This window comes from Ixodes scapularis, unplaced genomic scaffold (assembly GCF_016920785.2).
Source record: "Ixodes scapularis isolate PalLabHiFi unplaced genomic scaffold, ASM1692078v2 PGA_scaffold5__190_contigs__length_132052651, whole genome shotgun sequence".
NCBI classification, from domain to species: domain Eukaryota; kingdom Metazoa; phylum Arthropoda; class Arachnida; order Ixodida; family Ixodidae; genus Ixodes; species Ixodes scapularis.
This window is the reverse complement of record NW_024609880.1, coordinates 72,188,410-72,330,695: the sequence shown is the minus strand read 5'-3', so window position 1 is coordinate 72,330,695 and position 142,286 is coordinate 72,188,410. Positions and strand designations below refer to the sequence as shown.

At 45.9% G+C, this 142,286-nt stretch overlaps 7 protein-coding genes, 2 long non-coding RNA genes and 4 other non-coding genes across 14 annotated transcripts in view; 8 read left to right on the top strand and 5 right to left on the bottom strand.

Annotated features, from left to right (window-relative positions):
• The window catches only part of LOC115324635 (chitinase-3-like protein 1), a 24,598-nt gene extending 1,048 nt beyond the window's left edge, over window positions 1-23,550 (bottom strand). The window contains exons 1-7 of one of the 2 annotated variants that reach the window (XM_029985250.4): window positions 23,293-23,550; window positions 20,365-20,424; window positions 20,098-20,292; window positions 11,552-11,787; window positions 8,869-8,972; window positions 7,705-7,819; window positions 4,948-5,133 (exon numbers count right to left, since the gene is read on the bottom strand). In XM_029985250.4, coding sequence (XP_029841110.3) covers window positions 4,948-5,133; window positions 7,705-7,819; window positions 8,869-8,972; window positions 11,552-11,787; window positions 20,098-20,292; window positions 20,365-20,419 — 891 coding nt within the window. In that variant the 5' untranslated portion in view covers window positions 20,420-20,424; window positions 23,293-23,550. Of the gene's footprint in view, window positions 1-4,947; window positions 5,134-7,704; window positions 7,820-8,868; window positions 8,973-11,551; window positions 11,788-20,097; window positions 20,425-23,292 lie in introns of both variants that reach the window. The other variant, XM_042293945.1, reaches the window with a different exon arrangement.
• Window positions 23,551-37,049: 13,499 nt separating this feature from the next.
• LOC120838637 (4 kDa defensin) lies at window positions 37,050-41,152 on the bottom strand. The gene is made up of 3 exons (XM_040208644.3): window positions 41,080-41,152; window positions 40,901-40,960; window positions 37,050-37,171 (listed from the first exon to the last, which is right to left on the bottom strand). Exons 1-3 carry the CDS (start codon window positions 41,120-41,122, stop codon window positions 37,050-37,052), a joined length of 225 nt encoding a protein of 74 aa, XP_040064578.2. The 5' UTR covers window positions 41,123-41,152.
• A 13,923-nt stretch (window positions 41,153-55,075) lies between these two features.
• Window positions 55,076-57,407, top strand: LOC120837543 (4 kDa defensin-like). Its single transcript, XM_040206983.3, has 3 exons — window positions 55,076-55,118; window positions 55,203-55,262; window positions 57,214-57,407. Exons 1-3 carry the CDS (start codon window positions 55,076-55,078, stop codon window positions 57,333-57,335), a joined length of 225 nt encoding a protein of 74 aa, XP_040062917.2. The 3' UTR covers window positions 57,336-57,407.
• Window positions 57,408-60,209: 2,802 nt separating this feature from the next.
• Trnag-ucc lies at window positions 60,210-60,281 on the top strand. The gene has a single exon. It is a non-coding gene; the product is annotated as a tRNA-Gly (tRNA).
• A 1,922-nt stretch (window positions 60,282-62,203) lies between these two features.
• On the top strand, window positions 62,204-62,275 carry Trnag-ucc. Its single transcript has one exon. It is a non-coding gene; the product is annotated as a tRNA-Gly (tRNA).
• A 15,453-nt stretch (window positions 62,276-77,728) lies between these two features.
• LOC121838008 lies at window positions 77,729-80,777 on the bottom strand. The gene is made up of 3 exons (XR_006078391.1): window positions 80,401-80,777; window positions 79,281-79,481; window positions 77,729-78,763 (listed from the first exon to the last, which is right to left on the bottom strand). It is a non-coding gene; the product is annotated as an uncharacterized LOC121838008 (long non-coding RNA).
• Window positions 80,778-87,235: 6,458 nt separating this feature from the next.
• LOC120847498 lies at window positions 87,236-88,271 on the top strand (the record flags this gene model as incomplete). The annotated part of the gene is made up of 1 exon (XM_040219293.1): window positions 87,236-88,271. A coding segment is annotated over one exon (885 nt), but the record flags the coding sequence as incomplete, so codon positions are not given.
• Window positions 88,272-88,299: 28 nt separating this feature from the next.
• Window positions 88,300-88,371, top strand: Trnag-gcc. Its single transcript has one exon. It is a non-coding gene; the product is annotated as a tRNA-Gly (tRNA).
• Window positions 88,372-100,247: 11,876 nt separating this feature from the next.
• LOC120847497 lies at window positions 100,248-101,988 on the top strand. The gene is made up of 2 exons (XR_005717386.2): window positions 100,248-100,372; window positions 101,644-101,988. It is a non-coding gene; the product is annotated as an uncharacterized LOC120847497 (long non-coding RNA).
• Window positions 101,989-104,450: 2,462 nt separating this feature from the next.
• Window positions 104,451-105,480, bottom strand: LOC120847496. The gene is made up of 3 exons (XM_040219292.3): window positions 104,911-105,480; window positions 104,741-104,847; window positions 104,451-104,617 (listed from the first exon to the last, which is right to left on the bottom strand). The coding sequence occupies exons 1-2, from the start codon at window positions 105,354-105,356 to the stop codon at window positions 104,748-104,750; spliced, it is 546 nt and encodes a 181-aa protein (XP_040075226.1). The 5' UTR covers window positions 105,357-105,480; the 3' UTR covers window positions 104,451-104,617; window positions 104,741-104,747.
• A 3,462-nt stretch (window positions 105,481-108,942) lies between these two features.
• On the top strand, window positions 108,943-109,665 carry LOC121837940 (zinc finger BED domain-containing protein 4-like; the record flags this gene model as incomplete). The annotated part of the gene is made up of 1 exon (XM_042293845.1): window positions 108,943-109,665. A coding segment is annotated over exon 1 (723 nt), but the record flags the coding sequence as incomplete, so codon positions are not given.
• Window positions 109,666-111,587: 1,922 nt separating this feature from the next.
• LOC121838169 lies at window positions 111,588-115,892 on the top strand. Its single transcript, XM_042294249.1, has 5 exons — window positions 111,588-111,631; window positions 112,579-112,714; window positions 113,140-113,200; window positions 113,265-113,430; window positions 115,772-115,892. The coding sequence occupies exons 1-5, from the start codon at window positions 111,588-111,590 to the stop codon at window positions 115,890-115,892; spliced, it is 528 nt and encodes a 175-aa protein (XP_042150183.1).
• An 18,495-nt stretch (window positions 115,893-134,387) lies between these two features.
• Trnag-ucc lies at window positions 134,388-134,459 on the bottom strand. The gene has a single exon. It is a non-coding gene; the product is annotated as a tRNA-Gly (tRNA).
• Between the last annotated feature and the right edge of the window lie 7,827 nt (window positions 134,460-142,286).

The following is a 142,286-nucleotide window of genomic DNA, read 5'->3' as shown; positions in this document are numbered from 1 at the left end:
GTTGAAGATGCGGTGTCATGTTATTTTTGCTAATATATTGTTGCACTAATAGGGCAGCATGTACTGGGGCATTGTGGTGATGGAACCACCACTCCTACATTTCCTCAAATCTGGGTGTTTCTGCCATACCGAGTTACGCAGGCGTCAAAAAATTCCCAGGTAAAACACCTGAGTAACAGTTTCACCAGAAGGAACAAACTTGGAGTGAACAATACCCGAATGTTTCAATGTTTTCGTCAGTTGACGACGTGGAGGGTGCCCCTGAACGAGGTTGGACGTCGATCAATAATTTACAAACCTTGAACCGAGAAACCACTCGTAGACCTGAGATTTCTTAATCTTCCTTGTAAGCTGTCTCAAGTATTACAAAAGTTTCCTCCGCCGTTTTTCATAAAATAAAACAATATCACGGCCGCACGCTGTTTCATCAATCATACATTTTAAAAAAAGGAATGATTTTAAAGCGTTTGGAACAAAAATCACAACGTGTCGCTAGAACTTTAGTAGACAACGCCGGTAGGAAAATTGATTCGGAAGGCAAATTACTAATTACAAATGCAGCGCTAAACTTAGCGGAAAACTTTCTTCGCTAAATTTAGCGAAAAAAGTTCTCAGCTAAATTTAGCGGAAAAAGTTCGGCGCTAAATTTAAAGGGCAATTTATTCTGCTATATTTAGTGGGAAATTTGGCGAAACTCTCCCGCTAAATGGGAGGGGTCATGGAGAGGAGGAGGGAAGGGTATGGAGGAAGGGCATACCCTCACTCCGTATCCTCTCCTCCTCCCCCTCAAGAGCTGCGCTCTAATTCGGAATTACAGAGGACTGTCAACGTCTTTCACCTTTTAGGCCATTCTTAGCATCGGCGTTGTTCTTGGAGTTTCAGAACTATAAATTTCTGACGTTCTTTCACGACGATATGTGCGACAGTTTCTAAAAAACGGAGTATTGCAAAAAGCTCAGCCCCCGTACTGTGTTATGGCATCAGCATAAACAAACATGGCGGCGCCCATGGAAGAGAGAGACACTGGTCTTATGGCTAAATATTTTCTTTCATTGCCAGTGGGTAGGAGACTTTGGTCAAGCAACATTTTGACGTAGAACTACGTCTTCCTCTGCGCTTGGAAGGGGGTGCAAAGTTGCGAGTCGAGATCACGAAAACTTGGTCACAGAAGTGACGTCACTTCCGTGGCTTCAGGTAACGTTGGGTCCCGCAACGTTAATTTTTCCTCTAAATTTATCAGGGAAACTAAATTTGTAAGTGAGTTCGGTCAAGCAGCATTTTGACGTAGAGCAACATGTGTCTACGCGCTTTGAAGGGGGTGCGAAATTGCGCTTCGATATCACGAAAACTTGGCCACGCAAGTGAAGTCACTTCCGTACCGTCAAGTAACGTCGGGTCACGCGACGTCAATTTTTTTTTCTAAATTTAGCGGGAAACTAAATTTGTAGGTAAATTTGGTCAAGCAACATTTTGACGTAGAGCTACATCTTTCTCCGCGCTTGGAAAGGGCTGCAAAGTTGCGCTTCGATAGTACGAAACTTGGTCAAAGAAGTAACGCAACTTTCGTGCCGCCAGCTGGTAACGTTGGATCACGTGACGTCAATTTTCCCTCTAAATTTAGCAGGGAAACAAAATTTGTAGGTGAATTTGGTCAAAGTACATTTGGACGTATAGCTACATCTTTCTCCGCGCTTGGAAGGGGCTGCAAAGTTGCGCTTCGATAGTACGAAACTTGGTCACAGAAGTAACGCCACTTTCGTGCCGCCAGGTAACGTTGGGTCACGTGACGTTAATTTTTCCTCTAAATTTAGCAGGGAAACAAAATTTGTAGGTGAATTTAAGTACATTTGGACGTATAGCTACATCTTTCTCCGCGCTTGGAAAGGGCTGCAAAGCTGCGCTTCGATAGTACGAAACTTGGTCACAGAAGTAACTCCACTTTCGTGCCGTCAGGTAACGTTGGGTCACGTGACGTCAATTTTCTCTCTAAATTTAGCAGGGAAGCAAAATTTGTAGGTGAATTTGGTTAAAGTACATTTGGACGTATAGCTACATCTTTCTCCGCGCTTGGAAAGGGCTGCAAAGTTGCGCTTCGATAATACAAAACTTTGTCACAGAAGTAACGTCACTTTCGTGCCGTCAGGTAAAGTTGGGTCACGTGACGTCAATTTTCTCTCTAAATGTAGCGGGAAAACTAATCTTTAGGTGGATTCGGTGAAGCAACATTTTGACGTAGAACTACGTCTTTCTCCGCGCTTGGAAGGAGGTGGAAAGTTGCGCTTCGATATAAAAAAAGTCTTGGTCACGCAAGTGACGTCTCTTCCGTGCCGTCAGGTAACGTTGAGTCACATGACGTCAATTTTCTCTCTAAATTTAGCAGGGAAGCAAAATTTGTAGGTGAATTTGGTCAAAGTACATTTGGACGTAGAGCTACATCTTTCTCCGCGCTTGGAAGGGGCTGCAAAGTTGCGCTTCGATAGTACGAAACTTGGTCACAGAACTAACGTCACTTTCGTGCCGTCAGGTAAAGTTGGGTCACGTGACGTCAATTTTCCCTCTAAATTTAGCGGGAAAACTAAATCTTTAGGTGAATTCGGTGAAGCAACATTTTGACGTAGAACTACGTCTTTCTCCGCGCTTGGAAGAAGGTGGAAAGTTGCGCTTCGATATAAAAAAAAAAAAAGTCTTGGTCACGCAAGTGACGTCTCTTCCGTGCCGTCAGGTAACGTTGGGTCACGTGACGTCAATTTTCTCTCTAAATTTAGCAGGGAAGCAAAATTTGTAGGTGAATTCGGTCAAAGTGCATTTGGACGTATAGCTACATCTTTCTCCGCACTTAAAAGGGGCTGCAAAGTTGCGCTTCGATAGTACGAAACTTGGTCACAGAAGTAACGTCACTCTCGTGCCGTCAGGTAACGTTGGGTCACGTGACGTCAATTTTTCCTCTAAATTTAGCGGGGAGAACAAAATCTTTAGGTGAATTCGGTGAAGCAACATTTTGACGTAGAACTACGTCTTTCTCCGCGCTTGGAAGGAGGTGGAAAGTTGCGCTTCGATATAAAAAAAAAGTCTTGGTCACGCAAGTGACGTCTCTTCCGTGCCGTCAGGTAACGTCGGGTCACGTGACGTCAATTTTTCCTCTAAATTTAGCAGGGAAACTAAATTTGTAGGTGAATTTGGTCAAGCAACATTATGAGGTAGAGCTACATCTTTCTCCACGGAACTTGGTCACGGAAGTGACGTCACTTTCGTGCCGTCAGGTAATGTTGGGTCACGTGACATCAATTTTCCTTCTAAATATAGCGGGAAAACTAAATTTGTAGGTGAACTTGGTCAAGCAACATTTTGACGTAGAAGTTAGAACTACGTCTTTCTCCACGCTTGGAAGGTGGTGCAAAGTTGCACTTCGATATCAAAAAACCTGGTCACGCAAGGGACGTTTCTTCCGAGCCGTCAGGTAACGTTGGGTCACGTGACGTCAATTTTTCCTCTAAATTTAGCAGGGAAACTAAATTTGTAGGTGAATTTGGTCAAGCAATATTTTGACGTAGAACTTCGTCTGTCTCCGCGCTTGGAAGGTGGTGCAAAGTTGCGCTTCGATATTACGAAACTTGGTCACGGAAGTGACATCACTTTCGTGCCGTCAGGTAACGTTGGGTCACGTGACGTCAATTTTTCCTCTAAATTTAGCAGGGAAACTAAATTTGTAGGTGAATTTGGTCAAGCCACATTTTGACGTAGAGCAACATCTGTCTCCGCGCTTGGAAGGGGGTGCAAAGTTGCGCTTCGATATTACGAAACTTGGTCACGGAAGTGACATCACTTTCGTGCCGTCAGGTAACGCTGGGTCACGTGACGTCAATTTTTCCTCTAAATTTAGCAGGGAAACTAAATTTGTAGGTGAATTTGGTCAAGCAACATTTTGACGTAGAGCAACATCTGTCTCCGCGCTTGGAAGGGGGTGCAAAGTTGCACTTCGATATTACGAAACTTAGTCACGGAAGTGACATCACTTTCGTGCCGTCAGGTAACGTTGGGTCACGTGACGTCAATTTTTCCTTTAAATTTAGCAGGGAAACTAAATTTGTAGGTGAATTTGGTCAAGCAATATTTTGACGTAGAACTTCGTCCGTCTTCGCGCTTGGAAGGTGGTGCAAAGTTGCGCTTCGAAATCACAAAACTTGGTCACAGAAGTGACGTCACTTCCGTGCCGTCAGGTATACGTCGGGTCTTGTGACACCAATTCCCTCGCCACATTTTGCGGGGAAACTGAATTAGTGTATATATCACGTGGCGTCAGGTCACGTGACATTAAATTTTCCGATAAACTTTTGCGCGGAAAACAAATTGGTGTATATGGGTCAAGTGGCGTCAGGTTACGCGATATTAATATTCCAGTCAAATTTATCAGGAAAACGTGACTGTAGGTCGCGTGACGTCGGGTCACGTGACTTTGCCTCTATCCGAGCCATGGCCATTCACCTCTTGCGCACCCGCCATCGTCATGAGGCACGAGTTCGAGTTCATACCTCCAGCTGCCACAAACAACAGATATGGGATGAGTGGACAAGGCACGGCCTCTCTTATATCACCCCCCCCCCCCCCCCCATCGCACTTTTTGTGCCACTCACACGTAGTTTTACGGGACTTCATGCAGCATACTACGACTAGAAACCGAACAATCTGCTTTTTTTAAGTTTAAGGTTTATGTTTTTGCTGCTTGAGGACTGGATACCGACAACGTAAGAAACTCAGGGCGGGGCGAACCCCGAGCACCTTAGATTTGCTCCGCAGCCGGTCTATAGCGGTATTAGCTGACAAGGACGGCGAAGTACAAATCACGAAGCAAAGAAACATGGACTACATAAGCTCCGCCGTGCCTTTCTTCAGCTCTCCAAGACCATAGCCACTTTAAATCCGTGACATAAACAGAGCGCTCGAACTCGCCTCGTTGTAGCCCAAGGCCCCAGGAGTCTGTGTATACGGTCCCGGCTTTCCGGGCTGTCTGGAGGAGGACCCGAAGTCCGTGTCCTGCGGGTCCTCGAGGGTCCAGGAACGAGCGAGGGTCGTGATACCCAGGACGAGCTTCGTGGAATCCGCACCCAGGTCCAGGAGCGTCTTTACGCTCTCTGCCTGCATCGAAGTCGTTCTTTTAGTTCTCACGGCATGTACATTATACAAAGAACAATCCGCAAACATGGTCCGAGACATGGACATGGCCCTCTCACCTTGGTCTTACAAGGACTGTCTGCAAACGTGTTCGAAAATACGTGTAAAGCAAACATGCTTAGAATATGCTCGAGGTGTGTCCGTAGATATGTCTGTCATCATGTCCGTAGCGAAAACAGTGTCTATTGTACGACGCATGAGCAGTGGTACCGCGGGTTTCAGAGCTCGTGTCATAAGAGCAATCGTAACGTCATAGAAACGAGCGTGACCGTACGGAAGAATATGAGAAGGATTCTCAAGATTCGGATTACGCCTGTCTCCGTCTTCGACTCTAAAGCCGGGGTCCCGCCACTTGTGAACAGATATGTACGCGTCACGTCAAAAGATAAAAGTAACTAAATACCGTCACCGATTCTCATAAGGAACGCGTTACCTGACCTAAATGCAAGGAGTTACTTTTCTCGTTACTTTGACGATCCAATACACAACTGCTTTTGTTTTATGCTTTATTATTTTTGTTTTCTTTTTAAGGAGTCGGTGTACTTAGGCAGTAGCTGCCTCGAGAAGTTTTCTTCAGTTATGTTTCTTCGCTTCATTGAGAATACATCTCCGGCGACGCTGAAGAGTCGTCCTACCGACGCGCTCGAAGGAACGGCAGTGCTGTGCTTCAGGTAGAGCTGGTGAATCTGGAATTCTTCTCTCTCTTTTGTTCTCTCTGCTTCTAAAATTCTACGTTGACAATGTGTTTTGTGCCTTCCCGCGTTGGCAACCTCCAGGTTTACGTTCGGTCTGTACACGATTCTAGAAAGGTCAACCAACGGACCTTTGTCTGTTCGCTGGGTGAAGGACATTCCCAGGTGTAGAGTTCGAGTGATCTCTTCAGCGATAAACATTGATTTACTGTCATTGTGTTTAATAGTTATTTTTAGCTTTGCACATCTGCCTTTGTAGCGATCGACGCATACTTAGGTTGGAATTAAAACGAGGCTGTCTTAACGGTGTTGTACTCGTTACTCATCAAAGATAAGAAAATACAGTTACTCGTTACTTGGCCTTACAAGTAATTAAGTACGTTACTCGTTCCTTTTCTAAAAAAAAGTAACTAAATATGTTACTTGTTACCGATAAAAGTAACGAAGTAGACGTAACTCGTTACTAGTAACGCGTTACGTACATATCTGCCTATACATCATACAAAGGACAGTTTGGATACAGATTCGAACACAAGTCACCACGAGATTCGTGCTTCGAATGCAGCATGGCAACGAGATTCAAGGAGAAACTTGGCATGCGGCATTAGAGGCACGGATATCGCGGTGACCGATGTTTGCAGATTGTTTTTTGTATTATGCATAAACAACGTGACCCCGGCCTGAGAAAAGGGCTGTGCGAGTTCACTTTCCTGCACAACACAACACACCGAATCTCGGTGAACACTTCCAGGATCCCTGCAAATGACGAAGCCCGGAAGACGATTAGACCAGAAAGTGCAATGCGCGCATGGGGCAACTAAAGCGCTGGATAGCGCTTTAGGGACAACGAGCCTGACGTTTCGGTTGAACGCTTGCTTCTGCGCCCATCGTTGTTTTTAGGTTTAACCGTATTCTGAGTTTCCTCGTTCATTGGGACCCTTCTATTTTTAGCCATGATTGGCTACCTCCGTGTCTCATTGTAAGGTAAAATTACAAACATCTTTTAGAGTGTGTACAGCGAGCAAGTTCGTCTACTCCTTGCGTACCTCGTACGTTTGTTTACCCCTCAAATGCACCCACACGCCTTTGTTTCTCCCCGACCTCAACGCTGGACGGCGCGCGCTTGGCTGACTTGTCATCGCGCATTCCCTGTGTGTTCTTCATGTTGCCCTTTGATTGGTATTTTCTTCCTTGCGTTTGTATGCGCCAAAGACACTTTTTAGAACACTTTCTCGCCGTATACCCCATTTCAATATTTACAAGCCCTCAGCGCAGTGTTCGATCTCCTCAGCCCACCACGCGCATGTTCGTCGCCTCGGAATTCGAGCAAATCACAGGCACGAGCACTGAAAATGGAACCTGCCAGGATCCTTTTTTTTTTTCTGTGGCTGGCCCCGCGCATCTAATCATCGTTCCACGACCAATTAGGTTGCAGGATCAGCCGGAAAGGACGTCGAAGGACAAATCACAAAACAAAAGCAAAAGTGTGAACATAATATTTAGCCAGGCCCTGTGTCTCTAAGCTGTCTCAGTGGCTAGAGTGGAGAGGATACTATATCTACGTCCGCAAATTATTGACCCAACTCAACCGTGTGTCGTTATCGGGTTGTTGTCCGAGGTATAAACTCTGCTCGCAGGCTTAGCATTTTCTAAAGCCTGAAGAAAGTAAGTCTCTCAGCGAAGCGTCGACTGCCGCTCAGGCTTCCAAGAGGTTCCTATCTGGAGAGCAACGAAGCATTTTGTCATTGGTATCGCTATCTAACGGGGTCAGTTAATTCAGCTATGCTCTGGCTTTAACCGATGTTCAGTGACAGCTGTCAGAGAGATATAGCCCTTCACTTACCACGCTGGGTGTCTTGTAGTCGTCAGAAACGCCGTAGAGGGGCGCCACCGGACCTGTCTTTCCCGACCAAGGACCCCAGTAGTCGAAGGTAGTGGCTGTCATGAAATCAACGTACCTAGATGACAGAAAAAAAGTATACGTATTAATAGGACATCCGGTGTGCTTCAAAAAAGGATGAAACAATATTGGGTTAGAATATTACTAGCTCTCTATTGCTTAGTGGGGTACAAGATGACGAACACTTTGGCATAAGAAGCCTGCAACTGGATGTTCGCTGTGAAATTGTAAAAATAAAAACGGACATTTTTATTTTCTGAAAAGGTTTTTGCTCGTTCCACACTCCGATGGGCGCGTCACAGCCAAATGTTATTCTATCACTGCCTCACTAATAAGATTGTGCATAACTAGTATTGCATGTTTCGTTGCGTCGAATACACCAAGTAGATTTCCTAGGTTGTTGTCGCTCTTGGATGATGAATACAGTTTTAATGCGAAAGCATTAACTGTCCCATGAAAAGCCTAGCCCCGCTCTCGATGGAGCGCAGTGAAGGAAAAATTTGATGGATTTCGGCTTCGGTCTCATTGGCTGGCCCGCGTCATAGCTTCAAGGAACGAGGCTCTCATTGGCCACTGCGCGTCAGTTTCAACGACCGTCCCCTCATGGCGCTGCCTGTTAGCGCCGCCAGCGCGTCGGTAACACGAAGCGCCTGGCCGCCGAGCGAGGCAGCGGCTCCACGCCCGAGGTAACCGCGGCGAGGAGAGCGCACTCAGCCTTCCACGCAAGTACACCGCAGACGTACTAAGGGATCGGGAGAACAACATGCGTGCTTTCGCATTCACCACTCATAAGAAGTGTTTAAATGTACTTCGAGCCTTTCTAAACTTCTAGTGCTTCACTGCATTGCAGTTGTTTTTATGTTGTCGAGTCTCAAAATTTTGATATATTGTATAAAATAACTTTTTCCCTTTTCTCAAATGCCAGAGCTTTTTTTTTTTTTTTTTTTTTTTTGCTTGTTTTCATTTTGCGCATTTTTTGTAATCGTGTACGGCGCTCATAAATTTACGAAGCTTAGGCGCTTCACAAACGTTAATTTGATTTTGCATTGTAATGCATGCTATTAGTTTTCAAAGCGAGAGCTGACAGGTTCTGTTTTCTGTCCTTACTTTGAGATTTCGGCCAAGTTGTAGCCATCTGTCATGACTGCTTTAATAACGCTGAGCTGCGCTCCCAACGATAGGTCGGCTTTGTCAAAGGCTTCCTTCATTTCCTGCACAGAAACAAAGAGGGAAAAAAAATCGTTGAGCCATGCTGAACATTTTAAAGAAAACACACACAAAAAGTCCAAATGAAACATAAAGGAAAGAAGCAATTTGAAATCTTCATGAAATTCAGCTTGCCCTCCTTTAGTGCGCTTTGAATCGTATGGTGGTCAGCGAACTCTACTGAAGCTTTTTTTTTTTTTTTCCGGCTTCTATTTTAGTACGGGAGACAGTTTTTAGAAGCTTTTTTATAATAGACTGATGTCACTAGCCAGTTTGGTTAATCCACCGCTGCCGCAATGCATCGAGGGAACTTTAGTCCTTCTGCACGTGCGACAACCTCGCAGGAGCTCTGCGCATGAAAGAAAATAAAAAAAAAAAAAAAAAAAAAAAAACCTCTGCGGATGAGAGCACTAGACATCACTAACCGTCTCGGGCACTGCTGGTTGTCACCTGTGAGCTAAAGTTAAAGCGGCGTCAGGCATGCGCACAACGCTCGGTGAGATCGGTGAATTGTAGTCAATAGGAACTTTTGGCACACCGTTAGCGTGTTCGGCGTACCGCACTGCCGGAGCCTTTGAAGCGCGCTTTTAAACGCGCGCCCCGGGATATATCGTGACCGTGCACCCCATGGGGTGCGCGCTTAAAAGCATGCTTCAAAGCACAGGTCGTACGGTACGCGGAACAAGATGACGGTTTGCTTAAAGTCCCCATTGTCAGGGTGAGAACAGCATGGCGCGTCTGTTTAAAATTAACGCCCCGGCCTTCAGCACGCGCACGTTGCCTTCCGTCGTGCTTTGGCTGCGCGTGCACGCTCGAAGCTCACAAGATGCCGAAGCGTTGTGGAAGGTGAGAAGCTCGTGCTGCAGGCGGGTCAACACAAAAAGAGCCCTAAAACGTCCTACACGGGTCTTTATCCGCTTCTCCTCGTTTCTCTTCTTTCCAATTCCTCTTACTCTACCCAGGTTGGGCTGTATATTCAACTGTCGCGCCCCCAGCGCCCAGATTGAGAACTACGCCGATGGGGACAGCAATAGCGTAGTAGATGATTTGCTTGTGTTTCGAAGTAGCGCTCGACCCACGTAGCGAACGTTGGGTCAGCGTTTGGTTGTAGCCCGTGTTTAATCAGTGTAGACAAAAGTTCCTATTGACTCAATACATGAGCGCACGTTGCGCTCATGTATTTTTTACCCCATCTTTCTCGACTGTGGGCGGAGAAAACAACTGGGCGCGAGCAGCGCCGAATTTTCGCCCTATGCACAATCAATCAAAAAAAAGTAAAGAAAAGTACCTTGTGTTGGGTTAACACAAAAATCCGGGGAAAACAAGCTGGACATAGCGCCCTCCATAGTTCTATCTTCTTGACAACATAACTATCGCTAAATTATTCGAGCATCAAGGAGAACACTGGGAAAATGCCATGCGGCACTCTCTCGCCTTCCTTGTGTAAAAAGATTCGAGGTAAATTCGCCAAAAGGAGGCACTGAGGAACGCGCGTGCAACATGCCATTTGTTTTAAGCGCTGTTTATACTCCGACGTTGAGCGCAGTGAACGCAGCGTAGCGCAGAACGCGCGCCCTTCATTGGCCGGTGGCGAGGAACTCGATTTCTGCGACCAATCAGTATCTGTGTTCGCTGCGCTACGCCGCGCCAGTCGACGTTACGTTGGAGTATAAACGTACCTTTAGGCTTTTGCTTCGGAACAGTTATTGCTGCACACGCCAGGGTCGACGTGCAGCGCGTGGAACTACACCCACAGCATGCTCCTTGCGGCTTGGGTAATTTGGAAACTGACTATGCGGAGAGAAACTTAGGGAGAGGAGGAGATGGAAGCGCGCAGCCAACACCACAGCGTCGAGCTCTGATTGGATCGAGTAGTGAGTAGACGGAAAGGCTAGCTGCCCTTGTCTTTACCCACTGTACGAACGCGTTCGGCCTGGAGACACTGCGCGAGGAGCAGACGGCACGCTCGCTCCGATTGGAGCGAGACAGTGGTATAGAAAAAAAGGCATCTAGCCTTTGCGTCTGCCCAATATCCTTCCAACCAGAGCCCGGCGCTCCAACTTCCCCGGGCATTCTTTATCTCCTCCTCTTCCTTAATTCCCCCGCGTACACTTCGTTTCACATTAGGGACTTTTAGCAAACCGTTCCCATGTTCTGCGTACCGCACTATCGAAGCCTTCGAAGCATGCTTTTAAGCGTGCACCCGGGTGATACCGTGACCGCGGGACGCCCGCCTAAAAGGCCCCGGCAGAGCGATACACGGAACAGGGTAACGGTTTGCTAAAAGTCCCTACTCTGACCGCAGTTAACGCTATGATCCGACGAAGCAAGCACACCAATAACTCACACAAAAAAAAAACGCGCAGGATCACGCTGCACTCACTGTGCGTGCTAGGTTCAGGCGGTGAAAGTAAACGCCAAAGGAAGACGAACACCATGACGATACACTCTTGGAGATGCTCGATCGATTCCATCGGATCGTAGCCTTGGTTGCGGTCAAACTTCATGTGAAACAAAGTACAGCATTATTTTTTTTATTTTTTTTTTTTGGCGAGCAGTTGGTTTGTCGTGAAAAATCACCGACCTTGAGCAGCTGCACGAAGTTTTCCTTGTCTTGTGCACCGGGGTCGTTCCAGGAGAGGACCAGACCGTTCAGCTTGTGCGACTTGCAGAACTTGAGCGCGCTTTTCACGAACGTCTTCCGCTCGTCCTCGAAGCCCGCTGCTGTGCTGAACGCAAACCCATGCTTTTGAATTACGGCAGCGAGTACCTTGAGGCCTTCCTTCTTCTTGACTAGATTGGCAAACTGCTTGAGGTTACCTGCGTTGGAGGTATGAAAGCACATAGTCTCCAGTAAAGCTCTTTTCCAGTAAAGCGCTTTTCCACTTATTTTGAGTGTTTCTGCGAAACACTCAAAATAAGGTCATCATGTCCATGTCCTATTTCTGGTACTCGTCGCGGCTACATATCTAAAGGCTCAGGACCCAGTTTTTGTGATCTCTTATGACAATAGAAAGTACTGGCACGCTGACGACATCTATAACGTGGCACTGGAATTGCATTTCCCTATAGCGAAGGTTTTTGCGGTACTTACTAGATTAGACGTACAACTATCTTTTAGAAAAGGTCGTTACAACATCGTCAAACGGTTTTTAAACCGAAAAATGGGGCAGGCGAAAGCGAGGACGGAGTCACAGTAAGAACATGAAATTTCTTGTGCGCGCTGCAGGGGGAGTATGGCCGTTAGGGTACAGAAATGAGCCAAATACAAAACTTACATTTATTTACCCAATAAAAAGTTTACACGCTTAATTTATTTTACAGCTAGTGGAGGTGTTACCGTCTAATCGTGTAATTCTGCTCGCTCCTTATAGAATCGGACACGTTCCGCCGTGGTCAAAGGGGCGAGGATAAGGATTGGGATCCCTCTGTCATGCCTGCCCGGGTCTCTTCGCGCCATTTTTGGACCCTACGTGCAACCGTAAAATTTCTTCAACAAATTACATGGTTGTAAGCCTTGTAACTCCTGATGAGCACCGGTTTGAGTTCCCTGGATTATATGGATCTCACTCTGCCTACTATGGCAGAGTGAGACCCCTCAAAAGCGACCATTCCCGCTCGGATGGACAAGCGTGCTACCGAACTACGCCTCTGTGAACGCCGCGTGTGAAGCTAAATTTAGCTCCGATTGCGTCATGCGTGGCCCAGCAACGGCGCCATCTGCGCACGACACATGCGTGCTTGAGTAAGGCAAATTTGGGGGTTTTGCGTGCCAAACCAACGACGGGCATTTGGCACGCCCCAGCGGAGGACTGAGGATTAATTTGAACCATCTGGGGATCTTTTGACGTAGAACCGAAAGCTCGGTTACACGGCGTCTTCTCCGCATTAAGCCTCCGTCAGATTGCGGGCACCTCGGCCGGGATTCGAACCCGCCACGTGGGGATCCGTAGGCCGGCGCTCTCGCCTCGGAGCCTCCGAGGCGGCTGCGTGGTTGCGTAATCACAACGATTCCAAAGGCGCGCGGGTAGTACGGCCACAAAGATATAAGCGACATTGGTGGTACATGTTTCCGTTAGATATGGTTTTAGCAAGCGACCCCCTCCTGACCAATATAAAAGACGCTTCACGTCAATAAAAAGTAAAAGAAATAAGGATGTTCGATAAGATAGGGAATTCACGCAAAATGCAGGTGTTCCCCGCTTATCCGACAGATGGCGCCAGTGTGTTCTCTCGTCTAAAGTCCCTCTATGTTTTTAAAAAATATCCAGGGACGTTACTCTCGTCCAGAGCCGTATATTGGGAGAGTTTGACCAGTTTATGATCTCTCCGCCGTAACGCCCCCCTCCTGAGTGAGCCAATCAGCCCGCGGAGCAGAGTGAGAGGCGTGAGGGCATGCGCGTGAACTCGCGGCTGCTCCCAGCTGTGCGGGAAGGCCACCATTTTCATTCGTTCGTCCGTTGGAATGCATAGAATCGACTTCCAAATTTCGCTTTTTTTTTCCCCCTTTTATTTCGCTGGCTCTGGCAAGAGAATGGTATAATGTTATTCCTTGGTGGGTTAAAAAGCTAATAAATGAACTTTTATTCAGGCGAAAAAGAAGTCGGCCTGTAGCAGACGCCTCGTAGACTCAACAGTGTTCTGCGCCAAACGCGTGTTGCGTCAAAATGTCGGTCGTTTCCTCTTTGCTTCCTCCTTCCTCTGTCGCTCCTTCGGCGCTCTCCCCTTTCCTTCACTTTTCTCATCTCCAGGGCCTTCGTCACCACGCCTAGAGGTTTTAACGCTTAGAGGTTTTAAGGCTTAAGGTCGTAAGCAGTCGTAAGTGTGAAGGCCCGTTCACACTCTTGCAACCGAGTACGACCGAGAGAGACCAGACCGGTTTTTAAGCTTCTTGCGACCTCTTAGGACCGGATGCGCTACAGCGGAGCTGGTCTTAAGAGATCGCAAGAGGCTTAAAAGCCGGTCGGGTCTCTCTCGGTCGTACTCGGTTGCAAGAGTGTGAACAGACCTTGAGAACCATCCTTTAAACATAACTAGGGTTCTATGTTTTCGGTAAATACTGATAAAACCCAAAAATTTACCCCCCTCCCACTGGTTTTATCAGGCGAGGGAAAAAGAAACCGAATTAGAGTTTCCATTTAGTAAGAACAAAAGTTGCACGGGCCGTAATTCTCATACACAGCATCTTTATTATAGTCTTAGGCCGGAGTACAGCTCCCCACTGAACTGACTGCGAGGCTGCTCCTTTGTCCAGTGGCCACAACCCTTATCTCGTTCCTTTCTCTTTATTGGTACCGCGGCTTTTTCTAAGTATTCGGCTCGCACGTATGTTCCCTGAGGGTTAGGAAACCGGTTGCCTGTCTGTGATATTCTGAAACGAAATCTCCAATAAACACCACTATTTGTTAGAAATGAAAATAAAATATATACCAAAAGCACCGACTTTCTGAGAAAAAAAAAGTAAAACCCGAAAAACAACAACGACCCCAATGTCGATGATATACAAGCCCCCCGAACACGAACCCGAAACGTAACCTTTTAACCAACGTAACCCTATTCATTTTGCAATCCCTGACGTCCACCGTAGCTGGCTTTTTTTTATCCGGAGAGAGTTTTGTTTTTTCTTGACCACCCTATTTTTAGCAATTTTGGAAAATCTTTTGCTGAAACACCCGGTATTATACATGTAATCAATGCAACGAGCAATGCGAGTGTGTCGTTGCTTTAATGAACACACAGTTTCAGCAGAAAAAAAAACAAAAGACTGTTCTTTTTCACACAATCGGCGCATGATACCGTCTTCCTTGGCAAAACACACTTAAAGAAGTCAAGAAAACTAATTACTGGGGTTTTGAGTAAAGGACTTTCAAGAGTATGTTATTTGGTTACACTCGGGGACAACTTTCTGGGCAGTGCGGTCAAAGGTGCCAGAGAGCACCTTGAGCGTCGTAAGGGCTATTCACGCGTTCTCCTCCTGTCTTCAAAAAAGACGAAGAAAGGGGCTGGTCTACTAACTTTGTAATGGACCTTTTCCGAGGAGCGTTCTGCGCACGTGCGAGCGCCCGATGCCAAGCGGTGGAAGTCGGCACGTTAATCGAGAAAATTCGGAAAGAGGCTGTGGATCAGCGAGTAGAACACGTGATTGCACGCATACATATAATTGTGTTACACAAAAAAAGAAAGTGGACGGAAAGAAAAACACGACGTTTAGGTGGACGCCACGGATGTCCCCGCGTTGGGCACGCGCCGCAGCTCAGAGAGTAAAGAAACTGGTAGCGTAGCTCCCATAATCAATCGGGTCACGTCCTCGATTTTTAGTTCGTGCAGCCACCGCCTGGTGCCGTCGGTATTTGGAAAAGGTCAATTGGAACCTACCACTGACCTTATCTCACGTTTTTAAACTTAGTGCTGGCAGTTCACTTCGAGCGACATGGGAGTGCACCAACAAATCTGGTTAAAAAATTTGAAACCGAATTCTGCTGCGCCCTTCCGAGATCTTACGGTGCAGAGGATGCGTATACATTGTTAATAGAGTGTTTTAGTAGATCGTTCAGTCACTCCCGCTGTGCTATCCGCTAGCCGCTACGACCTCCGCTATAGACCGACACGCGGAGCGGCTCTGTTTACCAACACCTCCGGACGGCCGCGCAGGCGCGGTAGCTATGTGGGCAAAAGCGACCCGGTTCTCTGTGATTTCGCCATTGCGTTGTGTGGCGTGCGCTCGCTGTTGACGTTGTAGGGACGCTTCTAGCTTTATTTGTGAGTCGTGTTTCCTGGCAACGTGTGTCGTATGCTATGCCCGACTATTTGAGCTCGCTACCCGAGACTGAACGGCGGCGGTATCGAAAGAAACTGTGCGTGGACGGCGTTGCCTACGAGGATCCGTACGCCGTAAACAAGGCCTGCTGGACTTCCGACGTGAAGTTGCTGCCACCGAAGTCGACGGTGCACGTCGTCGTTTATTTAGTTCTTTCGCCCGGTAGTTCACGGCCGACACGGAGCAGGCGTACAAGTCTCTCGAGGCCTACGATTACTTCGAGTCGGTTTCCGCACTGCCGGCGGAATCAGCAGACTGTGGGTCTGCAGAAGTGTATTTATTAATTTAATAAATACACACAGCGTCTTCCAGTCAAGGTATGCTATTTTTCCTACTCTCACGACCACAAGGCATGACAACCAGTAACGCTTTGTCCGTTCTGCAGTCTTGGCGGTAACACGTTACAAGTAACGGCGTTTCCAGGAACGTGTTACTTTTTTCAGTAACGTAGTAACCTACTCGTTACTTTTTCGACACAGTAACGAGTAACGTACTTACGTTACTATTTCAAGTAACGTAGTTACGTTACTCGTTACTACAATTACTCTTCAATTGTTTCCGTGTTTTAGGTGTCAACCCATGTCTTTCTTTGTGTTTTCCCTCGTGAGTATTTAGGTGAAACCGTAAAAAGATATAAAGTAATTTTGTCCAGTTTCTGCATGAACATAATGTTTCTTGATATATGAGCTTATGCATACCTGTATCCTCAAAATCGTAAGACGTGTTACATCATAATTTAAAAGGTAACGCAGAAGTAACGTGCGTTACTTTTTATCGGTGGCGATAACGCGTTCCTTTTATTTTTAGGCAACGTAGCTTAGTAACGCGTACCTTTGATTTGCAAGTAACGAGTAACGTATTTCGTTACTTTTTTTCGGTAACGCCTACAACACTGCCGTTCTGTCGCCGATCCCCTTCTGCTGGGTAGCACGGCGTAGCGAGCCCCCGACGAGCGCTTGGCCGGTGCTTTGTGCGCGAACACCGTGGGAACAAAATCCGGGTGGTCTCGATCAGACCACGGTTTTCCTGCACATAAGCAAGCCTCGGGACAGAGATTGAAATAGAAGCCGCACTTGCTCCAAGAAAGTGCTTGCCGCACAAACGGTCGTTCGCGCGAGGCGACCATAATTTTCGATCCACGGATATTATCCACCTTCTATGCCTTTCAGAGTCTGTTGGGAGCTTGTAGAAGCTCACTCCGCTACTTTTCTTGTACTTTTCAGTGAGATTAACGGCCACACAGCTTCGCGGCATGCTGAAATGCTATGACGCCCATGCGAAACGTGCGCCCTTTTGCCCACACCCCCCGGCTCCGGCGCGATCGCAGCGCCGCCGCAGCGCCGTGACGTCAAGCCCGTGTGTCGGTCTATATGTAGCGTAGCGAAACTACCATTTTAAGTTTTAGTATACGTTCGCAACCCGCTACGGATTACAACGTTACGAGAGCTAACGCAACGCCACTAGCGGCTCTTTCGGACATTAGGGCTCGCGTAAAACAGATTTGAAAAGCAATCCTTCGCAATTGTTTTTATTAACGTCGTTATCTTAAAGGGACCATGAAATGACCTTTTTACTTTTTCCAGATAACTTTTACATTAAACCGTCAATGTTCACTGAATGCCGAACAGGCATCCGTTTTCGTCTCGGTTTATTAACTTTTACACAAAAAATTATTGAAATATCGACTTTTTCATTCTCTCCAACTGACCGCAAAAGAAGCCGTGACGTAGACCGTTTCCGGAACCGGAAGTTCTCTCGGCAGTAGGAGAATGGGAGTGTTAGCGGCAACGAGTTGGGGTGCGCCGGTAGGTTTTACTGCGCTGATGTCACCGACGTATTTCCTGAATCGGCGCCTCTCATCGCCGCATCGCAGCTGAGCGAAATTCAATGAGATATGTTGCGCTACAGCGACAGCATGGGACTAGTCCCATACGCCGGTATGCCTGTTGGGAAGTGCAGCGAGTCTTGTCACCACCCCGTCATTGTTGGCAGAAGGGCCGGCCCGTGTCAGTCGTTTGCAAAGCGACGTAGACGGCGTTTTTCGCGGCCTCGGAGATGCAGGAGCGAGCCGACGTTAAAAAAGATACGTTTGAACTACGAGTGTCAGCAAGAGCCACGTAAATACCTGTTTACACTCGGAGCGGACGCGCGCGCTTGATGGAAGTCTTGTATTCGCGCTGTTGGTAAGCGCTTCGGGACCGTTCTTTTACGATTGCAACTCGATACTGACGCGACACTCCGCAAAGAAAGGTTGGACCGGGGTCGACAGTGACGTGCAGTCTGTCAGAATAAAAATGGCATACCAATAACAAAGTGTACATACCGTGTTACGAAGGCAATCCATACGGCGTTTATTTCAGCTCTATATCACACAAAACAAGAAGATAGAATCGACGAGAGTCCCTTTTCGACGAGTGTTCGTCAACACTGCCTCGGAAAACAAGGGGAAGAGATTGACCTCCTCACCTCTTAATCTAGAATTGAGGTCAGTGATCAAACTATAATACGGGAAGGGTCCACAAGGGTCGCGCGGGCATATTCCATTTAGCACGCTAGCCGGTCGTAGGCAGACGGTCTTGCGACGAAGCAAAGCAGCGCCGAGTCGGAATGCCTGCTAGGCCTATACGCTTCGTCGGAGTCGGTGAATCCAGCGTTCTTGTTCGTCGTGGTCTGTTTTAAGTACTGTTTTCTTGCTGCTTGAAGTCGGCACGCGCGGGAAGAACACGTAGAAAAATAAACGTTCAGTCAGTCAGAGTTTTGAGAGGAAGGAAAACAAAGAAAATAAATGTTCGTCGGTCGCCGTCACCCAAGTAACTGGCGGCCCTGCCCTACTGCGCACGCGCAGTAGTTGCTTTGTTTACCACACGATAGATGGCACTTGGCTCTCAGCATTATCAAATTTGGCAATTTTCGCCACACATCTCTAATTATGCTACAAAATGTGGATCTGAATATTATTTAACAAAACTTTTAGGAAACATTCGCCGGCTATTTATTGTTTACGATCGCGGTGCTGGTGAGGTAGGCTCTTACCCAATAGGCGATGTGGATTCGGCTGACGTGCACCGATTCTGCGTATGCATCGTAGTGAACAGGCGAAGGAAGGAAGGTGCAAAAGAGTCCAGTTTTCTTTTAAAAGTTCTATAGCAAATAATTTTTTTGGGCTCCCTATTTTTGTGTTTTTGTGTTTCTTTTCACACCTTTTACGACGTGCGGTGGATGAAACTCGATTTTAAAATCATTTCATGGTCCCTTTAATAAAATATTGTTTTTTTTTTTTGAATAACGTGCTAATCGTTGCTTCTTTTGTAAGTAGGTGACTATTATGCTTAACTGTCGGCCAAGCTGTCCAAGCCAATCCGATATGAGTCAAGTGCCAAAGCCACCGAGAAAAATCTTCAAAAATAAAGGACAACCACTGTGGCTCATCTGTTGCGTCGTTCACCGAAAATGAAGCGCCACAGAGATCCCTCATATCCGCCTGCTCGCTCCGCTTCCTTAGTCGGTTTTGTCTTCACGACAAAGCGGCCGAGCAGGGGGCTGCACCTTTCGCTCACAACACCAAAAACTGCGAAGCTTTTTTTTTTTTTTTTCTCCTTTCCGTGGCCGCGTTTAGTATGTCCGCCATGAATCGCTACCTGTTGCAGTCGCGGAACGGCTTTGTCGCGGGTACTTCTCGCAGCAGCAAGGTATAATCCACCCCTTAGAACCACGATCGCGAAACGCACAGACCGAGTAGACGCGGCGTGGCGGCCATCTTGAACAGCGTCCCTCGCTGGGTCTCCCTCATCTCACCAAGACTCGTTCTCGCGAGAGCCACGCTAGTACGCCGCGCTACGCCCCTCGCTATTTTCGCCCGCTAGCGCGCCTCCGCTAGCCTCCGCAGCTCCGCAATGTTTCCGCTAGCAGCGCGCATGCGCAGTAGCGTCGTCGCTCTAGCGTATAGCGTAGCGGGAGAGCCAAAACGATCTACTAAAACTCTCTAATGTTTACTTGTCTTCCATTGTAGAGCTTATAAATGACACAGCAGCATTTGATTCGAACCCCGGTGAACTCTCAAACAGGATTCTGTTGTATCTCTGGGTCACGTAATGGGTTCCGACACCGCGCGGATTTACAAGAAAGCCGACAAACGCGCCTTACCATTTCCATGTTGAAAACAGCGCGAATAACACACGGACAATGAGGAGAGAACACACAGGACGAGGCGCTGTCCTGTGTGTTCTCGCCTCCTTGTCCGTCTGTTATTCGCGCTGTTTTTCAATATGGATTCATACCAACTAGCAAAACTTTCGATGCTAGGTAAGTTTTACCATTTCCCCCGTTGACAGCGAGATCGTTCCAAGGGTCGGCAACGACAACTTTGGACCCGTCAATGATGGCTGTGTTGTAGACCATGTGCGTGCACGGCGCAATGTCCAGTTGCTGCGGCGTGCTCTTGCCGTGGCCCTTCCGGTAGAAGGACCAGCTGTTCCAGTAGCAGATGACCTTCTTGTTCTCGGAGGTTTCTGTCAGAAGTACAAGTGCAGGTGTTGTAAGTGGTGGCGCGAACTCTGCATGCCTTACTGCTCTCAACTTACCGGAGAGTGCCACGCAGCAGTGGGTCATCAAGGCTAAAAGCGTCAGCCACTTCATCTTATCTGAAAATCATGAGTAGAGGTTTCATCAAAATGTTTCGATTACCAAGTACACAGATCTTAGGGGAAACAAGAAATGGTATTTTTAAAAGCAGCGACGCAGGAATTCTACAGGGCTAGGTTTACTCTTTGTGAAACTAGTCTCGCGCAAGCATGGTCTTGCCTTACAACCTGCATTGCAGCAATGAAGTGTTTTCAGTATACTGAAGAGTTCGCTGCCATGATTGTTGGTGCAAGAGAGCGGCGGGATTGTATCCAGCTTCCTCGGAGTGCACATCGCCTGTCGTCGTCCCTATGGCTCATGGTTGCACGGAACACCTTTCTTGAGACGTGTTCCTTTAGCGCTAAACGAAGGAAGGCAACTGCTGTGTTTTTTCATCGATGGAACTGTAACAAGGACTCATTACATTTTCTAGTGAATGGCAAATGAGAAGACGCTTTTGGCCGCAATGACAGCGTGTAGTAGAATAAACCAGAATACGACATAATTTACAGGCGAAATGTTCATCACGCGTATTCTTTGTCGTGTCTTAAACCAATGGGTTGTTATAGTGTCATGGGAACTTAACAAGTACAGTTTGTTTCGGACTAAAGTTCGCACCCGGTGCATGTCCCCACACCGTGCATTGTCCGCATCCGGTGCTGAGTGGACACACAAATCTCGGAGCTCACTTAGACAAATGTCTGCTTTCTTAGCCCACAAAGAAGCTCGTATCGTACATAATTACTGACATACTCCGTTATTCACAAAATTCTTCACGTCTTGTCATAATGAACGATCTTGGCAAACGAACTTCCTGTTTAGTTCGTACCTGTAGTTAGTCCGCACCGCGTAAAATTTCTACTTTCAAACATCTAAAACCAGCGGACCAGAGTGCGCAAAATACGGTAGTGCGCTTTCTATGTGGGCGTTATCACTTGGTATAATGCCCGTGCACGGCCGTTATCTGAACCCTCGGCGTATTTGTGCGTAGCGCGGGGAGGATACCTATAATAATAATGATAATAATAATAATAATAATAATAATAATAAACCGCATTTCCACGCATAGTCTGAACCACAAGACAAGGATACATAAAATAACTGACAACACGAAACAAAGTCTAAACTTTTCAATGTTAAGATTGGTCTCACGGTTTAGACTCTGATGTCTCCTAATCAGTTTGCCTGCATAATTTTTCCTCTTGCAATAATAACATATCTGACAAAGCACGTGACAATTTATTGCTGTTTGAGCATGCAACGAGTTTGCGTTTAATCAATGCGCCGTTCCTTATTTTTTTCACCGTTTCATTAAGGGTTTAGTTCAATAGTAGAAAAGCGTATCACTGTACGATCATTTGATGTGGTGAAAGTAACAACGTAGAGGGTGTCCTCAAGCGGCGATTACTTTCTACATAGCCGAATTGTCGAATGCTTAATTTATATCGAACACAATAACATGATTACAAATATAGAATTATCAGGGTTGAAACGAGCTCTCGAGCAAATGGGCAACACAAACACGTACTACACGTTCAAAACCCTCTGTGTTTGTGTTGTTTCTTAAAGAATCACGGACAAGGACTTCGGGACATTGTGTTTTTCTCGTGGAAAATAACGATTTTGAGTTTCATAATGATCTTTTCATTTATGTGCTTGCTATATGATTCCGGGCTATTAGAATCATCGGAATCATTACGATTCTCAGTGATTGTGGGCAGAAATGCAAGATATTGCATAAGTTGCCCGCAAGACCCAATAAATATATATATATATATAGAGAGAGAGAAAGAGAGAGAGAGTTTTTTTTTTTTTTTTTATTCTTACACATTTGTTTAAAAAAAATCGTGAAATTTAGACTAATGCGGTTTGTGCAGCTGGGTTATACGGCCAGGCGGACATTATGTGGGTGGCTAATCTTTGCGATAAGTCGGCTAATTAATTATAATTTGTTAACTAACTTTTTAGTTAGCGGAAGTAGACATATGGTCTTAATTAGCAACTTGTAGAGCATCATCGAAAACCACTAAATCAACCATTTTTAGAATGATATAACGCCGGGGAAGCATTTTATAGCGCTCTGTAAAAACGCTCCATTTGGACGCGTTTCTAGATTTCGGTTTCTTATCGGAGCGCATCACCGCGCCCGCGGTCCTGCTCCCCAGTGGCTGAGACGCGCAACACACGTGCGCCCTACTTCCCTCCATTCTACGCGGGAGGCGAGGAGGTGGCTTCGCGCCGCGACCACCGGGAAGCAGGATCGCGGGCGCGTAGATGCGCTCCGATAAGAAACCAAAATCTAGAAACGCGTCCAAATGGAGCGTTTTTACAGAAGGCTGTAAAATGCTTCCCCGGCGTTAAATCATTCCAAAAATGGTGGATTTAGTGGTTTTCGATGATGCTCTACAAGTTTCTAATTAAGACCATATGTCTATTTCAGCTAATTAAAAATTAAGTAACGAATTTTAATTAATTAGCCGACTTATCGCAAAGGTTAGCCACCCACATAATATCCGCCTGGCCGTATAGCCCACCTGCACGAACCGCACTACTGTAGCTTTCACGTTTTTTTTTTAACAATTGTGTAAGAATAAAAAAAACACCATACATATATATATATATATATATGATGGGCAAAGGAATAAAACGCATGCATTCCTGAGGTTAAAATTAACACAAATTAATGAAGTATTATTACCGTAATTAGCCTTCAGGGGAATGTAAAGACTCTCTCTAATCAATTTTGAAGATGTTTTGCTTCGGTGCGAATGTTTCCGAATCCCCTCAGGAATGCCCGTTATCTTATACTCTTCATTACAGTTAAATCGTATGAATCCGCTAATTCCAAGTCTTCTGAATTGCTCCAACGCGTGCTCCCCTTGGCTTACCTGACGGTGGGATCCGAAAGGGTGAACGAAAGTGTTTCGCTCCGAGTGCGAGAACGCGCTATATATGGAGGCTTTGCTTAAATGTGTCTCGAGGTCAGGCTATATTTTTCATTATCAGGAAAGTGCTGATAGGCCAGCTAACACGGTACCTCAACAATGCAGCAGAACATTTAGTGTGGGAAAGCTCGAGGACTTCTGGGAAGGTCGTGGGCGTTCGTATGAACATAGCAGATGGAGAAGTCCGGATATCTCGAACTTACTGGGTTGGCCGAAGGCCACGTGGTATTGACCCTGTAATGGCCATCTTATCAATCGGAACCTCTATGCGGCCGAGGGTGAAGCTGAACGGCAACCACCGTGCAACCAACGTGCACAAGGGAGCAAGTCGGGCGGAGGTTGAGTCGTCCTTTGGAAACCCTCAAGTGGCGTAAATGCTGGACAAGGAAGTTGAGATAAGCTGTTTGCTCGGACTTAGTTTATCGGCGTCAGTATCGATAAGTGTGTCACACCACGAAGCAAGATATAACCATAGAAATAAGATAAAAAAATAGAGACAAGCGCGTGAAACTTCAACACTGTGGAAACCCGGGACCGAGTTTTGCATGATCTTGTAATATACGGGCATATATAGCAACTGTGATATATCGGTTTTTATTAAGGTTTAAACCTTTCAACAGCATATCTTGGCGTTTTGTTTGTGTTCACCATCTACCGCGACGTCTAACTCCGAGCGTGGCCAGAAGCAATAGGTTGTGCAAGTTCGTCTGCCCCTTGCTCATCTCCTGCGATTGTGTACCCTTCCGATGCGCCCACGTGCTTTTGTTTGCCCCCGACGTCAACCACTGACTGCGCTCGCTTGGTTGCCTCGTCACTGTGCGTTCAATGCGAGTTCTCCAAGTTGTCTTCTGATTGGCGTACTCCTATATGCGTTCGGATGCGCCGAAGACGCGTTTTGGAACACTCGCTCGCCGTATTGGCAAAACGACACGCAAACGTATAGACTGAAATGCAATGTCACGACCCATTAGTGAGTCTTAGTATTGCGTTTACGAGCAAACGCAACCGCTGTGCGTTTGCGTTAGCATTGCGTTCTCCAGGCTGCGCATGAGCGAAACAGCGATGCGCCCATCCAAGGCCGCAGTTTGGGCTCCGCGCATGGGCAGTGTGGAACGCGCAACGCTAACGCAAACGCACAGGGCTTGCGTTCGCTCGTATACGTAATACTAAAACTCACTATTCTTCGAGCTTGACTGTATCAATTGGCAGTAGGGAGTTTTAGAATAGCGCACGCTAAAGCTTTCCGTACGCAAAGAATTGCGTCATCGCCACTGCGCTCGCGCCGAACGCTAACCACGTGCCTACGCAAAGGGTCTTCGCGCTCCTCCAAGGAGAATTCATGATGAGAAGTTGGCTACAACAAAGACGAGCACAATTAAAAAATGGTGGCTCCCAGGACCATGGCTGTGGCTGCCTGGCGGCGGCATCCTCGTTACTGCTATACTTAATACGGAACGACACTGCACTCGGTTTGGCAACGATCACCGGCAACTTGATGCCGGTGATCGTTGCGAGACCTGTCTTGCCGAGGCGACAAGACCTATCTTGCCGAAGCGACGAAAGCGAACACGAGCGGTCGACCTCTCGCGTCGCGTTCTCATGTTTAAACAAATTTAAAATGATACTCTAGACCAGGGGTGGCCAAACCGCGGCTCGCGAGCCGCATGCGGCTCTTTGCTAGTCCAAGTGCGGCTCGCGGATCCCTCGTGAGGGGACCCCCCCCCCCTTCTTCGCCCCTTTCCGCGTCTTCCCAGGAAAAAAAAACAAAGAAAGGATTTCAGAATAAAGCATACTGCAGCTTGCAGTTTGACAGCCTTGTGTTCCCATACGTACAACCGTACAGCCTTGTGCTCCCATACGTACAGTCAGACTCTGAAAAAAATTAAGTTCCCTCCCCCCCCCCCCCCCCCCCCCCCCCGCGGCTCTTAGAAGTTTCGTGGTTTTGCTTGCGGCTCTTAAGCCAGGTCAGGCTGGCCACCCCTGCTCTAGACCAAAAAAAAAAAAAAAAAAAAAAAAAACTTGCTTTTACTCAAGTTACAGCATTTTGTATGTGAAATACAAATTGACTGTATCTTGGCGGCGTTGCAAGTGCGAAACGCTTAGGCTTTTGCGTCACGGCGGAAAAGCGCTACTCTAAAACTCTCTTAGCGTAGCGTGGGCTAACGAAAGCGCTAAATGTAGCGCTGGCGCGCGCTAAAATAGCGTACACTATTCTACAGCTCCCTATAGTAACACACAAAATGAAACACAGGAAGCGCTTTCTGGCCCAGTTTGATTCACTCCGTTGGATCGCAGCCCTGGGTAACACTCAGACTTAAATTATAAGAAAGTATAGAAGTAGGCGCACAAACAACAACGACCCTGTTCATCAACACGACATAGCCGGTAAATCGGATCTTCGGCGATCCCAGCCATTTTTAGCCAAACAGCAATTTCACCAAAATGTCACGATGAGTCGGTGTTGCTCTGAGTGAAACAAGGTTGATATTATGAAGATTCCTGCATGCGGGCAGTGTTGCTTGCTCGACTAGTGAGTCGATGCCTTTATCGTCCGGTGCATTCGCCTTAGTTGGCACATTCGAAAATGAAATTTGTAGCCCGCCGTCAAGATAGGTCATAATAGGGTGCCCTATGTCATAGCTGCTGTGAAATCTGTAACCGCCGTCAAACTAAGCCAGCTATTTTACTTTATGTATTCGAGAGAGAGAGAGAGGCAGGTATCTTCAACTCTGTTCTATTTAATGGTAAACTAGAAAGAGAAAAAAAAAGAAGACAAAGGAGTTTGTTACTAACCGAAACAAACACAGTGCCCTGGGTTTAGTTATTTCGTTGTAAACCAGAGCTTATCAGAGGTCTCAAACTATGATTATCTAGGGCTATTAATAACCAAACTTTTAAGACGGAATGAACATTTTGACTATGCTACATTTAAACTATCTGGAAATGGTTTTATATAAAAAAAAATGAAACTTCAAAATATTTTACTTTGGAGACCAGGTTAGTAGCTTTTGAAATTATTATGCTGCCAATTTAGGAACGTAGGAACATTATTTCCGACCTTTAACGAATCAAACACCACAAAGTGAAACAAATAAAAATAAAGGGGCTAGGTTTCCATTTAACACGGATGAGTGGACGTTACTGATGTAGCCCATAGACCTAACTTTTATTACTGGCGGAAAACAAATTGTGTACGCAGGCTAATCTTTCTGCAGAAAATTATTCATGACCATTATATAATTAATCTTGGTAATTAGATAAGGTTTTTTCACGGCTACTTTGTAAGAAAACGGCATCTAGATTCCTCATAGCAATACATAAAGTGGTTTAAATATTTTCCCCACAAGTGGTACAGAGCGAAATGGGCCTGCTCGTGATACCGTATCTTACATAAACTGTTTCTGTATTTATTATTTCCCCTCTACGCTGGTCGGATAATGTCTTCGGCTTTTCTGACTATGCTATCGTGCTATGTAAATGTGTTACCTTACTGTTGTGTACCCACCTGCCAGAATCCTCTTCTGAGGTTGGCACCAATCTTAAATAAATTAATACAGATATCGAAGTACCTTAAACAACACTATATTTTGGCTAAAGGATTTATTATTCAGACGACTAAAAATTAAAGAAATTACAGAAATTACGGAAAACCGAGGCCTATGAAATACACTTTTGACGAAAAGTTTACATTGCTACGTGCAGCGCCGATTTTTTTCGTCCATTTTAGATCGAGCCTGGTGACTTGGGTCACCCTATATTTGTACCAAAGGAATGAAACAAAGCAAATCAACTAGCTGTCTCAGCAAGTGCGTTTTAGTTCAATGAAATTGGGAACCGAAAACCTATCGGCGACTAAATCATGATTTTATTCACCTTGATTGTTTCTGTCCTGATGGTTGGATTAGCTAAAAAAGAAAAAAAGTTCTGGAAACTGGTTGAGTTAGCAAGAATCATTAGTTCCGCTTAGTTCAACGGAATAAAATAACGACAGTCAAGCAGTAGACAAAAACGCCGTTCGAGGAATTGACTGTTCTTTCATATTTCAAGATCACATTGTTTTATTCACAAATCTAAAATCGTAGCATGCATCTGCTAAGACATGAATTCTTGCGAAGCGGCGGTAAGAAGGGAAGCTCTTTTCCACCACTTGCAGAAATGTCGTCTTTGTCCGACGCAAGGATGGCGACGCCACCGAGATTCATTGTTTTTGCAAACGCAGCCTAGAAAAAAAAACACATAAAAAACAAGGTAAGCATTTTTTTTCCTTAAGGAATCGAAGTTAAACCAAAAATGTAACGTTTTACGCACCTTTGCTCTTACGCTTTCAGCGCTTTCAGCGCTTTAATATAGCTAACTCAGCTCCCCTGGTCAACGGCGTGCGCTGCCTGAACGTCATTGTTGTAGTTAAAAGAGCACAAACACCCCCGAACTTTTTTTTTTAATTTTTGCCAGGCTATTTATTATGGTGTCGGAATATTACCCAATTAATATTTTGCTACTCACGTATTTTTTTAATAAAGCCGAAAAACGCAACTGCTCGAAACTGAAACCGAAACCCTCGCACTGCACGGAGAAGTGGAGAGGAGAGAGTGATTGGCGGAAGTGACGTGGCTACACCCGATTGTGGTATTGTTTTTTATGTTTTTTTTTTGTTTTTGTTTTTTTCGCGCGCAGCAGACGAAGTGCGTTGTGGGATCCGTTCGCCGTCCGATTCCTCTGCAGTTATGTTTGTTCCGCTCGCTGTTCTGTTCTTCAAGATGAGTTGTTTTGTACATTCAAATGTTAGCAATTAGTATTGAGTGCCCGTGGTGGGAATTCCCCTCATCGGCTCCGAAAAGAATACTCCCAAGATGTTGCGTGAAGAGCTGCATCGCATGTCCTGGATCTGAAAGGGGCATTGTGCGGCAGAGTGCACAAGTTTCCGAAAGATCAACGGGTCGGGATCAATGCCTTGCTGCAATTCCTGTAGAACAGTTACAGGAACCTCGGAACCCCCGAAAGCGGACGCTACCCGATTCATATGCTCCTTGCATTTTCTGGAAAGTGACTACATTGAGTTCGCAGGTGTCAAAAATGGAATCCCATACCATTTAGTTCAGCGACGTATCGTCCACACCAACCGTTTTTTTTTTTTTCGGTGATAATTGTAAAAAAAGAAATGTGAACATCGCAAATTCTTTGACAGACAAAAAACAACAACAAAAAAATGGTACGCCCACACAGTGATCGAATTCGTGCCCGCTGCGTGTGAAGCGGAAGTCTTTCCACTTAGCTACTGAAGAAACTCTCATTCGTAGTAATGCAGCCGGTCGACTGTATGTCGGAAAGTTTGCTGTCGATTTTCCTGCAGTACATGCGCTCCCGGCTTGAAGTAGGCCAGCACCACGCATTGGTCACATTCGCACCTAGTAAAAAAAACGTACGCGTGCTAATTCAACTCGAAGTACGCACTTCGTGCTTGACGTTTCAGCAAGCGATGTCTTCAGCCACGAGAGGGGACGCCGGATCGGCGACGTCTTCGTGCAATCGGCTTGCTGGTCGGGCATGTGGTACAGGATCAATATCGATTTTTTTGATCGGTCCAAAATTTCTCTTTCGAAGGAAGACAGAATTTGCCGGTACGGTGAACGACAGTTCTGAAGTAGAGGTTCCACGCCCGTCGTCCGCTGCCATCCGCTAGTCCCACGAAACGCGAAACGACGCCATGTTGAGAATTATGCAGTGAACGCACAGAATGCTTCCGGTTGTCTGTGCTACCTTTTTTCTTTTTTTTCAACCAACGTATTTGCAGCTTTTTGGAAGCCACTAAAAATGGGTTTCATATATTTTTCTATTTTTAATTATGACTGTGTGCCTTCAATGACCCACGACTTTGATTAAATTTGGTGGTCGTGTCTGAACCTTAGGAAACGGAACGTGACCACGGAAAAGAGAATGAGCGCGACTCAAACCGGCCAGTTCTCGGTCGGCGGTTTTCGGGCGGAAAGAAACCGAATTTCGAGCCGCAAATTCTGTTCTGGGTAGTTGGGCTCTCATATGTCACGTACAACTCAAAACTTCGGCGAGCATAAATACCCTGTCAGTGTCCATTTAAGTGTTCACTTGTCCGCTTTCAAAGATTCGCAGAGCTGCAGAGTTTTGAGAGAAAGCTAAGCACCGGTACCCCTTGGAGCGGATAAGTCGTGTTTACGGAGAATGCTGGCAAAATTGACACTTATTTCCCAGACTGCTTCGCGTAGGTGTTTTTAAAGCGGAGCTCTTTAGGCGCCCGTTTCCGGCGTGAGCGGTGTCGCCGTCGGCGTAACCACGCGTTGCATGATGGGGCGTTTCCCATAATGGCGTCACACGTGACGCCACCGCGCGTTGCAGTATGGGTAAATATCCCCGTTAAATTTATCGTAAAAAAATTCCTCGCTAAATTTAATGGGAAATTTTCCTCACTAAATTTAGCGGAAAAATTTCCTCGCTAAGTTTAGTGGAATCTGTCCCGCTATATGTAGCGCGAAAAATTCCCCCTAAATTTAGCGAAAAAAATTCCCCGCTAAATTTAGCGAGAAAAATTCATCGCTAACTTTAGCGCTAAAAATTCTTCACTAAATTTAGCAGGAAATTTAGCGAAAATTTTTCGTTAAATTGGAGAGGAGCAGGAGATGAGGAGGGGTGGGGAGGTAACGGATGGGGAGAAGGGCATGACCTACTCTCCGGGCCTTTCCCTCCTCCTCCTCAAGAGCTGCGCTCTAATTCGGCGTTACAGGAAATTGTACACGACCTCTATTTTTTTTTTCTTTGCTGCTGATACTTTGCATGATTTTCTGGCATGCTCCATTTTTAACTAGTTTTGACTATATCCTCTTTTGAATAAGGTTATTATTTGGGTACGTTGAATACTTTTCTAGCACCATGCAAATTTTTGCTTGCTACTTTCCCCCGTACGGTCGCGGTGGTCCGACTTAGATTTTGGTACTGTAATCCAGTAGCACACGTGTGCGCAATCTGGGAGCTGCTGCGTCAATGATTAGGGTCCGTCATGGCTTGGGCATGCACTCCGTAAGCATGTATTTGGAGACGAGGGCAGCTGCGTCAGCTTTCGACGTGAACTCGGCTCAGCTCGTACGAAAAACGAACGCTGCGTCACCGTTCGGCAAACACTCGGATCCAATCACACACTCGGTGCCCAAGAAATGGCGACCGCCAGTGTTGCTCGACTGAATTAAAAAAAAAAAGGTATATTATTCCTTCTGTTGCGGATGTTGGAGGAAAATTCTTGAAAAAGCAACATCGTTCTAGCAATGTTCCTTTTTCCGCCTCTTCTTCACCGAGTCAGGGCAAATAAGGTGCTGACTGTCGGAGTTGTAAAAATCCAAAAGTTCACATCGTTGTGTTCCCTGAGAACTCGATCTCTAGGCACCTTTAAAAACCCCGTGTCTTAAACACCGTTCGAAAACTCGCCTGGTTGTAGCACAAGGCGCTTGGCGTCTGCGTGTATGGTCCCGCCTGTCCGACATGTGCGACGAGCTTCCTCGCGTCGCACGCGTCCAGCGAGCGAGGATAGCGGTGATAGCTTTCAGCGCACTGAGAGCCGCAATCCCATCGGTGTATAGCCACACACCCTCACTCCTAGGCTCACTTCCAGGCGGCGCAGCCTGTACCGTGAGCCACGTGCTCCTCTGTTCGCATTTCATTTTTTCCCGATAGTACATACGATTAAAGGTGTGAATTGTTAGAGGTAGAATATATAAACTATTTTTTCAGACGTCCACGTAACTTTTCAAAGCGTCGAAAAAAAAAATAGGCTGTGGATTTTATATGATGATTTTTTAAGTGTTTTAATATCTGCTTCCACGGATTTCTCTTTTAACCTGACCGCTTTGCATATCTAAATTGCTCACGCATACCGTGAAGCAAACATGTCGTTCAACAGTTGAATTTGAAGGATTCGATTAGCTTACCGTGAAATAGAACTTGAAGTTAGCAGTATCCGTGCTTTGTATGTACGCTCATTTCCGCGAACGATCTTCACAACCCAGCCCGCGCATATTAGTCAATTCAGAAAGATAGCAAAGGAAGCGCCATACGCATAAACGCTGAAAATAGCACCGGCCAGAAACCCGTTTCTGGGTTTGTCTATGCATCGTGTGTCAAGCTACTTCTTGAATGTCTTGCCACGCTTCATACAAAGCACGAATATCCCAGTAAGTTGCTGTCCTATCACGTCGTTAAGTTCCCGTAACGTAGTCGATTGTTGTCAAGCGGCACTGTGTGACAAGCTTACAGGGTAGCGATCGGTTATAGACACGATATTGCGGCTTCGAAACGTGTTTTCGCGTAACTATCGCCCGCTCTAAAAAGGCACGTTTTAGGGCAAGGAGCGCGGACTTGCTCACGGTTATCGCACTTGCTCTCTTGTCAACGTAGCCGCCAGTTCTATCTCTCATGTAGAAGTCGTGCCAAGAATTCCGAGGGTTTGCTGCTTCTTTTAATTTCTTTATCACGGCTGTTGTAACGCAAAAGAGTAGGAAGTCACTTTAGTCCGCTACTGCGTTCTTTTACTACCTGTTATCCGAACTGCTACTTTTGTTCTTTTCTCAGCCGGTTCCACGTTCTCACAATATGTTATCTTGAGCGTTGCAAAGTATACACGCTGCAGACGGTTTAGGTGCCCTGTAAGCATGGGGCGGGGCTTAGCGGGCAGCGACCTCTATCTTCTGTACCTAACTTTGCGTCTAACGGCGTAAATATTGCTGGAAAAAAAAAAGTTTTTTCGTTGTAAAAGTTTTTAAATACACGTTTGTTTGTCTAGACCGTTTCGAAAAAACTATTTTTTCATAGGAGTATTTTTTTAAGTGTAAGCCTGAGTGTACCAAAGGAATTCAGATTATCCAGGGGCTTTATTGGTTCTTCAGTATTTTAATAGCACCTCAAGAATTTTTAAATTATCAATTAATATGTTTTCATGTAATAATTGTTTTCCGCTGAGAACCATATATATATATATATATATATACGGCATGATGATTGCATCTGTTTACTCATGAGTAAATACAAGACCTATTTAAAGTCTTTTACGTTCATATTTGTGTCTCTTTGTCTTCACAATCGCTCCTAGATTTACATTCTGTGGCGTGCATCTCTTAGCAAATCTTTAAGTTTCAATTTTTCGTGTTTTTTGTGTGTTTTGCCTAATTATGGCTTGTTTTGTATCTTTTATTTCACTTTGGTGTTGCTTATTTTAAAATATAAGCATAAAGATTTTCAACTGTACACTTACTCGTTTATGCAATATTTCCACGTATATTGGCTTAGTGAGGCTGGTAGTTGTTGAAGTAAATAAATGCATACCATGGTATCATTCCGAGTATCATTCAGTGGTCAAATGAAAACATTAGAAAAATATTGACCGAAAAGTCAGATCTAGATTAAGCGAATAAATTTGGACACCTACTTGCTAGGAAGGCGAGCGGGAGTCAGTAAACATGCAGCATAATTGAGTGAAGTGAACTACAACAATAAAACGATATTGTACCGTGCTGTTCGTTTGTTGAACATTTATTGCAATAACTGCGAACACAATAAGATGGCTGCGGCTGTGTCTCCTTGAGAAGGACGTTCCCGTAAATGAACTCAAGCCGCTGCAAAGCAGTAGAGCTCCACGTTTTATTTATATCCTGAACGGTGGGTGCCACAGAAGTTTTCTAGTGCTTGCTGCGCGTTCATGTCTGCCCGAAGAGCCTTGTAACTCCGCGCCGTCCGATACTCCTGCAGGGGCTGTGTCAGGCTGCTTGGTTGAAGAGACAGCCAGAGCCACGTCGTGGAACAAAATCAAGAACCAATCAGTACAAATCTTGCACTCCAAAACAAACCTAGTTGTGTACTGTCTCCACCCTAAATACCAATTACTGGTGTCTTTCTGGCTAGTTTCATCGACCTCTGGTATCTCTTTGATTATTTCCGCATGCTGAAATTTCAAGCGCAGTGCTACCACTGAGCGGGGCATTTCAGCATGTTCAATGCCACAGCGCAGATCGTTTTCTAGGTCTAAACATAATTTCAACCTCGTCATTCGATCAATTCTCACGCCGAACGTCGATATACTTACCAGTGAGGGTCAACCGATGGCAGCAATTGACTCCCCACTGCGGAAAACTGTACACACTTTTTTTCTAGAGTACTTAATTATAAGAACTGTCAACGCAGTTGCTCTATGCGGAAGCTAGGAAAGATCGACAAACCATCATTTTTTTTAATAAAGAATTATACACACTAGCCATATAGCACACGAAATAAGAGAATATGCTTCATATGTTGTTCCCAGAATGTGTGCCCACGTGTTATATATCCTCCGTAGTCACATTAGAAAAGATTGATGCTTGAGATATTAAGATTTGCAAAAATTGCGAAACCAGATATCACATTGTGGCATAAAGCCTACCGCAGGTTCGTGTACATTATACTAATATTTGTAATATTGTCCATGAACTCAAACCTGAGCTACTTGACTTCCGTCCTCTGTCCGGCGGAACTCATGAAAGCGCCTGTAAAAGTTAGAAAAATATAGGACGTTAGTTCACGGTTGAGGGAAAAAAACAGCGGCAATTGGTGCATTAATTTTATATTAAAATCTGAAGCGGGGGGGGGGGGGGGGGGGGTAGGAACGATATTTACGTACATTGTTCCAAACCACAGCTGTCTGTCTACTTTTTTTATTTAGTTCTAGTCCGGTTGTATTATTGGAGACCTTAGTTTTGTAGCATTTCTAAGTCCAAATGCAGCTTTTTAGCTCAAAGTAATTAACCTTATTCTCCATTACGCTAGGATTCACTGATTTCTACTCGTGATGAAACGCATTAACTTGCTCCTTCTAGGCGACTGATGCCGCTAAAAAGGCCGCCAGGTCCGAGACTCAATCTTAGAACCTTCCCGAGTCGACCGTCAAGATCATTTGACATAAATAAAACAATTACTCACCAGCAACGAGGAGGGCGACCAACGCAGCAGCAACGACCCTCATTATTTCAGGATCGATGATGCTGTGCGCTACTCGAATTATTTTCTGCATCACTGACATAAGTAATGATAATTGTTAAAATTGCTTCATTTATAACAAGGAAATCACACTTAGAAATGAGTTTCATGAACTACTTGGTGCATAATTTAAAAAAAATGCGAAATATTATATTTTCTCTATTTTGAACTTATTCCGTTTATCAACACAAATTACGCTTTCAAGGCAGCAGTATTATTGAAAGTTTATTTATGTTTACTTTTAATAAAGCGAGCAAATAATCTTTATTTTTATTGGACGTTGTTTGATTTGTTCTAAAAAAAACACAACAAGAATGGAGATTGAAAAAGGATATGAGAAATCAGTGAAAAATCGCGCAACTATCAGTTAGCACTCCCACACCACTCACCTTTGATGTGCTGCGAGCAAATGATGCCGTCGTGTCTAACCGACGATCGAGGTTCTTATATAACCACTGTCGAAAGAAAGCAACAAGGAAGAGACATCTGGATACCGTTAGGGTTTTCCCCTCTCGAATTAGTTGTGCAATACCGTTGCAAACCCCGAACTAGCAACCTCTGTCGCTACTTCGCCCTTCATTTTTGTTTTGTGAATATTTTACGAGGAGAGTATCGCATGCCTGCTCTGGAAAAAGTGCCCTGAATCTTTCTGGGCGCATGCGGAAAGTCCTGGGAAGTCGTATTGCCAAGTCTTGACTTAACATTTTGATCCACGTTTCAAAAATTGTGTTTTGAGGGCTCAGTTACGTTAGCCTACAATCTACAAAGTGGTTTTTCACGTGCATTCCCGCAAAACGTGCGTTGTTGGTTCATCAAAGCGATTTCATAAAATTCGTCAAGCGAGTGAAAAGGCCCTAAATATGAGGTTCGCATTGAAAATAGGAAACGTTTGGGTATAGTTATAACATGGGCGAGCCTGATGTTCATTTTGCGAAGGTTGCAGTGGCTAGGCCTCTTTTTTATGTACGGAAGATTTTTTTTAACGACCACAGTTCAAGTTTTTAAGTAAACATTTTTCGTATACACTGGCATGATAATGTTTATTAACGACCTCCAGCTTTATGAAGGCGGAGACGCCATTCTATATATACCAGCGCCATTTCCCGGCACTTTTTTTTGTACACTTCAAACGGTAAACACAAAAACAAAAAAAGATTGTCGAAGCACGGTGCTAAACGCCAAAATCAGTGAGGGAAGGACCTTGAGCCAAAAATGGCATGGCGTAAATGCCGAGGGTTCGTCGCCAGTGGCCATTGCAGAGCTGTAGGTTGTAAGAGCACCTTGTCAACCTCGCCGTGGCGCCGGCGGCCACGACAGACCAAGAGAGGCGCGCGTGTTCACGTGTAAGACGCGCCCTTAACCAAAACAAAACACACACACACACATACAGAAATAGCGATGCGTCATCGAAATTCAAGAGAAGCAAGAGCGGCACGAATGAGAATGGTGGTACTTGGGTAGCTGGGAGGTATCCAGTGCTTTAAAACTTGTTGTAAGCGAATGTCATCTCCCGAAATATATGTATATATATATATATATTTGCTTTTAGAAGTGATCGCTAAATTTGCTACAATGAGATGTGATCCGTGTCATGAAACTCTAATCTTGTATGCCTATCTACGCCTTCTTCAACTTACATGGGGCAGTGGTTTAGCGTAATGTCATGTATACATGAAAGGGGCGAGTGTTACTTGTAACTGAGCCCGGGAGCTCATGAGGAACCGTCAAACTGCGCATAAAGATACCACACCACTAACCATAAAACGAATGGGACGCAGCACTAAGCTGCGTCCCATTCCTTCATTTGTTTGAACTTAAAATCCTTTAGATCTTACTTTATCACTGACATTTATTTTGAAACCTTTGAAATTAAGTGAATATAAAGATGCAAATGTCTTAATATATTCTTTGAAAAAAAAAAAAAAGAACCGTTTAGCTGAACTGCACATAAACATATAAACAATAGTGTGGACATTTAAAGTGTTCAAAATGTTACGAACGTTGAATATGTACACTCCGTCTTTTTATTGTGATTAATACGCGCCTATATCTAATCCTTGTTTTCCGCTGAGAACTGTATCTGGTGCGATGCTCTCATTCTGTTATATTTAAACGGCCTACTTAAACTTTTTTTTAATGATCGTACTTTTGTTTGTTGTCTTCATTCTTGTTTTTTTATTTATTGTTGTCTGTTTTGTTTACGATTGATATGTCTTGCTTCGGACAGACGAGCGGCGTATTAATTCTGCCCAAACCCCTTGTACATAAATTCCCAGTTGGTCGATCTGTTCTCGATCCTAACCGTTCATTGCGCCAGAAACGCCCGTGTTGGGTTTTCTTTTCACCCCTACGGGGGCCGGTGTATTTTATGGAGGGCTCATTTATGACGCCGCATCTACATGGAAAAAAGGAAAGCATAATTACCAGTGAAAATGTAATAGCTTTGCGTTCAATCACCTACAACACTGAAGACAGATTGTGAAACTACGTAAGTAGTTTATTGAACGGCCATCGCAAGGGCTGTAAACACGCGGTTACAGAAGTAGATATGTTTCCGAGAGAACAACATCCCCGCAAATAAGCTCGCAGGCTACCGAAAAGCGCCATAGCTCCGTGTCTAACCTATCAATGTCGAATGCCTCCTCACATTTGGGGTGGGAGAGTAGCGTCGTTTTTTTCTAGCGCCTGTAGCACGTACAGGTCTGCTTGAGAAATCCCGCGCAGTAACCTCCGCGTCTTCCGATGCTTCGGCAGTGCCTGTGACACGCTCCTTGGTTAAAGGGGCAGCCAAAACCACGTCCTGAAAAAACACGTTTATATCGAATTAGCGCAAATATTACATTTTAGAAAGCCCGTGCACGTATACGGTACAAGAAACTTAAAACACAAATCATTCACATCAGTTTAATCAATTTTGCCAATATAAAAAAAATACGATTGGTGTCGCGCCGCAATTGCCATAAAGCAAAGTGCAGAATATATCCTAAAATTATTTCAATTGTGATGGAGATTATACCAGATTTTTAGGATTAATAAATCAAACATTTCCCGCTAAAATCATACATTTCCCACTATATAGTGCACCAGAGAGAAGACCACTGTGGCTGTTTTTGGTCACTGGAAATAAATACTTATTTTTATTATTTTAAGATATTCCCTCATTTTTTTAATTAATTGTTTATTTATTATTTGATGTTTTTTATGTGCATTTGTGTTGCATTTACATTATATGATAATCAAGCAAAAATGATGTCTATCAGGATGAACACAAGCAAAACAAAGTGCTCTTCTGAGCAAAAAAAAAAAAGCATCGAGCTTGATCTCCACCTTCCACTTCGTTCGTGAGCTACGTAACGTCCAAATGACACAAATATTCGGAGAAATAAGTAAGAAACAAAAACTAGAAAAGTAATGTCATATTGCAATCAAGTCAAAACTCGAACCAAATCAAATACCGTATTTTTTTATTTTTTTCTTAAGTAACTAAACAAATCTACCTGTTTTCGTTATAGTGTGACGGGGATTGCTGTAATGCGAAGTTGTTAATAAAACTGTACTTTACACTTACAGTAATTCCTTTTTCCGCATTGCTATCTGTCATCCAAAGAATGACCGATCAATGTGCCATGTTAAAGATAAATCTAGTGGCGCAGAATCACTAATTTTAACTACAATCCCGTACGAAAATGTCAGATGGGAGCGGTCCCAGTTGGGGTCCGCGGAGTTCTGAACTTCTGGACAGTTCCGATCAGCGCGATTCTGGGCGTAACCAGTCGAATCCAGTGAGACGCAACGCACTGGAATCGCACGGTGATCGGTGAATCTGATCCGCTCCCCTTGTTCCAGTAGGGTCTGCTCCCAGCCAGCGGCTCCCAGCTCGCAGCCAGCGGGCGCGCAAACTGTGGGCGCGCATATGCGTGACTGGAGGAGGGGAGGGAGGGGGGGATGGCGGCATAGGATGGCGGAGAACTTTCGCCACTTTCGCGGTCTCTCGCGTGTCACGTGTTAGGGACAGGCGCCTCCGCTGCATCCCCTACGCGGGCGCTGCGAGCGGGCGTTCTCCGCGCGCGCGCCCGGCTTTGTCTCCCAGTCAGCTTAGTTTTGTTCTTCGCGCTCGTTGCACGGTCGCTCGGCGCTCGACCGGCGTCGACGTTCGTGCGGGCGCACGGATACTGACGCGCCCATCGTTGCCCTGGATGGATACCTACTGACCTCGGCTTTGCATCTTTATTCAGTGTAAAGCTGCCGACCCATTGCACTTTGGCTCGGCATCTGGATGCGCTTGGCGCTGGTGTGCTTGGTGACAATACTTGGACAACTCGGATACCGCTTGCCCGCCGGAACTTCCCGATGCACTCCATCACTGGATACTGTGCTTGTGCGTGCTGTGTGTGTGTGTTCCGTGCACCGTGTTTGGCGACGACGGCGACGACGCGCGCCTTGCATTCATTGTCTGTTGCAGTCAGCGGCAGCGCTTCGACAGTTTCGGTTCTCCGCTCCCGTCGGACTGCCGGCCGGCGGCGACGTTCGCGCTGGGGGCGCACGGATACTGACGCGCCCATCGTTGCCCTGGATGGATACCCACTGACCAGAGCCACTGACCTCGGCTTTGAATCTTTATATAGTATGAAGCTGCCGACCCATTGCAGTTTGGCTCGGCATCTGGTTGCGCTGGTGTGCTTGGTGACAATACTTGGGCAACTCGGATACCGCTTGCCCGCCGGAACTTCCCGACGCACTCAACACTGGATACTGTGCTTGTGCGTGCTGTGTGTGTGTGTTCCGTGCACTGTTTAATGACGACGCGACGACGCCTGGACGACCGTGTGCGCCGCCATAATTACCGCTGCGCTCACCACTGGACTCTACAAAAGTCTTCCGTGCGATGCCCTTAACCGTTACAAGCGAGAGATCGTCGCGATTTCAGACCCAGTCCGCCTGAGTCTGAAATCACGACGTTCTCTCGGTTGTAACGGCTAAGGGCATAACGCGAAATTCTTTTGTAGATTCCAGTGGTGAGCGCAGCGGGAATTCCGGCGGTGCAACGGTCCTGGGTTTAAAATTGGGACTGGAACTGCGCGGTTCCAGGCTGGATACAAGCTGGTGCCCCAATTTTGGGTCTAGGCGGTACCGGCATTTTTCATTCCGGCCTGAATCTGACATTTTCGTACGGGATGTTTTAAATCAAATAAATATCGTATAAATAAAATAAACCTGATTTTTAAAAAAATATATATATATATAATTTTCTTGGCTACGCTTTTCTTTTTCTTTTTGTTTTTGCTACCCTGGATTAAAGATTTAATGACAAAATCTTTTATCTTTTTTGCATGTTCGCCTATTGCTGCACGATGCTCCCTCGCGATTCTGAGAGGCTACCGACCTGAAGCAACAGCACCAAGAGTAATCAAAGCCTGAATACGAGAATTTCGACGTCATCACGGTGAGATCGAGCGAAGACTGAGATTGGACACGAGTGCTCCGTCAGTGCTCGGCTGGGACTCGTGACCAATCAACGCGCTGAAGTACGCTCTTCATAATGCTCGGGTCCAATTGCCGAATTTGCGCCATCCGGCTGTGATGACGTTCCATGGAGTCGCATGAGCTCTTTTTAGTTCACTTACGAAGATGCGACCAATCCAGAAGTGCCGCTCAGGTAACAGTTTATAAATACTTGAGATATATGTAATTATATGTTGTGCATCGGTATTAAAAAAAGAAGTACACGTGTGCCACTACAAAACTAGATTCACAATTCAGCGTATTCACAGAATGTCTACCATATAGACGCCGCCTGTTTTCTTTGTTTGATCTTGTTATGGTGCGCTATACTTGTGATCTAATAACTGACTCAGTTCAAAGATATTCGCCGATGAAGAAAGGCCGAAAACTTTTTTTTTTTTCCTTTGAAGTGTTTCCGTCACTGTTGTTGGCTCCGTGAGTAGCTCTGAACGTTTGGTATTCGGACTTTCATGGGCTCGTGCGCGCACGCTTTGAAGATGAGCCTTTAAGTTTCTTAATGTGGCTGTGGCAAATTGGATGGCTACCATTTGATTTTGGTATGAAAAGAAACATAAATCATTCCGACAATCGATTTCTGCGTGCGGCCAGCTTTGTCTACTGGGATGTGAAAGGCGTTTCGAGCAATCACAGTAGCTCTCTACGTGGTAGCTTTCCACGCATGCTAAAAGCGGCATAGCACACGGTCGGAACATTCGCAAAATATTGAGACCAGCGCATGCGCAAAGCCCATCGATTCGGTATTTTTGTTTCGGTAATAAGCGCCCAGAAGAGATCTTTGAGGTTACAATGAAGCATAGCACACTACATAGGAAGGATGTTGCTACCGGCTAGATTGTCTAATTTATGGCGCGTGTTGTTTCACTCTTAGTTGAAAATTCTGGAGCTTAGTTGGATTAAAATGCTTGTAACAACTTCACAAAATAAACTAACATCCCCTTCTGGCCTAAAAATTACTGTACTTTTTTTTTTTTTAATGATACGAAATAATTGGGGTAGTGTAACTCACGAACTCGAACGTGAGCCACTTGGTTTTCTTCCTCCTGTCCGCTGGAAGTCTTTAACGCTCCTGAAGAAGTTGAGAACATGCGGGACATTAGTTCATAAGTTCATAACTCAGAGCTCAAAAAGCAGCTTCCGAGTTCACAGTTTGAGAATATAATGAAAAATTGCCAAAAATTTACTCACCAACAACAAGAAGGACGATCAAGGTAACAGCAACGACCCTCATGATTTCAAGGCTGATAAAACGGTGTTATACTTGACCTGGTGTTCTGCATCATCAACAAAAATATTGAGGACTGTTAAAATTACTTTAATTATAACACAAAAATAACTCTTAAAAATGTGCTTAATTAAACTGCTTGCTGTACAATAAAGAAAACAATATATATATATATAATTTTAAACTTGGTTTGTGTAATAATTAGGAGCAATAAGCTTACAATGCAGTAGTGTAAACTAAAGCTATTTCATCGGTTCTTTTTTTTTTCAACGATCAAGTAAGCTTTTTTTTCCCCCTTCGATGAATTAGGGCTGCTTACAAAAGTTTTTAGTTACAGTTCATGTTAACCCACAACACTACTCTTACATGTTTTTAGGTTTGTTTCACAAACAACAGGAATGGGTATCAATAAAAAAATATAGAAAGCAGTGAGAAGCGGTGCCACCATCCGTTAACAACCCCACTCACCTTCGTTGAGCTGTACGCAAAGGTGACCGTGGTGTCTAACCGGAGTCCAAAGCTCTTATATGCTTGCAGTCCAAACAAACCAACGAGGAAGAAGTCCTGTTTACAGCTAGGGTTTTTCCCTTCACAATGCCCGGACTTGCCGGTCATTGCAGTGCCCGAAGCAGTCATCTCCGTCTTTACCTCCGCCCGTAAGTTTTGTTTTACACATGTTTTACGGCGAGCGCAACGGAAATCCGGTGTTGGAGGCGTGTCATGAAATTTTCTGGGCGTACGCGGAAGATGTACCTGGTGTCATCTATTTCAGAGCTTTTATTCGATGTTTTGATCCGTGTTTAAGGATCCTGTTTTGGGTGTTTTCTTAAATGGATCATAAACAATCTAAAATGTTGCCTTACCTGTACTTTTTTTTTTTCTAAAGGATGTCCGGGCCCACCCCTGCGATTCTATAAAATATGACCAGCAAGCGATGAGCCCCCTGAAAAAGGGTTTAGTTTGAAATGAGAGAAAAAAAATAAACCTGTGACGATGAAATGAGAATGACCCTGACGTCAGTTTTAGGGCAATCGTAATGTCTGGGCATTTTTACCGGAATCATGTGGTCGCTTTCTTTTAAGACTAGAGTTGTATACTTCTCGTGAAACATTTTTGTTTTGTATAGATGCACAAGATCGCAATAGAAAGGAGCCTCCAGCTTTGCCAGGTTTAAAGGCGAGTTTTACGAGTTTTTTTTTTCCTAAATTGTTTGTTAATCGTATCAGTTCAATTTACCACATGACCTACATACACCACTTGTATAACAACCCCCAGTTGCAGGGGATATTAACTGTCTTAACTCAATATTTATATCATTTAAGTTGTTTTTGACTAATTTGTATTCTCACTGTGAATCATTACCTGGGCATCCGATTTTTAAGGGCACACACAGACAATAAAAATGTAAATGATTGCATGAATTAATAAATGAATCACCTCACGTTTGTAAGAGACCGAAAGCCAGTAGTTTGACTTCGACATTTCTTCATCTCACATTTTCAACTTATTGTTTCACATCAAAAATCTAAACCGAATTTTCTAGATCCCAACCATTTTACGTTCCAAAACCGTCACTTCTTTTGGAAGCTCACAAACTCGTGGGGCTGCAGTTGGGAAATGTTTTGTCTTGCATATTATATTGCCGCGTGCATGATCGAGAAGATACGGTTTTCCAGTTCATCTAGAAGATTCGCGTACACACTTACCTCGAGCATAAACGATAAGGAGGCCAGAATGACCTTTTCTAGTCATTGTCAACCTAGCTCTTTCTCGAACATTCTAAGTAGTCGAATATTTGAGATAACAAGCATAGTAGATAAAGAGCCGAGCGCACAATTGCCGATTCATTTACTGCTTCTCTCTCGCAAAAGCCAGCTGCTACGCCGACGCACCGTATCTGGTTGCTACTGCCGTAGCCGCTCGTTCGTTGCTGCTTTCTCGACGTGTGTTCTGCTTTTTAGTTTCTGGCACAAGTTCGCCCCCCCCCCCCCTTGGCCTTATATCTTTAGTTTATTCCGTTTTCTTCTGCGTCGTCGTCTATCATTCGTGACGATAGCAACGGTGAAGCGGACTAAACGCACAATATTAGTTTCTGTTAACGATTTCGGCTTTGCCAGGTAGCAAGCAACTTATAAGTTGTAACGTAGTACTTTCGTTTTTTCGCTTGAGAAATAAAGAGATTTCTTATCTGTTGGGGTGTTATTTTCCAGCAATTGGTGTGCGTGTGAGTATCAGTTTTAAAACATAATTTTAGGCTTTCAATAACAAAGTTAATTTAGAGCGGCCTTTTGGACAAATAAAAGTATATTTTTTATAGGCACATTATTCGCACCGATTGCCACTAGCATAGATGTTGACTAAATGAAGAAAAGGTAAAACAAATATCCAGTGGTAATTTTTATTAAAAACTTATTTTTTTCAGTTCTAACAATGCAATATGTATACGTAGCGTTCTTTGCTTTCATGTGAAAGGAACGGGTTCCAGGTACTTTTCCTTAAACTCCGTTTCGTACAACACTGCAAGAGCTTTATAGGGCCATCTTAACAACGACCTTGTTTACTTCCATTTAGACCGATTTCAATTACCACGTTTTGCTTTCGGTACGCTTCGAGAACGCGCTGTAGAAAACTTTCCGCCATTTGCCCCGTTTGTTTCCACATAAGCGATTCCTCATTAAAGCCGTTTTTCAGGCGCTGACACGACGCAGGAGCTTTGCGAGTCAGTGGCCCCGTCGAAGACAGAACCAAAAACGTACTTTCTGAGATGTTAGGGTTTCGCATAAACCCATGTATACCCGATTTTTCGTCCTTTGGAGTCCCCCCTGCGGCATCTGCTGGGGCCATTTGTGCCGCTGACGAGCCGACTTCTTAACCGCCGGCAACTATTACCTTCAAATAGAGACCAACAAGTAAAACATCGAGTACCAACCAATGCTCCCTATTTATGTCGCCAACCACTCCAGCTGGCGCAGTCGATCACAAAGCTAAAAAAGCTCCGGCGAGGCGGAAAATTTTGCCTCCTCGAAAATAAAATGATAGGACGAAAGCCTTCCGACATTGATCTCACAAGATTTCGATGAGGAAGAATAGCGCGAGACTTTTCGTGGAAACAAGTAATCGCCAGATTTTTTGATTTTTTTAATTTAGAAGTTGACTTTATTATTTTTTATTAGTGTAGCCTGAAAAGTGTTCTTTTGTGGCATTAATCAATGAGATAAACTTTGGCCTCCGCCCTTTGAAATGAGGAAAAAGTACCCATGTCGCATTGGCGCTAACAGTGTCCCGAGGTGTACGTAATGCGAAACCGCCGAATATTACGTGCTAACTACCGACAGAATATTATTTTAGTTTCCTCCCCACTGGAGAGGGACGCAATTTGAGCCCTCTTCGGGTTTTTCTTTTAGTCCCGCTCCCAGCTTCTCTGTTATTTTCTCTGCCGATTGCATCGTCTCGGAAGTGACTTTGAGCGTTGTGAAGCGGGCAAAGTGTAGACGGCCTTAGGCGAACGCAATACGACTGCGTTTGTATTCATTTATATTGTTGCTCGATAAAAAGGCAGCAGTTTACACTTTGTAACCAAAACTAGGCATTGCACGTCTGAGATTGTAGGCTTTTCTGTGGCGATCATGCTGCCTAAGCGAACGCACACCGAAGTCACCTCCCAGCAGAACTACGGGGGCATTATATATGATGCTTTGTATTAATACAGCTATAGTCTCTACCGGTCTAAGACACGCAAGGCGTGCCCTGAGCACCATATCGTCACTCCTGAGCTCATATATTCTCGAAGGCCGAACCTCGAAACCAGAAGCGAGCAAGCCACGATCTGCGTTCCTTCAACTGTCTCACTAAAGAAGTGGCCGTTTGGCAAAGCGAGCAACTTTGCCTTCCTATAGCCCGCGACACAAGCGTCACTGACGTCTCAAGAAAGGCGGGCCGTCGCGTATATTGTGTGTTCCCGATCCTCGCTTCTTCATTGGTTCTTCGGTCCTCTTATCGGCCACTACCGCATTCGCGCATTGGAGCCGGTGCGATCATAAGAGAGATTTAGGGAACCGTTTTTGCCCATCCGATAAAGTATACGATGGGCCTTTCGGTATACCGACTCCGCATGTGCTTCCGCAGAAGACTCGCATATTCCTTGCTCGTACCGGAGGCCCCATCGTATACCGTATCTTCGTCGTGCAATAAAGACATTATTATTATCATTATTATCGGATGTGCAAAAACGGTTCCCTAGAGCTCTTTTATGAGGTCAGGACTCGTCGCGCCACGTGTTTCTTAACAATAAATATACTTTTGTACAGGAATGAATGAGTGGAGGGATGGATACGGCTGAACCATTCTAATCGGGCGGCGGCTTACGCCATCATACCTAGGCTTGTAAGTTTTCACGCTTAACTCATTTCCAGTAAAATGACGATACAAAGATAGGCCGGCTAGAAGTTTCCGCTTCAAAGTGAAAACAACAGGTAGCTTATGTTGTGATGTTCTCCGAATGTCAAGGAGCACGGTTGTCCCCGGATTCACTCTGCTTCTTTCGGCTAGTCAGGGTCGTATTCGTTCGAATGTTGAGATTCGTTATTCCTTTGGCCGTTTTCCTCTATTGTAGCTCGCTTGGAAAGACTCTTTCGTACCCTTTCAATAAAACTCGTTTTTTTTTCCCCTCTTCCTCTCTGCTCGCCTAGAATACGAAAGTCAAGGACAAAGATCAGGACGTTTTGCTGCCTACTCGCGCAAAAGTACATTGCGTGTTTTTGTTGTTGGTTTTGTTTTGTTGTTTTGATGAATCGCAAATCATTCTTGAGTATTTCCTCCTTTTTTTTATTTACAAGCTACATTTCTCGGTAATTATTACGGTTTCTTGGAACTCCTTGTGAACTAGGTGCACACACAAGCCCTGGTCTTCGTTTCAAGCCTTTGACTTGAGTGAATAGTTAATCTTAAGGAATTTTGCCACAGCTCTATTTCTCGAGGCTTACTTTAGAAGTATTTTGCTTTTGTGAATATTTGTTCTTTCGGAAAATAGTGCACACCAATAAACCGTAAAGTCTTTTAAAACCTAAAAAAAAAAAGAAGAATATTCGAGTGATCAAGTTGTTATAACTAACTGTTGGAGAGTGTACAATATCACGATTTATTCTTATGTCAACTAAATTTGTATAGGTACACAATAAAAATAAGAATCCAGACATATTCCTTTTTCACTGCAATTCACCTGCACATCCTCTGCACGTAATCATACACGCAGGCATCTATTCTGTACAAGGAAACCTTTACCTATGAAGCAACTCGGACTTGAAACTTTGTTCCAGAAGGGACCAGGGTATCGGAACAAAACGAAAACCAAAAACGAAAAACGAAAAAAACGATATTTTTTGGCGGAACGGAAACGTAATCGAAACGTTATTTATTATTTTGTTCCAGAGTGAAACCGAAAAATTTTCTTATCGGTTTTCGGTTCAAGGGAAAATATCAGGTATTTCAGTAATTCGTTTCACGCAGCGAAGAGACTGCCGTTGGTTTGTACCATAATTAAAGAGAAAACAAGCATCGCCCCCGCGTCTAAACTCCGGGCGAACAAGCATAGCAAAAACAAAGACAAAAACTACTACGAGAAACAAAAAACATGACGCAAGGCACCATTGCTTCCCACCAATGAGAGCCCGGTGGCGCGACGCCTTCACACGCTCGCAATGCTCTCCTTGGCTCTTGCGCCCTCTCCCTCCATGCTTTCTCCGGACGACACAGACAGACAACAGATCACGGCAAGCGCGGGAAGTTTGTGACCCGGCGTTGTAGAAGTCCATCTTTTGTTTTTCTACAGATACGGCAGTCTGAGACTCTGTTGCAAAATGTACTTCTTCATCCCTATGGGCCTTCAGGGCCTTCTCGGCGCTGAAATTTATTTTATCGGACCAGAGGTCCTGCCTTTCACCGAGCACACTTGGTGACGTGCTGCTTCTGAGATCATGCTCGGTGCCTTGATCATGATCTCATTCTCAAGGTAATGAACATGATCTCAGAAGCAATGTCGTTTCCGCAGATTCCTCTAGAGCACCTGAATTATCTATTTTTGTGTAAAAATAAACGTTACGTTCCTTTTAATTTTTGCTGCGATTTTTTTTTTTTTTTTATAGAAAGAAACCGTTACGAACCGTTACGGAGCATTATTTTTTCGTTCCGGAGAGGAAACCGAACGGAACTTTTTTGTATGGAACGAAAATGAAAACGGAACGAAAAACATTTCGTTCCAACACCCTGGAAGGGACAATAATAGGCCATTATCGATACAATTTAATCCAGGTATAATAGTACAGGTATAATGTAAAAATTAAATAGCGCAAAGGTTAGACAAAGGACAAAGGACAGAACATGTAGACAGGACAAGCGCTAACTCACAACTGGCGTTTTAATAGAAAAGAAGAGAAGGAAGCAGCATAGGATTCAGCGGGAACAGTGAGCGGGAACTTCTAGTCTTCTCAACTTCTTCTTTCTTTAAGCTACAGCCTTTTCTTAATTTCAGTATATTTCCAGGAATTAATTTAGTTACGCAGCTCCCCTTTCTCTCATTTTCTTCTATTTTCTGTTATTCATTCTTGTATATACCTTTCACTTTTTCCTTTTATTATATATCTTTTTTCTTCCTTTTTCGGCGTATTTCTATGCTGCTTCCTTCTCTTCTTTTCTATTAAAACGCCAGTTGTGAGTTAGCGCTTGTCCTGTCTACATGTTCTGTCCTTTGTCCTTTGTCTAACCTTTGCGCTATTTAATTTTTACATCATGCATATCCAACTAGCCCACCTCAATATCTTAGTACAGGTATAGTCTCGGAGCTAGAGTCGCAACAACCAAAACAAATCCCAATGCAGATCGGAATTTATTTATTTTTTGTCGAAATGGCACGTCGTTCGGAATGCGCTTTAGTGAAGGACGTCGCCCTCACCTTAATATGCAAAGAACTCCAGGTATCGAGGCTATTGCTTCGATCTCAAGTAATTCAGACATCTTATCTGTAAAACTTGACGCTGTGTGATACCTCAACGCTCAACACAAAAACAGGCAACGATATATGAAGTCATATAGAAAAAAAAATGTATTACTAGTAGGCTGGACTTCACCGCTTGGCAATGCCAGAACGTCTCCGGCTTCTGTTTCCCGGAACGGCGCAACAGCAGTGACGGACTCGCTCTTTGGGAAACTCGGGAGGAGTATTGGATTTGTTTCGTAATGGCTTCGGTTTACCCGGGGTTCCTATATAACTCGTCGTGTCGGACATTTCTCCACATTCACCTTGGGAAAAAAATCCGCCTTACACGTAAGTTTGCTTAGCTGCCCGTACTCCCAAGAGGGCACATAGACATTGTAGGGTGATGCGATTTTTGTTTCTGATATTAGGTTGACATCCATCTGATAATTTTAACAAATGTCACGCTTTAATCTATGCTGTTGGCGATTTTCACCGCGTGTTTTTTAGCATTCTCTGTCGGTTTCTCTTTTAGACCGCCAGGCGCCGACGCGCTCGAGAAGGCTGGAGTGCGAACCTGGCGCCACAGCTTTCTGTTCTAGCCCCTATACTCGTTTTCACCTCAAGAACAGTAGTAAAAAAAGGTCCAGCTCTTCGCGCAGTATTACTCATTTCGCCCTTCATGTAGATAATTAAGATATATGTAGGTATATTTTAGATTAGATATATGCTACCTTAGCAAGACGTACACTTTTCAAACGCCAAAAGCATTGCTTCTTCCTCTGACAACCAAATCGTGTGAGAACTACTTCGCGTGGCGTATGAACACTGCGCAAAACTGCCTTTTTTTTTCTTGAGGTGGAAACGCGTAAAGATGTCGTCGGTTCCGCTGGAGTCGCCAACAGTCGCCAACGGGATGAGAAGGACAGGAAAGAGTTTCAGACGTTGCGCATCTAGCGCGATCTTCCTAGCTTCGTTAACACCCTGACGTTTCGTGAGGTTCGAGCGTGCACGAACACCTAGCTAAAGAACAACGGAAGGCGACGAGTACGAACTGGAGCCGGGGGAGCACGAAAGACACGCCGTCGCCGTTCTAGCTCTGCCAGTAACTATAAAAGCGTGTACATTTTTAACCGGCTCGTCTTATTCGAGTCGGTTCAGAAACACGACACGGAAAGCTTAGAAATCGGAAAAAGGAGGAAAACCTGCACGTTTACTGACCTCTCGGTTGTGGTAGGAAAATAAAACAAAAAGCTCTTATCGTGTGTTTGGAAATAATTTCGTTAAAAACAAATGCATTACTCTTGTCTTCTTTTTTTTTTTTTTTTTTTTTTTGTAGCTGGGTGATTTTAGATAAGATCGACCAAAGGATGGCTAGTCGACATTTTCAAATCAACTGATGTTTTTATATGTTATTGTCTAGTGTCTGGTATGAACGAATCCAAACTTAGTTTTGACTAGAAAAAATACTTGGGGACAGGAAAAATCGTAAGGCATGAGGTGGTGGACAGTTGCATTAACGCGCACTCATGGAGGGGGCCCGTTTGAGAGTGAACAACTAAAGCGATAAGATTAGGAGAACTCTAATACGTTTTAGGCGCAAACTATGGGTATAGCTTGCTTGTAATATAAAGTAATCATATTTATTTAAAATTTATTTATTTTTCTAAAAATTGACAAACATGCCTGCTCGAACGACAAATGGCAAACTTTGGAGGTCTGTATCTCATGAAATAATTTAATCATTATGATATAATTTGCAGATATTATTCTACTAATATATAGCTAATATTTAAAAAATAACTAAGGTATCTGTGTGATACAATAGTTAGGATATATTTAGTCAAACATGGAAAAAAAATCAAACAAAGAAAAATTCCGATGCGAATAAAAAAAAAACACCACCCTCGATTTTTTTTAAATTTAGGTAACCTGTTATACTCTATTTCGGCATTCATTTCCATTAAAACATGTTGCATCATTTTATTGACAAAGAAGATACAACTCCCCAAAGTAGGGTCCTTTTTCAAAGCCTACACTTAGCAGTGTTTTATACAAGAACTGACTCTGAGTTCTAGTTTCATGAAACCAACACACATCTTTTATATATTTTTATTCAGATGAGGCCAATGATAACTAAAGAAATCGTTCACATACTTAAATTAAGGAGAAACTACTGTGTACAAAGAGGTATCATATTACGGACTAGTGATCCGAGAAAAGATCATGCAGCCATCGGCCACTAGGAACTTCGTTTACTTTATTCTCCTGCGACACTATATGCTATTCCCTCTTCCGCTCTACCTTCATCTCTCTCTCTCTCTCATATATATCCCTGATATATATCCAGAACAAAAACATGTTCAAGCACTCCCTTTCTGCGTGGTAGTGTTCTGTGGCTAGCAAAAATCATTTCCTCGCTAAGCTCACGATTATGGCAAAATAGTTGCCGGAAACCGCAGACGACACTCGTCGCTAGTTCTGGCAAAACGGCCGATACAATTTTTTTTTCGCATTTCCCCGCTCGCTGTCAAGGACAAGGGGGTTCGCTTCAACCAGCAAAACATGGCCGCCGACGCCTGTTTACTGAGCAGTCATGCCTGTCGCCATCTCACTCGCTGGCGTCACGGGCGATAATATCAGGCACAAAGGGGCACACCAACCGGCAGCATTATCCCCAAATACTCGAGCCTCGCGTAAATACATAGAGTGTAAACGCTGTCGCCATGTTATCGTAGTAAGACCGCCCCCCCCCCCTCCCCCAACGGGGGACTGCAGTACGCGACGGCGTACTAACACAACGGCGACGATATCGACATCGCGGGCTCCGAATTTGCCCATAGTTCTACTCCACGGGCATTTCTCGAAACGCTTGATATTGTGTACGCCCGCCTGGAAGGATTTCAGGCGCGTAGTTAAGATAAGGCGGTTCTCCGCGGCAAAGCAATTTCACAAAAGCTTAAAAGCGGCGGCGACGCGTGTGCGGTGAACGCTTGTAGTTTTGGTGTAGACAGGGTGTGTGTGTTCTCGTTGTTGACACCAGCCGGCGATAAGGCACTGCAGGCGGTAGCTCAGTGCAGCAAGGGCTAATCCGAGTGACCATCAACGTAACCCCACCGCCAACCCCTCGCGAACCGGTCGCCGACATGGCTCAGGCTGTGTCATGAACCACGTGGTAGAAGCTCGGGTGCTTTCATATCAGCGCGTGGAGGGACGACAGTGCGATTCCGGAAAGTCTTTTTCGAAGGCCGCTGACCACAATTTTTTGTCTAGAGACTTTCCCTCTTTCTTCCTTTGACGTGGATCAAGCTTTGCCGACAGCCTCAGTTGTGACCTCTCTTTTCAAATGTACGCTTGCAGTGAGTGAGCTCCTCAGCCTCGGACTTGTCACTTGTGCACCCAGTAGTTCTTTCACTTGGCAATTATAGGCCATCAGTTGGGGTTTAATTTCTATTATTTATGTATACATTATGAAGACGTCCTGGAGCTCCGAACGAGTGTTTTGTGCAGATTACTTTTGCAAACACAAAAAGACTATACCAAAGCAGCGGAATTTTCGAAGTGTTGGCGAGTTGGACCTAAACTCGTTGAAGCAAATTCTTCCGCCTGACTGTTCCACCAAAGTGAGTGCGACGGACTACCTGTGCTACCATTGCTTCATGCACATCACTAAGGAGATCTCGATGCGAAGCTCAGAGCACTGCCCTGACATATTTGTGCCAGCTGAAGAAGCAATTGAAGATCTAAATCGCAGCATACTACCTACAGATGTGTCGCCGCTGAGACAACCAAGCGTCGTAAGAAGTCGGGACAGGCCTGCCTATGTCAAGAGAAAGCAGACAGAACTGGAGCAGGTTGCTGTCAAGAATATACGCTCAAGGCTACGTATTGCGTACGACAGGGACGCACCATCGGGGTCGTCCGAACCAACATGCTCCACATGCACTGAGTGGGTGGACAACTTTCGGCAGGCCTTTGAAACCGCCACCTCTCTCCGGGAACGTTGTCAACTGCTTACACTCCTGCCGTCAACACTGACGAAGAATGAGGTTCAAAAGATGATTCCACAGGCCTCAATGTACCTCATCAGTAAATCCCGAAAACTCAAGGAAAAGCATGGCGTGTGGTATGAGCCGGATCCTTACACGAGGTGCAAGGTGAGCCCTCAGAACCTGTCTGCTGCCCTAGAGTACTTCACGAAAGACGAGCTACAATGTTCGCGCCAAAGTCCCAACCAGAAGGACGTCATCTCTGTCATGCTCAACGGGGAGGAAACGTTCGTGCCAAAGCGCTTCATGACACGCTCAATACGAGAGGCCTTCCGTATATACAAAGAAAAGCATCCCGATTCCGGCGTTGGGCTAACGAAATTTTATTCGTTGCGCCCTAGATGGGTCCAATGTATTCCACACCAGGAAGTGTGCGTTTGTGTGCGCTGCGCCAATTATTATCTTTGTATTGCCGCTCTAGAGAACGTTACAGGCTCAACATTCAACACTGGTGAAATGAACTCGGCATTTCTGTGCGACCCAGCAACAGAACTGTGCCTTCAAGGAGACTGTGATCACTGCCCAAAAGGCCAGTTTCTTACACTCCAGGAACTTGATATCCCGGAGGATGAAGAGATTGTGCTTGCAACATGGGAGTCCGGCGACCTTGTGAAAAAAACTTTGGAACCTGAGACTTTCCTAAAAGTCATCCAAGTGACGGTTGGAAGTTGGGTACTTCACAACCATATCCGGCAAACGCAAGGTAAAGCGATCTACGATGAAAAACAGTGCATGCAACGCGGGAGCATTGTCTTTCATTTTGACTTTGCTGAAAACTGGACCATCGTGCTTCCTGACGAAGTGCAAGCATATCACTGGAAAAAAAAACAAGTTTTTATATTTACATGTGTAGTGACGACAAGAAAATCTACAAACAGCTTTGCCATCATCAGTGAGGACCTGTGTCACGACGCCGCTCACGCTTGCTTGGCTCTAGAAAAAGTGAAGGAGTGGGTTGAAGACAACGTTGCGGTATACTCGTACGTGACGTACGTAAGTGACGGCGCCGCCAGTCATTTCAAGAATCGCTACCAGCTTCACCAATTTGCAAAGGACGATTGCCCACAAGCCCAGTGGTTATTTTCTGCATCTGGACATGGGAAAAATGCATGTGACGGAGTTGGCGGACTCGTGAAGCACCAGGCCACGCTGAACAACCTGAGAGAACGTCCAGTAAGCGCAATTCAGACGGCCAGGACAATGGTGAGCGTTCTATCAAAGAAACTGAAAGGCGTGCATCTTGTATATCTGGACGAAAATGGGGTTGTTCGGTATCGTGAACAAAAAAAAGAAGAGTGGCTGACGGTGCGCGCCTTCCCTGGCATTCAGTCTTGGCACGCGTGGCGGCTCAGCAAGTCATCAACAGAAGGGACCTGTGACGTATATGTAGCACGGACAGTCGGATCTGCTTGGAAGCAACTTTACTAAATGGGTACAGCGAGGAAAACCTTAGCGTAAAGTGCCGAATTTGATTTCCCAAGGACTGCTCATTTTGAATGCAGGGACATCTTATTTATCACATTTTTCTTCACGGGGTATTTACCCTACTGTTTTTGTTGGTGTTTACTAATAATTTTTATCTGATCACTATAAAAAAATCCCAAAATGTTATCCTCGAGCAGGATAAAATATATCGGCTTGCCACGATTCATTTATACACCGAGAGCATCGAAGCTGCTCCAGTTAGGCACTATGGCATCCGTCACCTGAAATTGTTTGTAATCGTAAATACACAGCCAACCTAAATATCTTACTATTATATCTTTGTTTTTGTGTGTGGAAGTAAAGTTATTTATTTTACTCTAGATGTAAAATATACCGGAAGGTACAACTTCACACTGCATCATCTTTTCTCAAATCATTAGTCTCTAATATGATACCACTTTGTATGCTCAGCTTATGTAAAATGCTGTATATAGTTTCTCCTCCCTTTTACTGTGTGACCGATCGCTCTTTTTATCAATGACCTCATCTGAATAAATGTATATAAAAGATTTGTGCAAGTTTCATGAAACTGGAACTCAGAGTCACTTCTTGTATAGGACACTGCTAAGTGTAGGCTTTGAAAAAGGACCCTACTTTGGGGAGTTGTTTCTTCTTTCACAGTGCAATGATGCAACATGTTTTTAATAGAAATGAATGCCGAAATAGAGTATAACAGGGTACCCAAATTTTAAAAAAATCGAAGGTGGTGTTTTTTTTTTTTATTCGCATTGGAATTTTTCTTTGTTTGATTTTTTCCCATGTTTGCCTAAATATATTGTAACTATTGTGTCACTCAGATACCTTATTTATTTTTTCAATAATAGCCATATATTAGTAAAATAATGTCTGCAAGTTATGTAATAATGATTAAATTATTTCATGAGATACAGATTTCCAAAGTTTACCATTTGTCGTTCGAGCAGGAATGTTTGGCAATTTTTAGAAAACTAAATAAATTTTTAATAAATATTATTACTTTATATTACAAGCAAGTTGTACCCATAGTTTGTTTGTAAAAAGTTTTAAAATTCTCCTAATTTTATTGTTTTAATTATTCACTTTCAAACTTGCCCCCTCCATCAGTGCGCGTTATTGCAACTGTCCACCTCTCCCTGCCTTACGATTTTTCTTGTCTCCAAATTTTTTTTCTGGTCAAAACTAAGTGTGGATTCGTTTATACCAGACACTGGACAATGTCATATAAAAACATCAGTTGATTTAAAATTGTCGACCAGTCACCCTTTGGTCGATCTTATCTGAAATCACCCAGCTATCTATATTTACGGCCTGCAACCTACTGGACCCAAACACAAACAATACGACAAATGTTTTTAATGCGCTTATAAGTCATTACACATGAATTGGTGAACTTGATGAGTGTAACACGTTATGTTATACTTTTGTACTTCTAGCCGTTATTGTTTTCTTTTTGAGGAGGCCAAGAAATATCTCATCACAATGAAGGCCGTTACTATCGCTCTCGTCGTCGTGATGATTGCCGGTAAGACCCACTTTTTAAGAAGTTTTCTTATATATCTTGACGTTTACGGGCAGCACTCGCTAACCATCCTCTTTATAATATCAGGTCTTATCGGCACTTCCTGCGCGCAAGAAGACGATAGCCAGGTGGCTCATGTCAGAGTTCGTGAGTACCGACTTTTGTTTTGTCTCATTCGAATATTATTAGGAGCATCTTCAATGTTTCGAGAATTGGGGTCCAATATTGCTGGAATTATTATGAACGGGCAGAGGAACCGGGCTTTAAATACACCAGAAAGGCAACAGCAGGCTGAGTCATGGGGCCCTAAACTCGTCAAACACAAAGTTGGATGTCGAAAGTTCGCGGAGCGTGCCGATTGGACGTCGGCCGAAAAATCGCAAAGTCATCGTCGTGAAAGGCCAATTGGTGCGTTCCGTCAACTTCGGCCACAATTTTGCGATTGACAAGCTTAGAGGTCTTGATGTTCGAAACTCTTCTTTTTTTCTGTAGCTTGTTTTTTGTTTGTTTTTACTTTGCTTTTATTATAAACCGTGTTTACTTAAAACACCAATTGAAACATGCTTTGTTTACATAATCTAGCAACTTCGACTAGCTCACAGATAATAAATATCAGGTTATGTAAAAAAAACTATATTTTGTCGTTGTCTTTTTTTTAGAATTAGATAGACAATGAAAGACCTACAATATTGGCCGTCAGTGACCCATTAAAAATCGTGATCTGCTAACACGTAGTGCCGCATAATGCACTGAATTCTGGATTATACTTTTTTTTTCAGCTATAATCCGCAACCAGTGTCTAAAGTCTGCACGTAACGATTTTGATACAAAGTACACCTTGACAAGTGCCTGCTTTATTAGCTCGAAAGAAGCTTGCATCAAACATTAGTAATCAAGAACGTAATTTGTGGTTCCCTGTATCCGCCACGTCTCTTCATAATAAGATATCCATACTTTGTTTCAGTTTAAATGGGTACTAAGGTTATTTTTTTCTTCAACTACCCCGAATGACTATACTTTCGGAATCTCCGGCCTTTAGCATTTCCTTTATGCCATTTAATATCGCGAAATTCAAAATTGTTGTTGTGAAATCGGCAAGTGAAAAGGATGCCAAAACCGACATTCAAATACACCCGAACTTTTGCGTGCCGTGCCGTCAGTGAAAGGCATGCTTGCAGGTCTAGCGAGTAGTCTAAAATGGACTACGCCCAGCATTTGTTTCGTGCTCCTGCGCGGGTGCTAGAGCAAAGTTCCGAAGCATTCATTTGACACCACGAAACTGCTTATAATCAGTTGGGAACGAAGTCTACAGTCCAAAGGGTGAACCCCTGCCTTCCTCTGACGTTCCTTTTTCAAATTTGCCAGTAGAGACTTTCAGTTTGAAAAACACGGTGAGAACCAAAATAAAAAATTCAATAACCTCGCGAGAAAAAAAAAAAAATACTTGTGGCCCAATACTGGAGTGACTATTTCAGCGACGTCTGTTGGCGTGTTCAACGACGTTTTGGGCAGGACTATGCAAAAAACGGCGCTAAGTCCAGAGCGATAACAGAACACGTACAAAAACATAAAGAACACCAAGATGGTGCGCTTTTGGCGCTATCTGATTATTAGGCACTGAGTCTCCTGTGTATGATTCCCTCAGCGATGACAGAACACGTACAAAAACATAAAGAACACCAAGATGGTGCGCTTTTGGCGCTATCTGAATATTAGGCACTGAGTCTCCTGTGTATGATTCCCTCAGCGATGACAGAACACGTACAAAAACATAAAGAACACCAAGATGGTGCGCTTTTGGCGCTATCTGATTAGCCCCATTAGCTCCTAGCGTCGGCTGCGTTTGGTAAAACGAATTAAATTTAAAAAAAAAGAAACTAAATACCTGCATAGTCCGCATCACCTAAATTTACGCTTTGCAAATTTTTAAACATATAGGTCACAGATTATCGTCTGGAAGATGCGATACACGATACTATACGTACAGCACCGATATATCCGTGTAGTGGACAACACTCGAAATCCCGTATCCAGTGCACAAGTCGAATACCTTCAAGGTAAACGTAGAGTATGTGAACACTTTCCTGAATTGCCGCAGGTCGTGGGTTCGGCTGTCCACTCAACCAGGGGGCGTGTCACAACCACTGTAGAAGCATCAAGCGCCGGGGTGGTTACTGCTCGGGAATCATCAAGCAAACCTGCACCTGCTACCGGAAGTGAAGCTGCAACGTGACTTCCGCTATGAGTTTCCTCCTGCGTCCCCGCCATGCCCGGCGGGGTTCTGGTCAACTTTTTCTAGTCTGCGAATTCCCTTTCTGAATCGGTCGGCAATTTAAACGATGTTCGAATGCACCATGACATTGAAATATTGGTGACTCTATCCCAATAAACTGACGTAAACAGTTGTAAGCCTTGCCTGAATTTTTGTGCCCTCGATGGTTTGTGGACAATAATATATGCGTTTTCTTTTTTACATATTAATTATTTTTGAAGTTTTGTTTTGGGTGGAATGGTGACTGACAAGGAGGGGAGCGGCATACAGGCCACCAGACAAGACGACCGTCGCCCGGCCGATCGAGAAACCGGCCGTCTTCCCCAGAACCCATTCACAGCGCTTCGGAACTTAACTCAAGTCTTCGACGCGAGAACGATTTCCAAAAAAATATGTCGATTGAGAAGATGAGCAGTTTGTAATACGGTGGTTCTAATCCAATTATAGACAGAACGAAAGACCCCTTTTCAAACCGGCATAGAAATCTGTTGTTGTGAAATCCTGAAGTAATCATAAAAAAAGTAACGATTACTTTGTCCAGTAAGGGACAATTACTTTTCTTCTTAAATAATCAAGTAATGTAATTTATTACTTCTTAGCCAACAACATTTGTAATTGTCATCGATTACCTTTCTAGAGTAAAGTCTACAAGACTGGTTTCAGGCACGAGCGGAAGAAATGAAGCTCTGCTTACAATATTGCTTCGAGGCGAAGCGTGCTATTAAGAAAAGAACCGGAACATTTTCGACCTGGTGTCAACTGGGGTGACGGCAAGATTAAATTGTAACTTTGACGCCTTCATGTCTGTCAGTGGTTGGCACCGACAGTTTATGAAACACGTGGCGTTGCCTTCGGCGACTATACGCAATAGGTGTTTATCTGACTTATACCATGCAACTGACTTCAACGACGCGATTTGGAAACGGCGCCAGATTTCACGGATGAATAAATACTGCTTTAAAGGCCTTCTTTATTCTTTATTTCATGAAGCCAACAGAAAAGCAGATGGCGTTCGGTGAGGCAGCAACGCCGGTAAGGTTACTCGATCACCTGACTCAGCGTATACCACTCCGGATAGAGCAGTTTTAAGTTGCCCACAGAAACCACCGCAAAGAAACTATACCATACATCTTCGATGTAACGACGTAACTTGTGTCAGGGGTGAGCAGCAAGTGCACGAACAGAAGCCATGGCCGCCAACAAAAGATGTCGAGGCATAGGCCTATAAGGGTTGCCAGGTGTTTGAACTCCAACCCGCCAAACATCTACGAGATCTAGCCCAAAAATAGCCAAATGTCAATCCAGAAAAATAGCCCAAAAATAGCCCCAAACAAACTTATCATTTGAAACGTTTATTTTGAGCAGAAAAGACACATAATACATTTTTATCAATCAAATGCTCCAGAAATGGCGTCCCTTGCACGTTCGGCGAACTTCCTAAACGCTCGTACAAACGCATGACAACATACCTTCCACTGTATTGGGACGGGTGACCAGAATGACGTCACGGTAAACTATGCAGAATTCAGACAACCGCAAGGAATCGCGCCGTCACTTGCTGAGATGGAGGAATAACAGCGCATGCTTGTATTCGGAAATAAACAATTGCACAAGGCGCGCAAAAAAAAGACGAATTTGTTTGCTGTCGCAAACTTGTCAGGGTTAAGGGACTGAAGCACCAAATGTTCACGTAACTTACTCTAAAAATACATTCGAACCTATAAACCCAAGTGCTTTCAGGCATTTTGGTTCCAGCACAGGTCAGAAATAGCCCAATGCACAGGTCAGAAATAGCCCAATGCACAGATTAGAAATAGCCCAATACTAGCCAAATAGCCAACTACCATTTTTCCCGCCAACTGCAAATAAAACTAGCCCAATTTGGCTATTTATAGCCCAACCTGGCAACCCTGAGGCCTATCCGCACGACCAAGCAGGCAGATTGAACACGTTGACGGCGACGCGATCGTTGGATTACCACCTTGTTACACGAAAGCTACCGTAAACAAAATAGAATACCGCCTCAACCTGGCGAAGTAGACCCGATTAGGTAAACGGCTGAACATCGCTGCCAGAAACCTCCGTCCCTCGGTGTCGGCGTGTTGCGAGTGGCGCGCCAAAAGAAACAAATAGAACCGATTGCCATCCATAATAACCCTGACACTTAAAAACAATAAAGAAAAAGCTAGAAAAACAGAACAACGAGGTCGATTGACAAAAATAATCCCTGGAGAAGTGGAACAAAGGGGACAAAAAGCAAACACAAATCTCTAATTTCGGTGGCGCGCCAGTCACCTAGCTGTGTTTGGAAATTTGTGCTTGTCTTTTGTCCCATTGGTTCCCCTTCTCCAAGGGTTATTTTTGTCATTCTTGTCCAGCTCGCTTGCACCTTTGCAATTAATGGCATCATAATCAAGTCGATTGGCCGGCGGCGTCATATGAAATTTATTTGAGAGGCATCTGCTGGTAAATTCTGATCCTGGCACCGACTGTAGGATTTGTTTTTAAATGTCGCTGAAGTTAAATGGCATGTGGTTCATTGATTATATGTTTAAACGTTATGCCGTTTTCTTCGTAATTTTTTCCACTTTAAAAAGCATGTATAAATTAGAATATTACTCGGGCGAATTTTTTTTTTCAGTTTATAAAAACAAATAAGAAACCAAACCCGACGAAAAAGGACAATCGGCAAGCGCTGACTTCGAAAAACCGAGCAGCTCTGTCAGAACGGGGACCGAACAGCGGCTTGTTGAGACGACTGCGAAGAAGTGACCCCGTTTCGAGTCCAATATGACGGCTCGCGATTCTGCAAACTTCCGTTCGCGTCGGTGGTATAGTGGTTAGCATAGCTGCCTTCCAAGCAGTTGACCCGGGTTCGATTCCCGGCCGACGCAGTTTTTTTTTTTTCTTCCCCAATTTTTTTTGCGATTACGTCTTGGAACTTATGAGCGTATACACTCTCCGCATCTAACCTCCGGTCTGCATACTTGGTGAGCAAACATACAGGATATGTTGTTTTATCCAAAAAGAAGGCAATTCGACATATCTTATACCCGGTTATCCCCCGTAATATCGGTTGTTATTTTCTTGCGTCAGCTAGTGCATCACAGGCAGATAATTAGAGGTGGCACATCGGAGCCTATTTGGAAGATATTTCGGCTCAAGACGAGATGTACTAAATGCTGTGTTGAATAGACTTGAGATTAGAGTTAAATATCTGAATCCAAGGCACCGAAAAAAAAAAAAAAGAACCAAAGGATTATGAACTAGAGCGTAAAAATGAAAGGTTAAGACAGTACACACTCGCGGGACTGCGGTCAATGATTAATGTTCCATTTGAACACAAAGTCAGAACACGTATGGCGTTGCTGACATTTTCAAATGTAACGAAGATAATGTAGCAGGTGTGTTTAGAATTTTTGTTTCTTAGAAGGTTACGTATTACTATTTTGCACTGTCAGTGATGCATGGTAGAATGTATATAGAAACGTTAAATAAATCTATTATTAATATTATTATTGTTATTGTTATTATTATATTAATATTATTATTATTTTTTTATTATTATTATTAAAATAAAATAGATACCTATTTTTTACCATTAGCGTGCAGTCGCGATGCTAGATGAACCAGTCACGCTCGTGATAGGAAGTCGCACAATTTTTTTGCTACCACTCACCCAATGGCTAACCTCACTCAGAATAAATACTACAAGATCACTACGGCGTACTTATGTGTGGGAGAAACTGCTAACACGTGCCAAAGGCGCTGCTCAGTAAGATAAATCTTTCTTACAGCTAAACCTCGTGATTACTTATTTATATAAAATAAATTATTCGAAGCCGAAGTTCAAAAAAACAATTCTGCGTTTAAAGGTATCGCGCATCTATTTTTGTTGAAACCGGTAGCAAGGTTAGAAAGCTTTCACGCTAAGTTACCGAGTACGCCTGCAGCAACAAAGTAGCTGTAAACAACAAGTATGTTGACATGATGTTAAAGGGGCGCTGAAACACTTCTTGAAAAAAAGCTAGTTAGAGGTCAATTCTGGCGTATTCTTTTCCCGTGTATCTGAATATCACGTTCATTTTCCCCGAAGAAGTACCTAAACGCGAGAAAACACCAAAAACCTCCGACCAGTCGTCACGTCATACCAGGATCGGCCGCCAAGCGCGTGTCACTCGTTTGGGCAGCGGGTGTAATTGCAAGCGTGCCAGGTGTATTTATTCCCCCGCACTGACACCAATTGTGACGTCTCTTTCTGACATTTCTGAAGATAGCAAGAGTACGCGTGCATAACTTTGTTAGGCGCTGTAGATGCGCAAGAGCGGAGATTCCGAAAACGCCTAGTATGACGTCACGCTAAGGGAAGGAGGGGCTTCAGCGGCACTTTGAAAATTAATTTCTGCAGCCCCCCTGCACCAAATTGAAAAATAATCTCGATATTCGTGATCCTAAAGGCCAAATGAACACGATTTAGGTGTTTTTCCTCAAATACAGAACCGCTTCAGTTTCCCTTTAAAACACCTGAGACTGGGCGTGAGAAAACGCAGCGTTAGGGACTGAAAACTAAAAAAAAAAAAAACGAACCAGCAAACGCGGGGCTTGAGCGTCAACCGTCGAACGTTGACGCGGCACTCGTGTCCAGTCCGTGTTTTCCTCTTTGGGTGTCGATTTGCTCTCCAGGGGGCGTCGTTAGACGAGAAAGCCTCCACAGAAGGAGTCCGCACCAGTGACCTCATTCTCCGAACAGCGATCACGTGATGACACTATTTATAACACTCTTATAAGTTTTCGTCCTCTATCGGTATTTGCGTCTGCGTCGGTGGTATAGTGGTTAGCATAGCTGCCTTCCAAGCAGTTGACCCGGGTTCGATTCCCGGCCGACGCATCTTTTCTTTTTTTTTATTCTTATTTTGTCCCTGATTAGTTTGACTTATGATACCGAACCCGAAAGACATACGAGCGTCGTGCAGATACACTTTTCGTTCTGCTTGGGTGACTTTATTGAATTGTGTACCATCGTCTGCGTTCGGACTCAGATTTTCAAGTGTTGTTTTACACCAAAAATTGGCGGTTGTTTTTACAGAGTTGTAAGTGACGTCGTTGGGGAGTTAGTCTCTGTCTTCATTCCGGTTTCTCTAAATGTCTTTTCTTTAAAGAAAGTGCTGTGCCTGCTTTTAATGTTTGTTGAACTGAATATGTCCAATGGAACTGAACTAGAAGACAGAAAGGTTTTGTTTCTGGCATTACAAAACAATGCCACAATCTAATACTATTTATATTTCGTTCTTTCTTGATCTCCATATCTAAATAAATAGTACGTAAAAGAATCTTATTATGTGTTTATAGAGTTATTACTCAATCAAATAATAAAACACAAACAAATCTGAGAAGCGCCTTTGGGTTTTATCAGCCCAATTCTTGAACATCAACTAGCACCACTAGGATAATTTTCGGCAATACTTAGGGAACTGGCAAGAATTAAAGGGGCGGTGCAACGATTTTCAGACTTTGGCCAATTAACTGCGGAAATTAATCTTCGTCACCTATGGAACGAAAATTAGAAAACCGCAGTTTCTTCCGAGCGCTAGTTCTTATTTAAAAAAATCAAACAAATCGAAGGTCGAAGTGCCTCTCAACTCTCCACGCCGACTTTCGAGTGACGTACTCTGGGTGTTCACGTGGTTTCCCCTTGGGCCCTCTCTTCAGAGACCACAGCCGCTTCCTCTGCGATTATACTTCAGCCTCTGTCGCACTTACTATCAAGTTCACAACTGCTTTTTCCTTCTATACCGGAACTGACGTCAACGTTTTAAAGCTCTTTTGAAAAGCGCGCCCTCCCTGCGGCAGCTGCGGTGATCGGACGTGTTTCCTGGTTCTCCTCGAGCATCCGAAGCTAAGTGCCAGTTTTTCTTCTTTTCTCTCTCTTTTTTTTTTTTTTTTTTTTTTGAGAGTTGATTGGAAGTGACTGTCCGGTAGCAGTATAAGGTTTGAAAAGTAGCAGTTAACGTTAGTTTCGCAAAGTAGGCTCTGTTTGAATTTTTGGCGGGAAGGAGTCGGCATGACAAGGGTGGGGACGGGTCGGTGCAGTGCGAGGGGTGTGGGAGGTGGTGTTACCTAAGGAGACGGGTTTTGGGAGCCTGGAGGAGGCGGCGGGGATGAGTTTCGAGTGTCGGCTTTGTGTGAAGCTTCAGCAGGTAACTGGGGAATGGGAGGGTAGAGTTCGGGATATTGAGGTCCAGCTTTTGAACTCAAAAGGATGCGAGGGGTGTGGGAGGTGGTGTTACCTAGAGGAGACGGGTTTCGGGAGCCTGGAGGAGGCGGCGGGGATGAGTTTCGAGTGTCAGCTTTGTGTGAAGCTTCAGCAGGTAAATGGGGACTGGGAGGGTAAGTTCGGGAGATTGAGGCCCAGCGGGTGGGTCTCGAGGCCCAGGTAGAGGAGCTGACTAGGCAGCTTAATCATGAGAGGGAGCAGCGGGTCGGCCTCGAGAAGCAGGCGGAAGAGCTGGGGGAAGTATGGAAGGCGGGTTTAGAGGAGCGTAAGAGGGAGTATGACAGTAGGGTAGAGCGCCTGGAAGGGGTAATTCGAGCGATTGAGAGTAGCGAGGGAAGAAAGGAGGAAGTGTCAGTTCTAGCGGGACGAACCATCAGTCTGCAGGCTGGGGTCCCTGGTGGTCGGGAGCCCGGCCTGTTGGCTGGCGGGCTCGACGACGCTGGAAAGCTGATTGAACCTCAGCTCAATGGCGCCTTCGAGCAGCAGGCGTCGGGCAGTCAGGTGACAGGAGATAAGTCGCAGGACAAAGGCGCGCAGGCACCAGGGGGATCTAGGGTACTGGTAGTGGGGAGCTCTAACGTAGCACGGGTTAGGAAGGGTGTACATAAAGCGCGAGACACATGTACGACGAAACCTACCGATCCGACGTGCGGACTGCCGGAATGACCTTGGGGGGAGAAGGTTTTCGTAGCATTGAAGAGCGTTGAAAACCCTCGCCTCCGACCGTCGTATTGCGCGGTCGGACGTCGGATCGGACGGTTTCGTCGTACATGTGTTTCGCGCTTAACAGGGTGAAGGGAGACCAGAGGGTAACCGTAGAGGTCGAGCCAGGGATGTGTATGGTGGATGCTATGATAGCAGCATGTGAGGGGGTGTGGGATAACCGGGAGGGAAGGAATCTAGTAATAGTTCATACGGGGCTTAATGATGTGCTCAAGGGTAGGAGCCAGAACCTTGGAAAGCAGCTAAACGTGGGAATGCGTAAGCTGAGGGACGTGTCTGAGAATGTGCACGTGGTTGTGTGCACCATTCCAGAAGTTTGGGGGCAGTCCGGGGCAACGGAGAGGAGGGTTGTCGAAGCCAACAGAGTAATTAAGGGTATAGGAACCGTGCGGATCTAATTCAAGCCCCGACCAGGGCGCCCCTAGCGGCAAACGGGTCCGTTGCATCGGGCATCTTCTGCCAGTCGCTGCGTTGGTTGTGCGTTGTAGTGGTTTAGCGCTGTAATTTCTGAGATGGCTATTCCGCACCAAGAAAGCCGCCACAATTGCTGCGTAGTCGGCAAGATCGCGCACGGCACGAAGTACTACATCGTCCCTTCGAAGCCGTACGAGGCGGAGTACTGCGCGACCTGGGTACGACTTGTGCGTCCATACAGGTTAGTGCATGGTGTTTCTTACCTTCATCGCGCTTTGTTTAAGCTACTGACGAATAATACAATTAACTTTTCTTTTCTCTTCTAGCGACGATGGAACAGCATCGACACCGACGGCAAACTCTAAAGTATGCAGCAAATACTTCACCGGAATCGAGAAGCGGAATGCGGTCGCCCTCCTAAGCCTACCGTTGGCTGTTTCCATCAGCCTACAGGAAGATAGTAAAGAGAATCGCGGAACGGCGCGAAAAAAAATCGCCCAGTTATTGTCAAGCTGATTCAGAAATAAACGTAATAATTACCGCAGTCCACTCAACGCCAACAAACTTTTTTGCGGGCGCGCTTAATTTTGTTTGCAAAGTACGGCGCTCCGTGACATCCACTTGTCCGTCGAAACGGACCTCCTTCAAGTCGCACCAGTGGGGGATCCAAGGGGGGGGGGGGGGGGGGCGGTGGGGGCGATCGCCCCCCCCCCCCCCAAACGCCTCGCCATTTTTTTTTTTTTTTTGTGGAGCCATTGCTTTTTCCATTTTTTTTTGTCTTTTTGCTCTTTTGAAGCACATCCCTTGGTACGCCAAAAAGTGTGGCGGCAACGCGAAGGGAGTGACGCTGTTGCTTCACTTTCAAGAGCATTCGTAGTGTTACGTATGCGCCATGAAGCCCCTGTTGTCTTTCTTTTGTACGTTTTGATCCTCCTAGACACCGAGAGGAAAATATGACTCAGGAACAACCAGGAAACTGGTACATTATTGACACACGCGTCATACAATGCCACATTGTCGCGTTTTGTCTCGCGCGTATCCCGTTACGTGAATAATTATTTCCGTAAAAAAAAGCGCGCTGAACACTCAAATTTGGTCTGCATGAAGCTAATACAACTTAGGAATGAAATTAAATTATACCTTGGTAGAAAGTCTGTGCCAACCGGGGCGTACTTCTCGAAGCGAAATCTCGCGCGGAATTATGCACCTCTTTGACGGGCGGTAAACTCGGCAATCTCAAATCGGCATTTCTTTTTCTCCGGAAAGGACTTGCCAGAGGCAGTCATTTATGGCTCACGCAAAGTGAACAGGCTAAGGCACGCCTCAGTGAAGCTTGAAACTTGTGTCTATGTGATAGCTGGCACTAAACAAAAACTTTCGTTGGGTGCCTTCACTCCAACTGTCGCATTTTGCCCCGCGGCTCATTTGGCCCATCTTACCCTACTTCACTTTGGACAAACGCAATCTATTAGTTTTGGAGCTTCCCCCACACGAGTGTTCGTGCGGTCGAGGTGTTTTTTGACATATCAGTAGTAGTAACCAGGCATTGTGCGCAGCTTTTATCGGCGCCCAGCATGCTCGGGCTCACAAGCGCTTAGCTTCGAAAGCATACACTGTAAGAAGTAATCGTCAAATTTACGGCGCTATACGCTAATAAAAACTAGAAGTACGCCGTGAAGAGGAATTATCTGAAATGCACCGTAAACGAGCAAAAAAACCAAGAGGGAAACGCAAAACTTTATGGAGCAAGAAAACAGAAAGAAAAGACGCGCTTCGCTAATTGGTCACCACGCTTGACCTTTCGGAAGCTGCGGGAACCCAGAGAGTCTCCTCTCGCCCCTTCACCTCCTTTCTTTGTCCGCGCCAGCCGCGCCAACGCAGAACGTAACTGCCTTAACTGAAAAAAGAAAAAAAAAAGAGAACTAAGAGCAAACAGTAGAGCAACAATGCGACGAGCTAGAAGCATAAACAAAAGAAAGGTACGTTGGTTGGGACAACGCGGAAAGAAGTGGAAAAAGCTGACGTTCAGTTCATTTTCCCGCCTTCCCACCCGTCTCCGCGCCATTTTGTCCTCGTTCGTTTGTGGCATTCCCGGATTTTCATGCACCTGAAAATTTGGAGCGGAAGGCAACTGGATACTCGAGACAGGTATTTCACTATCAATCTGCTGCTTGATTGGCAAGGATAGTGTAACGGCGGCATAAATACAACACTCTAAAAGATGTTTACTTGCAGAATTTGTAGTTTCTGTTCAAGCACGCTTGATGGTTGTGCAATTCGATGAGCACGTTTTCAGCTCTCGAATTCTTCAGTGTGTGGACGAAGGGGGTCCATATCACAAGAGCGAATGACATTTGAGCGAACGGCGACATTTGAGCGAATGGTCGTTTTAGCGAATAACGGGGGCGCGCGTTAACCCATCCGTCGCGCTGCGCTTTACGCCGCTTCGCGGCGACAGTCTGCGGCAACTCATTACAAAAAATATAAACTCACTTGGCCCACCCGAAAACGCCGCTTCGCGGCGTCCGACTATTCGCTAAAGTGTCGTTCGATGAAACGTGGGCGTTCGCTAAAGCGTCATTCGATCAAGTGAGTGCCTCCCCATTGGTACGCCTAAGGGAAGTTTGGTTTGTTTCGAGGAGTTTCGAAAGCTTTCAGTGCACTTTGCCACCATGCCTAGAGGAGTGCCACACAAGGGAGGCTTTGCTAAAACATCTAAAAGGCCACATCACCGACAGTATTTTGTTTTTGTGTTCGTGCTCCAACTGTCAGAAGGTGTGAAATCATAGTTCGATCACGGCACATTTGAACTGGGTGCATTTACGAGTGACGGGTTTCTTGGGCGACGGCGCATCGCCTGCAGGCCCGCTTCAGGTTGAGGACTCTTCGACTTGGTCGACTAGTGCGGATTCTAATGAAGACGGTGCTGTTAACGTGATGCAATCACCTAATGATAACTACGACGTGTTAATGTCTCTGTCTGCGGGAGAAAAAAGGAAGGCCGTAAAATACGACCTTGTTTTTTTTTGTTTTTTTTTTTTTGTACCTGAAGTTCAAGGGAACGCTTCTTATGCCGGTATCAACAGTTCAAAAAACCATTTATGAATTTCAACGTCGGCATTTCTTGTACAAACAATACATGTTCGGCCAACTTGCTGAAAGCCTTCAAAACCTGCTTGGTTCAGTCGAGGTTCATAACATCATTGAGTTCATAACATCACTATACAATGATGTTATGAACCTGAATACTACCACCTTTCTCGCCGTTTAAATTGCACCGTAAAAATAACGGCGCGCTGTAAATTTTTTTTTTACCGCAAATTTGAAGGCCGACCGTAGATTTCTACGGTCCCCGTTTAAATTTATCGTAAACCAGATTTACAGTGCACCGTTATTTTTACTGTACAAGTTTGGCAGCATCAGCTGCCTGGTATCTGACCGTAAATTTTACGGTCAAATTTACAGTCAGGACGCTACAGTGTAGCGTCCTGACTGGTGCCCCATACGAGCAGGCACGTGTGGCGTGCACGTGAATATAGCTTTGGTAGGCTTGCAATTGCACGTGATTTTCCGCACGAGCAGAGACATTGCGTTGGCCAGATGCCCAGCTTTCTGAGGCTATGCAGTCAAAAGTACGGGAGCGTACTTTTGACTGCATTGGTGTGCGTAGCCTTGGTGTGCGTAGCCACAGAAAGTTCAGAGTTCATCCCCTACAGGTAAACCGACACAAAAGCTCTCAAGATCTATATTATGTTATCAGAGTTTAGTAAAAACGATGACTCCAGAAAAAGTATAAACACTCCCCCCCCCCTCCCCCGTTTTACGCCGAGGAACCGCCCCCCCCCCCCCCCCCCCCCCCCAAAAAAAAAAAAATGGAGGTCTGGATCCGCCCCTGAGTCGCACACGCGGCCAGATTCATGAAACAGCTTTCTCTTCGTCATATTGGCACCACGGAAGAAGCTTTCTGGATTTGTAACTGCCTTAAACCCCGTCGTAATCACCCCGGGAACACTGTCCGCTGTGCTGCTAATCGCCACTGCTTCCCCCCGATGATTCTGCACCGGCTACCGAAGAAGCTTTCCGGATTCTTAGTCGCCCACTGTCCTCTGTGCTGTTCGTCACTATTACTTCGCGATGATTCTGAGCCGGCGGCACCGGCTTCCGAAGGAATTTTCCGAACTCGTAACTGCCTTAAATTCCGTCGTAATCACGACGGGGACACTGTCCGCCGTGCTGTTCGTCGCCATTGCTGCCCGATGCTCCTGCGGCGGCTACCGCCAGGTCGCGGCGAACAATAGGTGACCGCCGCGACACGGCCGGCTTGCTCGCTTCCTATGAGTCGACAGCTTCGGTACGACGTAATGGAAGTAAACAGGGAAGTGTACGAGGCTGGCTCCCGCCCTTTTGCAGATGGCATTCACTACAGTGAGGCCACGGGTTACAGGGTGGGGGATAGGATGGGCCGCACGGTGACTGCTTTTTTGGGGGGACCGAGGGCTCTGGGGGCACTGAAGTAACTGAAAACCCAACAAAGTCAGGAGAGGCACCCAGGGTTAAAAAGAGGAGAAAACGTAAGAACAGGTATAAACAAACAGCACAATCAGACATTGGATATATTAACATGCAGGGTGGTAGAAATAGGTTAAAATGGGAAAATGTAGAGGAGCAACTAAGAAAGGATGATTTAATGGTGTATGGGTTTGTGGAAACACATCTCAGAGACATCGAGCAGCCACCTTGCAACCCTGACTATGTGTGGGAAGAATGCAACAGAATGGAGGGAATGAGGAAGGGAGGTGGAATTGGACCATTTATTAAGAAAAATATGAACTTTCAAAGGATCAGAAAGGAGTTCGCCGAACATTTGTGGCTGAAAGGAAAAGTCGCTGGGGAATCAACAGTCCTTGGAGTTGTTTATTTATGGACAGGAAGAGGTGCTAAAGAGGAAAACAGAAAAATGATTGATTGCATATCAAGAGACATTAGTGAACTAGGGGAAGGCTCCAAAATAATTATTATGGGAGACATGAATGCCCATATTGAGGGTCTGGATGGGTATATGGACTCAACCGGAAGCATGTTACTAGAACTGGTGGAAAAACATGACTTAGTTTCATGTAATACCAGTCAGAAGTGTGACGGGCACATAACTTGGGAAACTGGCAATCTACATTCAACTATAGATTACGTACTCATGTCACACAAAATATATGGTAAGTTACAAGTAATGAAAATAGATGAAGAAGGTTCCAAAAGTCTTGGTAGTGATCACAAACGTATTAAGCTGAATTTTGCCAGAGAAGTAAATGCTGAAACTAGACAACATAAATCAAAGCAAACTTTCTGCAGCGACAAAGAGTTGGAAATAGTTGTTGAAAGAATAGAGGCAGCAGTTTCAGGGCAGCGGTATACAGATTGGACCTATGAGAGCCTAACTAGGCTTTTTGCTCTGGAACTAGACAAAGTTCAGAGTAAACGAAAGGGGAAGCAAGGACATAGACTAAAAAGCTGGTGGGACAAAGAAGTGAAGCAAGCGATACAAAAACGTCAGGAAGCCTCTAGAGAACACAGGTATTCCAAGCGTAGTGGGGAGTCCGAAACGGAAGTAAAAAGAAAATGGGACAATTTTATAACATGTCGCCGAGAGGCATCCAGTTTGATCAATGCGAAAATTCAGAGAAAGGGTGAGGAATGGATGAGCTATGTAAGTAAGAAAGATAGAAGCGCTGCCAAGAAGTTTTGGGAGCACTTGAACTCACTTGGTGAAACAACGAAAGCTAGACAGAGGTTCACTCTCGCATCAGGGAGATCAATTAGAGGGAGATGATGCGATACAATATATAGGAGCAGTGATGGAGGAGAAATTTCGGGAACGGGTACATGTGGAAGATAGGAGAACCGAAGGAAGTAGCAGTCCAGTTTGTGACATCGCGGATTTTGGACAAAGAGAATGGAAAAAGGCGGAACGAAGAGTCCCTAGTGGCACGTCGACAGGCACAGATGGTATCCCTATCAAGCTGGTGAAGAATTTGGGTCCTAAATCTAAGGCAAACCTAAGGGAGGTAGTGAGTACCATGATAACAAAAGGAAATATTCCAGATGAATGGAGGCTTAGTAGGATGATTATGATATATAAGGGAAAGGGAGACAAGTCTGATATTAGGAATTATCGTCCTATAACCGTGACACCGGTTATTTAGAGGATGGTAATGCAGATTATAAAGAACAGACTGGAGGAATGGGTAGATTGCGAGGGCATACTGGGCGAGTTACAGAACGGGTTTCGGAAACAAAGAAGGTTGGAGGACAATTTATTTTCTCTAACACAGTGTATAGAAATAGCGCAAAAAGAAAACAGACAGCTCTGGCTGGCATTTCTGGATATCAAGGGTGCCTATGACAATGTGAACCAAAGAAACCTGTGGGACATAATGGAGAACTTAAACCAAGATGAAGGACTAACGGCACTATTAAGGAACATTTACAAAGATAACAAGGTGATTATAACATGGGAAGGAAAGGCGACAGGGAAAATAGAGATAAGACGAGGCCTTAGGCAGGGGTGCCCGTTATCGCCTTTGCTGTTCATGTTGTATCTGAGAGGATTGGAGGATAGACTAGAGAACAGTGGGCTTGGATTCAACCTTTCTTACAGTAAGCTAGGCCAAAAAATTCAGCAAACCTTACCGGGATTGATGTATGCGGATGATATTGTACTAATGGCTAACAACAGGACAGAGTTGCAGGAATTAATGAGCATCTGAGGTAGGGAAGGAGAGGAATTAGGTTTAAATTCAGTAGCGAAAAATCAGCAGTCATGATTTTTAACGAGGATGAAGTTGAGAGGCTGAAGATACAGAATATTACAGTTGAGAGAGCTAGTAAATACAAGTATCTAGGAGTATGGATATGTGATGGTGCAGAATATCTCAGAGAGCATGAAAAGTATACAATAGGTAAGGGCAACAGAAATGCAGCTGTAATGAAAAATAGAGCACTTTGGAATTACAACAGGTACGAGGTGGTGAGAGAGATTTGGAAAGGGGTCATGGTGCCTGGCTTGACTTTTGGAAACGCAGTGCTATGCATGAAATCCGAAGTGCATGCGAGACTAGAAATAAAACAGCGCGGAGTAGGTAGACTGGCTTTGGGGGCACATTGCAAAACGCCAAACCAGGGAGTACAAGGAGACATGGGATGGGCATCATTTGAGAGCAGGGAAGCGGTGAGCAAGATAGAATTTGAGGATAGGTTGAGGCAAATTGATGGGGAGCAATGGGCACGAAAGGTTTTCAGCTATTTATACATGAGGAGTGTAGACACAAGGTGGAGACAGCGCACTAGGAAATTAAGAGGAAAGTTTTTGGGCTATAGCGAAGATACGGAAGAGCAAGTCTCAGTTGAGAAGAAAGTTAGGGCCACAGAAAGAGATCGGTGGCTAGAGGGAATGCAGACAAAGACGGCTCTGGAAAGCTATAGATTAAACAAAAGAGTTATTGCCAAAGAAAGCATTTATGACAATTCTAGGGGAAGCTCATTGCTGTTTGAGGCGAGAACGGGTGTTCTGCGAACCAGAACATACAGAGTTAAGTACCAGGAAATTGATACAGTGTGCACTGCTTGTGGAGAGGAGGACGAGACGGCTGAGCACTTGATACTCTACTGTAAAGGGCTTCACCCTATGCCTACCGAAGACAACATAGATTTAATAAAGTCATTGGGTTTTAGAGACAGCGAAGGGAGAGTGGATTTCAAGACTGTAGAGATTACCAAGCAAAGATTAAGTGAATGGTGGCAGAAATCGAGAGAAAACTAGGTATTTTCTTATTCACTGAAGGCAAGGGGGTTTCATAGCCTCACTTTCTTTGCACTGCGGAGTGAATATAGATTTCACATTTAAATATTCTAAGCTGAAATGGTAAAACAAAATGGCTAGGTGGCGTAAGCTACCGCCCGATCCAAAGGGTTCAGCCGTATTCATCCATCCATCCATTCAGCATCCACAAAGGGTTCGGTTCTCGGCCTCTCGTCCCAGTGGGATAAGTGGATCAGTCCCAGAGCCAGTTGAATGGGTGTTCCGTGTGGTGAATAGTGCGTGACGCGGTGGGGATTACCAGGGACTTGAAAGTGGATAGCGAATGCTAACAGGTGAGCAGGAGCGTTGAACGATCGAAACCGACGCCGCTTGAATCGGTGAGGCCTCGCCTCGCCGCTGTCAACCGAAAACGCCGGATCACTTGCGGCAAGCACAGCAAGCAGATTCTCTGTTCAATAAAGACATCATTTCATTTGTCCCTATACGATTCCTTCTTCGAATGTTTTCTGGCCGCGAAGTAAATGCAGCCGGCCGCGCGAAAGCAGTCGCGGACAAACCAACGTACACGTATGTGGCCTCCCCGGACAACTCCATCAAAGGGGTAGTCTCCCTCGAATGCCCCCCCTCACATCGCCACCCCTACTCGTAAGAGCTAGGTGCGGTGCCGGTGCTTCGAGGCGCGTTTTGGAGTGTTTTAGTGCGCACGGAAGGCAGCGAACGGGCATGCGCACTTGAGAATCGTATTTTAGCAAAAAGCAGTCCAGCTCGCTAGGCCTTACTCGTATTGCTCCACTGTCGCTTGCCAGCCGCCATGTTGCTTTTGGGGGTGCTCACTGTGACTACCTGTTATTTCATGTCGCGTGACTACGCATGGGGTCGTTAGTATTACTAAAGGGGGGGTAGCGATATCTGTGACGGCTTCTGACTACCCCAAATGTAGTAGTAGCCTACGACTACCCTTTTGTTCAGAGTGTAGGCCATCCCCTCGACATCAGCCTCACCGTAGCTTTGCTCGTCCCGAGACAACCTACGTCACGATTGCGTCGGATGTCACGTGCTCTAAGCTGGGCCTTCCCCGAGCGCTTGCTAGAGTGGGCCGTTTATAACAAAAAATAAAGCCGCCAGGCTCAAATACAAACGTGCGACTGTCATTTACGGATATTGTGGATCATATTCAACCTATTTTTGAACACGACGGATATATATTTCAAATTTCGTTGAGGTATCCCTTTAAAGGGGTACGGAAACGAAATTTTAGCGCCGATCTTTCTGCATAAATATGGACAGCCACCACCTCGGAGATGTCAATATCGCGCTGTAAGACACAGGAGAACTCATTTTAATCTTTTAAATTAAACGATTTCAAATTCGCATCTGGTGGATGGTGGGAAGTTCTCGTGACATCACTTGTGGCATAGGAGCAGCGCCGTTCTGCGGCAATACGGCGTGCCGGCAGAATTAGCCTAGGCCTGAACGCTTTTGCAAAGCCTTGGCGGAGAAAGCCAAAGCGTAGTTGGCCACAGTGAGCTCGTTCTTGTTGCGGCTCTTTGCACGACACCACCCGAGCGTGCTTCTGGCACGGCCGGTATTAGTTGCTGCGAGTTGCGAGCCGACGTTAAAAAAGATATGTTTGAACTACGCGAGTGTCAGCAAAAGCCACGCAAATACCTGTTCACACTCGAAGCGGACACGCGCGTTTGATCGAAGTGCTGGATTCGCTCTGTTATAGACCGCGTTTCGGTAAGCACTTCTGGACCGATCTTTTGCGATTGCAACTCGATACTGACATGACACTCGGCAAAGAAAGGTTGGACCGACAATCGCGTAGCTCCCACGAACTGCTGTAGCTCGACAGTGACCTACAGCCGAATTCATAAACGGGCCTCGACTCGAACTCGACTCAAACTCGACTCGAAACTCCACTCGAGGCCGGTTTTGCGCTTCATAAACCGACCTCCACTCCAAACGCTCCTCGACCCGAGGAAATACTCGACTCTTCCCTCGAGAATCTCAAGGTAGCTCTGTCGCTTCCTCGAGCCGCTCCTCGACTTGAGTTTGGGGTGTCATGGCGGCCGGCGAGTCGTTCGCGGAGTTCGTGCACTTCGTTTTAAGCGCAGAAGTTATCCTCTACGACGACGCAGACGACAGCGAATCGAGACGTGTGACGAGACGAAATTTCAGAGGACGCCTGAACCCGCCGGAACACTTCAGTGACCGCGGATTTCATGTGCGGTGCCGCTTCACGAAGGCGACCGGCGAGCACTCTGCTGTCTCTGCAAGGAGCGCGAGTACTCAGGGCCTGCCGCACTCAACGATGCTGCAGCTCCTCGTTGCTTTGAGCTTTTATGGTGCCCGGACGTTCCAAGCAGTTACGGGAACCATGTGAACATGCCGCAGCCGACTGCGCCGGATTGCGGAGCGAGTTTCGCGGCTCCTCGCACGGACCATTTTCACCCGCTCGGTGAAGCTCCTGCAGGGCGCAGGGAACTTTAATGCGTTCGTGCGGGGCTGCTGCGAAATGAAGTTTCCAGGGGCGACTGGGTGCATTGATAAGAGGACCCGGCGGTCCCGATGTGGAAGTGTTCTCGAAACAGAAATGGATACTTCTCCATCAACGTGCAGGTAAGTTCACCCCTGTTGTTTGCGTTAGGAGTGCCAAACTTAATTAATCAAACTGTACGCTGAGATGCGATATCGTAGGTCTATAAACTCTGACGTAACGATATCAATCAAAACTTTAAAACAAATCTGTATCCGGCGACAGTTTGCACGACCGAGCGTGAACGTACTCCCGTTCTTTTGAAGAAAAAAAAAAAGGCCTTAAACGGTTGCCGACTCTTGTGAGAGCACATAAATACGTTAAAATAAAACGAACTCCCGATCGGGTTACCGAGCACAATGATAGTAGCGGCCCGAGCGCACCCTCCTTGCAAGAATGATCATGGCCAAAGCACATTTCCAGTGAATGTGGGATCAGACGATGTGTGTTGCAACACAGTCTCAGCCCAGATGAATCTTTTTGATCGTCAGATTCTCAGACATGAAAACTTAAAATAAAATTAAATTAAAATTGAAAATGATGAGCGAATGTTTACTTTCTACATACAGATGAAAGCATTCATTTATTGGCATTCACTAAGTTGTCTGTGCAATTGTTAACTACAACAGTCCCATATGTAAACAGTTTGTGTCTGCATGTGCTTGTGTCGTGTAAACCAAACTGTACGGCGAACACCCACTGCTTAATAGCATTTGTCGTTCATTGAGGTTGTTTGTTTGTTGGTTCTCGGCATTTGTTGCTTAAATGAGACCGCGGCTTACGAGTCCACAGAAATATACAATAATGTAGGAAAGATACGCCGATACCACACCATTCGCAGGTTGACATCCTTCGGCAAGCAGCAGGGTGTACTGAAAATACAACTAGTACCAAAGTCCATATCGTACAGCATACCACACGAACCGGACTGATGCCTGCAGCCATCTAAAAGAGACTTTCTGAAGCTTAAGATGTGCGTGAAGGGACATTATCCACTCACGACAAAAAGCTGTGTGTGTACATCTGAAGAAGAGTGTTATCATACACAGCACTTTCTATCGAAAACAGTAGTCTGAGCAATATTCGGACATACACTACTCCACAAACTAGTCCCACATTTTCTATTCAAACAATAATTGTGCTGTACTGTTCTTCATTTTTGTCTTATGTAGGTACCAAAAGGCCCACTTCTGGACTAGGAACTCCGTGCAGCAAATCTAGGCACTTTCCGTGCCTCGACATGTGCTAGCAGCACAAGCCTGAATAGTCAGCTGTGATGATCTGTGGTGGACATGCACTGCAAAACTTGGCCCACCTGCAGAACGAGCCACTTCCCGCTCTACCAGTCCCACCCCCCCCCTGACGATGCTGAAGGCAGTCTCATCTCCCATCAACTCCAGACCCCGTGGACACATTCAACGGGGCATGGGTGTGGGCTCAACTCGTTGTGTGGTGTTTCCAGTAGGAACTGAATGCAGCTAGAGCATGTCCTTTTTAGCTTAGGTCACCGAAGAATCAAGTCACTGGCCATGTTAAAGCTCAAAATGCAATCGGGCCAGAAACAAATCAACCTTATACTATGGCCACACACTTTCTAATTTGAACCGAAACAAATCCGCCGGTTTCTCAGCTAGTTGGTCACCACAGATTGTTGCAATGTCTTTGTTCTACTCAGGTTCCCGCTGGACGACAGTGTTTGAAACTATGCTGGTGGTTGCTGTTTTATCAATCTTCCAAAAGAAGCAAGACCAACTTGCCCTCTTTGTTGTGGAAACATTTTGCTCGAGAACAATTCAATATTTGTCATCACACAAAGCAGGGGGGAAGCAGGATACAAAGAACGTGAGAAGCCTCAGGTAATTACATTAAAATAACTCAAAATTTTGCCGTGTTCAGACTCGAGACTTCTCAGCGAGTTGTTCAGTGCACATTTGTTCAAAATAAACTTATACATGAGAATGTCTGAAATGATGTCTTGCAGCTGTGACCCCACATGAAGAGCTTTCGGTTAGAATAAATATTACAATAGCGCAGCAATTCCTTGTGAGGACACCTTCGGATGTTAGTCAGTCAAGGGTGTCCTACCTAACAGTTACTTACACAAGCATGCAGGGCCCATGCAGTCAAACTAATGGCATCACACTACGTATTACTGAATGCGAGCATGAATGAGGTGAGCACCGTACCAGGGTTTAGCTGGAACCGCTGCTCAATTACTCTATCACTGTGTGGTCAGCTGCAAACTTGGGCCCAATTGCTACGTCGGCACTGTAGTAGTGTGCAGTGAAAAGGCAGTGAAGTCGAATTTGGGGGTTTTACGTGCCAAACCAACGACGGGCGTCTGGCACGCCCCAGCAGAGAACTGAGGAATAATTTTGACCACCTGGAGATCTTTGGACAAGCAACCAAAATCTCTGTGACACGGCGCCACCTCCGCAATGAAAAGGCAGTGGGCAAGCCTCGTCAATGTTATGTCGACTTTACTCTGGTAGGCGGTGCAAGTTCATAGAGGATTGCGAGGCACAAACCCCCGGAGAGGAAATGAGACGTCTTAACTCAATGAAAACTATGGCAAAACTCTATGACAACAGCATTTAATGAGCGAGGCTGCACATGGACTACACAATAATAAAAGAGACATTACATAAATAACAGTGGCAATGTTTAGGAAACACCTGGCTGTACATTCAAACAGATTCCTAATTTCCATCAAGGAGATCAGTGGTCGACTGCATTAACGGATCACAGCTTGGAGCACGTGGAGTGAAAGCTCGCACAGATGAACATAGGAATCTTGAGTTCAATCTCTGCCTCTGCCTGTATCGATGTGGATGAACATTGTAACAGCATGCGGTTGTGTATCACTACTGTGATTTAAGTTATAGACCCCAGGATAGCTGTGGTACGACACTGGCTGAATATCTCTTCTACAGTGGAGATAAGTTGCTCACTGGGGCTGACTAACTTCCCGTTGTCTAAACAAACAATGTAATTAGTAAGAAAAAAAAATACTTGGTTCCTTTTTAAGTTTTAAAAGAATAGATTTAAAGGTGACGTAACTGCCCTTTTGCATAAAATGTTCACTACAAATAGCCAATCGAGAAACAAGTTAAAAAAATGCTAGGCTTTACTGAACAGGATACGGTCAATACTTGTAACAACTTCAGGTCAGGGATAAAATGAAGTAAGTTACAGACTTTAATAAAGCATTCTTAAACACAAAAGAGAATGTAAAACATTGTAATTACTAAAGAGGAAGATGAAACAAATCGAAAAAAATCAGCCAGCTGTTGTGGCTGGGCCCCGAGAACAAGCAGTTGTTGCAGCGTGATTAGTTTGTTGAGCTGAAGCAGCACAAGTACGAACCAGCTTGATACGCTGCAGCTGATGGAAAACCTGGGCCTGCGTCTATTAATAGGCAACCTGACACTGACGTAGCTCCACCTGCAGCAGGTGCAGCTCCTCCAGTTGGTGCGGCCTTTAGTTGTCTTCACTCGGACAGCCACACATGGCAGCTGAGGAGGTAGAGGAGGCGGGGGCTTGGTTGGTGGCGCAGCAACCGCAACTTCCATGATGCCACCCCAGTCCAGCAGCGGTGAGGCAGGTGAATCTAGGCAAGCACAACACATTGACGCCGAGTGTTACAGGCACGGTGAAGACACCGGAGAACTGAACTGTCACAACGACCTCATTACAGAAATGTTAAATGCCAACTGTTGGTAAACATGAAAGTTTACCTTCCTTATTCTGACCCTTTCCTTTCCGTGATACTGTCAGTAGCGGCAGGGCAGACTCCAAATGGCGAAACCGTCAAAAGAAACAGCGCTGTCATCTCGGACCTTGTCGGCCCTCGGGCACACGTGTGGAGTATTCGTCAAAAAACATGTCATTATCCAGACCCAAGGAATTTACTGTGTTCCTATGTGGCACCCCTAACAAGTCGCATTCATGAAAATGTGGCTCATTGTCACAGTTTTTAGCGTTCCTACGAGACAGTATGCCAAAATCGAAATTATAAACGGAAGAGCATAGACAGATTTTTTTTTATAAATAAACATTAGAAGCTGTGTGATCAAGTAGCAACTAACCATCATGGGTACGTAGCAAATGCAATCGAAAACTTTTACCAGGCATCATGCCAGTCGTCATGCTCGTTCACTGGGGCTTCGGGAATGGCGGCTGGCAGCATTGAGAGCACCGGCCAACCAGCGCGGGCGCTGCCACTGTTGTACGGGCTTGGCAGCCGCACTGCCATGTGGGACACCAGTGCCCCCACAAGGTGGAGGGACGGGCTCATTGTTCAGCGGGTGCGACACCAGTGCCCCCTCCTGCAATGAAAGGCGGAAGAATATCCTGTGACAGCATCCATGAGTTGAGATGTACAGAGCACAACGCAGAAAGAAAAACAAGTCATACTACAACTTATGCGGTACAATTTGTTGTTCGACACTTAACTGCAAGAAATAAAGGCGAAACAAGTGATGTCATACCTGTGCTGTTTCTTGATATGCATGGAAAATACTGGAGTAGCTTAATGTGATCATCGACAACAGTCATATTGTAGACACACAACTTTTCAAATCAATAATGTATACTTCTACCCATATTAAATTTGTGCCAGCTTAATCATGCCAGTACAATGCGCTGGTTAACCTCGCAAATAAGTGACAATGGTTGCACACTAACATGGACACCTGAAAAAAGACATCTGTCAACAACTGGACTGTTCACATAATGGCATTTCTTAGGAGGTTACAATTAAGAAATGAGAGCTGGTAGTCAATTAAACCTGCACAAAATTTTTTTTCTTCAAAAGATTAGCACACAAGGAGATTAGGTGCTACGTCTAATTGACATAGTCGAAACTCCTACATAGCGTAACTTCTACGTGCACTAGTGTCAGTTTCGTGCGTCGCGTTTTTCTTTATACGTCCAGGTTGCCTCTCTAATCTCAAGAAAGGGGCCGGAGGCTAAGGTAGTGTGGCGCAACCAGAACGTTCGCAGCGTAATTTTCGCTTGGATATAGCAGAACACGCAAAGTAAGTTGTCGATGTCGGCATAAGAATCACCAAAGATAGCGACAATTCACCGTCACTGCCCACCTACGGCCTCGACAGTAATGTGCTGGACCTGCTGCAGGTGGCCACAGCAAAGTCCCTTGCAGAGTTATTTAGTACACACGTCCTGTCAAGTGATTTTGCGAACCCGTTGCGTTATTCTGCCCGAATATAGAAATTGCTTACACACCTGTTGCGTGGATGCCCTGATTCTTCTCGGAGTCTGTTTTCTTCCACTTGGGTTTACCGTTGTCCCAACACTCGTGGGCGGACATGCGGCTGGCGCTTATACTTCGTGCAGACTCTTCTACGCGTCAATTTTAGCTTCTTTCGGGGAGTTGTTAGTAGAACGACGAAGAAGCTCCCCTCCTTCGTGGAACCACTCGCCCCTTCTTGTCACCTTCGCTGACCGACATCGTTGTAGGGCAAGGCACTCTAGTAGGACTCTGAAGAAAGAGGAAGGGTGAAAATGCTCGTTCTAGGCGGTGACAGCGAAGCAGATAAGCGGTGAGACGAGGTGAGACGGCGAAGAACGGGCGAGACGCAGAGACGAACGACGGTAGCGAGCTACAGCTGCCTCTACGACGCAAAAGCTGGAGAGTGGCCGCCACCGTTGCCAGACTGGAGAACGCTTGTGGCTGTTTGTCCGAAAACCGGCCGCAACGCATAAAACATGCGCGCTGCGAAGCAGAAATCTTGCAGACTCCCAATTCAATGTTAGTAAAATGTGTCCCTTCAAATAAAATGAACTAATATGTTCATAATTCACACCACAATATTGTTTTCAACTTCGTTTTTTACTATAACCTCGTAACCAGACGCCTTTCACGTCTCCTCGAGTTTCCTCGAGTGGAGGAAGTGTTCTCGAGGAGCTCCTCAGCCGAGGAAACGGCGAGGCGCGTCTGTGAAGCCCGATGGCTCCTCGAGTGGAGGCGAGCTGCTTTTCTCCACTCCAGTGAGTCGAGGTGGAGTGTCGAGTCGAGGCCCGTTTAAGAATACGGCCGTAACTTGGCGGAGAAAGCCAAAGCGTAGTTGGCCACAGTGAGCTCGTTCTTGTTGCGGCTCTTTGCACGACACCACCCGAGCGTGCTTCTGGCACGGCCGGTATTAGTTGCTGCGAGTTGCGAGCCGACGTTAAAAAAGATATGTTTGAACTACGCGAGTGTCAGCAAAAGCCACGCAAATACCTGTTCACACTCGAAGCGGACACGCGCGTTTGATCGAAGTGCTGGATTCGCTCTGTTATAGACCGCGTTTCGGTAAGCACTTCTGGACCGATCTTTTGCGATTGCAACTCGATACTGACATGACACTCGGCAAAGAAAGGTTGGACCGACAATCGCGTAGCTCCCACGAACTGCTGTAGCTCGACAGTGACCTAGTGTCGTGTCAAAATAAAAATGGCATACTAATAACAAAGTATACATACCGTGTTGCAAAGGTAATCCGTATGGCGTTCGTCACCGCTGTCTCGGAACACAAGGAGATGAAAATGACAAGGGGAAAAGATTGACCTCTAAAACTTAGTTCAGGGATCAAACTATTCATCCGGGAAGGGTCCACAAGGGACACGCGGGCATATTCCATCTAGCAGGCCAGCCGGTCATGGGCAGACGTTCTTGGCCAAGGACCGCCGAAGGAACGGTGCGCCGAGTCGGTGTTGCTGCTAGGCCTACTATATTCTGCCGAGCTCGCTTGGTCGGTAGAATCCTGGCCGTTGTAGCTCTTCTCGAGTAATTGTGGATCCTGCGTTCTTGATCGTCGTGGCCTGTTTCAAGTGCTCCTTCCTTTTTTCTTGCTGGTTGAAGTCGGGACGCACGAGGAGAGCACGTAGAAAAATAAATGTCCGTTGGTCGTCGCTACTAAGTAACTGAGCGACGCTGTCGGCCATGTTGATTTGATCGTAAAAGCTGCAGAGCTGTCGTAGGATTCTGTCGTAACCTGCGCAGAAGTTACGACAATTTCGTTTCGAGAATACGGGTTCTCTCTCAAATTTGTCGTACGCACTTTTTCGACGTAAGTTCGCTTTGAGAATCCGCCCTCAGAGCTGGTTTTCTCAGTTGTGCCGTGGTGGCCGACTTGCCGTGGTGCAGCGTGCGTGCAGCCCTTGCACATCTCAAACGGCCACGTTGTCACAGGTCGTAAATCGTCGACGCGACACCAAGTGGCAACGCTCGTAACCACAACATCCACGTCGTAGCCTTTCCCGGGTGGCACAAGTGACGTCACGAATGCGCCCAATATCCCAAGACGCAACGCGCTCTCCGATGGCTGATTTTTGAGCGCGCGCCCAATCGGGCCCCTCAGGGTGAAAAATATAGCCATCCGTTCAAAATACAAACGCCCGATTATGATTTACGGCTATTATTGATCATATTAAACCTATTTCTGACCATAATAGGTGTATTTCAAGTTTCGCTTCACTATCCCTTTAACGGCCAAAAGACTGAACAGGAAGTGACCTCGTTCTAAGACCAGCCGTTACGCAAGGGGAGTATTCTCGAGCCCGTTTGACGGGACGCATTTCGGCCATCTTACGTCTGCGTCGGTGGTATGGAGAAAGAAGAAGACGCCGCTGAGAACGGTCGTGTTTTCGATGTTCTCCAAGGAAAACATACCGGCCACCGGCCGGGGAACCGCTGAGGCTTCGGCCAGTACTACTGAAATGTTGACCAATGAATACCGGACCGTGCTACCTCGTCTACCCACAGGTAACTTGAGCCTGAACTCCGTCTTTCTTCATGGCGATCTCGCCGCACGACCCTACCGAGCCCCAGACTTCCGTGACGCCTTACGAGATGTTGTCGACGCCCAAGATATCATCGGAATAGGCCAATTTCAGATGAGCCATGTCTGGATGGTAACGTGCGCAAACGCCTTAAGTAAAACTAAGCTTGTAAACAAAATGGAGCTTACCGTGAAGGGACGCAGATGCCTCATCATCGATCCCGACACCAGAGATGTGAAGCTGAAACTTCTCTGGTTACCTGTACACATGGAAAACCAGAGAATCGAAGAGGCACTGGCGCCTTTTGGCACGGTCCGTTCCATTGTACGAGAAAAATGGAAGTGCTCTGGAATGGAGCAAATGGAAACGCTCAACAAAGAGGTGACCCTGACACTTAGAGAAGGAATGAATGCAACGAATATTCCACATCAGCTCACGGTCTTCGGCTGTCGAAGCCTGGTGCTCGTCCCTGGTCGGCCACCGCTGTGTCTTCGGTGTAACAGAATTGGTCACATCCGTCGTGAGTGCAGAGTCCCGAGATGCGGCGAGTGCCGACGCTACGGACACGACGCGAGTGAGTGCGTCACCACCTACGCAGACAAGCTGAGGCAGTCGAGAAGCCTAGCAGACGATGTTGTCCACGATCATCTTATGAACATCAGCGAAGTTGTTGATGCCACAGGGGACATCACCTCTTCCCTTATCAAGACACAAAGGACCGAGTCGGAAACGTCTACACAGCGACCAGAAGAACTTCGTTCTGACCCCGAGTCTGCCAGCACCTTGCCAGGACTGTCAACACCAACCGAGTGTGTCACGGAAACGAAGAGAGATTGGTCGGATAGCGAGTTTCCATCCCTTAACGCACCACCTGAGTTACCGTGCCAGCAAGCAATTGCCCGACGCGAACGCGCCACGACGTCCACTGGCACATCGGTGAAACGACCTGCTCCTACGACGACAAGTAACGCGCAGCCCTCCGCCTCAGGTATCATTGCCGAGAGCAAGAACGACGAGGGAAGTGAGGTGAAACGCAAGCCAACTGCGGTGCGAGAGTTCCTCTGCAACAAGACGTCGCAATCTGAAGCTCTGGACGTGAGGAACGATGACGATGTGCTTCCACCCTAACTAGAAACCTTCCTGACATCACCCCTCAGCTTCGCTACCATTAACGTGAGAGGACTGTGTTCACGTGCACGGCAGTCTCAATTGTACAAGCTCCTTTTAAAGGAACATCTTGACTTTGTTGCTGTTCAAGAGACAAAGATATCGTCTGACGAGGATACTGCTCGTGCACTGGACCCCTTCCTCTCACATTACGAGGTATGCGTCAGTCATGCTGATGGCTTGTCGGGAGGGTGTTTTTTGTTTTTGAACAAGAACTTAGGGTATTCATCACTTTCTCACACTGTCGACGATAAGGGAAGGTTCATATGTTGCGATTTTCTTTTATACGGTACCTACTGGCGATTAATTTGCATATATGCCTATAATGACGTTAGACAGCGTCATTCTTTTTTTGAAAGCCTGATCCCATTTCTCAGCACCGACAAACATATTGTTTTATTTGGAGATTTCAACTGTGTGTGTAGCATAAAAGACAGGTCAGTGCCTTCTGCAAGGCCCGATAGAAGTTCCGACATACTAAACACTCTTGCATACGACTATCACCTTTTTGACGTCGGAGCTTCCCAAAATACTACTCTCCGATTCACTCACCTTCATGCTTCAAGTAATGCGAGACTCGATCGTATTTACGTCTCAAGCTCGCTGATTTCACACGTGACTGCTTATGACGTAAAACCAGTTTCTTTTTCGGACCACTGCCTTGTAAAGATCCGTTTTGGAACAGACGCACCGCGAAAGGCACAACCAAATTGGGCTTTATGGAAACTAAATACAAGACTGCTAGACAACCAAGACTTTCAGAAACGTGTCCGCGAATGTTTTAATCACGTGTCAACGAATCAGAAATTTGGCATATTTGCTCAGTGGGACTCCTTCAAACAGGAAGTTAAGAATGAAGCAATCGAATGCGCGTGCATTGCATCCTTTCATGCAAAGAAGGAAGAAGCTACACTTTTGAAAAATCTATGCATGCTTCACGAGTTGGAGTGCGAAACACCTGGTATGTTCCAAGAAGACATTCTTCGTGTAAAATGTCAGCTACAGCAATACGAGCACATTCGTTTACACGGTGCACTAGTACGGTCCCGGTGTAGGCGTTTCTTGTCCTCAGAGACACCCACGCGCCGAGCACTCGATGATGAGAGGCGTAACGGCCTTTCAAAGAAAATTAGAGTTTTAGAATGTAATGGGACACTCTCAGACAATGAAGAAATCATCATGAAGGCATTTGAGTTGCATTACAAAAGTCTCTTTGGAAAAACGCAACATTTAGACATCCAGTTGGCAAAAAACTTGGTTTCTTTAAAGGGCCCATGAAACGATTTTTGGGTTGGGATAAATCATTTTAGATTGGGATTTTACTAATAGCACATTGTTCAGTGGACCAAACGAAAAAAGGTAGAAAGTCAAAAGCCTGACTTTCAGTGCGAAAATTTGAAAACAGAGCGGACTATTTCGTACCTCCTCCCCTTCGCGACCTCTCTGCCTTTTCACTGTGATACATCCGCGGTCCCAAAAGCGCATCATCGGGTCCAAACTGACGTCACACGCAACCGGACCTCACTTATTCCCTTCACCCCTAAGCTGACATTGTGGTGGAAGCTACGCGCTTGCCGGACCAATCAGCCGCCTCCCTTTCATCACCTGACTTCATTCTCTGCAGCCACATTTGTCACGCTCACGTGGCAAGTGTGGCTGGCCCAACGAGTACGTAGCTTCAACAGCACTGTCAGCTTCGGAATGAACGGGGTGGGGAAAGCAACTTTTGTGTGAATTTTGAGCGACGGGCTAATCTTCTAGGGGGAGAATGGATGTGTCCGGATTACACAAGCGACAGTGCGAGAAAGAGGGGTCTCCCCTTTTTCGTCTTGTTTAACTCTTTTGGTGGAATGCGCGATTTATGAGTTGAGGAGGAAAGCTAAACAGGAAAAAGTTGGAAAAGCGTTTCATGACCCCTTTAATGCCCGAGGTAAAGCAGCTTCAGCGAGATCTCCTCAGTGGACCAGTAACATTGGAAGAAGTTCGATGCGCGGTAGACGAGTTGCCAAATTCTAAAACACCAGGACCTGATGGGCTCCCTGCAGAGTTTTACAAGACATACAAGGACTTGCTATGTCCTTTCCTACTTGAGGTGTTTTTGGAGGCGTACGAGATGGGAACTTTACCGCCGTCATTTTATGAGAGCCATACTGTGTTGATCCCTAAAAGTCAAGACCCAGACAAATTACAGCTCATTGAAGGCTATCGACCAATTAGTTTATGCAACGTAGATTACAAAATTTTTGCTAAAATTTTGACAAAACGATTACAGTGTGTCACGTCATCTGTTGTTGGAGACCACCAAACCTGTGGGATTAGGGGGAGACGTATACAAACTAACATCCACGTTGCGCGTTCAGTGATAGAAAGCTGCGTTCTTCATGCCGGTCAAGTCGCCATGGTTCAGGTAGACTTGGCTAAGGCATTTGATCGCGTGTCCCACGCTTTCCTGTTAGCTATTTTACGTCATGTAAACCCAGGACCAACACTTTTAAAGGGTGTTAAGTTATGTTACCGTAACTGTGCCACCAGGCTCATAGTTAACGGTTCACTTTCAAATCGAATTAGTCTGGAATCGTCCGTCAAACAAGGATGTCCGCTATCACCGCTTTTATTTTCGCTTTATTTAGAACCCCTATGTTTAAGTGTACTTAACAGCCCTATCGTGGAAGGTTTCCGTCTCTACTCTTCTGAAGTTAAAGTATTGGCATATGCAGACGATATAGCTTTCTTTTGTGCCGATAAACGCAGCGTCGACAATGTCCTTACAATAACACAAAACTTCTGTGACGCAACCGGCGCACTCGTTAATAAGGAGAAAAGCGTAGGTTTCTGGTGCGGGCAATGGGCCACAACACCATCAGAGTATGCTGAAATATCGTGGAGCTGCATTGCCCCTCAGTACTTAGGAGTTCCTCTTAACAGTATCCGTAACAATGGTCATTACTGGACTGAACGGGTGTCGAAAATCAAATGTCAAGCTGACAAGATGAAATCCAACCAGTGGTCAGTTTTCGGGCGAGCTAAGGCTTGCAATATGTTTCTCGCCGCCAAACTTTGGTATATACTTCAAGTGATTTGCTGTACCAGAAGCCATATTCAAAAATTCCACAGAGTGTTTCCTACTTTTATATGGAGTTCCAATTGGGAACCTACAAGACGTGATAACCTCTTTCGCCCCATCGATGTCGGCGGTCTCGGACTCATACACATCTTTCTAAAGCAAGTAATATCTCGATTTTTATTCTTCAAAACTGCATCTCATCATTTCCTTCGCACTTACTTACAGACGGAACTCGCGAGTGCATTACCTTATTTGGTGGTTACAACGATACCCGCAAGCACATCACGTCCTGTGGGGTACCTCAAAGAAGTAGTGAGCGCGATTGAGTTTCTAACAGCTCGTTTTTCTTTGGAGCATTTATTTACGGTTTCACGCAAAGTCTTATATGCTGATCTGATTGACATAACGTTCCCTGAACCTTTGTATCGAAGCATATATAGTGAAGGCCCTGGAAAAGATGTCCTCAGGCGTGTCCGAAAATTACATGTCTCGCCTACAGCAAAGTCATTCTTCTTTAAGCTCCATACTTCTACGTTACCTGTAAAACCCTGGCTTCGCGAACGTGGAATTTTTGTGCCGTGGTCAATCAATTGTCGCCTTTGTAACCAACCGGAAACTATAGAGCATTGTTTTATTTTCTGCACTGATGCTTACCTTTTCTGGGATGTCCTACAAAGGACACTGAAAAAAGACTTGAATATCAATGCTTACACAATACGTTTTTTGCCCTTAAAATTGAATGATAGCTTTCCTTACGATCTGTTTACATTAATGGGGTTGCATAGCCTCTGGAAAACAAGAATGATTGACAGGAATGCGGACCCTCCCCGATCTACCAAATCAAATTTCATTGAAACCGTAACGCATGTACGAAATGTATTTAACTACCTTGACGAGCGGCCAGATTGGTATGTTCTTTCTGATCGATGCATTAATCTACCTGACTTTTAGCACGTGCATTTTGTATTTATTTAATATTCCTTTCTGTTCCTTCTGTCTGTTCACGACAATGAGCCTATGAGAGTATAAGATAGAGAATCATATGTAATGGAAATTGGGATGTGATAACCTTACCATGTTTTTGTCTTGCAGTTGTCTAATATTTCCATGTAATAAATAAAAAAAAAAATGCGTCGGTGGTATAGTGGTTAGCATAGCTGCCTTCCAAGCAGTTGACCCGGGTTCGATTCCCGGCCGACGCATCTTTTTTTTTTGTTTTTGTTTTTTGCACTTTTTTATAATGACGTTTTTGTGTCGTGCAAGCGATTCCTAGTGTACATGCTTTAGGCGTGAACACGCTGGACGTCTGCGTTACCTGAATCGAGGTGAAAACATCTCTCAATTCTGTCTTAATTTTTATCGACATCTTGTAAACATCGAGATGGGGAACGATAATAAAACGGACGAACACAACAAAATCTCAATCTTGAGATTTTGTTGTGCTCGTCCGTTGTTTTTTTTTTTTTTTTTTTTTTATCGTTTCCTATCTTAGCGATAACAAGATGTCGATTAATTATCAGCTCGCCTGGACTTTATCACTGCTTTATTTTGAGTTGTCCCAAAAAAAATTTACAGGGTTTTTCTAACCGCAAAAATAAACTGCGAATCGCCCAACGCTCAATATCCGCTCAAAGGTAGCACTAGAGCTCCGAACGAGATGCCAAATTTTCAGCACGAGCCGATATTTTATTCGAAAGTTATAAGTGAGTTCTTTTAAAATGTCAATGAGAAAATGGTCGCCCACGGAGCTCTGGAATACGTGGAGCTCTATGGCACTAGAAACCGAAAGCGGGTGAAAATGGGCTCCATTTTCGCATTGAAATGTTAAAAACATCTATTATAACTTTTGAATAAAATATCGGTTTCTGGCTGAAACTTTGACATCTGGCTCGGACCTCTAGCACTATCTTTGGGTGGAGAACGAGCGTTCGGAAATGCGTAACCTTATTTTATTTTTTTTTTTTTTTTGTAAAAAAGAAACAACAGCACTGTATTTTTTTTTGGGGGGGGGGGGGGGGGGGGGCGGGGGGGGGGGGGACATTTTGTATATAATTGAGCGTGTGAAACCGAAAAAAAAAAGTAATCGGGTTTTATTTAGAGAAATACCTAGAGAGGTTATGCACACCTAAGTACAGTCCCTAGATAACAGCTTCCTACATGTAGCGACATCCTTTGAAGCGCTGCGTGACGGTGCAGGTTTAAACTGAATGTCGCCATTTTGTTCCAGAGAAATATGCTTTGTCATATGTAATGGTTGTCATTACTTGTAAAAGAAGTATCCAAGCGACTTCAGAACTAACCACTTCTTATGAGTCGTGAAATGGCCGCGCCGCGCTGACATGGCCGTGCCGCCTGCATCCGCTCGCCTGGACGCCCAACGGGGCGAGGAAAAAAAAAAAGAGGGGGAGGAGGACACTCTAGCAACGACCTCGGCAAATTCATTCATGAACTCGCTCATTCACCTTCATTCACGTTCACGGCATGAATCTGAATGGCCCAGAATGAATTCTTGAAATTGGAAAAAATCATGATGTGATGGTGAATGACTTTCTGACTTTGAATGAATTCGTGATGTGATGGTGAATGAATTCGTGAATTTGAATGAATTCGTGATGTGATGGTGAATGAAGTCATGAAGTCGTGATGTGATGGTGAATGACTTCGTGAATTTGAATGTATTCGTGATGTGATGGTGAATGAAGTCGTGATGTGATGGTGAATGACTTCACAAATCTGAATGAATTCGTGATGTGATGTTGAACGAAGTCTTGATGTGATGGTGAATGACTTCGTGAATTTGAATGAATTCGTGATGTGATGTTGAATGAAGTCGTGGTGTGATGGTGAATGACTTCGTGAATTTGAATGAACTCATGATGTGTTGTTCTTGTGAATGACTTCGTGAACTGAATAGATTTCACTGTGATGTGAATGACTCATTGAATTCGTGACGTGATGGTGAATGGCTCGTGAACGCGATGAATTTGTGATGTGAGTGGCTCGTGAACTTGATAAGTTCGTGATGGGAAGTAACACCGTGAGCTTAATTCTCGACATGATAGTGAATATGGTTATGAATTCAGAATAGGCGCAAACCATGTTACGCAGGTGCTTGCTTCCTTGCTGATTGTTTTCATCCTTCACCGCAAACGACAAGGACCCATTTGACCTTAGCGGTTTGGGCACCAGTCTCGCTGCGTAGCCGGGCGCGCCTCAGCGCGGTGGCCCTTTGTCTAGCACTTTCGCAGTAACAGCTGTAAGGTGAGGGGAGGGGGCTAGTCGTTTTCTTTGGCACTTGGCATTTAATTTTGCCATTGTTCTGAGCGGTTCCTTGCGAATCAATTGAGCTCCTGTATCCCACAGCGGGGCAACGGAGCACATTCACGTGACACGATCGCAGCGCGGCATTGGCTGGGTTGGCGCTCTACCAATGTGCTTTGCATTTCGCGCACTCGAAATAGCCCACTTCCCCGACGGAGTAAGGTCCTGGTTTCAAGTGGCGGACACAAAAAGGCGCCACAGTTCTATTCCGCAAGAACAGCGAACTCGTGAAGGGCTACCAGCCGTGAAGTCGAATTTAGTCAGAATGAACCCGAATGACTTCGTGAATTCTGCGGAATTCATGATGTGATGGTGAATTCCGGTGAATTCGTGTGGACTGTAATGGTGAATAACTTCGTGAGGTGATGGTGAATTCGGATGAATTCATGATGTGATGGTGAATTCAGATGAATTCATGATGTGATGGTAAATTCGGATGAATTCATGAGGTGATGGTGAATTCGGATGAATTCATGATGTGATGGTGAATTCGGATGACTTCGTAAAGTGAGGGTGAATTCGGATGAATTCGTGAAGTGATGGTGAATTGGTATGAGTTCGTGAAGTGATGGTGAATTCGTGATGTGATGGCGAATTCCGATGAATTCACGATGGTGAATTCCTATAAAATCGTGGTGATAGTGAATGACTTCGTGAATTGGTGATCTGATGGTGAATGACTCCGTGAATTCGGAGGTGGCGGTGATGTGATGGGGATGAATTCTTGACGCAGTTGAACGCCGTGATGTGAAGGGGATGAATTCTCGGCGGAGTTTGAAAGCCGTGGTGTGAAGGGGATGAAGTTTTGGCGTGGCTGAACGCCGGGATGTGAAGGGCTGTGACTTTGGGAGGTCGGAGTACCTTGTGACGTGAATGCGAATGAATTTGGAGACGTGATTTTGTTCGTGATGTGATGGTGAATGAAGGGGCTCTAAAATGCCGACCTACGGCAACGATAGACACCCCAGCAACGGTGCTCACGCCTTTGTTGCAATAGACGCCTACTCAGGTTAGAATTAAAACGAGTCTGTTTAAACGGTGCTGTACACGTTACTCTTGAAAAGTAACAAAATACCCTGACTCATTACTATTCCTTGAAAGTAACTAAGTACACCCTCAGGCGATATGAAGGCGAACGCCGGACCCCCGACCGGTTCGGAGCCTTAACCGGTTCGTGCTATCAGAGCCATAACGCGGCTGCCGTGGCTGCTCGCTTTTTTATCGCGCGCTTCACCGAGAGTAAGTACGTGGATCGAGCGCTTTTCTCAGCTCTGCTGCTACTCCCTGCTGAAAGTGTAGAAGTGGGTTTCCGATTTCGGCATCGCTTTTTGTGGTCGCCGTGCCCACGTCATTGCCGGCAAACGATTTGCACATTGCAAGTGAACTAGAGCGGACGTTGTTTGACATGGTTTATACGTGACTCAACCGCTTTCTTCATTCATGAGCGATTGCTAATAACTGCAACAAATGTGAAATGGGCTGTGATTCAGCAATAAATATTGCCGCCCACAGGGCCGAGCAAGCAACGCTCAGTCACGGGCTTCTAGAAGATTCGCGTACATTCTTGCACCAGACGGAACTTTCCCCGCTTTCTTGTTCTCGAAAGTGCCAGGTCATCCTCACCCGAGCGCGCGATGCTCGAACTTTCTTTGCCGAACTTTCGAGATAGCGACGCACTGTAGATAAACAGCTGCCTGCGACCTTGTCGAGTCAGTCTCGCTCTCGCTCTCTGTTACGCCGCCGAATCGCCGCCTGCTTTTCTGATGCCTCGACGCTCTTTCTTTACTTATTTGGTTTGGCACAAGTTCGCCCATTAAACATTTATTTTTCAGTTCACTGTTCGTCTTCGAGCGCTTCAGCAGAAATGCCGCCTCGAGTTTTAAGGGATGAGCGCGTTCAGATCGTTGTCCTTGCTCAGGAAGGACTTTCACGGCGGGAAATATCGCGCCGAGTTGGAAGGCCCGTCAAAACCGTCCAAAGGATTATTGCTGCATTTCGGGATCACGATGGACGCTTAGACGATGCCCCCCCCGTCGCTGTCCCCGTGCAACTGCCAGCAACAGAGGACCGTCACATCCTCGAAGCAGCCTTGGGCGACCCTTTCCGCGCTGCTAGGGGAATCGGAGACGCCTCTACCAAGCTAGCCTATACAGCCGTGTAACTTGCCAATCGCCGCTGCTGACTGAAAGGCACAAGCAGCTGCGGCTTGACTTCGCCCATTCTCTTCAGAATCGGACTGTGGAGGACTGGACCCACGTCATCTTCAGCGACGAGTCTACGTTCTGCACCCAGTTGGACGAGCAGAGTTAGGGCTCTGCGTTCCAGCAGAGCCCTAACTTCTAACAAATTATTTTGGCGTCCACTGCAATGTGTTAATCATCGAAAAGGATGAATAATGATGCCCTCTTTGTAATGTGGCTAATATAACATCGTCGCAAGTGCGACGTGGTTGCTGCCATCACACAAATGGAACAAAATCGTATTCTTCTTTTCGAGAAGCGGAAAGTATAAGTTAGTTTTTTATTTGTTCCGCAGCCTTCCGGTTTAGCCCACATCACAACAAAAAAAAACAAAAAACTACTAAATCACATTGTCTACCAATAACGTCTGAAAGGCTCCTCCCCGATCCTCGCGCTTTCTGCTGGGACTAGTAGCAGAGCTGAGAACAGCGCTCGATCCAGGCACCAACTCCCGGTGAAGCGCGCGATAAGAAAGCGAGCCGCTACGGCAACCGCGTCATGGCGCTGATAGCACGGACCGGTCAACGGTCCGGCGTTCACCTTCATATCGCCTGCGGGTGTACGTCACTCGTTCCGTAACTGGATAGGTTACTCGTTACCGAAAAAGTAAGCATTACGTATATGTCTGGATGGTTCACAATAGTCCCTGCTGCGCTAAGCGGACAGTCGCAGGACGTTGAAGCGACCGCGACACCTATAACCCTCTGCGCTTTTCTAGAGTTACAAATCACGCCCCACCAATTTACTTTAGGTCAAAATTTCACCTAAAGTTTGCCCTTCATGCAGGTGTACTCGTGTGCGGCTGCGTGGTGAAAGCCTGTAATTTTTATTTTATTTTGCTTTGCAAAAATTGAACCCATTAACCGGTTAAAAAATAATAATATCCTTCAAAGCATTAATCGGTTAATCGGTAGGTTATTAGAAAAATTGCTCAGCCCTAATAAAAACTAAACTAACCAGATTTATTCGATATGGTATTTTTCTTATATTTCTTGCAGTTTTAACGCACTAACTGAAGACACTCGTGTTCATCATGCGTATCAAGGTTCTGGTGTGTTTTAGTCCGAATTCTAGAATGATAAATGACGCTCATGACGACAGCTACGAAAGTCATTTCAGAAATAGCGAAGCGGCGTCAGTCATACTTGTTGTTGTTGCAGCAGTGAGTAAACAAAGGGCAGTGACGTAGAGCGCGAGAGGCTGCGTGGAAGGATATTTGCATCTAAAATCTTTCGTCGCTACACGACCATATTTCCAAGGTCAAAGTGAGCCTCGTGAAAAGCTGTTGTTTTCAAAGGATTTTCCATCCAGCTGGTGTTGCGGTGTTATTGTCATTTTCAACGTGCATATTCTGCTGACCTTAGGCAGATTTCAGAGGTGGCTTATTATTTTTGTTTATATAAAGACCATCTCAAACGAAAAGAAAATATGATTGCACAGTTGTTGAAATGCTTTACACACCAATTGAATCAAATCTGTAATACCATGAACGCTAAAAGGAAGAAAATGTTCTTCACTTTTCGATTCCGATTAGTTCTTGTATAGATATCGGCTCGTAAAATTTTCTTATCGCTCTAATTGTAGACATGCAAGTGTGAAACAAACTGTACACTCCCTGTTTATCCATTCCAATCTAAAAACCAACGAGGTGTTCGTTACTGCCAAGGAACGCCCTTAGTGGTGCTGGGAGGTAGCGCTTTCACCTAAAAACTTGTTGAAGGCTAAAAACCACCACCCGAAAACATCCTAGCTGAAAATGTGTAATCAGCATGGTAAAGTTATTTAGGGTTCCAAAATATTTTACACAAGCCTATGGCACAATTTGTTCTTGTATGCTTACTGTAAATGCGGCAGTATTTAAGGGAAACAAGCACAAATCTATTTTAGGTTTACAATTGGCAAGTTTGAGGGTTGTCTATACCAGGGTTTTAGCGAAGACTTGCAAAACAATTCCTATCAATGAGCTGGATGAGGAAAAGAAAAACACTTTTCGGGAACCAACTGCCAGCCATGACGGACATTAGAGATGGAACACTAATTGGCCCAAAAAATACCTATAGTTTACTGATTATATCGTTTTAGCGAAAGGAAATATGATTTCACTAAGAACTTTGTAGAAAGTCCTTGAAAATCCCTAAATCACCCAATTTGCGAGACTTAAACTACGCGTGAAGCTCCATGTGTGTGTGTGTGCGCGTGCGTGCGAGTGTATGCGCGTATGTGCGTGCGTGTGCGCGCGCTCGTGTGTGCGTGCGTGTGTGTGTGCGCGCGCTCGTGTGTGCGTGCGTGCGTGGTGTGTGTGTGTGCGGGGGGGGGGGAGTGCGCTGAAGTTACCACTTGGTGGCGCAGACAGGGAATTAGCAATTCGAAAACGCGCAAAATGTTTTTTTTTTCCATCCGCGCTTGCGCATTGTTAGCCTTGCGCCTCTGGTACCAGTAGTAAATTTGGCGCACACCCGCACTTCGCGTAAGTCCTTTTAAAATTTAATGCTTTAGGATTTCTGATGACGGCCCACCAGTTTCTCATTGCAACCATGTGTTTGTTTTCACAAACTGAAAAATACAAAGTTAATTTCAAAGTTTTAGTACATTAATTAGGTATTATTATTTGTTTCCAACCCCCTGACGTCTGCTGCGGATGGCAGTTTGTTCCCAAAAAGTGTTTCCTTGTTTCTCACCTTGCCCATCGGTAAAAGTTTTTTTTTTTTTTTGTCAATTATTGCTGGAACACTTAGTATGTTTTTTCGCAGCAGGTGCAATGCTTTCCGCCATTGTCACGGATGTATACTTGAACGTTCTGGACTCTAAACGCAACTTACTGTAATACCTACATTTCAACAAAATGCATGATCACGGGCAAATATTACACTCTAAGGAAAAATGACTGCCCTGGGTAGTCAAAATTGCATTTCGGAGGCTTTGACTACCCGAAAGGGCGAGTGACTAGCTTTTGGGCAAAGTCACGACACCAAAACCGCTGTGGAATGACCACTTTTCTACAGGTGACGAGGGGGGCGGTCACTTTCAAATTCGATATTCACGTGCAGGCAGTCATAAATGATATTGAGAACTTAGATAACTACAGAAATACTATAAATTATGTTCTTCCTTAGCTTTCGTGATCCTTTGAGATCCACCAAGACCACATCCGTGGTGCTATTCGTGTAAATTGGTGGAATAAAAATGTTGTCAGCGCAAAAAGCAGCACTGGTTCTCCGTGGGTTTGGTTTGACGTGAGTGTTTGCCGAAATGAGATAAGGATATTCTTTTTTGCCGTATTTTATTGTTAAGATTATTTTTAAAAAATGACTTGTATATCTGATCGTACTGAACCATTGAACACTGAGACCGAGGATCGACAGGGTAAACATGCTCAGAGGTATGTGACTGTGTTGCCAGAACTGATTTTCTCATTCTCTGACTGGTTGAATTTCTGAGCTGTACCCGTCGCGGTTGTGATCTTCCTGCTGTACGCACGTAGCGCGTGAACTTTCCAATTTAGTCGCGGGTTGCAGTTGAGTGGCAGTGTAATAACTGGCTTTTACTAGATTGGTGCGTCATCACGAGTGCTATTTGTGCTGATATAAGCGCCAGATCCAACCCGCGCGCCTCTTTCGCCGTTCGTGTTTTCCAGTTTTGATTTTGTGCTCTATGATTCATTAAACATAAACCTAAAAGTCAATCATTCTTGCCTCGTCACCCGTCGGGGCGTCCATAGTCTTGCCGCTGTACTAGCCCCTCCTGGATGTCTCTTGCTGCCAAGTAGCAGCCAGATCGTTCAACCACCAACGTAGTCGCCTGAATATCATACGCAGGCACGGAGCCAAGGGGGGGGGGGGGGGGGGGGGGGGGGGGGGCATGGGGCCCGGGTGCACGCGTGTGGCGCGTGGAACACCAATCCTTGCATTCTCCTTAATGCTTGGGTAATATAGCAAATGGTCTATTCAACCACGGCCGGACTGGAAGCGCGCGCTGTCTTCCTCTTCTTACGGCCTTTGCAATTGGGGCAATCGCCACCTCCCGCCGCAATTCGCGGGAGGCGCTGTCACCTCACCCCTGGGCTATCCTTTGCCGTGTGCACAGAGCGCGCCTGACAGTGTATCCCAGCGCTGTCGCAACTTGCGGCCGAGATTTTTATAGCCTTTGACACCTAATCTTTACTTTCAGATTCTCAGCCACTCTCTAATGCGATTCTGATGAGCCCAAAACGGTGAATGTTTGAGGCACATCTCCGAGAGATTCGGGAGTAAAAAGTAGTGAGTAGAAACAACGAAAGCAATTGCGGAAAAACTATACTCGCCTTCACCTCCAGGACTTCTGTTGCAACTCAACGGGAGAAGACGAACCCCTTCTACGTGGAGGAACTTTAAATGATGAATAATTTGTACTCTCTCGTGAAATGTAAGCAGGCCCAATCTATGCATCATCGTTTCATAGGCCGCCAATGAAGTCGGTCAGCTGCTCTAGACGAGGGTGTATAGTCTGTACAGTTTTCGCACAGTGCACATTACAGCCTAAAGTGCTTCCTCGAAGGCAGGTGCACATATCCAGCTGATTTTTCGTTTCTGTCCGTGACCGTCTTTGCATGGATAATCAAAAGTATTCTGAGGAACTTGTTGCAAATTAAACCAGCCAAGCGCTTTGAGTGACTGTTGTCAATGCCCTCTGGGCAACTTAGGATTGGCGCGTCTTCAAGATAGGGTGCAACGAGTAGTTGCAGAACTTCGTGCACAATTGTACGCGGAAGGCGCTTAACAACCTTTAAAAAAAAAAAAGCAACCATGTTGTCCAGAAGTGTGAGGAACCTAGGATTTAGATAATGGAGTCCGCTTTATCCTGGCCTTGCAATAAGACGAACAGAGCATCACCTCTGTTACTCGTAGTCAACAGCATAACACAGGCGTTGCACTCAAACTCACTAATGAGTTTCACCAGATAGCCACCGACGTACACCAGACCAGAGTATGTCACAGAGGGAAATGGAGCGCAAGGCTCTTTCAGTTTTTTCAGGTCAGTGGTAACCTACACTGTAAAAAATGTGTGTAAAATTACAAGCATTTTTACAGACATTTTCTGTTGTCATACAGAAAAAGTCTGTTAATGGTCTTTAACCGAAACCTGTTCAAGAAAAAAACAGACAATTTTTGTTTTTACCTCTTTGGATAACCAAGTGTTTCTCCACTTCACAAAAAGCGGTTCTGAGAACGTATTTGACACATTAATATTTTGTTTATGTATTTAGAGAATAAATCTATATTTATGTGAAATTTTAGTGCAAGGATAAACGCGCGCCGTGTTTTCTGCGGTATTAATTTTAGTGCGGAGCTTATTTTTCAAGATGGATGCCGGATAACGGTTCCTCGTGGACGTTGGTCTTCCCGGCTAGACGATTTCTGACGTAAGGTGAGTGCTGTGTATTTTTACCGGTTTAGTAGGGACACTGCTTTGTTCCGTTTGGCTTAAGTCTCCCTATGGGCCCGAGCACGAACTAGAACAGGCAATCGAAATGGGTTTCCGCGGTACTTTAAGGCACAGTGACACGGGCGAGAAAACTTGGGCGCGAATGCCGCTCGCAGCAAGACGCTCCCACATAGCGAACGCCACACGGCGCCTTCCTTACCTTACCGTGAGGAGCGGTGAACCTCAGCGTTTTGCCTCAAGGTCGCGTGCTCTTTCATACTATTTCGAGCAGTTATAAGATTTCCCGAGCTTTTTGGGTGGCCGGGCCACACAGCGGCACGAAAGTTCTCCTCACGCCGCCGGCTGCCGCCCATGCGGGAAGCACTCATCCCCCGCGACGTTCGCACCCGTTTTTGTTGCCCACCGCCGTGCCCTCGACGACCGCGCCTCTCGAAGTTTCGTGAGTACGATGAAAGCGCTGACCACAGAAGTGGGGCGTCCATCTTCCCCTCCCCCATTGTCTCCTGTCGCCTTTTCCCAACATCCTTTCTGCTCTTCGTGAGCAAGGGAGGCGACGTCGGTTTCCCGGTGAGGCGCACACGCAGACACGGCGGAGAATTCAAGGTCACGTGGGCCAGTAGCAGGGACCGTCTCATACATTTGTGAACGACGACGAAAGGCGCGCGTCGTCTGCATTGGTTGCAGCTGAGCTTATCGTTATGCAGGTACGCACAATTCTTGTAGACGATCATCTCGCTATAACAGCTGACTGCTGACGTAATAGTCATCGTTTTGTCCTTCATTCTGCGACGTTGCCGCGCTCAAAAGGCAAGACGGGGATATCTGGGTCCCGCTGAGTTGGCGGCGCGCTGCTGAGAGAAGAGGGGGGCGCGAAACCGTGGCATCGGACGTGAATAAATGTGCCGCTTCAGATTAATTAGTTCGTTTGGATCGCAACAAGCCGCGAAGAATGGCGCGGGGACCAAGTTTTTGTTTAGAAGAAAATAATGCCGATCGAGATGCCTTGCGACTTTACGGGCGGGCCGCGCGGGTTTTCTCGCTGCCTTAAAGGGGTACTCCGCCGATTTTTGAGCTACCTCAACTAACTATATTTTCTGACTCCCAGGCCTTTACCCTTTCTGGAATGCTATTTAATATCGTGAAATTCATAATAGTTATTGCAAAATCGGCAAATGAAAATGATGCAAAAACAGGCATTCAAATATACCCGCCCTTTTCAGGGCCGTGACGTCAGTGGAAGTTCAGCTTGCCAGTCGGGCGAGCTGTCTAAAAAATAGAATATGCCAATTATTTGTTCCGTGCTGGAGCGCGGGGACTGGAGCGAGCTTTCAAGGCATTCATTTGACACCATGAAACTGCTTCAAATCAGTTGGGAACAAATTCTACAGTCCAAAGAGTGAACCCCTGCACTTCCAATGACGTCACCTTTTCATTGTTGCCAGTAGAGACTTTCAGTTTGAAAAACACGGTGAGGACCAAAATTGTAAATTCAATAACTTCGTGAAAAAAAATTATTTTGACCTAATATTTGGGATACTATTTTGGCGATGTTGTTTGGCGAGTTTAGCAAAATTTCAAGCAAATCGGGGACCATGTAGAAATCGGCGGAGTACCCCTTTAAAGGAGGACCAGCAGAGATATTCTTCAGCCTGGCGGAAAGTCCTCCTCGCCCTCTTTTTTTCCATTTCTCTCCTGTCTTGCAGCACGGCGAGGCGGGGGGAAGGGTCCCTTTTTGCGCCGGCTTCTTCTGAGAGGATAAGCCGAGAAAATCCCCATTGTGAGAGACGGGCGATGGGTTTGGCAGCAGCGACCTCGTGACTTACGGGTAGCTTCAGCTCTTATCGCGTAATCTGCCCTATTTTTTGGCGCTCGCCAAGCTACTCCGTTTCACCTTCCGTCCAAGCACAGCGGACGCTAGGAGCCATCCCAGCCAACGCGGCGTGAGGGAGTGTCATGCGACCTTGAGCTCCCTGTGTCGCCCCGCCCCACCGGCAGGTCACGCGACTTTCTCCCGGCGCTGGATCGGCTGGGATGGCTCGTGGCGTCCACCGCGCTCGGACTGAAGGTGGAACGGAGTATAGCCCCTCGGGCGTACAGTTCACGGAGCTGCAAGGCTGCGCCCTTCCAGACACCGAATTTGAGCTGTCGAGGTTGTTTGGCTGTAGCCCGTGGCAAAGGAAACATACTTCGGAGCTGCGGTGCATCCCCACACCCATTGAAGGTACGTTTCATAGATATTCTCGGTTGATCAAGGAGCTTAGAACACATGCGCGAGATGTGGTGACTTCAATATGTGAGGTTGACTGACATATTCACAAAACATTCCATCTTCAAGAGACAGGCTTATTACGCTCAAACCTGCCTCAATTGGGATCGCTGGAAGACAGAACTATGTACCAGGCGCGGGCATCTTGTAGCGGATCTCTGTTTTCTAGCAGCGAGCACAAATTATTGTGTGCGTAACTCACACTATATGATGGCCAACAAATGTAGATGACATTTATATTTACACATCCCAACAACCGCATGAGGTGAGAAGGCAGCAGTTGTGTGTGTCGATATTAAAAAAAGTTTTAGTGGATCGTTTTAGCTCTTGGATAACCGTATCCTACATCAATATATAAGCTATACCCTTTCTGTGAGCATTATTTATCGAGTGCGGCTATCGAATCGTGTCGTGTTATGGTTCAACGTTGCTAAATCGGTGCTATAGCACGTGCTGCCGCTTTAAAGTATTTTTGAGCCATTAAAATAAAAGAATAAACTAAACGTAGGCGATTTTTTTTTAACATGAAACGCGTTTGTAATTTTTCATTGCAAACAGATTTTAGGTATACTGCCACACAGTTAGCAAGGACAAACTATCGCTGGTTTTTCTCGTTTTGTTTTCTTAGAAGTGAATGATGTTTAGAAAACTGTTAATGTGAGTATTCAACCTAAGTGGCAGAGCTTAGTGCTAGACAATACATGTTGCTGGGCAGAAATAGTAAAAAGCGCCAATGTCGCGTTCGGGCTAACACTGCCACGTAGTGTACGAATACCGCTACAAGATCAGCGCAAGCATATTATGGGAATGGATCTATTACAGAATTTGTTTTAATAGGTGAAAGGTTGCCATTCTTATACAAGCAATTCGAAAAAGAATGCTTCTATTGGGCGCCGCCAACGGTTCGGCAAGCTGGGCTAATGAATCGGGAACAATGAGAGCAGCATGCCGGCAGTCGCCATTTTCTCTAAGCGGAGTTTTGAGGCGATTCGACAATCTGTTGTCGCTGAGACGGCGTTCGTTAAAACGAGCCTCTCTAAACCGCATGCCACAACTTTGCGTACACTGTTTATTGAGTCGCACCTCCTTTTTTATCAAGCTCAACAGAGCGCTGTAGGGAGGCAGACAGATGACTTCGTTCAATGCAAACTTTTTTCTCAATTAGTTTTGTTTCAATCGAATTATATGCCTGTATAACTAACGTGGTTTCTCTATACTCCCTGTAGGTGTATAACGTTCAGCGGACGGCCAGATGGAGTGCACCGAATGTTTTTGCGCTCCGTGTATACTGACCCAAGGCCACGTGAGGGTGGGGATGGGCCAGGCACCGTCGTCCAAGAATCCTGGGGTTCGCAAAAAGTATTACAGAATGTACTGGGCCTGCCTGGCAAATCTGGCCGCTTGGCGTGACCCCAGGTACTTGGAGAAGAAGAGACAAGCCGGCCAAGGAGTATATACTAAGCGTGAATTGATGCCAGTGTGCGTAGTTGCACACGTCCGGTGCCTGTATCCAAACCCACCTGGTGTTCCCTACATGGGGCACATGTGGGAGTAAACTATTTGTGTATAAAGTCTCTGGATTCAGCGCCTTTCTTTCTGTGCCTAGTTATTAGTGCAGTGTTAGCACGTTAAATGTCTCAAATCTGTAGTCCACCTTTTTTTCTTGAAACACCTAGTGCGCATGCCCTCTATCCATCGTCCCTGCGTGGGTTCGGGAAAGCGTTTTGCCCCACCAAATTCGCCATATTGTTTGTTCCACTCTGGTGAGGGGCGAGCCGCGTGAGTAACGCTGACTCGTGTAGCTCTTAGCAGGCTCTCGCCACCGAGTCACAAGTCGGTGCCTGCATCGCGACTGCTGGTTTAGGTGACCCGCGTTTCGTCAAGCTGTTTTTACAGCTTTCTTTCCGTGTCACCTTTTCAACATTGGTTTTGTTGGAAAAAAATAGAGGTACTATTATTATTATAACCTCGCGTAAAGTTCAATAAGGGAGCACGACCTCGAGCGTTTTCAACAGCCGGTGGTATAGGTAGCAATGGGGCTGTACAACACTAGAGCGCACGTTAGAAGAACGCCGACATTAGACCGCCGACAGTAGAGCGCCACGACGTTAGCTCGCGCGACATGAGAGCGCCGCAACGTTAGAGCGCACGACTCGAAAGCGCTGCGACGTTAGCGCGCTCGACTCGAGAGCACATCGAGAGCGCACAACCAGTCAAGCGCGAGTGGCCCAACCACTTCTTCGGGCATCGCGTGCTTTATGTAAAATTGGCGGGGATTTACGCCGTGGCATTCGGCAAGGACATTGCGAAATGAGTCGACGAATTTTTTTCGTGTAACAAACCAAGAAATGTTTCAAAAAACTGACAGCAAAAAAAAAAAAAAAGATTATTTGTAGCGTATATTTCCGCAGAAAAAAAAAATGCAGCTGATCTATATAGCTCCATTAGTTTTCTGATGTTATATCTCACAGATTTGAAGGGGAGGTTTTCCTGTATCCGTCAAAAGACTGGAAAGCTTTGCATCCGATAAAACTGCGCTGAGCTTTCCTTCGATGAGTGTTTTACTGAACTTTTTTAGCGGTGAGCTTTTTTCATTACGGTCATGGACGTCAAAATACTATTAAAGTTATGCGAGAAACGTCCCAATAACCGCCAAAATGATAGGGGTCCAAATGCCTGTCAAAAATAGACCAAATATAGCAAAAAGCAAACATTTATTGTATATCCGAGAGACGCACCGCACCACCGTGAAGACATCTTAGACTCGCTGCTCCACTCAACTGCAGGCATTCCCGGTACCTATATGGCCACACCCTTGCCCCCTTCTCTCTTCTATGTCAGCAAACAATTGGTTAGAAAGAGCCGTACCCTTTTTATTTTTATTTTTTTATTAAAGGCATCTTTAATAAATCGAAAATCGCCAATGCTCCGATTCGATGAGTCGCACAATTTAGTTCTGTCTGTGGAGCCGCGGGTACATCCCACAATTTGCAGTGTTCGCTCAACTGGGGTGCGCTCTCGTGACATGCGCTCTGGTATCAAGCGCGCTACTGTCGCAGAGCCTTCGCGTCGCGCGCTCTAACGTCGGCGCTCTAGTGTCGCGCGTTCTAAAGGTACCCTCCCAGCAATCGGCTGCCTAAATTACTATTGGCCGGATTCGGAGAAAAGCTTTTCTTTCACTTTCCGTGCGCTGATAATTTTCCCGTCATACAGTTGGCGTGGATACGTGACGTCAGCAGCGAAATAACACCACACACGGTCCCGAGTAAGGTTCGTACCGTCGGGAAAATTACGGACTTCCTGGTCCGCCTCAAATGCGAACAGAATTTCCTCATCTCAAAAAATCGCAACACGACAGCCCCGAAACGTAAATAACGTTTGCAAAATGCCGACGACAATATATACAACGCAAGCTAAAAACCAAAACTGAAGAAGCCATGGTTATGGTACCGCGGTACAAGAGCGCGATTTCTGGTGCGGATCCGTCTTGAACCCAGCTACAAATATTCAATCCTCTTAGGCAAGTGCATAAATTGCAAAATTATATTGCACATTTATTTTCAAAATAAATAGGGCATGGTGCGCAGAGGAATTGCTAGCTTAGTTTGTTAAAAAAAATTGGAAAAAACGAGAACGGAAAAACAGTGTATCACTCACTAGCAGACAGATATCGAGCCTAACTTAGATAAATATACGTATAACACCGAAACAAATATTGCCAATGCCAGAACACGCGCGGTGCGTCAGAAAATACTCGCAATATACTGTGCGTCAAAGGCTGTGCTTTTCTTGTGAGTCTCGACTGCAATCAAATTAATTTTTCTCTTCAGCTAATCTATTTTTTTATCGAAATTATTAATATCTCGTTCAAGACTCACGAGAGGCACAGCCAAGAGGTGATGTACATTCTGCTGAGCTCTGATCTATTTATGCGCTAAGTGTAAAAGGGTGAGCACTTTATATACTCCGAAACCCCTCGACGGGCGTTTATTCGGAATTTGTACTTCGGAAGATCACACCCTGGTTGAAGCTCTGTCGCAATCGTATGTACCGGTTAGCGTTCACTTTCTCTTGTGTGTCATCTGTATTTGGCAACGACAAAAGATTGTCATGAAAATTGTATATTTGCGTAATAATTACAGGTACATCTTTGAGTCCGCGGAATGGCTTTTTCTGTCCCTTGTCCAGTGATGTCCCGAGCTGGGAAATAAAAACAAACAAACATGTAGAAGTACACACAACAATTGCCCAACTGTTCTAATGAAATAAGCTTGCTTGTTATTATACGTCAATGGTACTAGTTTAAATTTACATTAGGCATACCTATAAGTTATACACTCTCGTCATTCACAAGGGAGTCGTCATTCACCGTGCTGGCATCTCCCAGGGCAGCAGACCGAAGCACCAACTCCCGAATCTTTTGAACGAAGCTGGAGGAAAAGAATAGCGGATTAGTATTCCATGGCAACACTGTACACTTCAAAATATTCTACCTGTATGTCTTCCTGAAGTACTTCCTTTTCCCGCCTTGCCGGTCTGGATGACGACAGTCCTCAATAGAGTAACGTGAAGTGTAGCCTCGCCCAACATGCTCATTCCAGTCTAGGAGTGCCAAGCTCTGCCTCAGTTTGTAGCTTCTGTCCTGGTAATGAATCCTCTTCTGGAGGTAAATTAGCATAGTATTATTGAATGACTCTACATAGAATGTATCCTTCGACTTTACGTAATCTTCCGCGTTCTTGTAGATGGTTGTTGATTTCAGAAATTTTGTTAGAAGTTCCGACGCTAGCGGGTCTTTCACGAGCAGCGTTGTCGGGACATGTCCATTTTCTTTGCAAATTGATTCCTCGCTGCATTTCTCGTGTTTACCTTCAAAATGGTTTACGCAGTTTATGAAAATATCTCTTAGCTTGGTTGGATTCCCCTCACAAGCGGCCATAGCATAGTACGCGTGGTTACGGACCGCTTGGCACTTGTCGGACAGCTCCACGTGCCATGTCTTGCCCTCGTTCCTCTTCGGTCCAGATGAAATTGCAAGAAATCCTTTCTTGAGGCTCTTCGCAGCGTGCCAGCGGTTGTTGGAGTTGGATGGCCCGTTTTTTTCTCTGATTATTTTATTGACTGTGGTGTTGCGGTCGTGTGCGTGATCTAGCACGGAGATCTTTTTAGAATCGAAGTACTCGTACAGCTTTTTGGTACCGAACGCTTCGTGCTTTTGGGAAGATAGTTCATCCTTTTTGTTTACATGAACAATCCCTACAACTTTGTGGGTCATTTGGCCAAGCGCGACGACATCTGTGTGAGTGGAGTTCTTCCGGCAAGCGTGCCGAGCATCAGTCTCGACACTAATTGCTGTCGAAGTGGGGTCATGTTGCTCGGTGGCCCTTGATTCGCCCTCTTGCGCGGCTGCCAGGCTTTCAAGCTTGAGCAACTCTACAGCACCTTCGATATCTACAAGCAATTTCTCCACAGTGCGAGGGGAGTATGGCAATTTGCTAAAATTGCAAAACTTTTCAAACTGCGTCGCCAGAACTCCAGAGGAGGCATACGCCACCGTCAGCAAACAGTCTACAGCCCGGACGGAACCGACAACCGTGCTTGTGTTGAGCACCAGTGAATGGTTAATACACTTACAATGTATTCGTGATGCGAAGCCCCAGGCGGTCACTTTCTCCAAAATAAGACTTTCCTTGCACTCTGAACTATGCTTCTCTACAGTCTGAATGACATTCCATAGCGCGGCTTTGTCGCAAACAACTAGGCATGGATCCCCTACAGGGTCAGGCGTGATCGCGCGCGATTCCGCTTCTTGATGCAGCGGCTTCGGTGTGTTGCACACAGCATTCGACGATCGTTCTTCTGAATTCCGTGTTTCAAGAAATCGTCGCAGCGCCTTGATTATCACAGCTGACAACGAGTCACACCTATTAACGGCTTTGGCTTGCTTTATCAAGTCGTCAAAAGCAGTCATCTCCGAGGTTTCAGAAAAAGTGAGGTTCAGGCTTCGTCGGAGATTGCTACGGTTACACACGTATACTTTTTCAGTTCCATCTCGCATTCGCTTCTTGATCAAGTAAACAGGGGAATCTGACTTTTCGCTCATCTTGGCCTTTGGCGCGACTGTTTAAAGTTCTGAAACAAACAAAGCAAAGGTGATTTAATTAACTGAAGATTATAGGTTGAGCGAACTATTTACAAAATTTGAGGTTCCCTGAGCAGCCTTTTGTATTCAATTCCCCCTCCCCTCACCACCCCACTTCCTTTCCTCTAAATAAACAACGTAGATTATTTCATGAACCACCAGTAATAGAGCGTACTCGCAAAATGTCTATTTGATGTAAGAAAGGCCTTGTTTAAATGTTCAAGCAGTGAACTGGTCTTATTACTGTGCGTGACACGCTAAGCACGAACACAATATTGCCATTTCTACTCAAGGGCCATGCAGAATTTAGTATACAACAACAAACATATGCCTCGTAGGTTGGTGCCCAATGGAAGCACTCCTCTAGGGCTGGGCAATTGATCGATTAACCTTCCGATTAATCGATTAATGCTTTAATCGCGATCAATTTTTTTAACCAGTTAATCGGTTAAAATGAGGCGAACAAAAGTAAGTAAATATACGTTTTTTTCCTTTTTCCTGGTGCCGTTCCCTCTAAAACGAACATACAAACTTGCTCCTTGTTCACCTCGTAGGTAACACCCAACAAACAAATCATTCGTCGTGAGTCACGCGGGATTGGAAGAAAAAAGCGAAAACAGAAGCAGAATGAAAGCAGGCTTTACGGAAGTCCGGTGACCTCGGTCATGAATTTGGACGTTATAGCTACGCACTCTTTTTGAGCACACGCAGCAGCTTTTTTTTTTTTTTTTTTTGAAGGCACGCAAGCATGTTTGCTTACGGGTTTGCAGCGACAAAGCTAGAGCTCTTCCGAAGGCTGCCTTGATCCCCATTGTGGGTCATGCTCCGTCCTTGCGGTCGCTACAACGTGACCTCGCTCGTCCCTCCGCTCGTTCAGCGTGGTGCAAAGCCGGCCGTGGTCGTGGCTTGCTTCAGTATTCGACCCTGTGTTTTATTTGTGTGGTTGGAATTTCTCTCTCGGCGTCGCTTTTGCCTCTTGACGCAACGACCTTGGCGGACCTGCACTGCCCGTGGCAAAGTGCTTCCAGATGTTCCCCCGTTCTCTCGTCGTCTTTGACGAGTTGGCGCCGCGCGCAGCCGGATGGGCTCGTTTCCCTTTTCCCCGTAAAAAGGGGCCTTTCCTTCGCCGGGGATTTTCTGTTTGTTGAAAGCTTCAAGGACGTCGTGAATTAGTGCGCGGGGGTAAAGTTACATGAACGACGAAGATGTTTCATCCTGTTTTTGTCCTTCATGTACTACTCCTATAACACCTTCAGGGACGTCCTCGAGGGATCGACGCTCCTCAATTATCCCCGTCTCCCTTGCCCCCGTCTTTCCTCTTCCCTTCATGTCGCGCCGCAGTCACTTGTTTGAGAAGTATCTCATCACAACACCCTGCGCAGGCATGGACGAATACAGGAGTATGAAGGGCAACCTTTCAGGGAAATTCGGGTTTAAAGTAAACTCCGCGGGCGAAGTTTTTGACTTAAAGAAAGTTCACTGCCTCATCTGCAAAAAAGCTTTCGCATATAGCGAAAGTGTAAGCTCGCTTCAATACCAACTCAGAGCTAAGCACCCAAGCATCTCGCTGCAACAAGAATCATCTGCAAAAAAGCAGACGACTATCGACGTTTCCTCTTCGAGGCCGGTTTCTCTGAAGAAAGAAAAAACTATTGCACAAGCCCTTACATCTTGGCGTGTTTCTTCTAGCCGGCCTCTCAACATTGTGGAAGATCACGGACTAGCGAAAGTTCTTCAGATTGCCTTGGATTCTCCGTCTTACCAGCCGCCGTCCCGTCGTGCAGTGAGTGCCAAGGTGGATGCCCTGTATACCTCGAGACGGGAGCGTCTTCAAGCAGAACTCTCGGCAGCCAGCTTCATCAGCTTAACAGCGGACTTCTGGACCTCCATCGCCAATGACGCCTACCTCGGGATAACGGCGCATTGGATCGACGACGACTGGATGCTTCGATCGGCAACATTGCAGGTGAGAAACGTACCTGAGCGCCATACAGCGGAACAATGTGCCAGTGAGGTATTGGAGACTGCTACAGATTGGGGAATCGTTGAAAAGGTAAAAGCTGTATGTTCCGATAACGCCCGCAACATCTGTCTTGGGGTGGAGAGAGCAAACTTTCAGAGTCTGAAGTGCGCAGCTCACAAGCTTCAGCTGTGCGTCCACAAGGCGCTCAGCGTGACGGGTGTGGAGCGACTGCTAGCCGCCTGTCGTCGTACTGTGGGTCACTTTAAGCACAGTTCGAACAACCAGGCCGTCCTTTCAAAACATGCCGCTGAACTTGGAGCACCTAAGAAGAAGCTTCAGCAGGACATCGCAACACGGTGGAACAGCACGTACATAATGATAACCAGCCTGCTTGAACTGAAGGAGCCTTTGCGCCGCTCCATGGAGGACATCAGTACCATTAAATCGTCGATTCCCCACCTCACAGACGTCGATTGGGACATGTTGGAGCAGCTACGGGAAGTTTTGAAGCCCCTGCTCGACATTACTGAGCTCCTTGGAGGGGACAAGTACGTTACTCGGTCTGTACTTATTCCAGCCTTAAAACTGCTAAAGAATAAAATAAAGACGAATGACTGTGACCCGGCCTTCATCTGCCGCTTCAAGGCCATGCTGGTGGACTCTATCGATGAGAGGCTTCGCGCGTGGCCGCAATACAACGACTATGAACTGGCAACGTGTCTCGATCCTCGTTTCAAGAGCCTCGCATGCATCGAAAAAGATCGCCGCGAACTTGTGTGGGAAAGGCTTTCCCAGCTAGCACATGCGTCTTCGGACGATTCTACTGATCTAACGCCCAAGAAAAAAAGAAAATACGTTTTCTCGGAGGAAAATGAAGAACCCACCATCGCCTGCCAAGTGTCGCTTTATCGATCGATGGCCAAGGTGACGGACGATGAACTGGACCCACTAGAGTGGTGGCGAGCTCAGGGCTCCCTGTTTCCTCAAATTGTGCCAATTGTGAAGAGTGTGATGTGTGTCCCAGTCACCTCAACGCCCTGCGAGCGTCTGTTCAGCGCAGCAGGGATGATCGTCAACAAACAAAGAAACTCGCTCCTGCCGGATAATGTCAACAAACTTCTTTGCCTCCGCAGCTGGGGTTGTGATCTGCGAGCGCGTTACATCAACGTTTATTCTCAATTAAGTTTGTATATATGCGCCGTTTATCATACAATAAAACAAATTGTAAGGACAAAATGTCTACTTTTGCTTTTTACTAAAGTCAACCGATTAATCGATTAATTAATCGATTAAAGGGTAGCGATTAATCGGGTTAAAATTTTTAATCGACGCCCAGCCCTACTCCTTACCGAATTGATTATATAAAAATAACAACTTTTCAACTATAAAAAATTAACACCACTTTTTTTTCCCTAACTTTGCTGATTTACTCCGTTTCCGTTGATTGTGTAGCGGTACGCGTACATTACGCGACACTGTTCGCGCGAACAACATCGGCGCTTTTTGCTATTTTCCACAGCAATGTATTGGCTCGCACTAAAATCTACCGCTTAGGTTGGATACTCGTATTAACAGCTTTCTAAACATCATTCCTTTCTAAGAACAAAAAAAAAAAAAAAAAATAGGGGGGAGGAGAAAGACCGGCGATAGTTTGTTCGTGCTAACTGTATGGTGTAAGGCGCCTAAAATGTTTTTATAATGTTAAATTACCATTCTGTGCCACATTAAAAAAAATTGTCTGCTTTTGCTTTAGTCTTTATTTGAGACACAACAAATACTTCAAAGCGGCGCGCGGCCCGTGCTATAGTACCAATACAAGCAAAGTTGAACCATAATACGACACGCTAGACTCGCCAATATTGCGTTTCCCACTCCATAGCCGCACTCGATAAAGGATGTTCACAGTGAGTCTAGCTTACATATCGTTGTGGGGTACGGGCCGTACGGTCATCGAAGTGCTAAAAGCGACCCACTAAAACTTTGATATTGACATCCACACCAGAAATGCCCTCTCACCTCAGATGGTTGTTAGAATGTGTAAATATGAATTTCATATATTTTGCAGGCCATCATGTTCTGCGAGTTAGACACACAACAGGAGATTCTAGTAAATCGTTTTCAAAGGCCCACTACCACTTTAGACGCGCGCTTCAGAGAATGCATCGAAGTGGCAGCGCGAGTTTCCGCTAAATATAGCGTGGCCTGAAAACATACTAAAGTTCTCCAATAATTTGTGCCCGCTGTACGAAAACAGAGATCCGCTACAAGATGCCCGCGCCTGGTACATAGCAATTTGCGGCAGGTTTGAGCGTAATAAGCCGGTTTTTTGAAGATGGAATGTTTTGTGAATATGTAAGTTATCCTCACATATTGAAGGCACCACATCTCGCGCATGTGTTCTGAGCTCCTTGATCAACCAAGAATATCTATGAAACGTACCTTCAATGGGTGTGTTGATGCACCGCAGCTCCCAAGTATGCGTTTATTTTTACACGGGCTACAGCCAAACAAATTTGACAGCTGAAAATCGGTGACTGGGAGGGTGCAGCCTTGCAGCTCCGTGAAACCTGCCCCCGAGGGGCTAGGCTTGGCGAGCGCCAAAAAATAGGTCAGAGTACGCTATAGGAGCTGTAGGTACCCGTAAGTCACGAAGTCGCTGCTGCCACACCTATCGCCCGTCGGTCAGAATGAGGATTTTCTCGGCTTATCCTCTCAGAAGAAGCCGGCGCAAAAAGGGACCCTTCCCCCCGCCTCGCCGTGCTGCAAGACAGGAGAGAAAGGGAAAAAAAGAGGGCGAGGAGGACTTTCCGCCAGGCTGAAGAATATCTCTGCTGGTCCCGTACACTTCGCGCTCTCCACTTTTGCCCGCCTCGTCCTTTCCTATATCCTCTCCACGTTTTACCTTGCCCCAACCTGGCTCCCCCTCGCAGCTTAGGAGAGGGGAGCGCTAAGAGGATTATCTTCCCTGCAGAAAACCGAGGTCCTACGTCGGCCTTTAAGAAAGGGCCTTAAGAAAGTGTCGGCTGGAAGCAACGCTAGGGGTATACAAACGTGTTAGAGCACAGATGATGCAGTGGCGGTTGGTGCCTTTCGCGTATCTTACTAGCAAGTTAGTCTGGAGTATTTCCTACGGCGAGGCAGGTGGCGAAAAAAAAGGAGATAAAAATAATGTGAGCAGTTATCGACCAATTTCAATTCTTCCCTTATTTTGTAAAGGCCCTGATAAAGTAATGCAGTCCCGTCTCGTACAATTTCCGAATAAGCACGATTTACTCTCATCTTCGCAGTTTTGTTTCGGAAAAAAAATCGTTCCACGAAATTATCTTTCTTGTCCAAGAAAGAATATATATTACAAAATTTTGAAGAAAAAAGAACAGTTGCTGGCGTATTCGTAGATTTTACTGCAGCCTTTGACTTCGTGGATCATAACATTCTGCTTTGTAAACTTAATTACTATAGTATTCGAGGGTTTTCGTTATCACTCCTAGATTCATACTTGAGTCACCGCTTCCAGTATATTAACATTAGTGGTCATTCCTCCGATAGAAAGCGTATTATTTCAGGGGTCCCACAAGAGAGTATTTTAGGGCCCCTTCTTTTTAACCTGTACATGAACGATATTGTGAATATAGACGCTGTTACTAAATTTGTAATTTATGCAGACGACACCAGTATATTTTTTTCTCTCTTTAAATAGAAATTAAGTTGTGGATGTTGTTAATTTTACGTTGTCAAGGTTGGCGGCTGGGGCAAAAGAAAATGGACTAAGTATTAACTCTGATAAGAGAAAGGCTATTTTCTTCCGTCAAAAAATAAACAAATTTTTATGCCGAGGCCTATAGTATTTAGCTCAAGTCCGATGGAGATCGTGGAAAATTTTAAAACACTAGGTTTTTTTTTCTTCTGAAAATGTGTCATGGGATAGCCATGTAAATTATTTTGCTTCCAAATTGTCTCGCGTTGTTGGTTTAACGTATCGCCACAGCCAAATTCTACCAGTTTGCGTGAAAATAATTATTTACCATGCTCTGTTTTACTTACTCCTGAGTTATCAAGCGTGAGGGCATGCTTGCAAGAAATTCAAGCCGCAAAGATGAGTAGGAAGTCTACAGCAGTCGAATATGAAGGTGCTCCTCTTCTACTGCTGACCGTCTTCGAGGAAGACAAGGACCTCTTCTACAAAGTAATCGAGGTAAACATTGCAAGCAAGATTTTGCAACCCTATTTTTTCTCAGCATTCCTAACAGGTTACCTTGTAATTTAGTGTGTAAATATGACCATATTCTGCACAGTATTGAAATTAACATTCTCATGTACGGGTAAATGCCTTGTCTGCTACGGAAGGTTTTTTTTACGCTTATTATATCCGTCTGCACTCAAGAAAAAAAAATCTTCAGAGCCTACGCACTATACAAATTCAACATTGCAAAAATATTTTATCATAATTTGCGCCACAGCATGAACTAAAATTGAACAGGCGATTCTTTTTAGTATCGGACATATAAGGCCAATCGTCTTCTCGCATGCCTTTTATGGCACTGAAAACTTCTTGCGTAAAGAAAACCAAATTACAAACCAAAATACCTATGTATGTGTGGAACTCTCCCTCGATAACAGGAAACTGGGTGTGACGATGACTTGGGAGACATGCCAGGCTCTCCCTTCATTTGTGCAAAAGGTATAGTTGCAAATGATACTAGCAGACAGGTAGGCATTGCTAAATTATGACACATTTCAATCAGGAGGGAGCTTTGTGACTGCTAAGTCGTTCACGATATGCATCGACAGCCAGCCAGTGGTCCACACGTCCAGCCCGTGCCAGGCCTTCAAGCTCGTGTTCTTTGCTCACTTTGCCTTCAACGTCGTTTACCGCATGGAGGCAAGCCTGTGTTTGGAGTTCACGCAGAGGTAGGAACGAAAGTGTCTATTCATCATTTCGTAATTTACTGAGTCGCGATGAGGACTGACTCAGCACCTTTCGCGCTTTTGTGTCGTGCATAACTTCCAGTGGCAAACAACAAAGCGGCGTTCGAGCAGTTACAGGAGAGCCTTTATGAGGGCAGTGATGTGATTGCTGCGCCAATTGCGCCAAACTGCGCCAAGGGGCTAACCCTGCTACATCCTGCTACATTTTGCCGAAATATGGGTAATCTGCGCCAAGCCTGCGCCAAAAGACCAATTTTGGTAGTTTTTCAAGACCGAAACTAAACCGAGTACCGTAATTGAGCATGCGTGAGGTAGATGGCGCAAGGGGCCGCCCAACAAAAAGTACCCTTTATCAATCGTCCATCTGGTTTTAGTTTTTCCCGCCACCTCTCGTTTCACGCTCTCGTCGTTCATGTGTCTCTTCTCGCGCCTTTTTAAAAAAAAAAAAAAAACATTTCAACGATAGACGCGGGGTGTGTGTTGACGCTTCAGTGCTTCAGTCGTTTTACAAAGCGCTCCAAGTACTTTTTGACCCTGACTCGCGATGTCTTGTTTTGACCTGACTCGCTCAGGTTCTTTTTTTATGTGTGTTTAGCTTGCACCTCGCCTCCCGGCCTGACAAGCAGGTGCCGCTGGACTGTTTTTTTCGTCATATTTTGCACACAATTTTGGGAACCAGCTGGCGACGAAGCGGAGTGGCATGGTGTCTGTTTCGATCGAACAGCCATCTCCGCTCGCGCGACGAAGCACGTTCAAATGCAAGCCTGCTAAAGTTGCCCTCATGTGCATGCGGACATAACTGCACGACAGAGGCACCAGCCGGGACGCTTGCAACCCATTATTTTACGTTTGCTTACTTTTGACGAAACTCTGGCACGTCGGGAACCAGTAAAACGGTGGCAAGCGGTTTTTCGGAATTGCTCGGCAACGCCCACAGCACTGTTCATTTGTGGCATGTCTCTGTCTCTTTGGAGACATTGAAAGTGGGAAGTTATTACTAGCCAAAGGCAAAGCGAGGCTTGCAGCAGCCTTGTAGAAAGTTTCAAAAAGCAAAAAGAAAAGAACCCGCTTTGTCTTGTATACAATTTCGCATTGCACTGCGGTAGTTACGTGTTTTATCAGTCGGAGACAGCTTCCATTTATTATATTATATAACTATACAGGTCAAGCTAATGCTGTGATATGTACTAATTAGCTGGTCATTTTCAAATAAATAGTTTGGTTCTTATTTATCTATAACGGTACATATATATGTATAATTTAACTGAAGCATTGCAAAATGTGTCATGTCATTGGCATTTCAGTTACATGTTGAAAGACTCCCAGGTGGTGCGGCGAGCGAAGTGGCCTTCGTTCGTTCAGCACTTAAAACGAATAGGTTTATTTTTCTAAGAATATCTGCTCCAAAGGCCACTTTTACTGCTCCAAAACACCGTTTTGGCTGCTCCAAAAGGTGCTCCAAAACGGCTTAGGCCAATCACATCACTGTGAGGGCCCTTTTTAGTTATAAAACTAAAAAATAAAATGATAAAAACAGAAAAAAAAATTTGCCTTTGCCGATTTTGAGTGATTGATTACCGATGGATTGAAATCGGCTGCTCCTTGGTGCGAGCTGTCTTCAGCACGCAGCTGTTAGTGGAAGTGAAAGGCACTCTCCTTTCGAGACGAGACAAAGGCGATCCTGACTGTCACCGCATGACCCGTTGCAATTAGAGCACGCAACTCGGTAACCAAGTCCCAGGCCAGTCCTACTCAATAAAGATGTTCATAGATGTTAGTATGTTAAGTGTCATTACAAAACGCGACCTCAAATATCTGTTTTGCGCTGTTCATGAGCTTTATATTCTATTGTGATTGTGTGCATCTCCTGAAAGTGGCTCAACCTTTTAGATGCCCAGTCGGGAAGACATGCAACCCTATGCCTCTTTGTCTGGTGCTGTTTTGTGGCAGCCTTGCACACAACAGGGGAACTCACTCATTGAAAACCGTGAGCGGACACCCGGTAAGAAGTCTCGTGCTAACGCGGAAACTCCCAAACGCCGGGCATACAACGCACGCTGAAACGGCCGTAGTACCAGGGAGAACCACAGGTACCAGAATGCACCGCGGGAGCGGTGGTGTCGCGCAACTCCTGGTGAGATCAGTCTATTTGAGGGAGGCTTATCGGAGAGTAGGCGCCGTGTAACTGAACTTTTGGGTTGCTCGTCAAAAGAGCCCTAAGCGGTTGAAATTAATACACAGTCCTCCACTGCGGGGTGCCAGATGCCCGTCATTGGTTTGGCACGTAAAAACCCAAAATTTGACTTTTGTTTTCTTGCTCTAGGGACATTGCTGCAGTAAACCCAGGAAAAGGTACGAAGGTTCAACGAACGAAATCCAAACAACATTGCTTGACGCCCAAGGTTGCAGCACTGGTGACAGCGTTGCCTGATTATGACTTCTAAACATTCAAACATGAAGATACATGTGCCATGCAGGCGTCCAACCAGCATAATATTTGCTTTCTTGTTTTGTTTTAATAAAGGTTTTAATATTTTATAGTAATTTATCTGAGTACAAACATTCTTCTGCAGAGAATATTTGCTTAATGCAGGTATAATAGGAAACAAGGATGAAAAAAAAAAAAGAAAGGTAACACAGCCCAGCCTGAAAAAAAAAAGTTGAAAAAACCGGCATACTAAAAAGCAACCCTACGCCGTGTCTTCTCTATTACTTGGCCCTCGTTGTTTGGTGACTGCCCCAAACGAGCAAAATTAAACTCTCACAACCATCTGTTCCCTGAAACGTTGTTGCCATTTTAGCTTATTAACAGGCGCGACAAAGCATAGTTATTACAATTATTTTTAAATTTGGCAGATTTGATATTTGACGGTGGAACAAGGCGTCAGCCACCATGACCTTTCTGCTAATATATTACTACGCGACAGCTGTGTACATAGGCCTCTACGTAGCAAAGCGTGCATACTATCAAAGGTAATAAAATACATCCAATTGCGTTTGCTACAATGCATGCTTCAGTAGCTTAGAGGCCTAGTAACACAGCTGTCGCGTTGCAATATATCAGCAGCGAGGTGGGCTTTCACAGTCATTGATTTCACGAAACTTGTAATTTTATAGGAATTATCACCCCTCGTATTTCTCTGTACCTGATTTGATGGAACTTCTTATTTTACATAAACTGTCTGTGCTGTTATTTTTCTGGCGTTGGTTTAAAATAACTTGTAATTTTAGAGAAATCTTCTGTGCTAAGATTTGATTATACATGATGATTGAAACCTGAGACTGTGGTTTGAAAAACGGAAACTCGTGAAGGAGGAAGAATAAGGGACAGACGACGACTCCGTTTTGTCTGTGCCCTTTTCTTCATCCTTCACGAGTTTCCGTTTTTCAGACCAGTCTCAGGTTTTAATCATCAAGTATAACTTACACCAGCTGATTTGAGTTGTGTAAAAAAACAGAAATTTTCTGGCAGCTGGCCTGCCAGAAAATTTCTGCAAAGCTCTGTTCCCTGTTTTTGATTTTTCTGTTATTTAACATACTCTTTCTGTTTTTCACTAACAGGTAATTTCTGTAAAATCACATGTTCTGCGAAAGAAGTTTCACAGGCCTTGTAATTTTACAGAAATTATCTGTTAGTTAGAAACAAAAAGTATGTTAAATAACAGAAAATTTTAAAAACAGAGAACAGAGCTTTACAGAAATTTTCTGGCAGGCCAGCTGCCAGACAATTTCTGTATTTTTACGCAACTTTTTTTTACAGTGTACGAAGCTCGAACACCAGTGCAAAGCGGCTCGAAGCGACTCTCCGAGGGGGGTGAAGTGGGGTGAGGTGTTTGCGCCCCTGGCGGTAAGCAAGTAAACTACATGCGGGGAAAAAATGCCATTGACTCCTAGGTGATTGCAAAGGCCGTAAGAAGAGAAAGAGCGCGCGCTTCCAGTCCGGCCGTGTTTCAACCGGGAGTTGCACGGCCACTGCGCTGGCGCGTTCGATTCATCTCAGTTCTAAACGAGTTCAGACCCAATCCCTCAAATTCTTGCACCGGCTCCGGAGCCATTTCAACGTCCGTGCAGAAGCAGACGACAAGAGAGACCCGTTGCTCTGGGGCAGGGGGCGCGAGCGCGTTCCCAAGACACACGACCATGTTATGATAGCTGCACCATCGAGGTGGCTCAGTAACGTTCGATTTTGCACGTGCCACGTTCGAATGCAAGCACCTGTCAGCGTTTGTAGATGCGCGATCACAAAACTTCAAAGAAAATATCAATAAAAATTTAAGAAAAAAGAATTATGCAGCCCGTGGGCCGCAGCGTCCCGTTAAACATTCCTTTAGCGGTACTATTTGCATCGCTTTCTTTTATGCTTCCGCGAGCACATACGTTTCACTTTACGCGACAGCGAAGCCAAAGCTACTGGCAAAAGCACGTTCCCCCGAATGATGCTCGCACGGCACGAGCGCACGTGCTCCTCAGGGACACTGAAAGCTCGCGCAGCTCGCTCTTGTAGCGTCTGCTACGCTGGCACATATAATGGAACGGAGTATGAAAAACTGTAGTGGGGAACCGAAATAGCGCAAACGCGAGCCAAATAAGGAGTTTTAGAATAGCGCCCGCTAAAGCTTTGCGTACGCAAAGAATAGCGTCGTCGCCACTGCGCATGCTCCGAACGCAATTTTAGCGTGCGCTATTTCTCGGAAATGGCGGGCGTACGCAAAGAGTCTTTGCGCTTCTCCTAGGAGAATTCGTGATGAGAAGTTGGCTAAATCCAAGACGAGCACAGTTAAAAAAACATGGCGGCTTCCAGGATTATGACGGCGGCTGCTTTGGCGGCGTCGTGAGTGCGACGTCGGCGGTATCCTCGCGACTGCAATTTTCAATACGGGACGACATTGTACTCGGTTTGGCAGCGATTACCGACAACTTGATGCTTGTGACGCGCGAACATTTCACGGCGAAGGTATGATGTGCGAAGGTCAGTACACGAGAGCTCTCTTGCCGAGGCGACGCAAGCGGACACGACCGCTCAACCGCTCACGTCGCGTTCTCATGTTTAAACAAAATAAAATGCTACTCTGGACCAAAAAACTCGTTTTTTTCTAAAGTTACAGCATTTCGTGCGTGAAATAAATTTGTTTACTGTATCTTGGTGGCGTCGGAAGCGCGAGATGCTTGGGCTTTTGCGTCGCGGTGGAGAAACGCTATTCTAAAACTCTCTTGCGTCGCGTGCGCTAATACAAGCGCTAAATTTAGCGCCAGCGTGCGCTAATATTGCGTACGTTATTCTAAAACTCCCTAATATTCTATTTCGCTCGCCTGAGCGCTGCTCAAAACTTGAGAACTACGGGCCTATAGCAGACGACACTCCCCGTCCGTCTTTGCTCGCGGTGCCATTTCTCAGAGCTCTTGCTCAAAACGAGAAAGGACGGACAAACACAAACTTTGGAATTTTGTGTTTGTCCGTCCTTTCTCGTTTTCTTCCTCAAGTTTAACTATCCATACCAACCCGCTCGTTTTGTCACTTGCTCAAATGTCTGCGATGTTTAACATTAACGCTGAGGCAGAGGTTGCATTTCCTTTCATTCATGATAATAATGTAGCCGCGGTGGACGCGAAATTGAGATCATAACCGAGGGTAGGAATTTGGTTGTTTATGATATTCTGAAAGCGTTTTAGGCACCTGCTCGCGTAGGTTTCGCTCCTTGTGGTAAGTGTTTAAATATTGGCTCACGTAAATTGTTTCTTATTGATCCTATGTGGGGATCCACAGTGTGGATATCCTTCCTTACAGACACGGGACAGGTATTGCACCTTTGATAGTCCCCGCCTTCAGTTGCTCTTGGATGCATACTGACGACTCCGATACATTACATACGTCTCGTATTTATTACATTGGCCCTCGCATGCCCCGTAGCTGAGCATAATACTGCATGCTTTGTCCGCCGGTATCTGTGGACGCCCACTAACGGGCCTGGAAAAAACGCCGAGAATCGGCATTGGCTTGGCAGTTCCACGCAGGTCTTTCTTGAGACTCAGAATAAACGCTTCAACTTGACACCAAAGTTACGGTCGATAACTGTTTATTCCCAAAACGCTATCGTCAGGCCTTTGTCTTCGAGGTGACCGCTAACGACCGGGGGCTGCCGCCAGTGACTCCCGACGCAAAATCACCCTGATGCCGCGAACCTATCGTCGAAATGCGAAACTCGAGAGACTTGGAATGAATCTATTATTGCTAAATGAATGTGAAGGACGAGCGCTTATGGAAACGACAGGAACAGAACGGCCGTTAAAAATGCGGACAGAAACACATTTCGTGCAGAAAATGTTTTTAGTGCACTCGAATAAAAAATATTCACAAAAAGGATTCCGTTATTATACTTTAAAACTAAGGAAACGTGAATGGTCTCATCGAACCGCGACTAATTAAATGTAGCATACAACGTGGCGTGGAAAAACAAGAGCTAACAGCTACAGACGACACCCTGCGCTTCCTCTCAAAAAGCCAACCACAGCGCCAGTCCTAGCGCGGCGGCTGCACTGGTTCTGCGCCGCCGCTGCACGACTCCTGCACGACTCTGAACTGGGACAAAACTAGCTCAGAACTTTCTGGCCCAATCGAAAAGACCTAAAACCCGTCCTCGTCATTCATATGTCGTCAGTCCCGCTTGGCAGGATTGTAGCGCGCAGACGATAAAGCTGGCGCCACCTAGTGACGACGATCGTAATTAGTGCATCCTTGACCGGGTATGGGCCTTTGACGTTGTCCTGGCTCCCCCCTTTCTCTTCACCCCAAAATAAACAACGTGACGCCAAGGAGGATAAAGTACTATACTCCGCGACAACTTTTCCTGGCAATGCAGTGGAAGGTACAGGCCCGCGTCCCCTCTCCCATTTTGAGTGTACGCAGGCTCTTTTCCTCCCCCATTTCCGGGAAGAGGAGGAGAGCCCGCGCGCGCACACTCAAAATGGGAGAGGGGACGCGGGCCTGTAAGGGGGAGGAGGAGAGCCTGCGTACACTCAAAATGGGAGGGGGGACGCGGGCCTGTAAGTACCTTCCACTGCATTGCCAAGAAAAGCCTAGTCATAAAAAGTTTAAACGATATTGTGCCCAGCGTGACCGCAGATCTGTCTGGCGATTGGTGCGCGTGACATGTCACGTGCGAGATGGATAGTTGATGGTAGGAGGATTCCTTGCAGGATCGCGCGCGCTCCGTCGGGTAGGTTTTGACGGATCGAACGCTAGACGAAGGCTAGCTACGGTCACGTGTTGTGGTGAGAGTAAGGAGGAAAATGAAAAAGAGGGGAGGCGTCAAGGGAGCATGGCTTGTGGAGGCTACGCGGCTGACGTCATGCCCTCTCCTACCCTTCTATTCTCCATGACCAAGACACGTCGCGCTGATTCGATGGTTGATTTTGAAGTGCTGGCTAGAATCCGTCGGTTGAAACGGAAAATATAGCTAACCATCTGCTGAAAATACAAGCGTGGGGTTATCATTTACTGATATCAAGGATCATATTTCACCCATTTCGAAGCGTTCCGGGGATATTTCGAGTTTCAATTCTGTACCCCCTTATACTTTAACGAAATTCGAAATATAGCCGTCGTGTTCAGAAATAGGTTGAATATCATCCACAATATCCGTAAATGACAATCGCACGTTTCTATTTTGAGCCTGATGGTTGTATTTTTCGTTATAAACGGCCCACTCTGGAAAACGCTCGGACAGCAGCCAGCGGAGAGCACGTCACATTCGCCGCAATCGTGACGTAGTTTGTCTCGGGACCTTCGTCCAGACGCAGCGGGCGCTGCAAGCTATCCCAGCCAATCCCGCTCTGTCGACGTAGATACGCTTTCCGCGCGTCGCTGTGCCCCCTCTCCAAGGTCACGTGACTCGTGAGTGCCTACGACTGCGCCACGTACCATGCTCGGTTCCATCGGTGTCCCCAGAGCCGGAAACGCTCGGCAAATGAGGAACGGCATTTTTACTACGTCACGTGGCCTTGTTCCATTAATTCCATAATCCATACCATAGCCTCCTCTATTCAAGTGCCGATTTTAGGAGGATGGCCTAGTCGTTCCAGCAACCGAAGCGGCTGCTTTTGTACGGATTTTGAGTGACGGGTTAATCTTCTATAATCTTGTAGAGGGACAATAGCGACTTCTGGGTCACACGCTGATAGCACGGACCGGTCGAGGGTCCGGCGTTCGCCTTCATATCGCCTGCGGGTGTACTTAGTTAATTTTAAGGAATAGTAATGAGTCAGGGTATTTTGTTACTTTTCGGGAGTAACGTGTACAACAGCGTTTAAGCAGACTCGTCTTAATTCTAACCTGAGTAGGCAACAAAGGCGTGAGCGCCGTTGCTGGGGTGTCTATCGTTGCTAGAGTGTCCTCCTCCCCCTCGTTTTTTTTCTTCGCCCCGTTGGGCGTCCAGGCGACCGGATGCAGGCGGCACGGCCATGTCAGCGCGGCGCGACCACTTCACGACTCATAAGAAGTGGTTAGTTCTGAAGTTCGCTTGATACTTCTTTTACAAGTAATGACAACCAATACATATGACAAAGCATATTTCTCTGGAACAAAATGGCGACATTCAGTTTAAACCTGTGCTGTGTGCTGTCACTCTCTTCCCAAAACCGCTTATGGTCAAGAGATCCAACGAGTCAAAAGGTCCAATAATGAATCTTTTGACTCGTTGGATCTTTTGACTCGCCAGGCACGAGTCAAAAGATCCAATGTGGGTCAAGAGGTCCAACGAGTCAAGAGATCCATCGAGTCAAAAGATCCACGGCGAGTCAAGAGGTCCAGCGAGTCAAAAGGTCCAACGAGTCAAAAGATCCACGGCGAGTCAAGAGGTCCAACGATTCAAAAGGTCCAACGAGTCAGAAGGTTCAAAAATGAATCTTTTGGCGCGTTGTATCTCTTGATTCGGCAGACGCGAGTCAAAAGATTCAATCCGGGTCAAGAGGGCCAATTACTCGAGAACCGCCGAGCCATATTGAAAGGGGGTCGCGAAAAGCTCCTTACCAGTTTTCCCCTAGTGCAAGGGGAGACGTTGAACATTAAAGATCAGAAAATATTTTTTTACCAAGTGCCGTACTTTTTGTTGAAAAAAAAAGAAGAAAAAAAAAGTGAGACAGATTTAAGTTTGACGCGCCGCTCAACTCCCCACCGTTTTCCGGCTGGAGGCCGGAAAACGGGCCAGAAGGGGTTACCCGGGGCCGGAGGCCGGTTTCGTGTCGCTGGCTTTGGGGAGTGGGAAGGGAGCGCTTTTCTTTGCTTCGTGTAGATGCGCCACTAAAACTTTGCGTGACAAAAGTCATGAATATAAGTCTTTTGTCGCGTCTGTTCACGTTTTCACGACAACATTAAAAAAAATGTATCCTCAAATTGAGCAGGTACTTATTGAACTTGCTAACTCTTTCACTCAGTTCATGTCACGCGCGTATTTTCTTGGCCGGCACAAGTGGTTGCAGGAGGAAAGGGGAATAGTCCCTTTTCTTCGCGATCTCTCGAGGCTAGGGAGGGCCGGAGGGGATTCTCCTCATGTTGTTGTGGTTACGCTGAACCGTGACTTTTTTTCCCGAAAGCAATATTGTCATCGAAGACGAAGCAGAACGAACATACAACCGCGACGAGAGGACCTGCTTTCAAAGCGCGGCACCTTTGTCTTTAGGTGACTTCGATTTGCCTGGAGCCACGAATAATTAGCGGGCTAGCAAGCAGACAATAGACTAATTGCCAACATCTAAACAAAAAAAGGCAGGCGAAAAAACGATCTGAGTGGCGATGTGTGTAAACAAAGTTATTCAGGACCTAAAAATCGGTGAGCTTGTGTCCGGAGAGATAGTATACGGCGAGCTTTTCACAGCGAAGCTTTTTATGACTAGGGTTCTGTGGATTTTTCATGTGCGTGACCAAAAACTCTACGCTCGCACCGCCGCACGCGCACGCCTTCCCCGTATCAAAGATTCGAAGTAAATAACCAAAATAAAGCATTGACGAACGCGCGTGCAAGATGCCATTTGTTTTAGGTTTTTGCTTTAGAACAGTTACTGCTGCAGACGCCGGCACGTGCGGCGCCTGGAACACCATTCGCTGCATTCTCCTTGATTCTTGGGTAATTTAGCAATAGGGCTATTCAGTAGATTACTTATCAATAGGCACCATTTTCAAGATCAGTGGACTCTCAGGTAGATAATAACGGTTTATCAAAGATGTGCCACTATGCGACCTGCGGGACGGTGGAGCAAACCTCACCGGAGAAAAACTCACCTGAGATAAGCTCACTGGAGAAAAGCTCATCGGAGAAAAGCTCACCGCCAACTGTCCTACGCTGACAAAAAGCTCACCTGAGAATCTAAGAATCGAGCGTTGACTCAAGTGAAATACGCTCACTAAACTGAAGTATGCTGTGATGGCTTATGCGCATGCGGTCATTCTGCCCTTCACTAGCAGAATATATTTTTAAAATATTATAACATCGTGTAACACGTTAGACGTTGCCCGACGAAAATAAAAGAAATAATTCCGATAGAAGGCTAATTTTCAAAAAAAAAAAAGAAGAAATGTCGATAGAACGCTAATTGAAAAAAAAAAAAGCTCGTATTTCCTCTATCCTGGCTACGTCAGAATTAAATATGGTGACACACAAAGACGCTGTTCCATAACACGCAATCACGAAAAATATATTTGAGGTTTCTGTTTATTCAGTGTCAGGTCGGTTTGCCTTTGAGGAGCGGCGACACTGGTTTACGCTGTAGACGAGAAATTTTGACAATGCAGTACCACTACAAGCCTGTGGTCTTTAACGTGCATCACGCAGTAGGCATACATGACTGCACGCATGCCACAAAAAATATGTAGTATGTTTATGATAATGTCTGATTCATCATGTGGATATTTTTTCTTGCGCCGTAATTGCGCTAATTCGAAATTATAAAAAAAAATATTATCACATTTTTGTTCGTTCTACTAAAGCTACGTCCTACTAAAGCTACAGCGCAACCAACGCTACGAGCTGACAGGACCCATTAAGCAATGGTGAAAACAAAACGTGTTCATGGCGTGCGTCGACTTTTTTGTGCATGTTATTACAGGCTAGTCCAATCAATCGCAGAGTTCCTCATGGCTTTGCACTTTTAGTGTGCGCGTGTGCATTTGTGTAGCGACTTTCAAGCTAGTACAGCGGGCAAATTTTTTGGGGAATTCCTGCGGTAGTCAAGCATACAGCACGAAGAGCTTACGTTGGTCACCAGCCGATTAAAATGGAAAACGCACAACGCCGTGACATAGCCACCCATTTAGGATGCCATAACCTGTCGTTCTCGAGGCCACTGCATCATCTTCTCCCACCATCTTTTTTTTTTTTGTTTGTTATTATTCCCAGGATCCCAACTCGTTACAGGGCAGTCATCGTCACCCCCTCCTAGCCACCCAAAAGCCGTCATTCCTCGTTGTTTGGCTTCTCTTTCTTTTCCTGCTGTTTTGGTTACAACTTCCTTCGAAGCCCTTCACCCCCCCCCCCCCCCCCCCTTTTTTTGTTCCCCGTTATCGGACAGGAAGTCAAGAGGGCCAACAAGTTAAAAGGTCCAATAATGGATCTTTTGACTCGTTGGATCTTTTGACTCACCCGACACGAGTAAAAAAATCCAATGTGGGTCAAGAGGTCCAACGAGTCAAGAGGTCCAACGAGTCAAAAGATCCACGGCGAGTCAAGAGGTCCAACGAGTCAGAAGATCCAATAATGGATCTTTTGACGCGTTGGATCTTTTGACTCGTTGGACCTCTTGACTCGGAATCCCCAAAACCTGCATCGTCACGCAGCGCTTCAAAGGATGTCGCTACATGTAGGAAGCTGTTATCTAGGGACTGTACTTAGGTGTGCATAACCTCTCTAGGTATTTCTCTAAATAAAACCCGATTACTTTTTTTTTTCGGTTTCACACGCTCAATTATATACAAAATGTCGATTCCGAGTCAAGAGGTCCAACGAGTCAAAAGATCCAACGCGTCAAAAGATCCATTATTGGACCTTTTGACTCGTTGGACCTTTTGACTCGTTGGACCTCTTGACTCGCCGTGGATCTTTTGACTCGTTGGACCTCTTGACTCGTTGGACCTCTTGACTCACATTGGACCTTTTGACTCGTGTCGGGCGAGTCAAAAGATCTAACGAGTCAAAAGATCCATTATTGCACCTTTTGACTTTTGAACCTCTTGACTTCCTCTCCGATAACGGAGAAAAGGGGGAGGGGGGGGGGGGGGTGAAGGGCTTCGAAGAAAGTTGGAACGAAAACAGCAGGAAAAGAGAGAAAAGCCAAACAACAATGAATGACGGCTTTTGGGTGGCTAGGATGGGGTGACGGTCACTGCACTGCAATGAGTTGAGATACCGCGAATAATAACAAAGCAAAAAAAAAAATGATGATGGGAGAAGATGATGCAGGGGCCTCGGGAACGACAAATTTTGGGATCCTAAATGGGTGGCTATGTCACGGCCTTGTGCGTTTTCCGTTTCAATCGGCTGGTGACCAACGTAATCTCTTTGTGCTGTATGCTGAAGGCTGTATGCTTCGTGCTGTACCGTAGTAATTTCCCAAGAGTTTTGCGCGCTGTACTAGCTTGAAAGTCACCACATAAATGCACACGCGCACACTAAAAGTGCAAAGCCGTGAGGCACTCTGCGATTGCATTGGACTAGCCGGTAATACCATGCGCAAAAAGGTCGACGCACGCCATGAATACGTTTTGTTTTCACCATTGCTTAATGGGTCCTGTTAGCTCGTAGCGTGGGTTGCACTGTAGCTTTAGTAGAACGTAGTTTAAACACGGGAGGAAAAAAAAATCTGATAATATTTTTTTTTATAATTTCGAATTGGCGCAATGGCGGTGCAAGAAAACATGTCCACATGATGAATCAGACACTATCATAAACATACTACATATTTGTAGTGGCGTGCGTGCAGTCATGTATGGCTACTGCGTGATGCACGTTAAAGACCACAGGGTTGTAGTGGATGACTGCACTGTCAAAATTTCTCGTCTGCAGCGTAAACCAGTGTCGCCGCTCCTCAAAGGCAAACCGACCTGACACTGAATGAACACAAACCTGAAATATATTTTTCGTGATTGCGTGTTATGCAACAGCGTCTTTGTGTGTCACCATATTTAATAAGGTAACACACGAAGACGTTGCCAGGATACAGGAAATTCGACCTTTTTTTTTTCAATTAGCGTTCTATCAACATGTGTTCTGTTTTTTTTTTTTTAATTAGCCTTCTATCGGAATTATTTATTTTATTTTCGTCGGGCAACGTCTAACGTGTTACACGGTGTTATAATATTAAAAAAAAATATGTTCTGCTAGTGAAGGGCAGAATGACCGCATGCGCATAAGCCATCACTGCATACTTCAGTTGAGTGAGCGTATTTCACTTGAGTCGACACTCGATTCTTAGATTCGTAGGTGAGCTTGTCTCAGCATCGGACAGTTTGGCGGTGAGCTTTTCTCCGATGAGCTTTTCTCCAGTGAGCTTATCTCCGGTGAGCTTTTCTCCGGTGAGGTTTGCTCGCTCCGCCGCCCCGCAGGTCGCACAGCGGCACATCTTTGATAAACCGTTATTATAAACCTGAGAGTCTACTGATCTTGAACATGGTGCCTATTTTAAAACATCTACTGAATAGACCTATTGCTAAATTACCCAAGCATCATGGAGAACGCACGGAATGGTGCTCCAGGCGCCGCACGTGCCGTCGTCTGCAGCAGTAAAGGCCGGTTCACACATACAGCGGAGCGCTAAGTTAGCGCTACGTGAGCGCTCCAAGGAGCGCTTCATGGCGCGTGATGTAGCGCTCTGTTAGTGCTTCAGAAGCGCTTTGTTAGCGCTCTGTTAGCGCTACAGAAGCGCTCTCACGCTCCTTGTGCCGTGCTTGCTGCTGCGGAATAGCGCGTGCACGGCGATTCCTTGGTTGTTGTTTTTCCTTTGGCATTGAAAGAAGAGGAAGTAAAAGAGCTGCTCTCTAAGCAAAGGGTCGGGCAGGCGACCCATAGTCATGGACTCTGAGCGACTAATTGATTGGGTACGACATCAGCTTTCCATTCGATATGTGTGACGCTGGTTTTAAGGACACGCAGGTAAAAATAATCGCCTTCGAAAGAGCTCTGTCTCGGTCCCTCAGCCTATAGACCGTTTTACTGAAAGAGGGCGAGAGAGAAAAGGGGAGAGGGCTACCGGCGCTTTCCCCCTTTCTGATTGTGTAGAAAGAGTGAAAGTCCCCGATGAGAGGCTTGGCCGGTGATGGGTGTCTGCAGTGCAGGAACTTCGTTCGCACTTTCTTTTCTGTTTTGAACTCGCAAACTTAATTAGAGCCACGGGCTTCGATGGCAACAGTCCCCCGGTCATCGGGACACCATTGCTCGGTCATAGGGTGCACGAGTAAAAACAGAAAGCGTCGAATACTGTCCGAGGACTTATGTAGCTTGCGAGGAATCCAGCAAGGCGAGAGCGGCTGCAATGTCTTGCGATGCAATGTCGGGATCACATAGAAGGCTCCATCGCTTTCCATATGACCCCGGTTTCAGGCGGCGGTGGATTGAGTCCGTAAACCGAAAAGGCGTTTCCTCAACGCCAACCTCTACTGTGCTCGGAACATTTTGTGAATGGAGCGCGCAGCGAAAGCTGTACCGCCGATGAACATGGGGTACACTCGCAAGGTGCGTGCGAGTTTTCTCGTGATAACTGCTGTTCGAGCTTGTGAAAGTTTGTAACTGAATATATCTTAAAATTGATAATTTTCAGTGGTGACTGGCTCGATTTTATCATCTACAACACTTAGTTGAAGGCTCGTTTCCGCCGCCGGATGAGGCTGGAAATTTTTGAAATGGTAGTTCTATCGGCTTTCCTCAATCGCGATCTCCTGCGTGATACCAGAGAGCCGGCAAAAGAGCTCCTTGGAGTGGCGCTGGTATGTTGTTTCCTTTGATTGGGCGATTTGAAACGCCGGACAGTCGCTGCAGGGTACGCCTCGTGTGTTGCGATCTGCGTTTTCGAGCCCAGTGTGCAAGTTTCTTTGTTCGGGTCATGGCATCCGTCAGTACGGCGACGGGGGGAACAACGGCAGTGAACGTGCCAGCGATAGAAATTGGAGGTGAGTACTCAAACTATTGCATCAAATAGTAAAATTATTCGTGGCTGCTTTGAGACTTACTGCGGTAACATATAAGTACATCTAGAACGTCCTCGTCGTTCATCCACAAGGAAATATAAGAACACGGACACGAAGATAAAAGCAGCGCAGCAAAACGATCAGTAGCAGCTCCGGGTGTTTACAAAAGTTAATTGAGGTTCCTGTTTCGTGTATCGCTTGTTGATTACTAAAAATGGCTACGTTGAAATAGGCTCATTGCAAGGAAAAATTGATAAATGGTTCACCATTTCCAGTCATCCAGAAAGCGATGGAGCTTAAAAAACATTACAGCCGCACTCGCCTTGCCGGATTCCACGCAAGCAACTATAGGTCCTCGGACAGTATTCGACGCTTTCTGTCGTTATTCGTGCACCTTATCACCCAGCAATGGTGTCCCGATGACCGGGGGACTGTCGCCATTGAAGCCCGTGGCTCTAATTAAGTTTGGGAGTTTGAAACAATGAAGAAAGCGCGAACGAACTTGGGGCGCTGCAGACATCCAACACCGGCCAAGCCTCTCATCCGGGACTTTCTCTCTTTCTACACAATCAGAAAGGAGGAAAGCGCCGGTAGCCCTTTCCCCTTTTCTCTCTCGCTCTCAAAATGGCGCTGCCCACGATAAAACGGTCTATAGACCTTTTCTGCAAGTGCGCCGCCATCTTGAATTGACGTCACTTCCAGTATGGGCGAAAACATTGTTTTGCCTTTGCCTCGCCAATAGAAGGCATTTAGGATATAAGCGCAAACGTCACACTTTGTCGTTTCGCTTCCCCTTTATATTTTTACTACTTGCAGGTTGAAACGCTGGATTATTTTTTAGTCGCCCATACCGGATACGCCTATTAGGTGGCTGGAGTCGAGAGTACAGAGAAAAGGTCTATACACTCCGTGCGGGAACTATAGGGGGCGCTTTGAAAAACGCGCGCAGCGCCGCTAGCGGAGGAGCTGGCGTTCGACTGTGAGGCGCGTTCAGCAGCCTGCGGCGCCTTTTCGCATGCCAAGCTGTGGCGGCGGAAGCGCGCACGGACGAAACTTTTGCTTTTTGAGCCGATAAGTTGAGGGTGACGTTGCATGAGTGCTGGGGTAGACCTAAGAAGGGCATCTAGCTGTTCTCCACTTCTTATATATTGAGTTTGAGTCGTTATTAGGGGTAATTTCTCTAGTTGCGGCCGAATTCCGAAAAACAGGACGGCCGCCACCTTGATTGCTCTGGGTGGGAAATTTATTTCGCTCGTCGCTGTAAACCCAAGACTGCTGGAACGATGATATTTGGAGGCGAGTGAGATGTTTACTAAGTTTGTGCACGAAGCGTGCACAAAGTGCACTTTGTGCACGAAGAGTGCACAAAGTGCACAAGGTGTGAAAGTTAGGTTTCTAATGAATAAAGAAACAAAGCTGTACGGGATATCCAATATTCGACCCAAAATGTTGTGCTGTAGCGGGCTGTGTAAAGCGCAGATTTGGGCACACAGGTGCTTGGTCTTGACAGTAACATGACACAGCACTTATTATACAAAAAAAAAAAAAAAAGGTGGCATAGGGAAACCAGGTGAAAATTTGGTCTGGGCGGCGCAACTCAATGGGAACCGGCTTTCACCATAAAAAGGCTGTCAAGAGAATATCACTGGTCGGGGGAGGTGGAGACTTTAGAGTTAGGAAGGGACTAGGGTGGACTGTACTTCCAATTGAAACAACTTTACGAAAGATGGTTCCAAAGCCGAGAAAACAAAGTTGTCGGCCAAAACACGGTTTGGCCGCCAAGGGCTTTTGCGGTCTGCTGTTGTGTAATAACCTGTTGTGCGAGGTGCTGATTTTCGGCGCACAGGTACTTTGACATGACCGTCACTTGGCACAACACTTATTATAACGAAAAGAGTTGGCATAGCGAAACCAGGTGGAAATTTAGTATGGGCGGCGTAACTAAATGGTAACTGGCTTTGACCGTCAAAGGCTGTCAGATAATACCACTCATCGTGGGAGGTGCACACTTTACAGGTAGGAAGGGACCAGTGGACGGTAATTCCAGTTCGAACCACTTTGCAATAGGTGGCTCTAAAGTCGAGAAAAAAAATTGTTGTCTACAGAACTCGGGGTGTCAGCGTTTCCACATCCAAAAGGAGGCTGACCAAGAAAGAAAGCACTTAAACTTCCATACTCAAACGTCGATTCTCCAGTGATTCCGAGTTTCATTGTTGTTTTCTTTAGATTTATATTTGTCACTTTTTTTACCGTTCGAATCTTTCTTCATGAAGTACAGATTGCGTGCCATACTTGTCCGGAAATATCATCGACACGGACGATGGGGACGAAACTTCTTTGGAGGGCATTCCTCCAACGAAATTGGCACTGCATACCCGCGAGTGTGGGATGGCGTTTCAGTTCGTCCCATCGGCGCTAACATATGTAGGCGTTACTGGTACGAAAACAAACGCAGAGCGCAAAGCGGCAGTGTAGCTAGAATATGTCAGCCGTGCCGACACAGTGGCAGATATGATCGGGAGACCAAATTTCTCGCGTCGTACGGCACGGCTACATCGTTGTCGCTTTTACACAAAACATCGGCGAGGTGAAAAACTGTGAAACTTTGTCTCCACGAGATACGACGCATAACTATTGAAGCACTTAATGACGCAGCACAGGCAGCAAGCACTTCATGCTGTGAACCCAGCGCAACCGCACCACTCCGACTTCAATGCGTACCAATGTACGCGGCGTGGTTTCGGTTTCGTTTTCTCTGGGGCTCTCACTGCCTACCTTCGGTACCGGCCGCGCGGCGGCGCGCCAGTCGCGTCGCACGGAGTGTATAGACCTTTTCCACAAGCGCGCCGCCATCTTGAATTGTCGTCACTTCCAGTATGGGCGAAAACATAACTTTTCCGTCGCAGCGCCAATAGAAGACATTTAGTACATAAGCCTAAGTGTCACACATTCTCGTTTTGGCTCCCCTCTATTTTTTTACTGGTTACAGGTTGAAACGTTTTACTATTTTGTCGTCGCCCATACTGGAAGTGACGACAATTCAAGATGGCGGCGCTCCTGTGGAAAATGTCTATAGGAACAAGGTTCGCCGGGTACCCGTCGGTATCTCGGTGGCGAAAGATTTCGCGCACCCAGAAGGCTCTTCTGGGAGTTAAGCCGTCCACACAGATATGCACGAATGGAGTATGTAAGAGCATTTGTCGCAGTTCTATTTCAGCATCCCACATGTCCGCCATGGTGCTGCTGATGCACACCCAACCACAGGAACCGAAACTGCAGTGCACCTGCTAATCCGCAGCACCGCGGTACAAGAAGCTCTAATGACGCGCTAACACGACGCTACTGAAGCGCTAACAAAGCGCTACTGGAGCGCTAACAAGGCGCTACTGGAGCGCTAACAAGGCGCTACTAAAGCGCTAACCACGCGCTATATTCGAACGAAGTCACGCGTTGGAAGCGCCACATGAGCACTCCTTGGAGCGCTCACGTAGCGCTAACTTAGCGCTCCGCTGTATGTGTGAACAGGCCTTAACTGTTCTAAAGCAAAAACCTAAAACAAATGGTATCTTGCACGCGCGTTCGTCAACGCTTTATTTCGGTTATTTAGTTCGAATCTTTTGTACGGGGAAGGCGTGCGCGTGCGGCGGTGCGAGCGTAAAGTTTTTGGTTACGCACACGAAAAATCTGCAGTACCCTAGCCATAAAGAGCTTCGCTGTAAAAGCTCGCTGTATACTATCTCTCCGGACATAAGCTCAGCGATTTTTAGATCCTGGATAACTTTGTTTACACACATCACCACTCAGATCGTTTTTTCGCCTGCCTTTTTCGTTTAGATGTTGGCAATTTGTCTATTGTCTGCTTGCTAGCCCGCTAATTATTCGTGACTCTAGGGAAATCGAAGTCACCTAAAGACAAAGGTGACGCGTTTTGAAAGCAGATCCTCTCGCCGCGGTTGTATGCTCGTTCTGCTTCGTTTTCGCGGACAATATTGCTTTACGGAAAGAAAGTCAGGTTCGGCGACACCGCAACAAAATGAGGAGAATCCCCTCTGGCCCTCCCCTAGCCGCGGAGAAATCGCGAAGAAGAAAGGGGACTATTTCCCTTTCTTCCTGCATCCGCTTGTGCCGGCAAAGAAAATACGCGCGTGACGTGACTGAGTGAAAGAGTTAGCAAGTTCAATAAGTACCTGCTCAATTTGAGGATACATTTTTTTTTAATGTTGTCGTGATAAAGTGAACAGATGCGTCAAAAGACTCATATTCTTGACTTCTGTCGCGCAAAGTTTTAGTGGCGCATCTACCCGAAGCAAAAGAAAAAAAAAAACAAAAAAAAAACGCTGCCTTCCCATTTACTAAAGCCAGCGACACAAAACCGGTCTCCGGGTACCCCTTCAGGCCCGTTTTCCGGCGGCAAACTGGAAAACGGTGCAGAGTTGAGCGGCGCGTCAAACTTAAATTTGTCTCACTTTTTTTTTCTTCCTTTTTTCAACAAAAACTACGGCACTTAGTAAAAAAATTGTTTTCTGATCTTTAATGTTCAACGTCTCCCCTTGCACTGGTGAGGAGCTTTTTGCGACCCCCTTGCAATATGACGCGGCAGTTCTCGAGTAATTGGCCCTCTTGACCCGCATTGGATCTTTTGACTCGCGTCTGCCGAGTCAAGAGATACAACGCGTCGAAAGATTCATTATTGGACCGTCTGACTCGTTGGACCTTTTGACTCGTTGGATCTCTTGACTCGCCGTGGATCTTTTGACTCGTTGGACCTTTTGACTCGTTGGACCTCTTGACTCGGCGTGGATCTTTTGACTCGATGGATCCCCTGACTCGTTGGACCTCTTGACCCACATTGGATCTTTTGACTCGTGTCTGGCTAGTCAAAAGATCCAACGAGTCAAAAGATCCATTATTGGACCTTTTGACTCTTTGGATCTTTTGACTCGTTGGATCTCTTGACCAGAAGCGCAAAATGTCCCCCCCCCCCCCCCCCCAAAAAAAAAAAAAAAAAAAATACAGTGCTGTTGTTTTTTTTTTACAAAAAAAATAAATAAATAAAATAAGGTTACGCATTTCCGAACGCTCGTTCTCCACCCAAAGATAGTGCTAGAGGTCCGAGCCAGATGTCAACGTTTCAGCCGGAACCGATATTTTATTCAAAAGTTATAATAGATGTTTTTAACATTTCAATGCGAAAATGGAGCCCATTTTCACCCGCTTTCGGTTTCTAGTGCCATAGAGCTCCACGTATTCGAGAGCTCCGTGGGCGACCATTTTCTCATTAACATTTTAAAAGAACTCACTTATAACTTTCGAATAAAATATCGGCTCGTGCTGAAAATTTGGCATCTCGTTCGGAGCTCTAGTGCTACCTTTGAGCGGATATTGAGCATTGGGCGATTCGCAGTTTATTTTTGCGGTTAGAAAAACCCTGTAAATTTTTTTTTGGGACGACTCAAAATAAAGCAGTGATAAAGTGCAGGCGAGCTCATAATTAATCGACATCTTGTTATCGCTGAGATAGGAAACGATAAAAAAAAAAAAAAAACAACGGACGAACACAACAAAATCTTAAGATTGAGATTTTGTTGTGTTCGTCCGTTTTATTATCGTTCCCCATCTCGATGTTTACAAGATGTCGATAAAAATTAAGACAGAATTGAGAGATGTTTTCACCTCGATTCAGGTAACGCAGACGTCCAGCATGTACACTAGGAATCGCTTGCACGACACAAAAACGTCATTATAAAAAAGTGCAAAAAAAAAAAAGAAAAGATGCGTCGGCCGGGAATCGAACCCGGGTCAACTGCTTGGAAGGCAGCTATGCTAACCACTATACCACCGACGCAGACGGAAGTCGAGCGAATGGCGAGCCGTCAAGCAGGGTCGAGAATACTCCGCTTGCGTAACGACTGGTCTTAGAACGAGGTCACTTCCTGTTCAGTCTTTTGGCTATATGCCGTTTAAAGGGATACCTCAACGAAATTTGAAATATATCCGTCGTGTTCAAAAATAGGTTGAATATGATCCACAATATCCGTAAATGACAATCGCACGTTTGTATTTTGAGCCTGGAGGCTGTATTTTTTGTTATCAACGGCCCACTCTAGTAAGCGCTCGAAGAAGGCCCAACTTAGAGCACGTGACATCCTCGTTACCATGGCAGCCTCCGCTGTTTCGTCGACCATTTGGTCACACTCGCCAGTCGCGCTCGCGCTACTCCGCTAATCCTCGTTAGGGCTAGGGAGCGCCCACCGCTCTCGTTCCGACGGCGAGGTTTCGGTGTGCGATGCCGGTCTGTTGCGTTCCATTTTGTCGAGAGGACTCACGTTTCGATAAACGCAACGCATACTTCCTGCTCGCAACTTCAAAGCATGAAACACCCGAATAAAGAGAGCGACAGCCACGACGACCGCCATCCCGCTGAGCCTCCGACTCCTCCGACTCCTCTTATGAACGGAAACGGAAGTGGCCTCACAGTGTTGCCGGTGTGTCGAAACTACGAAAACTCAACGTTGTGTACGTTTAGCGAAATAAGAGGTGGGTCAAAATGGCGGTGGGAGAGGATCTGGGAAAGGGTAACAAGAAGTTGGTGCCACCCTAAAGCGGAGCGGAAACATGTAGGCAGCTTCGGTCCGAGCGCGGCCGATGTTGTGCGCCGAAGAGCCAATCGAAGAGTGCAAAAAGCGCAGCGTCATGGCGTGCTCTCTGCGCTTGATAGGACTAGCCGGTGGAGGAGCGCGCGCAGAGAGACGGCGAATACCTGCTGGTCCTATCAGCTGCAGAGAGCACGCCATGACGTTGTGCCTCTTTCGCTGTTTGATTGGCCCTTCGGCTCATTACATCGGCCGCGCTCGGACCGAAGCTGAAACCGAAGCGGCTGCTTTTGTACGAATTTTGAGTGACGGGTTAATCTTCTATAACTTGTAGAGGGACAATAGCGACCTCTGGGACACGCAAAAGGGATTCTCGGGAAGATGGGAGTTCCTCCTTCCCCTAATCTCTCGAGGTGACCGGAGGCGAGACAAGCATCACTAGGGTGCCTACATGTTTCCGCTCCGGAGCGGCCGAAACATGTAGGCACTTTAAGCATCACCACTACCTGTCAAGGTTCCTAGACAGTCATTACAAACGAGGCGTCGGCGACATCCACCAGGTGCTCTTTGCTAATCGTTTAATTCGGTTTAAAATTCCTTTTCGTCATTTTTTTAACAAGATATTGGTGTGTTCGATGCGATACTGCTTCTTTGAACACGTATAGACAAAAAAATAAGCGCCGAAATTTCGTTGTAGAATCCCTTTAACAGCCAGGTTAAAAGATTAAAACTGTCAGGATTTCCATTAGCCTTTTTGACCGAGGTGGCAAGCTCCCTGTTAAAAAAAGCTAAAGGGAGAGAAAGAAAGACTGAATTCGATAAAAAAAAAATGGTGGTCGTTCCCTATCTTCATCAGGTTTCCCATAACCTTAAACAAGTCGGAGGTCGCTATGATGTCCCGGTTGTGTTCTTTGCCCCAAAAAAGGTGGGTCAGGTATGTGCAAAGGTCGGTGCTATTGCCGAAAAGCGGTCAAAAAACCAACGCACCAAAAAGCACGCTGTGCCGTTTGTGGCTTGTGTGTCTGGCGTGGTTTATAAGATTTCCTTGTCTTGTATCAAGGTGTACGTTCGACAGACGGACCGCTGCCTAAATGATAGACTTAGGGAGCATTCGTATTCACTCAGGGCTACAGTCGGGGGGTTGTTTCTTTTACTCTGCAGGGGCTGCATGTGCCAGCCTAATTCTAGTGAAGCCACTGTTTTGGATATACATAGAGACAGGGTGACAAGGGAAATTATCGAGGCCTTTTTTTATCTCAGAACTTGGCGGAAGATGCGTCAGCGAACCGTCAGTGGCGTTATCTAATAAAGAGTTCGGGTGCTTGCGATCGACTATGGCGGGCATTACGTAGCCACTGATTGGACCTATTGTGACATAATATGCTGCTTGGTTGGCACGTTTGTGTGTGTCTATATATTTTTATCTGATTAAGATTCTTCTTGTTTTCTTCCTTCCCCTTTTGTGTAATAAACAACAGTTGTTGGTTCAGCGCCGTCCTGTTTGCTCCTGTACTCTTGTCCAAGCCGCTGTTTCTTCCCAAGATGTTCACCTCAAACCAACTAGCCCAACACTTTACATTGTTAAAGGGCAACTCCGCTCAATTCCAAAAATTTTATGCTTATTTGCGATTATATTTCCCAAAGTACTACTAAACAGCTCTACGTCTTCGGATTCGCGAAATGTGGAATATGATTTGTGTAATCTTAATTTAAACATCAGCAGATACCGAAACCAAAACTGCGGTTGCGTCAGACAATATTAGTCTCGTGTCGTCAGAGTCAAGGCCACGCACGGCACGTCCAGCCACGTGGTCTTGTGACGTTCGTGGCGGCGAGGTGCAGGACACGTGACACGGGCAGGCCGCTTCGGATTGCGCAGAAAGTGACGGCCCGGTGGAGGGGGGAAGGGGAGAATAGGAAAAAGGAGAGGGGGAGGGAGAAACCGGACATGGGGAAAAAGTTGGGACAGACGACTCAAGCGGGGGAAGCGAGTCCGAGCGGGAACCGCGCCGAGAAAAGTGCCAGGGAGCGCGATGGAGAGTGCGCAGGAAACAACGCACCAGAAAAGCACAACGGAAAGGCCTCCCGCTGGCGTCAGCGTCCCAGGCCCCCGAGCCCTGAGTAGCCCGGATCGCCTCAACCGCAAGGCCATTCGCTGGCGTCAGCGCTCAAAGTCCCTGAACCCTGGGAGCCCCGGAGTCAACTCGCCCACGCAGCAGCACAGTGACGGAGAGTCCGGGACACCACCCCTTCAGAACGCCACGACGGTCGGTGAGCTGCGGGCAGCAACAGCACCGACTTCTATTATTATTAAACAGTAAATATCGTTTTCGCCTCGTCTCTCCTCAACTCAGCGTGGGCCCACCACAGCGCGTCTGTGCCTCCCCTATGGGGGTCGTCACAGCATCCTTTATGCGACGGCGGGCGAACGTAGAGCAAAGCGCAAGTGTCGTCTGCTCTTCAATTTTTGGCAATGTAGTTTGCTACAACATCGTGTGGAAACTTGTGAAAGACTCCTCCCAGGCTGGCCAACAGGTAATTGGAGCAGGCGGCAACAGAACATCGTGAGTCCATGGATCTTTTGACATTCATCGCAGCTGGGCATCGGAGATGCGGCCCGCGCTCTTATCGTAAACAAAACGACCGTCTCAAGCTAGAGCAGCGGCGAGACTAACTTCTCTCAGCTCCGAGAAGCGCGCAGGGCAGCGCGAACTAGCGCATCCGTGTTACGATGATCACGTGGACGCCGTTGAGCCAACACCGGGAGGAGAAAGTCATGACGTCATCATTCAATTTCGTACTGAGAAGTAAAAACAAACAAAACCTGAGAATAACGTAGACTTGCCTCTGACGTAGTGGCTCGATGTTGGCTGCTCCAACTCCATGGCCTGGCGGCGCACGCTCAAGTTGGCAAATTGCGGTGACTTGGCTTATTTGAAAGTTTGCTGGCCAGTTTGTTAAATATACAGACGGAATTAGATCGTAATATGTTACATGTGGTAGAGGACTGCATAGTTTTCTAAATATCAAAAATGAAGCGGAGTTGCCCTTCAGAAAAGGGAAGTGGGAGAGCGAGAAGACAGGGACAAGAAAGAGGGGGGGGGGGGGGGGGGGGGGGGGGTACGGGCGTACGAGAGAGTCAAAAGGCTACGAGGACGGAAAATTGGGGAGAAAAGCCGACAAAACAAAGGATTGAAACCGCCCGGTAAAAACTCAAGTGGCTCCCAAAGCTTGCGGGGCTCTCGCCAAGGCCAGGAACTAGATACGTGGCCTCCATTTTTGAAAGACACAGTGGCTACGTTTACATGGATGCGACAGCAGCGCATCGGATCCAGTTAACGAATCGAAACGGTCCATGCGAACGGCTCGGATCGGATCCGATCCGATCCGCCGGTTTGAGATGGTCAATAACGAATCGAGTGCTCGAGCGAGGGGTCACGAGGACGTTGCGTTGCACGCCGGTAGCGGACGCGGACGTCCTGGACCAACAAGGCGGCAGCGAACTCAGCTGGCGGCAAAGCTCCCCGTGCGGTTTTCACTTACAAGGAGATGGAAACATTCCTGGCACTAATAAGTGAAATGCGTGTTAGCTAATTACTGGACTCGCACCGCCAGCGCAACCTACCCTGCTGCTCAAAAGAGCACACGGTAACATTACATTACCATTCTATTTCTCTTCATAATTGCTTCGAACGTCCGCGAGTGCTCTGAAGACGCCGCAAGAAATCGTCTTAAACGAGAAAAAAAAAGTCTTAAAGAAGGGGAAAAATGAGAAAGAAAAAAATAAATAATGTGACGAGCATCTGTACCTAGAAATACAGATAGAGTCGCGATAAAAAAACAATATTAATAATGAATGCTGCATTGGGCGTAACGTAGTAGTTATTCACGATATGTTTGTGTTTACATCATGCATCGGCCGTAAAGCGTAACATTCAATAAGGTTGCGTAAGTTACACAGGACATAACTTTAACTTTTACTTCCGTCGTACGTATACCTTTCATTTTCATTTCGAGTTCCGTCAGACGTAACTTGAAACCTTGGGGTAAAGTTACGTCAGATGTAACTTTAATTTTTATTTTGAGTACCGTCGGACGTAACGTGTGTGACACAGGCAAACAGCTCAACTATGCCAGATGACTTAGTACTTTATTAGGGAGTTTTCGTAGATCGTTTCCGCTGTCCCGCAACGCTCTCCGCAACCAGCTACGCTAGCCGGAACTCTACAGTCAAGGCCATCGGCGCGCCAGCGCAGTAGCGGCTGCTTCGTTGCGGAGGGCTTAGCGGAGGGGGAAACGCGGTCTACGAAAACTAGCCAGCTCTTGGGAGGTCCAACTGCTGGTCAGGAAAGGACGCAGCGGCGTAGTGACGCTATGTATGCGTCGGAAGCGGTGTTAATCTTGAAGAAAGGTGGCAATGAAGACGGCATGATGAACGCTTGTACCCGCGACAATCAGCGAAACAAAATAAAGTTTCTGAAGCGCCAGCACCGCTGCACTTCAGAAACCCCGGAAACAATAAAAAAAGCCACGAGGTTTGCATTGTGATCATTCGACACGAGGTGCCGCTATTGGTCGATCCGAATTAGAGTTCCTGTATAGCTACCTACGGTAGCAGAGTTGCGCATTCAGCCTCGGCGCGTGGCCGTAGCGCCGGCTTTCCCGCACGAGCTGGATGCTTTGCTCCTCACGTGACTAAATTTGGCGAATAGCGGCGCCGCGCGCGCCGCCGCGCATGGAAAACAGGAGAGGAGGAAAAGGAGGCGGAAAGCAGGGAAACATACGCCGGGGCAAGAGAAACGTCGGCGGAGCGACCGTAAAGGTGGCTTTCTTGCAAGCCACCGGATGTTTTGCTCCTCACGTGATGGATCTCGGCGAATAGCGGCGTGGCGGCGCGGGGAAAACAATTGCGCAACTCTGGCTCCCGTAGGGAGCCAGAGTTGCGCATTTGTCTCCTAACTTACCACGCCAACGTGACCACATCACGTGACCGTAGCTAGCATTCGTCTAGCTATGGGGTACTAGAATACACCACAGTCTAGCCTTCGATCTGATAAAACCTATCGGACGGAGCGCGCGCAAACCTGCAATGAGTCATTGTACAATCAACCATCCATCTCACACGTGACATGTCACGCGCACCAATTGCCAGAGAGATCTACGGTCACGTTGGCCACAACATCAGTTAAACTTTTTATGACTAGGCTTCACCAATATTGCAACGTGCCCTCTCCTAGTACTTCTAACCTCCTTGTGTTGGGCTGATAAGCGAGGAGAAGAGTGGTTGTTTGGGCGAGTTGGTTTGACATCTTATACAATCTTGTGCGCAACAAAGACGAGGACAAAAGCAGAGCACAACAAGGCGCGCCTTGTTGTGTCCTCTTCTCTGCTTTTGTCCTCGTCTTTGTTGCGCACAAGATTGTATAAGAAGCGAGGAGAGTAAGGAAGAAAATTAGGAGGAGGAGAGGCGTCAAGGGAGCATGGCTTGTGGAGGCTACGCGGCTGACGTCATGCCCTCTCCTACCCTTCTATTCTCCTTGACTGGTTATGATCAGACTTGTACACGTTACTAAAAAAAGTAAGGAATTAGTTACAATTACTCAGGTCTGAAGTGTAATTTATTACAATTACAATTACCCTTCCTTAAAAGTAAGTGACCGTTACTCCAAAAATTAATCCGTTATTTCGCGGCGTTACTTTCACCTTTACTGCACTATTAATAAGAAACGTAGAACGGGGTTATGGAACTGTTTATTGTTTGACGAAGTCACACTTTGTTGGTCTTTAGCGGTAGCTCACTCTCGGAAGTTGCATCCGACATCATTAATCACTTCTTTGTAAATATGTCAGCTGCCACGCTAAATACGCCCCCCCCCCCCCCCCCCCCCCCACACACACACACACACACCGAGGCGCTGGATGGGAGCGTAGTATTATAGCGCAGAAATGCTTGACGCACCGCATCGTACCTCTCAACTGAGGCGATGGAGGCGCACACTGCGTCCTGGAGGAAAGGCGAAGCTTCATTCTGGGAGATGGAACTTGATGCCGTTGTCATTGCAAAGCTGAAGTAATCGCTGGGCTGGAGGAGTGGTCCGCGCCGTCTACCTGGGTAGATGGCGCAACAATCGTTGTTGTCTATTATGTTCATACCACTGACCTTCACCAGAGGGGGCTGGATGGCCTGCGCGAGTATAGGCTCCTTGCATTGACGTCACATCGCACACATTTGCACACCAAGTAAAAGGAGGAGAGGGAAGCTGCTTTTGTAAGAATTTTGAGTGACGGGTTAATCTTCTATAATCTTCTGGGAGGAGAATAGCGACGCCTGTGCAAATCCGGAAGGCACAAAGGAGGGTCCTGATAAGTGGGGAGCTCCTTCTCCCCCTCTTCTCTGGAGGGTATCGGAAATGACGTCATGTGCAAGGAGCCTATACACGTACTCAACTCTCCTACGTCACGCCGCGGTGGTGGCGCGTCGGTCACACTTCCGGTCTGGGGCGGTGGGCAGAAGTGGGCAGAAGTCGCCGTGCGGGACATGGATTCTTGTGTTCTTTCCGGATAAACCAGACAAAAAACCTCCGTTCTCGTCAAAATGCTGCGACGGGGACTGTACCAAATGAGTCTGGAAAGGTTTGAAGATCAGTTTTCATGTGTTTCTTTCCGCTCCGTTCGTCCGAGTACGTGGATAGTAGCCGTGAAAAGGGTAAACCAGACGCTGTCGAACTACGATTGCTTGTGCGGGCAATACTTTGTGGTCGGCAGATGTGTTTGTTTTGTTCCAACATGAAGGAGAGAAAACCGCCAAGTTGTCCGGGCCACCCGCGGGTTCAGTGCGTCTTCAAATTCACACGGCCGCATGATCGTTCGAACTTTCGTCTGCTCTTTCGAGCCTGCTTTTTGTCGTCTGCTCGTTCAAACAAAAGCGGCCCGTAGACCAAACTTTGACCCGGTGATTGCAATAAGAAGTAATTGCAGGCCTCAAAAGACTTATGTAGGCTTGTGTAAAAAGTAGATACAAGATGTTGATCGTTGGTACCAGTGGCCATCACCAACTTGTTACGCTTGGTCTGTTCTCG

Coding starts and splice junctions, on each gene's coding strand:
- LOC120838637 (XM_040208644.3), bottom strand. CDS start 41,122: ATGAGGGTCGTTGCTGTTACCTTGATCGTCCTTCTTGTTGTTG. Junction 40,961..41,079: donor GATCGTCCTTCTTGTTGTTG/GTGAGTAAATTT, acceptor CAACTTCTTCAG/GAGCGTTAAAGACTTCCAGC. Junction 37,172..40,900: donor AGTGGCTCACGTTCGAGTTC/GTGAGTTACACT, acceptor GTGTTTTTTCAG/GACGTGGTTTTGGCTGCCCC.
- LOC120837543 (XM_040206983.3), top strand. CDS start 55,076: ATGAAGGCCGTTACTATCGCTCTCGTCGTCGTGATGATTGCCG. Junction 55,119..55,202: donor CGTCGTCGTGATGATTGCCG/GTAAGACCCACT, acceptor TTATAATATCAG/GTCTTATCGGCACTTCCTGC. Junction 55,263..57,213: donor GGTGGCTCATGTCAGAGTTC/GTGAGTACCGAC, acceptor GAATTGCCGCAG/GTCGTGGGTTCGGCTGTCCA.
- LOC120847496 (XM_040219292.3), bottom strand. CDS start 105,356: ATGGCCGCTTGTGAGGGGAATCCAACCAAGCTAAGAGATATTTTCATA. Junction 104,848..104,910: donor TACTTCAGGAAGACATACAG/GTAGAATATTTT, acceptor CTTTTCCTCCAG/CTTCGTTCAAAAGATTCGGG.
- LOC121838169 (XM_042294249.1), top strand. CDS start 111,588: ATGATGCAGTGGCGGTTGGTGCCTTTCGCGTATCTTACTAGCAA. Junction 112,715..113,139: donor TCTTCTACAAAGTAATCGAG/GTAAACATTGCA, acceptor CCTCGATAACAG/GAAACTGGGTGTGACGATGA. Junction 113,431..115,771: donor TGTTTGGAGTTCACGCAGAG/GTAGGAACGAAA, acceptor TTCTTGCTCTAG/GGACATTGCTGCAGTAAACC.